Source organism: Streptopelia decaocto (genome assembly GCF_964273445.1).
Source record: "Streptopelia decaocto genome assembly, chromosome: 25".
Taxonomy (NCBI): Eukaryota; Metazoa; Chordata; class Aves; order Columbiformes; family Columbidae; genus Streptopelia; species Streptopelia decaocto.
Genome location: NC_138680.1, coordinates 2,867,487 through 3,008,821, shown reverse-complemented (window position 1 = coordinate 3,008,821; position 141,335 = coordinate 2,867,487). Strand labels below are relative to the sequence as shown.

General features: G+C 43.8%; 6 protein-coding genes across 10 annotated transcripts in view; 3 read left to right on the top strand and 3 right to left on the bottom strand.

Annotated features, from left to right (window-relative positions):
- The window catches only part of NEFM (neurofilament medium chain), a gene marked incomplete at both ends in the record, with an annotated part of 4,024 nt that extends 3,346 nt beyond the window's left edge, over nt 1-678 (top strand). The window contains one exon of the mRNA XM_082072509.1: nt 1-678. This exon is cut by the window's left edge and continues 661 nt beyond it. Within this exon, the coding sequence (XP_081928635.1) occupies nt 1-678 (678 nt within the window).
- Nucleotides 679-5,350: 4,672 nt separating this feature from the next.
- On the bottom strand, nt 5,351-9,524 carry NEFL (neurofilament light chain). The gene is made up of 4 exons (XM_082072813.1): nt 8,470-9,524; nt 7,839-7,963; nt 6,705-7,024; nt 5,351-5,887 (listed from the first exon to the last, which is right to left on the bottom strand). The coding sequence occupies exons 1-4, from the start codon at nt 9,520-9,522 to the stop codon at nt 5,709-5,711; spliced, it is 1,677 nt and encodes a 558-aa protein (XP_081928939.1). The 5' UTR covers nt 9,523-9,524; the 3' UTR covers nt 5,351-5,708.
- Nucleotides 9,525-40,563: 31,039 nt separating this feature from the next.
- On the top strand, nt 40,564-109,777 carry DOCK5 (dedicator of cytokinesis 5). The gene is made up of 52 exons (XM_082072485.1): nt 40,564-40,720; nt 55,609-55,692; nt 59,379-59,419; nt 60,249-60,304; nt 61,132-61,228; nt 63,178-63,326; nt 64,154-64,289; nt 64,432-64,589; nt 64,863-64,944; nt 66,344-66,473; nt 67,157-67,229; nt 68,529-68,671; nt 69,291-69,416; nt 69,907-70,031; nt 70,292-70,390; nt 70,542-70,614; nt 71,110-71,213; nt 71,580-71,772; nt 72,621-72,718; nt 73,235-73,324; nt 74,085-74,185; nt 75,411-75,545; nt 76,419-76,530; nt 77,265-77,335; nt 78,169-78,275; nt 78,506-78,642; nt 79,348-79,443; nt 80,089-80,187; nt 83,201-83,295; nt 83,803-83,881; nt 84,208-84,308; nt 85,164-85,222; nt 85,681-85,835; nt 86,804-86,889; nt 87,093-87,249; nt 87,751-87,791; nt 87,887-87,977; nt 88,856-88,975; nt 89,732-89,821; nt 90,504-90,608; nt 91,767-91,908; nt 93,732-93,813; nt 94,014-94,098; nt 94,456-94,542; nt 95,009-95,185; nt 97,138-97,221; nt 98,014-98,151; nt 98,260-98,426; nt 99,171-99,348; nt 101,563-101,701; nt 103,128-103,243; nt 105,026-109,777. The coding sequence occupies exons 1-52, from the start codon at nt 40,678-40,680 to the stop codon at nt 105,125-105,127; spliced, it is 5,634 nt and encodes a 1,877-aa protein (XP_081928611.1). The 5' UTR covers nt 40,564-40,677; the 3' UTR covers nt 105,128-109,777.
- Nucleotides 109,778-109,818: 41 nt separating this feature from the next.
- On the bottom strand, nt 109,819-112,475 carry GNRH1 (gonadotropin releasing hormone 1; the record flags this gene model as incomplete). Its single annotated transcript, XM_082072484.1, has 3 exons — nt 109,819-110,178; nt 111,947-112,042; nt 112,335-112,475. The coding sequence occupies 3 exons, from the start codon at nt 112,473-112,475 to the stop codon at nt 110,140-110,142; spliced, it is 276 nt and encodes a 91-aa protein (XP_081928610.1). The 3' UTR covers nt 109,819-110,139.
- A 2,923-nt stretch (nt 112,476-115,398) lies between these two features.
- KCTD9 (potassium channel tetramerization domain containing 9) lies at nt 115,399-123,940 on the bottom strand. The gene is made up of 12 exons (XM_082072831.1): nt 123,841-123,940; nt 122,803-122,924; nt 122,145-122,188; nt 121,889-121,985; nt 121,340-121,398; nt 120,638-120,766; nt 119,959-120,026; nt 119,761-119,856; nt 119,184-119,333; nt 118,721-118,826; nt 118,365-118,498; nt 115,399-117,596 (listed from the first exon to the last, which is right to left on the bottom strand). Exons 1-12 carry the CDS (start codon nt 123,886-123,888, stop codon nt 117,480-117,482), a joined length of 1,170 nt encoding a protein of 389 aa, XP_081928957.1. The 5' UTR covers nt 123,889-123,940; the 3' UTR covers nt 115,399-117,479.
- A 319-nt stretch (nt 123,941-124,259) lies between these two features.
- Nucleotides 124,260-132,302, top strand: CDCA2 (cell division cycle associated 2). 5 transcript variants are annotated; one of them, XM_082072798.1, is made up of 13 exons: nt 124,260-124,387; nt 125,044-125,636; nt 125,742-125,872; nt 126,387-126,543; nt 127,012-127,214; nt 127,908-127,986; nt 128,752-128,984; nt 129,184-129,271; nt 129,635-129,807; nt 130,278-130,356; nt 130,658-130,710; nt 131,142-131,337; nt 131,910-132,302. In XM_082072798.1, the coding sequence occupies exons 2-12, from the start codon at nt 125,105-125,107 to the stop codon at nt 131,328-131,330; spliced, it is 1,917 nt and encodes a 638-aa protein (XP_081928924.1). In that variant the 5' UTR covers nt 124,260-124,387; nt 125,044-125,104; the 3' UTR covers nt 131,331-131,337; nt 131,910-132,302. The 5 variants fall into 5 exon arrangements, with proteins under 5 accessions (XP_081928924.1, XP_081928923.1, XP_081928926.1 ...); XM_082072797.1 differs by lacking the exon at nt 131,910-132,302 and adding an exon at nt 131,731-131,878; XM_082072800.1 differs by lacking the exon at nt 131,910-132,302 and having other exon boundaries at nt 130,661-130,710; nt 131,142-131,561.
- The last annotated feature ends 9,033 nt before the right edge of the window (nt 132,303-141,335 follow it).

Below are 141,335 nucleotides of genomic sequence, written 5' to 3'. Positions count from 1 at the left end.
GCATCTCCGGAGAAGCCAGCGACACCAAAGGTGACCTCTCCGGAGAAACCAGCGACCCCGGAGAAACCTGCAACCCCAGAAAAAGCAGCGACCCCCGAGAAACCTGCGACCCCAGAGAAAGCGGCGACCCCCGAGAAGCTGGCGACGCCGGAGAAGCTCCGTTCTCCTGAAAAACCAGTGAGCCCAGAAAAGCCTCGCACTCCGGAGAAGCCGGTGACTCCGGAGAAGCCCCGTTCTCCAGAAAAGCCGGCCTCTCCGGTCAAAGACGGAAAGGCGGTGGTGGAGGAGACCGTCACCGTCACAAAGGTAACAAAAATTAGTGCCGAGGTAGAGAAGGAGTCCAGGAAAGAAGACATTGCAGTGAATGGTGAGGTGGAGGAGAAAAAGGACGAGGAATCCAAAGAGAAGGAGGTTGAGGAGGAAGACAAGGGAGTTGTCACTAACGGTCTAGATGTGAGCCCGATTGATGATAAGGGTGAGAAAATTGTAGTAACCAAAAAAGCAGAGAAAATCACTGAAGGTGGGGACAGTACAACCACATATATCACAAAGTCGGTGACAGTCACTCAGAAGGTAGAGGAACATGAAGAAAGCTTTGAGGAGAAATTAGTGTCCACTAAGAAAGTGGAGAAAGTTACTTCACATGCCATAGTAAAAGAGATGAAAGAGACCGAATAAAATAGATCATAGCTAAATTTAAAAATTAAAGAGCTTGGGTTGGTGCAAAAGGTTAAGCCATATGACAGCTGCAAAATGCATGTGAGTGACGGCTTCAAAGCAGAATGGGTTCTCTCATGGAGGCTCCAGACACACAGTATTTTACTTTTTTGTGCAATATAGGGGAGGGGGGGAATGCATGCAGGCTCAAGATGTGCTCCCTCCACAGAGCTTGGGCTCTAAAATAATCCTAATAATAGTGCATGAGATGAAATGTGCAAAGGAAGCTTTTGAATTTCCTGAGCTGTTGGGGGGACATATCTGAGGAACGATTTAAGATGTATTATGCAAAGAACCAACTGAGCCAAAACCAAACGGAAAACAGTAATACAGTATTCATGAGAACCAGAACTCTCCTAGCCTTAAAAAAAAAGCTACTTATAAATAATTATGTTTACCTCACTGGTGCAATTAGGGTGGACTTTTGCTCATGGGAGAACCTAGTTGACATGCACAGTACGCAACCTTTTGTTGTTTGATGTAAAACAGTCACAGCAGTTCTTGCTCAATAAAGGTCAATACTGAAAATATTACTTGTCTGGTGACTTTTTTTTCCAACTCAAATCCTTCCCTGAAGTTCGATCCTCTGTCCTGAACAAGAACGCTGTTGCGTGGGTTGAAAAGCGGTTCAAGTTTTTCCTTAGAATCTTATTTAGAAAATGAGTTTGAATGGGGTATGATGAACAAATTTCCTGTAACATAACACAAATACTTGAGCTGGTCTAAGCAAATACTCTTAACCTATTTGTCCATTCAAAAATAGGTGTAGAAATGACACCCTTCCAGACTATGAACCGAGGCTGGGTAGTGCTCAGATTAAACCTGGTCTGCCTGACCCATAAAAGCAAATTAAAGCATATTTGCAATAGAAAGGCCTCCTAAGCATTGGCCTACATCTACCACTACTTGCAGGTTGGCTTTATTAAGAAAAAAAACAATTAAAAGTCCTTCTAAAATCCCGCTACACAGAAAATAACTGCGCATGGAATGCCCTGAAATCTGCTGACTAATTGAGGGGCTGATCACAATCTCTATGGTTTGCATGCACCTTCAATTCTTTACCCTATCAATAATGGAAGATCAAGTAGTTTTTAATTGAAAAGGTTCTGCGTGTTCTTCACTGGAGGAATTGTAAGAAGCCCACGGCAGATAAGGCTTTCAAATAAATCTGAATGTCTTTGTGTAGCAAAGTAATGACTGTTTCTCCTGCTGATATCAATAATGGAAATCTGTGCTCAACAGCTTGCTGGTTGAGTGACGTTTAATTAAAACAGAGTTAGCAAATTAAATGGCAGCTACTCTGTAGCAAGCTTATTTGTGAAAGTTACATGTGTATATGACATAAAAATATCTATAAAAATATCTATACCTTTATGGAGGTGAGTAGCCCAGTCAGTAAGGGATTGCACCAAATTATGTTAAAATACAGAAATGCCCAATGGTTTGTGAGCACTGAAGCTATTTTTCCCTTGGGTCTAATTAAAATCTTTGAGAGAACAGTAACACTAAACCCCAAAACTAAACCAGACACTGGTATTTAACGTAAAACTTTCTCTTTACGTGCTTCTGAGTCCCAGAATCTGCTCGAATGTCACAAACTGCAAAGCCAGTGGGCTCCCAACCCTCAGCATAGGAAGTTGGGCATCTTCAGCGTGTACCAGGTACATCCATGGCATATTCCAAAATATCCTCATTTCACCCCCCTTTTCCATCCAAACCATATCGCAGCCATTAGTTATCACCCAGGACTGCATTTTTCTCTGCTCTAACACATAATTTGTGAGTTTAGTTTGTTTCCCACTGCGAGTGTTTCCATTAAATCCTGAGAGAAATAAGCAACTGGTTAACACATTTCTAAATATTTATTGAACTATAAGAACTGATTAATATTTAATGTTGCCAAGAGGTTTTGTCTACTGACATCTGCAATCAAACAGTTTCAAAAGGGAGCATAATTCCAGGGCAGAGATGTATAAATAGGATGTTATTTGCCTGTACTGCACCAATTACTTCTTCACACTGTGCATAAGCAGTGAAGGGATTAATTACTTCCAGACACAAAAGTTCATTAATCAATAGGAAAGACTCAGTGAGGGGAAAAACAATAATTAGAGGGAGTTACTGTGAAGATTTATGCATCTTATTTAAGGTGGCCTATCAAGACCACCGTGACTTCAGGAGCTGGAAGGGTCTAAACCAGGATCTTTGTACCGTACCAGGTTGTGGAGATGCTACAATTAAGAGATTTTCCGCATCCCAGAACTAAATTGCATGTGGAAACAAGGCGGGAAAGTGTTACAAAACACCAATAGGTTGTGTTTGCCAGGGAGCTGAGTCAGGCACTAGAATTTTCTCCAAGCATCAGGGTCAGTGCTTTTCCCATTCACGTATGAGCTTTTCTTCCTCCTCTGCTCAGGATTAAACTGACCTTAACTAATCTAGCAAGGCAGCAAATGATGAATTTTCAATTATTTCGTTACTAGAAGGTAAATTGTTAGAATGTGGATGTTCTACCTGCACAAGTTTCCCTCTTGCTGAGTGGAAGGGGAGTGCGTGCGTATCTCAAGAAAGCATTCAGGACTCCTGGTATTTGCCTTCCCCGTGATGAGATCTCAGCCCCATCCAGCCCCCGGCTGCCCAAAGAGCAACAGAAAACTCGGGGACATACTCTCGGCTTGACTCGCAGCTGCAACTTGTGTTAAAGTTTCCAGCGTGTCTCCCTCTGCCTGCTTTTACTGCATTGCGTCAAAGCAGCTCCTGGGTTTGCAAAGGTGAATAAAGGTTGCCAGCAGGATCCCCACAACCCCGAGAGCATCTTGGCAAGCAAATGCACATTTCCATCCTCCCTCTCTCCAGTTTACCTCGGCAACAAGGCAGGACGGAGGTGACAAACGCGGCCGGACGGTCACTGCAGCTCGTCACCCTCTGCAGCTCATTGCCATGGCTGTGACTCACACTTTTCTGCAGTCGTGAAATCTCTCCTCTAGCTGCAATACATTAAAAATAACATGAGGAGCAGGGATCGGGCTGAGATACGCTGCAAGAAATGTGTTTGTGTGTGTGTGTCTGTGAATGTGCTGCTTTGAGAGCATCCCTGGCAGCCTGGTTGGAACAGCTGCAAGTTGTGTCGCATCCCATAAGTGAAAGGGATATGAAGGACTAAGTGAAGAAGGAGTTTATCTAAAAAATAGACAAGAAGCAGCAAAATCAGGTACGGAAAAATTCAGAGGAGCTCAGAGCGCTTGGAGAAAGGCAGAATGGGGCAGTGGGTTTAATATATGCCAATCTATTTAACAGTGCTTTGGCTTTAATGGCTGTGGTGGTTTCTCATCTGGCACATTTTTTGCTCCATAGGAGCAAAACCAAACCAGAAGTCCCAACCAAAGTGCCATGGGGCGCTTAGGTGCTCATTTCCAAGTACCATCGCTTAGACTCAACATTCTGCTGTTTGAACTGAGGGTGTCCCATACCAGGAGGAGCGAGTCTCCTGCAATCCCATCTATAGCGTTTAAAAGCACTGAGCAAACAGCGTGTTGTCCAAGACAGGGAAAATTAATTACTTGCATCAAAAACCCCCAAAAAGCACATGTGTGGGGGAAATTAAGTATTTGGAAATGATACTGAAACTCCCAGAACAGAAGTTACTGGAATTAATACTGTTTTCTGAATTGTTCTACCGACATTGCTTTCTTTCTCCTGCTGTTTTTTCCTCAGAATGTGGAAGGAAAGAATTGTTTCAAACACTTACCTCATCCATCATCATCATCGTAACTCTTTCAACACTGGAAAGGGAGATGCTTTTGAAACACCCCTAAAATTTGTATAAAAAGACACCTCCTTTCTCCTTGAACATAGCCATGAAAAACCAATGCAAACCCACTGGTACCATGAAGTCACTGCACAACATGAAAAGTTCCCCCAAAATCCTATGCAAAAATCCATCTAGCGAAATGTGGCTGAAGTTTCAGTGCAGATGTGTAATGCTTGTTTTAACACGGGTTACCATTTAAAATGGTTTGATTTGCAGCATTAGTCTAAGCACTTGCACTAAACACAAGGTTTAATTTGATGCATCAAGTTTAGCTAATTGAAAAGAAATGAGCTCAGAGCACAGGACATTGGAACTGCTGTCAGAACTGCCAGGTTTTACTGCTGTTTGGGCTATTTTGTGTCCGACCAGATTCAACCTTTCTTTAGCCCACATGCAAAACTCTGAAGTGCCCTCACACATTTCCAGAAGAAAATGAGCCTCGTCTATTCACACTGGATTGACTTAACTACCAAGATTTAACAGCCATGTTTCTGGGTTGGTTTGTTAAAATCACTCCTTTTTTCAAAAGGGAGCTTGTGTGCACCCAACACCCCAGCGAGACCCATCACAACAGCACCAGCCCCACTGTATTTTTACCTTCATAACATTTCCATGTGAAATTTTACAGCCCCATCAAGTTCTTCGTTCACCTATTAGTGAATCAGCTAGAGGCAGAAACCAGTATCCCATATCCCATCTCACAGCCTTGAAACAGGAGTGTGATACACCTGATCAACCTTTCAGGTGCATTAGTGACACACGACACACACAAGGAATCTGTGTAAGCATTTCCATAACTTTATTGACTAGCTTTATTGCACATACTTATTGAAGCCTCCATTATTTTACCCACCCAAGGTTTCCATAATTATTTGAAACGCAAGTTAAAGACAACTTTCATTCCCACTTTTTTTTTTTAAACCCCTTTTTAAATTTTAAGGTTCTGAATCACCCAGTAAAGACGTAACCCCTGAATTCATACGTGTAGACCATGCGGCACTCAGGGAGCAAGCCAGTGGGTGCTCTGCAAGCATACTGATACTCTGCACGGAGAGAAACATCATAATCATTAACTTTAAACCTCAGTGGTCACTGAATTAAATATGTGAGACTGCAATTTTAGCTCAGTCAACCATCATTTATTCTGTTGACCTGATGAGAAAGCTGGACTGCCTAGAAATCAAGCCTTCTTCTTCACTTCGCTCTCTTCCTTTCCTGCTGCTTCTTTCTCTTCCTTCTCGTCCTCACCAGCTTCCTCAGCAGCTTCCTGAGACTCCTCTCCTTCTTCAGCTGCTGTTTCTTCCCCTTCTCCTTCCTCTTCCTCACCCTCTTTGGCTTCTTCAGCTTCTTCCTTAGCACCTTTGAAAGGCAAAAAGAAATATTTCACATCTACGCACTGTTCCTAATCCCAATTTAACAGGAGCCAGCATACCTGCATCCTTCAACCCCACACACTGGGAGGGCAGCCAGCTCAACATGGTGGGGCTGGCAACAGATTTTTGTAGGACTTGGAAGAGAGATCAACAAAACCACATGACCAACTTAACCTACATTTTAGAGGGGGTGAAACACTTCACAGGCCTTTTAAAAATCATAGCCTTGAAAAATATTGACTGTGGACTCACTGCTTTAAGCCTTATCCAGACACTCATGTTCAAAACTAGATCTTGCCATTGCTCGCCAATGGGCATTTGGTTTGGTTGAACAATAAAACTATCTAGGCCTCAGACAACAGATACTGCTGCCCACTGAACCCAACAGCTGCATCCCCAGACAGCAGCTGATGCTCCTGTTATCATGGACTGCTCTTTGGGAATCAGTATTTAGCTCAGGATGCCCTTGTTCCGTCTTTTTGAGGATGTCTGTAATAGCTAAGTACTGTTTGCTCTAGATGAATAGAACATTACACGCTGTTAAGAGTATTACCATCCTTGGTTTTGGAAACTTGAATGGAAAAACACCCAGTGATTTCCAAGGGAGAATAATCCCATAACCTGCCTGATATTGAACATTTATCTTCTATTCAAGCTTTCCTGCTTAAGTGCTCTGTGCTTAATCCCACAATCCTCTGCACATGTGAGCAATGACATGTCTAATCATTAGACTCAGTCATCAGGATTTCTGGATTTTATCATGAAAGCATGAAAGAGAGGGATCTGAAAGTAACTACAAGTACCTTCTTCCTCTTCTTCAGCCTCTTCACCTTCTGCTTCTTCCTCGCCTTCCTCTTTCTCTTCCTCCTCACCTTCCTCCGCAGGGGCTGCCTTGGCTTCCCCCGCTTTAGCAGCCTCAATGGTTTCCTCTATTTCAATCTGCTCCTCCTGGACGTGGCTGGAGTAGTAGGTGGGGAAGGAGCGGGTTGTCATCAGGTAGGAGCTGGACTGGAGGCCGCTGTAGGCAGATCTGCCGAACGTCGGGGCAGCCGGGGTGTAGCCACTGGTGATGCTCCCGACGCTGGTGAAACTGAGTCGGGTCTCTTCGCCTTCCAGCAGTTTTCTAGCAGAAAAAAAAAGGCAGAAATGACTTAGTTTTGCTGCAGCAGTGTTCAGCTTAATCCACAGACCAAGATCCTAAGATGCTTTGAGCAGCGCAAGCCCTAAAGGCTGCTTTGTTAAAAGAAATAACAGGGGAAAAAAACCTCCAGGATTAGGTGCCTATAGCAGCTGAAGTTAGAGGTGTATTCTGGTAGCCTGTATGGCTGCAGAGAACAATGCAGATGTAACAATTTGATGTTATATTTTGGTATTAGACAAGGTATATAGCCACTTTCTCAATATTCCCCCTTGTGGCACTCATTGAAACTGTTTTAGCGCTTCCCATTTCTAACGGTACTGGGACAAAACATTAAACAGCTATTTAGCAGCAATTCTGCTGTAAAACACCTGCTTTGCAAGAGATTGCTTCCATGAGTAGCAAACAATGGCTGTTCTACAAGCATGTAAGGTATTTCCAATTTTGGGAAGGCAGTCATCTGTATTAATAAGCCCTACTGATACAAAAACTCTTCACTATAAGTACAGAACAGGTATTTTTATCGGTAAAGATAGAAAACTGAGATCTTATTTAGCCAAACTAGAGTTCTGTACGCATATACATACTATTATACTCACTGGAGATTTTGCTTTAAGCAAATATTTTTACCTCAAAAGCACTGCTACTTGCACTAGCAAGACAAGAAGACCTGATTGAATTCTGACATCTATCTATGAAAATTTCTGCTGGAGGAATGATAAACAAAATTGATTGTCCTGAAGAGAGAATGGGAATCTGATCCGAGTTCTGACTTCCTAGAACATTCCCCCCATCATACCTATATGCCGCAATTTCGATATCCAGGGCCATTTTCACATTGAGCAGATCTTGATATTCTTTCAAGTACCGAGCCATTTCACTCTTCGTGGTTCTCAGCTCGTTCTCTAATTTGTTGATTGTGTCCTGTTGGAAGTAACAACATTGTCAGCGTAAAATTCTTAATCCTCCGATCCCCAGCAGTAACACCTTACAAGGAATCTCTCTAATCCTGTTAACCTAATCTTGCTAAAGCAGCCAGAGAAAATGAAGAGCTGCAACTCCCCCCCCAGCCAAGAAGGCATCATGCACCAAATCCCACCTTCCCTGGCAGGGTTTTCCCACCCCTATACCCACACCTTATTATTTCATCCCTAGCATTAATTTCATGCTATCCAAGGATTAAAGCATGTGGAAGTTTGGCTTTGTTTTTAGCTTTTATGTGCTTTTTCTAGTTTTAGCTTAAATATTTTTTTTTGGTAATGATATCACCACTGATTTATCAGTTGTGTGGTATATCAGGCATTACAGCTCTGTGCTATTCCGTACTGTAATTTTATGATACCTTGCAGTTTAGGCACATGGTCTGACCGCAGAATTCAGGTGTGAGCTAGAAGCAATGCCCCCCACGCCAACCCCGACCCCCCCCGCACCTGCAGCGCGGAGATGTCGGCGCTCTGCTTCTCTTCCAGCTCCTGCAGCTGCTTCTCCAGCGCCTCGTTCATGCCGCGGGTGGCTTCGATCTCCAGCGTCTTGGCCTTGAGCAGCCGGCGGCTCTCGGACACCTCGTCCTTGGCGGCGCGGACGGCGTCGGTGTTTTTGGCCGCGCTCTCGCTGAGCACGGTGAAGCGGCTGCGGAACCACTCCTCGGCGTTCTGCATGTTGCGGGCCGCCAGCTTCTCGTACTGAGCGCGGATGTCGCGCAGGGCGGCGGAGAGGTCGGGCTTGGCCGACACGTCCATCTCCACCGAGAGGTGCGCGTACTGGATCTGCGCCTGCAGCTCCGCCAGCTCCTCCTCATGCACCTTCTTGAGGAAGGCCAGCTCGTCCAGCAAGCTGTCCACCCGCTTCTCCAGCTCCGCCCGCGCCAGCGCCGCCTCGTCCGCGCCCTTGCGCACCTCCAGCAGCCGCGCCTCCGCGTCCTCCCGGCTCAGCACCTCCTCCTCGTAGCGCGCCTGCAGCCCCCGCAGCGTCTCCTCCAGGCTCTCCCGCTCGCCCTGCAGCGCCTGCTTCTCGCTCGTCGCCTCCTCGGCGGCCAAGCGCAGCTCGCGGATCTCCTGCTCGTACAGGGCGCGGAAGCGGGAGGGCTCGGCGTGTTTCTGCCGCAGCACCAGCAGCTCGGCCTCCAGCACCTTGTTCTGCTGCTCCAGCTCGTGGACGCGCTCGATGAAGCAGGCGAAGCGGTCGTTGAGGTCCTGCAGCTGCGCCCGCTCCTGGCTGCGGATGGACTTGAGGTCGTTGCTGATGGCGGCCACCTGGCTCAGGTCGAGGCTGTCCACCGAGTGCAGGAGCGAGCCCGAGGCGCTGGACGTGGCGTAGCTGCGCCGCACGGACACCGAGGACACGGGCGCCGACAGGCTGGAGTACGCGGAGCGCCCGGAGCTGTAGCCGCCGCTGCTGCGCATCGCCGAGACGTGGAGCCGCGGGCTCTCGGCGTAGCGCCGCTTGTAGGAGGGGAAGAACGGATCGTAGCCGTAAGAACTCATGGTTGCGGGAGGAGACAGCGCCTGCTCTGCGGAGCGGGGCTGCCCGGCCGCCCCTATTTATCGGCGGGGAGGGCGGGCAGGCGCAGCCGCCAGGAGGGGCCGGGGCGGGGCTGGGCGTGGCCGAGCCGAGCCGAGCTGAGCTGAGCTCAGCTCAGCTGAGCTTAGGTACCGCCCGCTCCGCGCCTCGCCGCGGGTTGGGGCCACATTATGGTTCTTCGTCCCGGTCCTTGTTGGTCCGCTTTGGTGCGTTCCCACCGGGGACACCTCGAACCCCCCTCACCTGAACCCCTTCCAGACTTGAACCCGTGAGGAGCCTTTTTAGGGTCCAGCCCGGGCCCACCCGGGGCATACCTCAGGCTTTCCTCAAGCTTTCCTCGCCCCACACCTCCTGCACGCCCACCTGCTGTCCCCCAACTTCCAAGGGTCGTCCCTCGCCCTCCTCTGCCTCACAAGCTGCCCCAGGGGAGGCCGTTACAAGCCCCAAATCTTGGCAGGGTTCTTGGTGAGGCCTGGGGTCTCAGGAAAGCGCAGTTCCTCGGTGGGGCTGGGGAGCGCACAGCCCTCGCTGCACCTCAAAACCCCCACAGTGCATGCTAAGTTGCAATTTTTTTACTTTAGTTTGCAGGCTTTGCAAGATGTGTGTGTGCTCTTCGAGTTCCTGCTCCATGCCCTTTGTTGCAAGTGGTGCCTAATAAGCAGGTAATTACATGAAAGCAGCAGCAAATACGGGGTGTGGTTTGCAGCCCTAGCAGAATACATTAATATCTGGTTATCCAGCTTTGCTTCTCTTCCTTGAAATTCCAAGAGGCAAGTCTGTCTGAGACTTGGACCAAAGGGACTGAATATTTATCCTTGCCTAATCTGGCTAATACAGAGACTAAGACTAGACAGCTGCATTGCAGCTTCCTCTGACCCTAATTATTAGCCACTGGTTGATTAAAACAAATCAGTATTTAAGCAGTAGAGATTTAACACAAGTAAGCTAGGAATATATTAAGCATGCACTGTGTTGGATGCTCAAAAAGGCAACGATAGTTCGTCCCTCTGAGTCAGAAGGGCTAATTTATTACAAAACAAACTCTTCAAAGTTTTCTTGAGGAAGGAATAAATGTAGGTACAGGTGTGGGGGGGTGGTATTTATTGAGAGAGAGATACCACAAAAATGCTTAGTTACTTCATAAAGAAAGGGGAAATGCATAGTAATATACATAAATTAGTCTGTATGCCTGTAACTAATTGCAATGATACTTTATTTTTGGCACAAAGATATGTTTGCTTAGTACCCATCATCTACTAAAGGTAAAGCAGGTTTGAGTTAATCATGCTTCTTCCCATCGTCCAGTGATATCAAACAGAATATTACCTGTTGCGTGGTATCGTTTCCATAGGTTTTGGGGTACTTGAATATGAGAGATATTAAGCTGTGAAGGGCCGTGGCCCATCAGAGCTACAGAGCTGCTGTCTCTTTTCATCTGAGCTCATACGAGGTAGAATGAACTGTACAAGGAGCCAGCAAAGGCTTATGTCTCACTACATCACAGTATGGCTGATGAGATATTTTATTTTGCAAATCAAAAGCATTCCCATGAAGATCAGTGGAATTACTCTCGATTTACAAGCACTGCAAGCGAGGCTTCTGCTCAAAATTTCATACAAAATTTGTGATTTAAATTTCAGTAGCGGTTGCATTCATGCATAGTAGAACAGCGACCTGTTATTCAGACATTGAATGTGAAATTACGGCAGCACAGATGTAGTTTTAATAATTTTTAGCTTTAACAGAGATTGCTTTTGACTTTTGCACAGAAGAGGTAGCTTGTGTAGCTTGCAGAGCACCCAGGGAAGAAATGGGCAATACAGACATTATAGCAGGTGGGAAGATTCACAGCAGGCTGGGTCAGAGATTCAGCGAGCTTAGAAACCCAAATTGGTGTGCGATACTCAACTAATGCGAACTGGCATACCTTGCTTCATGCCAAGGGACTTATGCTAATCTCCCCTACATTCTATTTGAGCATGAGATTTAATTATTTATGGTATCATTTATTATGCCATGTATTAATAAATGAATATACCTCAGCTTCTAAAAATAACTCCGCTTTCTATCCCAGGGAAATAAGCTTTGTAATTGTGGGCTGTTAATATTCTTTCTCATGTATTTTTTTAGAGGGAAAATGAGTGGAAAACCCCTTCCCTTGCCAGCAATGTGTGCCAGGAAGATGGGGAAGCGTGTCTGCAGAGAGCCCTGCAGTGTTGATTTGCAGTGTGACTCAGAGGTAAGGAAGATTTGCTACTCGGAGGAAAAGAAAGCTACTACTGCTTCAGAAACTTGTATTTCCAGGTGTAGCATAGTGCTGACTCTGATTTCCCCATTCTTTGTCTCTCTTTTGTTGTTGTTTTGTGTTTTTTTTTTTTTTCTTCACAATGCTCCTTTGATGTATTATTGTTAGAAAAATCTTGAAGTAGTAGTAAACAGGATAAAGACTGGCTTCCGACTAGAATGAAATGGTCTGTGCCACTCATCTTATCTTTAAGACCACGTTGAGAAAAGCAGGCAGGCACTGGAGATGAGCTGAGTCACCCAGCAGCTCAGAATTATGTCCCTTTGCTTCTGCTGAAGCTCGAGCTGCTCTCTTGCTGTTTAGGTGTATCTTGATTTCATTTAATACAAACTTTAGGCAGGAGAATCCCAAGTCCGGGTCTGTCCCTTGAAGACCTCCCCTAAGTTGGCTGACCTGAATAATGAATTATCATGATGAATGATACAGAACTAAGAGATTGTGATGTGATGAAATGGCAGCTGTTACTGCAGAACCCCTCTGTGACAATACATTCCTGTTTGTACATTTTCCTCTGCTATATACTGTGTAGTTAACATGTTCTCAGACTAGGAATGGCATTTCCTAAGGGAAACGCTCAGGTCTAGGCCCTGTACTAGGATCTTATTTAGCACCAAGAGTTACTTGAATGAAACCAGAGTCAGTGAAAATTTCCCTTGTGCATTGAAACCCAGTGGGGTTTGGGTTTGCCTTTTTAATTTTTAAATAAAAAAAATGTTTTTTCCCAGCAGAAAGTGTAACAGGTACATTTGGGGTTGAGGTGGCTGGCAGAATGAAGTCTGTGTTGTCTGCTCCTGGCCTTATTTCACCATGTTTTATGGATCGATTGGTTCGTATTGATTAGATTGATCGGTTCTGAAGGAGAAGGGCAGGGCTGGCGCGGCTCCACTGCAGCAGTCAGCGCTGTGTGCCGGCATTCAGCACTATGGGAGTGCGGCAGAGCGCGCCGACGGCCACGCTGGCCCTGCAGCTCCTTCTATTGATCTCACCACAGAGAAGCATGTTGCGAAAACTGAGAAAGAGAATTCTCCTTGGAGCCCCTGGGAACTACACCAGAGAAAAATCTAGTTAAAGACTTTGGAGTTGCCCCACAATGCTTTTGGTGTTCACAGCCACTTATTTCCTTAAAACTTCTAGTGCTGAGTCAATTTCTTTGGGATTTATTCTCATGTGTGCTAGAATTTCTAACTCTGTCTTGGCTGGTTTTAAGTTTTGAACCTGTGCTGAACACACTTGAAAACTGCTGTTGTATGTCACTAATATTCTACTTATCAGAGGAATATTTTGAAAGTCACAAGCAGGAGTAGTGGGTCCCATTTTTTTGCCTTTGTCTTGAAGTTAGGAACCCAGATTTTATGTCTAACATTATATCAAAATCTCTGAATTGGTTGAATTGAAATGTGCTAAAGAAAACACTCTTCTACTTTGATTCTCTTAATCCTGATGCATTTTTATTTTGTGAATTGGAATGAATCTTACATTTTAGAAAGTCTGTTTCCTATACTCCAAACAGCCCTTTTATAATAAAATGAGGTAACACCGACATGAATTGTCAAAGCCCATATGAAATTTCATCTGCAAGGACTGAAATACAGTATCTGGAAGACACAGAGGAAATACTAATAAGTATTTAATTTATTTCTTTTGAAAAGCTATTTGCTTTGTTTGTGCCATATATAGTAAGTGCCTGAGCAGCTTTCGTGATTTTATTATTGCTCGCACCAGTCCTGTTTTGCTGCGCACAGTAACGTTAATTTGCTCGCTTTGAGTTTGTTCTGTTTCTTGATTAGAAGAGCTGGAGGAAACAGCGACTTCTTTCCTCTGAGCTCCATCAATGAGTGCTTAATTAGGAGATTCATTAGCTTTGTTTACTCGTTGGATCACGACTCCAAACTAGACCACAGAATCTGATGGCAAGTTCTTCCTTGCAGTTTCAAGGGTTAGTTCATAACTCCCAGAATCAATTAAATTAACGTTCTGCTTTTGTTTGATTCCAGCAATTAAACAAGAGGGTTCTTGGACAAATAAAGCTCCTTTACCTTGCGAGCTGCAGAGCAATGTATGTGGTTTAAAAAGCCTCTTGGCCCATTTTGAGAGATCTTACCCATCCTAAAGCTGTTGCCTGAAAAGTGCTGGTTTATGATGCCATAAAATACCAAAGAATAATTGTGACAGTTCCCAGCTGAATCAACTTCGGATGATTTGGTGAGTTATAGAACACAGTTTTTATTCTGCATTCGTGAGTATTTACACTGGATTGGGCAAGACTGGAATCAATTGGACCTCTACGACTACTGCCAAGTTTTAAATACTCAGTGAAAATAACTGCATATATATAATTTGGTTTGAGGGGTGTATGCTGTAAGAACATGTGCTTGAGGAACTGTAGGTGATAATAATAGGAGAAATTTAATATCCCTCATATTTTTGAAGTTGAATACTCATCAGCAGCAATATCCAGAGGCAAGCAGTGTGAATATTTCTGTTAGTTCTATTGCTGATACAGTGGGTAGAAGAGGAGACTACATTTACAAAACAGTTGAGAGCACATGAAAAGCTCATAATGCAGTCAGAGACTCTATTTTCTCCAAAAAACTTTCCAGTGTGAATGATAATAAGGATAAAATGTGGGTCAAGAAGAGCATTTATTTGTGGACTGCACGCACAATTAAAAGGCAGAGAGATCTTATATTAATATCCGTGTCTGCAGGGAACTTAAGCGTAGTCTGAGTTCCTCATTACCAAGATATGTTCTTCCTTTGATCGCAGAACCTGTATGAAAAGCTGAGGAATACTCTCCCTATAGCTCGGTTTTCTTTAAACCTTTGAGAGATTTTCTCCTTGCTGCATATGCAGCAATAAAATTTATGTGGGCTGTACACAAAGCCACCTCTACCTTTTCTTCTGTGTATACTCTTCCCCCACGCACATGTGCAAGCATTTCTTAGCAAGATATAAGCATCCCATTATTTAGTAGTCCAGCATGTACTGCTGACCATAAAATGCAGAAGAAAAATGAGCAATAAAACTGTCTGGCTGTCGTACTGCAGTGCGTTGACTGGTTAAGTTTGATGGCAGCGAGCTGAAGTTGCTCAGCTCTGCAGTATATGAATAAAAATTAGTAAAATCCTGCAGCCAGTGCATCTAATTTCCTACATTTTCTTGCGTACATCGGATTCTTGGTATTATATTTGGCCATTAAGGGTGATAGTCAATGATTGATTGATGTATATGTGGGATAGAATACGAAGTGCAGCCCGTAGCCCGGGTTTTACGCTAATGTAACTTAATTGAAGCATTTGCGGAGGTCTGCAGGGGTTTAATCTCTGGCACTGCTCCTCCTAGAGAGAAAATGGCTTTGCACCACTCTCACAGATCAAATTATAAATGTACAGCCTCTTGGAGAGCCTCTCATGGCATGTGCTCGCTGTGAGCATTCAAGTGTTTTCTTCATACTACTAATAAGGGCAGATGAAAAGTTGCTGGTTTTTCTTTTCCTTTGTGCATTTTTGGGAGGGAAATGGAAATACTTCACTTCCAGGAAACTGCTGTTGTATTTTCTTTTCTGCGATCCTCCCAACACAAGGCAAGGCTTAGTTAGATCAGGATCAGGATACTTGTCTGCAATTTCTGCTATCTTAGTGATGAGCTCTTAGCCCTTTCTGTGACTAGCCATAAACCTAAAATGATGAGCCAAATTTAGCTGTTCCAGGCATTTTGTTTGTATCTTTTAAGCATTTGCAAAACATTTATATGAGTACATCTTTACTGATTCTTTTCAGTTAGCTTAGTCATCATCATCATACTTTTCTTGTTTGTTAAATGTACGTTCATTAACTCTTTTCACAATATCTGTCTAATCCTATTCTCAGGGTGTGTTTCCTCTCTACTTAATTGATGCCAGTGGGAGTTTAGTGTCATTTTTTGGAGATCTGGACCTTAAGGACTTTCAGTTCTAGTATTTCCAGCACTTGCATTGTCATTCTCTTAGGTGTTTTAAAAGCCCGCGGGTTAGTAAAAACTCACAGCATGAATTTGGCTTTTGTATAAGAGAAATGTGCTCTTGAAATAACTTCAGCAGCACTGAGCATCTATAACTAGCCAGCCTCAGTCTTTTTATTTGGCTTTACCAAAAGCTACTCAGTCATTTGCTTTAGCTACCCCGGAATCTCCAAGGGGTGTTGTGGCTGTTGAGCGGATGGTTTTAAGTGTTACAGCAGCAGAAATGGTGAAATATGCACATACACTGGCCCCAGTAATGAACTTGGTTTACCGAGCTGGTCCATTGCAATTGGGATGAAATTCCTGCAGCAGCTGAAAGAAACGCAGTTTCTAGGTCTCCACAGTAAAAAAGGGGATAAATCTTCAAGGGTCTGCTGATTCACAAACGCGGCCATCAGAACTGACTAGAAACGGCATCAACTTTGCTTTTCAAGGAGAATAACCTGGACATTTATTATGAGGTAGGATAAAGCGCTCGAGATGGTGCTGTAGAGAATAGCTCTGAATAGACGGGATTAGGAAAGATGAGGTAGCCAGATATATATATAACCTTTTATCTCATTTTTCTGCTTCTGTTGATGGATTCTGTAAGAGGATGTTTGTGAAGCTATAATAAGCGTATTTCAAATACCGAAGCCAAACATGAAAGGTCATATCTCACCTTTCAATGCAGCAGCCTGCGCTATGGAATAATAGAGCAGGGCAGCAGCGTAAAAGGTGTTTGTTTGCAGTGAGGTGGGAATTGCCGTATTATCCACGACATTTTGGGACATGTGTAACTGGGATGCTCCTGTTGTATTGATTCAAGCGTGGCAGGGCTCTTGTTTCCACTAATCTGAGCAAAGGTGAAGCGGCACAAGCTGTGTTGTTTCTGTAACTAATACAATCGTAAAATCTGGTAACACTGGAAGTTTGGGTTAGGACCGGTAAGTCTGGAGATCAGATGTTCAGGGAACTGAGCAGATGCTGTGAGTCTGCAGATTTTGCTGGAGACAGAGAAGCTGTGGGGCCAGTTTGCAGCCCTGGAAGCAGCTGTTCTGCAGCACTGCACAGCCCGTAGGAAGCAAATGCCTTTATTTGCAGGCACAGCAGAGTCAGAGAGAGGTGAAGGTGCATTTTTGGGCTGTTTCCTCGAGCTGCATATGTGTGGGATAGCTAAGGAGGAGGAAAGAGAAAGGGGGGAGTTATTTATTATAGTAAGACAGAAGGCAACCTATTGAGTTCAGTGGCCCCAAGGTTCGATGCTGCTGTGTTCAGAGGGGAAAAAACAACCCAACGCATTGCAGGTTTCATTTAGGCTGCATCTAGGGCTTGCCTTGAGGGGCAGAATTACTATCCGTATAATCTGACCTAAATCATTCCTGTGGAAGGCTTTCCACGCCTTGGAGCAGCCTGCAGTGCACTGAGAAATGCCGGGCACAAGGGACAAGGCTGCAGGCTGGGTTAAGCCTGGATTTGCAGGTCCCCAGGGGAAGACTGCGGTGGTTTGGTGCTGTGTGCTCCTCCAGCACCTCCTGCTGGGAATTTGCCCCATGGTGCTGCCATTTAGGGCTCAAAGGGAGCAGAACTTTTTATGGTTTTGACGTTTCAGGGAAGGAGATGGAATCTGCCCAGGCAAGGTTTAATAAGCTCCTAGGACTGGTGTGTCGGGATAGCAACAGGGGAAGGTGCAGCCCAAGGGGAAAACCTCAGTGATGTTTCTCTGAGCATCCTTAGGAAGGGATGGGACATGGTGAAGGAGGATTTGACCTTTTGCAAAAGGAAGAGGAGGGAGCAAACTCTCTTGCATTTGCCCTGGGCAGCGTCCCCTGCCCCGTCACCGCAGGGCTGCGATGGTCGGACCCTGCGCTGCATTCCCTGTAGTGGGAATTTCGGGATGATAAAGTCTTGCTGGAAGCAGAGGGGGAAGGGATTGTTTGAGTGGCTGCTGTGGAGGGGAGTTTAGAGAGAGCTTTACTCGTTCTGCCTCGTTCCTCCTCCCTGTGCAAAGCTGCTGCTGCTGCAGCAGGTCCGGTTTCTGGCAAAAGTTCAACACTGCACCAACTTTCAAAGGAGAAGGAAGGGAGGGAGAGAGGAGGAGAGTCCCGCATAGAGGAGGAGCCACCATGGCCCAGGCTGCCTTTGGCCAGCAGCCCAACTGCTGCAAGCAGGAAAAGAATCAGCGAGAGCCGGTCTCCCCTTTCCCATTCAGCAGCAATGCCTGCTTTGCCCTGGTTTTCATAAAACTAACAAGTTTTCAGTGGCCTTATCGACTCCAGACTTCATGCCAAGAGGCAGTGTTTGTGGATTATACTACAAAAAACTCCCCCCAGAGTAGCCAAAAATGGTGCAACAATGGGTATCTATGGGATCAGAACAACTTTCTCCCAGGGATTTTTTCTCCCTCAGCATTCTGAGAGAAGGGGATAGGTAAAATTTGGTGGGGATGGGAGTGGGGAGAAAACAGGCCATTTACCACTCCCAAAAAATCAACAACACCCGAGAGAAAGGTGTTAAATAAGGAATAGAAAGGAAGGATGGAAACAGGTAGGAAATCAAGACAAACCTTGCAAAACACGAGCAAATGGCCTCCCTCACATCCCTGAAGCCTTGGCCAAGTTCCAGCTTGCAAGACGGCGTTTGCGACCAGCAAGTGCTTCTCCCACAGGAACTGGGACCAGTTCTGCAGTGGGGAGAGCCCAGTTCCCCACTGGTCAGCATGAGGGGATGAAGTTCTCCCTGCCCTTGCACACCGAGCAGCTCTTGGGGACCGTCAGAACAAAGCACGCGATTCCCTTCCCACATGTACCTTCATACATATGTCCTGTAGGAGCAGCCTTAATTGTGTGGGTCTGGACATGCCGTACTATTCGCTGCTTATTTTTTTCCTTTTCTGTGCTATGCCAGCTATTAAAGTCAGCGTTTTGTAGCTATGTGATGATTAGATGGGGCGCAGGAGAGGAAGAGGAATCGGCTGCTCTGCTGCTCCCAGTGCGTGGGAGGCGAATACAACGGCGTTAACAGCATCTCTGCAGCTCGGCGGGAGGGAGCGGGGGCTCTCTGGGTGGCGGGGGGGAGATGGATGGGACTTTTGCAGCTTTGCTGCTGCTCTCCCGAGGGAACAGGCTCTATGGGTGCTTAGGGAAGGCGATGGTTGTGGGGGGAGCTGCGGATCTTGCCGGTATTTGCAGGGAGATTTTAGGGTGGGGGAGAGCGGTGGTCCATGGGAGGGGGTCTGGCATCCCGGGGACTCTCTCCCGTGGCTGTGGGTGCTGGGGACGGACGGGCCCTGTGCTGGCAGCGATGGAGCTGCCATCGTCCCTTTTTGCCGCAGAAGGATGCTGAGTCACCCCGCAGCGCCCGCTCCTCCTCCTGAACCCCCCAGCCCTCCCTCCTCTCCGCAGTGAGACTGATGGAGCCGCTCGCACCGCTCTTCTCCTCCAGCCTGACTTCATCCCGCTTGCTCTCTCGTTTTTCCCCCTCCCACCCTGTTCTGGGTCCCAACCAAAAGCAGGCATTGCTTTAAAATTAAAATTTATCACTGTATCTACCATAAGGTGATGCTGAATCTATTTCTTCTTTGGTAATGGATCTTCCTGTTCCTCTAGAGAGCAGCAATAATATTTGATGAATGCAGTGGATGCAGCAGCAATTTTCTTCTCTAAAGGAGCCCTCCTGGGCATTGAATCAGCAATGATTATCCATCGGGCAGACATTTCTTGGAAGAAGGGCTGGGGCGGAGGAAACATGATTTTTGTGTGTGTGCTTTGCTGGAATAGGCAGCAATAAAGAAAGCTCTCTGTGCCTCTGCTCTCCATTGCCTGCTCTACGACCTATTCCTTTTCCTCAGAGATTGCTGCAGAACATCTCAGTAAAAATCGCAAAAAATAACTCAAAAATGCGCAGCTTTGGGGAGGATGCTCTGCAGGAAAATAGGGAGGTGAGAGATGAATCCTGGTGCAGAGCTGCGCTTGTTTCACAGAGACCGGGGCTCGGGGCTGCTGACTGAATACTGACAGCCGGCACAGAATAAAACTTCCATGCACATTTCACCGTTTGTCCTTTCCAAACGTTAGTGCCAGTTAATATCTGCAGTGCCAGGTAGGAACTTATTAAAGGAAGGGTCTTGGCCTCCTGGAAATCAAAGTGCTTGTTTGAGCAATACTTGTCAGTGGCTGACTTGCTAGAAGGGTAAGAACGTAAGCACTTGTTTCTAGCTCTGAAATCCTGATTTCCCGTGAGCTGCTGGTCAGATGCAGGAAAAACCTTTTCCTTTTTCTCAGCCTGTGTTCCAGAATGTGCTCACATACTTCTTGTTTCCCTTTTCCAACCTGTTTTTAGCTCAGCCATTCCTCGCCGCACGTCTTGAGGGGTATGCGGATGTTACATAAGGAAATTATTTTTCCTGTAGAAAAACAAGAGGGTTGGAGTGGAGGCTTGGAATGAGGAAATCTTATTGTCAAGGCCTGCAGTTTTCATAAAGTTATTTATATAGACAGAAGCATCTGTCTGCCTGTAACATCAGTTGTGTCAGGCTTCAGGATTTCATTTGAGTGGCTTTGAGGGGATTACTCAAACGAATGAGGGGTGTGTGTAGGAAGGCTGCCGGTCTTCCCTTCCCTTCCCTTCCCTTCCCTTCCCTTCCCTTCCCTTCCCTTCCCTTCCCTTCCCTTCCCTTCCCTTCCCTTCCCTTCCCTTCCCTTCCCTTCCCTTCCCTTCCCTTCCCTTCCCTTCCCTTCCCTTCCCTTCCCTTCCCTTCCCTTCCCTTCCCTTCCCTTCCCTTCCCTTCCCTTCCCTTCCCTTCCCTTCCCTTCCCTTCCCTTCCCTTCCCTTCCCGTCTCTGTCTTCCTCCCACACTTAACATCAAAGTCTCTGAGCTTTGTAAACTGATTTAGAACATTTGGAACTGATGCCCATGAATCGTCTCTGGTAGCTAATGGGCAGATTGTTCCTAATGCACTTTGTGGAGCTAAAAAGGAGTATTGAGGACCAGGCTCTTGCAATGTAATTGTTTATCAAAGAAGTAGATTTAAAGGATGGAGGAAAACAAAGGGGTGAGGAAGCATCAAGGTTTTTCCAGCTATTTAATTTCGATGTGTGTTTCTGCATGTTTAATTGACTATAATAGAGTAAAACATTATCTTATTCTGGAGCTCTTAATCTACAGATCTCAAGATGCATCACAAATACTAATCAGTTATCTTCAAAGGAGATTTGAATTGTCCTGCCTAATTAACAGTTAAAGAACATTTAAGTGGTATTGGCAATGTTTTCTAAAGGTGGTCCTATTGCATTTCCTTATTATAAGGACCATGGTCATTTAATGGCTTCTCTTGATTTGCTCCAAAATTACACCACTGCCAAGTGAAACCCAAACGAGGACGTTTTTGTTAGTGTCTTATCTTAATACATTTGATTATTTGTTCTGTTTAAGAATCTGACCAGTAGCTTTTCCAAATGGACAATGCTGGCTGTGTCTTTTCTGCATTCTGTCAGCATTCGAAACGATTATGTGCAAAATGAAAACTCTTATTTCCCCAGGCTAGTACACCAGATATGTAAACCACCCTATTAAAGGAGTAATTTACTTAACAAGGCACAAAATTGGCTTGCCATCCCATGAATAATTGGAATAAATATCTGCCATCTGAGCCCTTGCTGCAGCCACCAGTACAGATGGAGATCTGCGAGGTTTGGCCGGACCGTGTGCTGAAAGTGCTCGTGTGTCCAGACTGAACCGCCTTCTGGGCTGGGGAATCGCAGATGGGCCTCCTGCAAATCCCTGAGATGCCCAGTGCGCTTGGGTGGCAAAACAGGCAGATGTGAGCAGGGGGTGGAACAGGCCGTGTTTATTCTAGTCTCTGTCAGCCCAACTTAGAAAAAGCTTTATGTTCTGTTGGGATCTGAGGATTCTTTGTGCATAACATCCTTTGTTATGCAACAGTTCCTATATGATCAACTATGTGGGAGTGGGGGGTTATATGTGCTCTTTAACAGCCTGACCCTCACACTTTATGGGATCAGAGGTCTGGAAATGGGACGAGAATGTAGAAATGATAACTTTCCATTCGTTTGGGGCACTGGCTAAATCTTTCGGTTTGGTATTGTCATAGCAAGAAATAAATACAAAGACCAGAGACTCAGCATGATTGGTTTTATTTCAGACAGGTTGTCTTCTGGTTTTCCAAAGGATGAGACCATTCCAACCACAGTGTTTTCGAGATCTCACACTTGCGAGTCACATCACTGGCGTCTGAGATGATGGGTGAGTGCTGCAGCTTTGCTGCTTTTCTTGGTAACATATTGTGAATTATTTATGCCAGCTCTTTGTTGTCCTGGAGGCTTTGAAGAAGGGAGGAAAATGCACGAGTGTGCAGCTTCACTTACAGACCACAGTAAAATGGTTTATGAAACAGGTGCATCAGCAGGTAGTAGACTTGGTTACAAGCTGTTGTAAGGACAGGCTGACCACCCACAGGGATGTCACGTATTAGCTGAAGCTGTAGCAAGAAAAAATTTGCTGGACCCTGTCATAGAGGATCTGTTATTACTTGGGTATAACAAGTATATTCTTCTTTCTTACATCTCTGTGAATCTGGTGTTATACTGGCAGTATAGCTTGGAAAAAACTGTCATGCGTGTCCCAGTTTAAAGAGATGTGTAAGCATGAGACTGACTTTAGAAAATAATGTGAAACCGGTCATGAACACTTTTCATCAGGGTATGAACCAGCTGGCTCCCATTTTGGTAGTGTCTGAACTTCACAAAACTTCAGTGCCTATATCTCCCGTAGACACGTGTCTGTAATGGAACAGCATTCTCTGTTTAGTAGCTGGAAATGGCACAAATATTGATGGACTTTCAAACAGAGCTATTCAGGTAACAGCCTTTTATTCCTGTGAGTCCCACAAGGCATCTTGTAGGGATTTTGTACTCTTGAAGGTCTCTGGAGTAATGGCTTTAAGTGATTTTTTGAGGATGTCCATGGGAGAGCAGCAGCCTGAATTGAGTTACATTGTTATCCCAGAAATACCCTGTTCTTGTGATATATTAGTAATAGTTCTAATAAAAAAAAATGAGAGAAGACAAATGGGCAGGTAGCTACATTCGTCACGGAGACAGGGTAAGTGCATGTAACTATTTTTATATATGGTATTATAGTGAAGGGCAGGTGTTGTCTTGTCTGCTGCCCCACATTCTGTGCATCTTTGCTTATGCACCATCTATTACTGCCTAAAACCTCATCCCATAATAAAGCAGGTTGCTGAAGAGCATGTAGATTCTATTACGTGTGCAGCTGCTGCAACATTTTTAATTCAATTTGTTAAGGGATATAGACATCAGCTCTATTAAATTATCTGGCTATGAGAGATGTGGGATAGGAGGGACCATTAGCAAAGGCCATATGTTAACCTCAGCCTTGTCCATTCTGTCATATACGTTATGAACAAAGGCATATTCCCATTTGTAGTTACCTCATATGAAAGAGACTTAGAGGGTCATCACATCCATTGTTCGTGCAGACTAAGGGATGAGGTTTGGGCGAGGGAAAGGGGCCGCAGACAGATGCAAAGTGTGTGATGGATATGCCCGATTACAGCATGAACAATAGCTGAGGAGAGAGGATCACGCTGAGCTTAGTGCTGTGAATTTACTCAAAATTTAATGAGCCCAATCTGCCACCTTTGCATCCGGGAGGAATTTTGCCATTGATTGGAAAGACAGCAGAATAAGGCCCAATATCAGACATCGAGTAATGTCATTAGTGCATTTGTGCTGCTATTTGTTTTAAGAGCTACGAATCCACCGGTAACAAACCTTGCACGTGCTCTTGTCTCTGCTGCACAGAATGGTGAGCAAGGGGACGACGTGTTATCCTCTGCTCTGAAATGACGGCTGCGCAGTTAGACCTTGAGAAATACCCCTCGCGTGTCATGACTCTCAGTTCATTTCTCACACGTAGTGGCCTAATTACTAGTCTACCTTCCTGCCCTGAGAATAAAACATAATCAAGGGGTTCTGAGGCTGCTCTAATTATGCCTGCCCTTCCAAGAGCTGGGAATAAAACCCAGAATTTTCTACCAGCAGACCCCTGTTGTAGCTATTTGATTATCCTGTTTCCTTCAACAACTTCTTATTGGAGTGTTTCAGTCCAGTTTAGACTGCTGCTTTTCAGACCACTTTATCGTGCTTTTATTTTAAGAGCTATTCAGTATCTCACATTATGTTTTCCTGGTTTAGGATTAGACTCTGTGTACCTCCATAGTAGAAATAATATATAATGTCAAGAAGGAAGCTGTCTAGAACATAATCACTTGCAGTCTTTCTAGTAACTTGGAATCATATCTAAGGTTGAATTTCATTCCAGGTAGTCATGAAGGCCAATCTGATTAGTAGTGTTTGTGCACAGAAGTCATCTTCCATATTAGATTATTGCTGCTTTTCCCCTATCAATCATTTGCCGATGTTCATTGATTGCGCTGCTCCAGGCTCAAATAAATCAATAAATAGGATCCTGTCCTGCCGCCCTGCAGCTAATCAATGGGCTGGTTTGTGAAATCTGGAGATCACATTACAAGGGCAACTGCTAGTGTGGGTTCAGCAGATGTGGCTGCGAGCTGTGATTTCGCATGCAAATGTGATTTAAAAATAAAACAGTGTCTCCCTGCATCTCATCTTTCTGGTTTCCAAAATGACCTGTTCACTCAACCTTTTGCTAGAACACTTTTCTTTTAAAGACTGTTTTATGTGGTGATGCTGGCACGACCAGAAATTTGTTCAGCTTTCCTCACTATTCTGTTCTGAACAAGGCAAAAAGAATTGAATGTCAGAAAAGCCTACTTTAGCCCGTCTTCATTGATCGGTATCAGTGGACACAGTGCCCTAACATACACTGACAAAGCAATTAACTCTCATTATTTTGCCTGATTACCATCCTGAAGGGCCCGGGTGGAAGCAGTGTTGGCTCAATGCAGTTGTGATGGAGGTGAGCAATTCAGGGGATCTTTTAACATACTACAATCATGATTTCTGCAAAAGTGTACGTTGTATTTTTGTCAATATGTCTCTCTTTAGTCACTTATTGACATCCCTAGGTGTGACATTTTAATAAAGTCCTTGCATGCCAAGGTAAGGTGATGCTAACATGGTGAGAATGCAGTAGATTTGTGGAAGTTCTGTAGGAGGAGCTGGACAAGCACAGGTTCCCACAGAGAATCCTCCTCTCCTTTCCACAGCTAACGCTTCCTATATTTTACTCTTACGCATTTATAACAGACGCATTCTTTTGAAATGCAAAACAGTGGCAGAAGCTGGTGTATGGAGAGAACTCTGAGTCTGTAGCTGTGATGGATCTTTATTTTAATAACAGGTGGGATAAGAAACATGAAAGGAAAAGCTTTTGAGGAAGAGAGGCTTGTCTCTTTCTTACCAGCCTGCTAATGTTCTCAATCACAACTGCTTTGAACTGTTATGTTCCAGTATACATCGCATTTCAGCCTGAACTTTTTGTAGATCCTGTGATTTTTAAAGGGGGTATTGGACCACAAGACTATTGAGAGGTTATAAAATGTCACATGAAAAACTGAGAATCACCTGATAGGATCTAAATTTTTAGTAGCAAGTCACCATGTGCCAAATCCTGCTTCCTTTACCTCTGTTTCAGCCAAAGAGAGTTTTGCAAGGCTGGGCTCAAGAGGGATTTGACCTCGTGTCTTCCACACGATCCTTTTTGTCCAGCCTGGCCGTGGTGTCTCAGAGGTGCCCGTTGAGTTGTCCACCACTCAACGGTGACAGCGGAACATGACACTTGTGCATTGGCAGATAACAGCAAACAAACTGACCTTACGTATCCCGCCTGTCAATAATCCAAGCAACTCTATTCTTTCCAAAACAACTGCTCTCTTTTTGTCTTTCCTGCTTGATCTCTTTTCCCTGCCCTCCCCCCCTTATTTTTTCCACTAAGTAGAACCAGTGGTGTATAATGTAGACATTTCTGCTTGGGGTTAGATGGTTCTCACATATATGTATGTCTTTATACCCACCAGTGAGTGCCGTGGCTTGACTGAATCACTGCTAAATCAGTAAGGGAGAATCAAACCCACCTGCTTAGCAGAAGCCACTGTTCTTTATTTTCATTGTGACCGCAGAGAGAAGGATTCAACGCATCGGCTGTCAGCAGCGAGACAGAACGTACCAGCCCTGGAGCTGCCACAGGCGAGCCAGAGCACTGAAATCTACTGTCAGATTTCTATTGCTGTTAATGGGAGGTTTAGGCAGTGATGCACATACAAAAGAACATCGTTTTCTCTGTTAGGTGCACGTGCCTGGCTTATGCATAAGGGCTCAATGTCATTCTTGTTTGCATTTTCACAGGGCATCTGTTTTTTCTTGTTTTCCCCTTTCCTCTATAACTGGACACATTTCACCGCTTTCCTCCACAGTGTGCTATATTTTGTCTTGATTTTCTTTTCTTCCCTGCAGTTAGTCTGTTAACAGCTACTCGTGATGAGGGATGGGAGGAAGGCAGAAACGTAGGCTTGGAAACAGAACAGCAGCGCATCCCCTTGTCCATGCTGCATAGTCATTAATAAAGTCCCAGGGGATCTTTGCTCTCCGGCTCAGAATCTGGGCTGCCCTTCACAGGGGAGCAAGGATAATGCTCATTCGGCTCTTCCCAAATTCAAATAGGTCTGACCTCTGGGACTGCTCTCATTTCTTGTCTACAGCAGCTCTCTTGCAAGCCAGTGACAATGTAGAGTAGGTGAACTGCAAAGTGTTTGGTCTGAGTTTCCTCAGATCCGTTTACAGCAGCTTTATTCAAGTGGCAAAGAAGAACAGCAGTCCAAGATAAATCGTGCTGTTTAATGGATTGATTTGTTTCGTAATCTCACACAGACGAAATTTTGATCTTGGAAAGAAATTCAGGTCAATTTTGAAATTAAAAGTCGAAGGCATTCCTTTAGAAAATGTTTCTTCACTCTTCTCACTGAAAGTGTTCGCTGAAGTTGACCTGGATTTACAAATTGCTGACTTTTCATCAAAAGTGTAATCAAAGCCTCGAAGAGAATTGGTGTGGAACCTGCGCCTCAGTTTACCAGATAACACAGGTGGGTTTGGGAAGCTGCCCTGTCACGCTCGCCTTGTAGTGGATCTGTGCAATGAAGAGCCAGGAATTATAATTCTCAGGCAGGCGTTTGCAAACCCCGTCCTCTGCGGCAAGCGCAAAACAAGTGAAAAACAACTAACTAAAATACTCTTTACACATATATCCCCACACATATATATCGAAACTCTGTTGTGAGGACAGAGGATATCTATAGTGAATACAGGTCACTTATATCCTATGTTTCTAGCTCGAGTTTTTGAGGCAGTTTGCTCTGGAAAGGGTTAAGGTTTGTGCAGCAGAGGATGGAGCCTGAAGGGCAGCGGGTTGCTGCATCTCACCAGGGTGTGTCCCGCCACTTGCTGCAGTCTCTGCTGCAGTGAGCTTTCCATCGCTCTGCCTGTCTTGTCTCGTTAACCCTCCCGATTTAATGATAATTGGAGATAGCGACCGCGTTCAGACATAGCACCGGTGTGGCTGTGGATCTGAAAGTGCTAATGAGCCTGTGAAGGATGGGAGACTTTGTGCAGCACCTGTTCCCACCTTGCCTACCCAGGACTTAGTCCAGAAAAGCCCTTTTCTTTTTCACTGATTCTGTGCTGTAGGGAGTTAAAAGGTTCTGTTGTGTATAAGAAGCAGCTAGGCAGAGATTTCAGCACAGCACTTTCAGCATGTCGCCCTGTTGGTAACTTCACACAGTCATCAAACATTTTCTGCGGCAGTTGCTGAATGGTGCTGAATCAATTTGGCACTAGCAAGGAGGAGATTATTAGGCTGTTGAATTTTCTTGAGGTTTTTAACAGTCCTGTAAACTCATTTTACACATGGTCATAAAAGACGGTGGCTTTTAAAAGTACTGAGAAGCAGTTTTGAGAGGATTAAAAGGCAGATTTTGAAATGATGCTCTGCCTTCCAGCTGCAGCGCCAGCTCTGCTGGGCTGGGCAGCCACCGGCACAGGGTTTAATTATACAGAGCTTTCCATAGTCCCCCGAGTGTTTGTTGTCTCTATGTAAAACCATCCATCTGTAACAGAAATATTGAAATCTTGCAGATTTGTGTATTACAAACTTGGTAGACAGCGCTTGCAGTTATTTTTACATATAAAGGCGGCACTTTCCTAGTGTACCTTGTAATTTATTACTGCTCTGACACGAAATGCTGCTATAAGCAGAGTTCCAATGTACTTGCTGCTTCATGCTCAAATCTCAGCCTTTTTTAATTGATGTTTTGATCATATTATGCATCCAAGACTTGATCATTCTTCTAAGAAACCGAAGAAGTGGCAGGTATTTTGCTAACCTAAATCCAAAGGTAATATTTAACCGAAACAAAACTATAATTTAGGATATAATTCAATAGCAATTTGCACATTCTTACAGGCTCCTGCTGCTAGCTCATTTGTATGCATGGACTCCTGCAGAATATGTGGCATCCAGATAGAACCTATCAGGCTTCCTGCTAATATTAAGGACTGATTGGAAGATCAGCTTTGGTAATTATAACAGGGCAGACATAATTTCTCCTTGTCTGTGAAGTGTGCACTGCACTTTTGGCACTGGAAATGAGATAAGTAGTTCAATTGCCTCTGATGTTGTGAGAATTCCCAATTCTGCAGCGACTTTGGAGCAGATTGCAGTAAACTGTCAGTGGGCAGCATTTCTCTTCGAAAATAGATGTGCTGTATAATTCTAAGAAAGTGCAGAGCCAGACTTCAGGGCTCATTGAACGATGTTACAGAGCAAACTGTTTTAAACTGCGTGAACAGTGAAATGCTGCTGATTCATCTGGATCTTTCCTTTCGCAGAGATGAGCTCGAGTGCCACCAAGTGCCCGTGCACAGACAGAAACCAGCCCTGCCATGGACACAAATCCAACCGGTCTCTTTCAGGGAATGCAGAGATCTGCAGCAGGAGGGATCCCAGCTAAAATAATCTCTGCAATGTAGAAATATGAAGACTCGAAGTGTGGATTTACAGCCTAGATTCTATCAGAGAGGTAAAACTTATTGCAACGTAATTAATTACAGATTTAGCCACATTCTCAGCTTGAATTTGTTGACTGAAACAATGGTTCAGTAGTTAATGTACCAGATATGGAGCCTACAGCACAGTTTAGACTAAAAAAGTACCAGATGCTTTGTTTGTGATCGTGTCCTTTTCCTCACAAGCCAGAGAATCAGCAGAATTGTGAAGGGGTGGCCTGAAAACTAACGAGAAGTCGCTGAGCTGGATTTTGCACACAGGGAAAGAGCTGGAAAGGACCTGGTTCTGTTGGGCTCTGAAATGCTCGATCTGCAGGTGGCAGGAGAAGGGATCCTGGTGTGAAACTGTGGCAGCCTGTGGGGGAGACAGCATGTCATAGGAATGCATTGATCTTATGTAATGTTAGAGAAGGAAGCTCGCCAGAACTGACGTAAATAGAGAGCTGGAACATTTTTAGGTATAAAATCTTCTTAATTCTCAAGTGGACTCTATCTGCCAGGACTTGCTGTGCTGGTATTTATTTCTATACCACCCAAGGTGATCCAGGTTTGTCCTGCATTCCTTCTGCTGTGTTATGAGAAAGGACTGATGCCTGGGGTTTAAAACTCAGGTGATAAAAACTCTTGCTATTCTCTTCCCATTAGGAGAGCTTTACTGAATTGTACCATCTCTGGCAGCGTAGTATCAAGAATTTGGTCTTTTTTCACTCCTTGATTTTTTTTGAACAACATTTGGAAGACTTTATCCTGTCTAATTATACTGGACTGCTCCAGCAGTTCTGTTAATAAGTCTGGAATACTTGCAGAAGAAATTAAACCTATCAACTGCAATATGAGTAGACAGCCTTGTGTCTTTTGCAGGAGATTCCTCGCAGAACAGGGACGTTCCCTATAGTGTATTTTCTAATCATGACTTGCATATGAATCTGATATTTCCTAAGTGGGCAAAAACTATGGTAGCCTATGAATTTTTCTTTTCTGTCTTAGAAGAAAGAATGCAGAGTCCCTTTGCTCAGGCAAGACGAGATCGGTCTGTTCCCTGCAGTGCTGAAACGAGCGTTTCTATGTTCATGGGGCTGGGGATGGCTCCATCACATCGCACATCGGGCCCGCTGCTGCCTTCCCTCCGTAAAACAAGGCATTGAACTGCTACCGATGCATCACTCATCCCATCTGGTACGCTCTGGAGCCAAAGAGAGCTGAATCACCAAACTGAGGAGTCAGAGCCGGTCCCGTAATTGATGGATTTCTATCTGAGGGTGTGAGAACCGTTCAAAGGCCTGAGTGGTGTCAGGATGGCACTGAAGGCAGCAAGTGGGGCTGATTTACTGCAGCTGACATCCAACATTCTCATTTGCCTTCTGATGGAGGCTTTGCACTCGTAATTACAGATTGCACATGAGCACACATAAAAAATGCACATATTTCCTCTTAGGACCAAAGGCTCCATCCTTTTTGTGCAGTTACGTGAGGTTTCTATTTCTTAGGTAGTATGTGTCTCTAATTTCTATCTCAAGACTGGACTAATGTCCCAGGCTAAAGGCCGTCATCTCATAGCCCATAGCCCCCCAAGGCTCATTATCTGGCAGCCTATTGCCCCCCAAGGCTCACTATCTGGCAGCCCCATAGCCCCCCAAGGCTCACTATCTGGCAGCCCCATAGCCCCCCAAGGCTCACTATCTGGCAGCCCCATAGCCCCCCAAGGCTCACTATCTGGCAGCCCCATAGCCCCCCAAGGCTCACTATTTGGCAGCCCTATTGCCCCCCAAGGCTCACTATTTGGCAGCCCCATAGCCCCCCAAGGCTCACTATCTGGCAGCCCCATAGCCCCCCAAGGCTCACTATCTGGCAGCCCCATAGCCCCCCAAGGCTCACTATCTGGCAGCCCCATAGCCCCCCAAGGCTCACTATCTGGCAGCCCCATAGCCCCCCAAGGCTCACTATCTGGCAGCCCCATTGCCCCCCAAGGCTCACTATTTGGCAGCCCCATTACCCCCAAGGCTCACTATCTGGCAGCCCCATAGCCCCCCAAGGCTCACTATTTGGCAGCCCCATAGCCCCCCAAGGCTCACTATTTGGCAGCCCCATTGCCCCCCAAGGCTCACTATCTGGCAGCCCCATAGCCCCCCAAGGCTCACTATTTGGCAGCCCCATAGCCCCTCAAGGCTCACTATCTGGCAGCCCCATTTTCCCCCAAGGCTCACTATCTGCATAGGCTTTTTAGAAGATGTGTGCCCAATTCTGGAATCCCACAGTGCTTAATCCTCCACCGTGAAGCTGGTGTTGGATCAAGCACTTTGCCTTACTCCAATTAGTCTTCGATATCAGTAAAGCAACAATATAATCAAGTCTTCCTGCCTTTCTCGTGGTGTAGTTTTGATGAAGAAATTAATGTTTTTTGGCTGCTGTGTTCGATTTATTTAGGCTGAATTCCTTGGGCAGAGCGGTGACAATCTGTTCCTCTTCGACGGCTGTACTGAACTCACTAATTAAAATCCAGCCGAATAGGAAGACGGTGGGAAGCTGTTTCTGACCTACTACAGGGAGTTACCAGTTGCCAGCAGGTAGTTTTCTTTTCTTTTGCTTGGTTGGTTGCTTGTGCTTTGCTAGAGGCAGTGCTTACACTTCTGAACGCCTGGCAACAGCGATCTGACGTCAGCCCAGGCGCCCTCCTGAGCTGCAGAAATCGTGTCCCTTGGTCCATTGTCACCGTGGTCTCCCCGTCACCGAGCTGCGTTTTGCCATTGCAGGGATAGGCTGTGGCTTGGATTTCCTGACTGCACAGAGAAGTGAAAACGTGGTGCTTGGCCTGGCTAGAGATGGGGTTACAAACAGTGCTGGTGGTGGGTGTGTGGTATATAAAACACAAAACTCAACCAGGGTGGGCATGGTGTACAGAGGGAAGCCTGCAGAGGGTGTTTGGTACATTGCTGTGAAGTTTGTCTTCAGTATGGATTTTAAAAATCCAATAGCCACTCAATCACTTTTAAAATTTTGGACTTATGGCTTTGAAAAGCGAAGATGTTTTGAGCTGTAGTTCATGTGCACAGCGTCAGAGACTCCACAAATGCACTTTTTGTTCTCACGCAGAAAATACCGAGAGCACGAATGAACAGCACATTTATCTCCTCTTGTGTCTCTGTTGGTCTCAAAATCACAAAGCAGGCTGTGGCCTCTTCAGAAAGTGGTCCAGGGCTGTATGATTGTGCAGGGAAGAGCATCCCAGCCCAGCACCGGCAGCTTCCACGCTGATCTCTCAGTGGCATCTAGTGCTGAACGCAGGGAACAGCGCCTTCTCACACCGTCTGGGGCTGCAGTAACCTTGAGGGATTCCCCTGAGACAAAGCACTTTCTGTGCACAATATCCACTCCCACGTGGGGGCTGTATGCTTAGACCTTTTAAAATCAATTGTTTCTAATGCCTTCCTTCTCCCTACTTACCTTTGATTTTGGTATTTACTGATGTATTGTCATCAATTCTCACTCTAAGGGATTTAGGATGTCCACAGCCCTCAGTGCTCATCTCCATTTCCCCATAGCTGAGATTCCTCCATCCCATTACGGTCGTAAAAGTTTTTGCTTTTCTGGAGGGATGAAACAATGCAATAGATTCTTTGTTAGAACAAACCTCGCACTATGGGAGCATCGCGACAGCAGAGTGTGTCTGTGAATGTTCCTGAATGTTCAAGCTCTGCGCCCCTTTTGCAAGGTTTGTGTTGGAAAGGGAGGGCAAGAAGGGACTAAGTACACGGGACTTATATTTCTAGAAGGGAGGGGTTCCCAGGAGGAGGATTCTGGTTCTGGAGAATCAACACTGAATGAAACATTACAAGAAATGTTGTTTAAAAATGAAAGCCTTTTTCAAGCTGGAGAGAATTGACGCGCACAGAGGACATTGAAAGCTCTGCAGACCGTCTGTTATCAGCAGGGCTGCACGCATCAGGCACTACCCTAGAAAAATTAGTATTGTATTGCTATTGTTTCTCAGTGTTGGTTCTTCATACTGTGAATGTGTCTCTTTCCTCTTTTTCAATGGGAGAAAAGGGAAATAAGACAGTTGAAGAAAAAATTAGAAAGATAAAACTCATTAAAAGAGTCAGTATTAGATGAATGGAGAAATTCTCAGGGCTATGAATGTATCGTTTGTGTGCTCATTTATTCCTGTGCAAATAGAACTGAGTCATAAGAAGTATACAGTCTTTATTTTTTTATTATAAAGTGTACATCATGTAATCAAACTTTATGCTTGTTCAGAGCATTTCCTATGAAGATCTCTAAGCTGCTTATGCAAAGAAATCAAGCCCAGCAAGTAAATATAGGGAGGTTTGTCTTTACTGAGGGTGCAAAGAATGTGCTGTATCCAGAACCCTTAAGCTGTAGATTAATACTTCTGAAGAGCTGCATATAAACATTTATTGTAACAAAATAAGGCACATCCACATCTTTGTAGGTCAATACTAAGTGGGCATTCGTCTGAGCCACAAAATGTGTATCTGGATATTAGATTTGGTGTGATCTGGATATTATCTTGGGTGCCTTCGTTGTTTGTGATTAGGTCTAGAAGCTGCAGCATTTAGGATTAGCTTGAGCTCATCAGCTCTAAGATTGATTTGATTTTTCATTCTATCAGCACTGATTTATTATTGAAGAAATAATGACCTATGATGGTAGAGACAAGCAGGCATCAAACTCCTGTGAGATCAGAGGGCTTCTAACTTAAATAGGTGGATTTGGCTTTCTGCTAAGATCTGCCAAAATCAGAGGCTTGATTTTGTAGTAATACTTTTCATATCGACTTCCCAGGAGCAGAAGAAGGAAAGAGCACTGCTTTAAAACAGGAATTACTGACTGCAGGCTGCTGAAGACAAGTCCGAAGATTTATTGGAAGCTCATTTCCAGCCTTGGAAATTTTGATGAAATCTGACCACGCTACCCCCTGCTGAGGACACTTTCGGGAACAAGCTCTTCAGACATTAAAGATGTAAGAGATACATTGAATATAAAATAGTCGATATTCATGATTTGGCTGTGATGGATAGATACCACAGGCATTGCAAGAGGGCTTCTGCTAATAGGCACTTTGGAATTAGCCAGTGATTTTAATGAAAATGCCTGCCAGCACTTCCTCCTCTTCATCTTTCACATGCTCTTGAAAAGGAGGGAGGAGCAGGATTACTGGCACAAAAGTCAAATGCGAATTCAGAGTTTGCAGGTCTCTTGGTGCCTATTGTTTTATTGCAGTTGTGGCTCCAGTTGAGAGTTCTGGCCTCTACCTCAACCTGGATTCGCGCTGGCATCAGTAAGCAGAGTTAGTCTAAGATACTAAAGTACTGCCTAGAGCAAAATGTGTCCCTCATTGATTAACACTACTTGCAGTTCATGCTCTTACAGCAAGAATTTTGCTGGAATCCTTATCTTTCTAAAGATAGTCTGGGCATTTCTACTGACTTAATCTCTCGGCTCCTCAGGTGTTGGTAAAACACCTTTCTATCTGTTTTTAGTGCTAAAACAAACTTTGATCACAGCTTTCCTGACACGCCAGAGGCTGTGCTGCCATCAGAGACCTGGACAGGCTGGAGAGTTGGGTGGGGAAAAATTCACTGAAACAGAACAAGGGCAAGTGTAGAGTCTTGTATATTGTGGCTGCTATGCCACAACAGCAGCAATAACAAAGCTGATTTTTCTATCAGGAAATTAACTGAGCTCTGCTGTATCTCACTGATTATAAAACTGGTTTAATTTTCCATTGTAAACAGGAACTATATAACATAATAAACCCCACAGTATGTTGGCATTGAAATTAAGCGTTTTATCTGCAGTGCATTTCTACAAAACATTTATTTCCATAGTAATGATTCCATCAGATAGCACAAGGGGGCTCGGGCATATTCATGGTGTGAATGGTGTCATGAAACACTTATTGCCCTGGAGATGCTTTTTTGCTGTTCAAATTTAGCAGAATTCTGTGCTTCCTTTCACAGCTCCAAACCATTCCTGGGGCTGCTATATGCAATTCCTTACCTAGAAAACAATATTAGAAAGGGGCCAAAAACGTAACCCTATAACCATATAGTTCTGTAGAAATGATTCAATATCCAGCTGTTGGGAAAGATTTTGGCATCATGACTTGAAATATATCAGTCAATGATCTCCAACTGAAATTAATGTCACAACCTTTTTGAGACCAACATTTGGTGCATGAAATGTGAAAAGCTGGCAAAACAATTTCTTTCAATGTGGCTGTGTTGATTTACATCCATTGAGGATTGTGACCACTGAATGAGTTACTGAAATGAATAATAAAGTCTGGCTTCCAGCACCAGTTCATTCATGAGCTGAATTTGCTGCTGGTCCGTGAGGCTCTTTCTCAGTGCATGTGGCAGCAATAAATGGACTCAAGTGAATTATAGATGATGAAGACAGTTAAAAGCAGTTTTACAAGTGAGACCTCTGAATGCTCTGCCGCTTGAGGTGTCATTTCCCATTGTGTTTCATTTCAGGAATATTGGATTTGGGACTTAGCAGTAGTTACAGGAGGGAGGTATTGGCCTTTTCACATTGAGTTGGTGCAGATTAGTAAACGAAGGCATGGATCACGCTGGCATTTGCAGCATTGAACAGACTGTTAAGCGTTGCAGACGTGGTGTTACACCTCACATTTTCTAATTGTCTAATGAAGCAAATATCCTCCCGAGCTTTGCAACTAATGCAAAAGTTGATTGTATGATTGATGCTTTGATTTGCATGGGTAGAATTCATGCCTGAACAAAGCGAGAGATCACCATCTGGATAAAATGCAGACTAGATAGGAAGATTCTTCTGTCTTTCCTTAAAAAGAAGCAGATGGAGGAGGGGTAAGCAAGCAAAGCTTTGAAATTTTAATAAACTCAGACATAAAACTACAAAGCGATTAAAATGGAAACACCAAGTGACTGATTACTCAGAACCTGTTCATCTGACTCACGGATACATCAAGGCAGAAATTTTCAAAGCTGCCTAAGGGTTGTTATATTCCCATTCCTGGTTAATTGAAGAGGAGTCAGGTTTCAGTAGTCAGGTGGCTTTGGAAATATTTGCACAAAATCACAAAACAGAGATGATTGCGTTTCATGTAAAATTCATCTTAAGAAAAAGTGATAAACCTGTTTAAAAAACCATTACCCTGCTCAGCACCTTATTACACCAACTCAACAGGGGCAAAATTGTTTTGGAATCAACAGCTCTGCCCCGTGAGGATGGAGGAGACGCAGGAAATCCAGGGGACGTACCCAGCACTGTTCCTACATTAATTTCAGCAGGAATTAGCTTTTAAGGTATTTTTAAAGTGCTACTAGGCACCTTTCAGCATCATTAAGCATCTAAATACCTTTACAAATCTGTCCCCAAGACATCTATCGGTTTTGGACAGGAAATCTACCACTTGCATCATGTAATTGCTTTTGGTATTGTTAAACAAAAGCAGCAAATTTATCCAGCATCTTTTCTATTAGTTGTCTTCTCAGAAACACTCTTTACCAAAGTTCTGCTTGTCAGCCTAGAATACCATGCAGGATGGCAGGTTATCCCATGCATGAGCTGGTGTTGGTTACATGGTCCTTTGCTTACTCTTAATTGTAAATAGGAGAAAGTACTTCTGTACATGCCACTCATACCTTAGTTCCCTGTGAAAATTAATAGGTGGGCTGTAGTAGCTGTAAACTTTGGTTTGGTGAATGGATGCTTGCCCTTGCTGGTGCGGAATAATCCAGAAAAAGAGATTGCCAGTGAAATGGGTGGCGGGTACATAGTGGGTTCGTTGAAAAGTTGTTTAGAAGTATCTCTGTTACATTGACAGAACAACAAAAAGAACTGACACCAGGGTAATGCAGAGTAAGTCACAAAGCTAACTAACATTACCATACAAGCATTTGCCTTATTTAGGTAAGAAAATGTGCGGTGAAATATTCAGCTAAAAATTCATCTGGGCTGTGAGATTTTCAGATAATATGTTAAATACTGTTCCATGATAAAACATGTGCAGGCAGATGGATAAAACCACTGTTTTCTCCTGTTTGTGGTGTACATGTGTATTTGCATATTTAATTGCTTTTATAGCTTACACTGCTGCTTTTTAGTTATGGTGATTGGAAAATCTGGTCCAATTCTGAACCAGATCTAAAAATCCATCAGCTAGAGGAAGTGACTTATTAAATTAATGAACAGATGGCTTTAGTTGTGGTTGTAGTTTTCTAGTTGGTGTGTTACAACTGCTTCACTATTTAATCTGTTTCTCCACCCTGTTGCCGTGTCCTTTATCTTGCTTTGGCTCGTAAGCTGCTTGATTCAAGTGCCATCTTTTTGGTTTGTATATGCACAGAACCTACCTAGAAAGGATCCAGGCTGGTGACGGGAAGAATTCTTCAGTGCTATCACAGGAAAAGTCTTATTTTCCATTCATTCAGTGAAGGTCGGTGTTGTTCTTATTTGGGACACAGGAGGGCACTGGAATTACATTTTTGGATCTCCAGTTGGGCCACAAAAGATGCAGTCAGAGCTTCACAAGGGTTTTCAAAATGAGTCTGTTAACTTCACACTTTGAAGTGCTCGGTTTAGGTAAAGATTTGACTTCAGCAGTCTGATAATTTGCAAATGTGCTGTTCTTTCCATTATGAAATAAAAGACCCGGGAGTAAAATGACTTTCTTAGTGCACTAAAAATGTGAATGAGCCGTAGTCACCCAAATTCCCTCCAGCTCTGATCAGTAACATGATGTGGTATTTACATAAACTGAGTTAATCTCTGATGTAGCCTCAATTAGAATTTAACTGTCCTGCTCCTGTTTGGGGCAGAGAACAGAGTCCAGACTGCTCACCATTAATGGCCCTGGTTAAACACCACCTGAGCATTAAAAGAAAGAAAGACAGAAGGAAACAAATGTCTGCGGTAACATTATAAAACTAAATAAAATGCTTTCAGAAAGAAAACCTACTTTCAGTGATAGCTGAGATTGCTTCCTTCATGTGCCCCTGAGACTTGCAAATCATTATATTTAATGAATCATTCACCAACTTTCCCTACTTCAGTAACAGAAACAGCTACTCTAGTTACTACTTGTCTGTCTATCTTTCATGCTCTCCTCTGTTTTTCATTTGCTGCCAAGAATTTGCTTTACCTGGGTTGGAAAATACTGGCAACAGCTCAGCCAGCTTAGCTCCAAACCTGAGAATTTAAAGTAAAATCGAGGTTCTCGACTGTCAGCGAGACTCTTAGAGAACCTCTGGCCAAAGGTCTTTGCAGCCAGAAAACACAAAGTCTTTCAAAGCCTCAATTCAGCGTCTTCATGAACACTTTTCTTCTTTAATAATCTGGCCCCAGGTCTACGCACATCCCACAGTCCCTCTCTTGTCATCTAGGAGATACTCACCATCAAGCTGTTTCTCTTCTGTATTTGGGATGATGCTACAGAAGGCCCCAGCTAAGCATAAATGGAACAGAAACCAGAAAAGAAACAGGTGTTTTTCTCTTTCCAAGCAGGGTCGTTTTAACTCATTTCGGTTGTTGGCACACACTCGGCACCTTGAATTGCGGCGAGGAGTGTTCAGCTCGAAGCACTGAAACTTCTACAAGCTGAAGGCTTCAGGCATCGCTGGAGCAGCCCTCCAGGGATGGACGGAGTGTCCCCTGGGCCGAAGGGAACGCAGGGGGTGCAGAAAAGCAGCAGGCTGCTCCGCACGGCTTCTTCTGCACTGCTGAATCAGAGGGGTTTGTGCATAAGAGCAATGACTTCAGATGTGTGCCAGTACATCTGATCGTGGTTGCCTGGCTTGAATTAGTGTTTTATAAATAACAAATTAGTTAATCAACTCCAGCTTGCAAATATTTTCCTTTTTTCCCTTGTTCTACATTTTGTCGAAGCCTCAGGTGCCGTTGAAGTGTTGAAAGAGCCCGTGTCCATATTTAACCTCGGAGCCGCCGTGTTCCCATGATCACATGTGCACATCTGAACGGAGCTGGGAGCTTCTCAGTTGTGTCATGAGCAGCCCTTGGGACAAGATCAAAACATCCTTTTAGAGAAGGGTTTGGCCGTCTGCTGCAGACTGGGTGTAGCGTTACTGCACATCACAGCCAGATGAGTAACGCTCTGCCTGTGTGACAAATGCATGGGCCACACATTCTTGACGGATGACAGATCACCACGTATTGTTAAAAACCAGTATATTGTACAATAGTGATAAGGTGTCCTTACGTTTAAAATCCTGGCTTGCAAATAACATGTTTATTTCTTAGAGCAAGCTACTGGTAATTAATTCTTATTTATACTACTCTGGCACTTAGAGGCGCCAGTGGAGATCAAGGCAAATTAAACTTGTTAAAAACACAGGTGGGAGAGTCTGCAGCATGGAAAGCTGTGCTGAACATGCAAGAGGGATGGAGGCTGAGAATCAGAGAGAGATGAAGTGATTTGCCTGGGACAGCACAACAGCTGAGCCATGCAGCTACCCCCAGTGCTTCTCACTACTAATGTAAAATCACAAAAAATATTATCTCCCCAGATTTTCATGCGTTAGTGCATTTAAACGGGTTTTACAATATTGGGAATTATCAGAATTCTTGTTGCCTTTCAGGGGAACCTGGATCTCCTAAAGCTTTACAAAGAATCTGCCGCTCTGATTTGCAATGGCACTGCTTAATGAAGTAGTAGGTCTTGCTGAATATCCCAAACAATTTGCCGCCGACAGAACTAGAGAAGCAGCCAGGCTGGTTCTGGTCAGACCGTCCAACCTGCCCCGCAGGTACGTGCACAGCTCCTGTCTCTGTCACCAATCTGAAATACGTTATCGAGTCCCAGTTCACAACGCTGGAGCCAAGTGGAGGTTTACGCCATCGAGTCAATTTTATGAACAAGAACATGGAATCTTGAGCAAAGTGCGGTCCTGTGACCGTTCTTCCAGATGTTCCGAGTACTTTTCACAGAATCACAGAATGTCAGGGGTTGGAATGGACCTCAAAAGATCATCCAGTCCAATCCCCCCGCCGGAGCAAGAACACCTACAATTTGAAAATCTAATTATGGAAGGTTTATATTTTATTTAGATTTATTATCTATTTATATTTATTATATATTTATTTTTATATATTTATATTTATTGTATATTTTTATATTTTGCCATCTGCTCTTCTAAGAGTTATAATTGGCGTACACTGCTTTTACATTGTGTTATTTTAAGGCCATTACCTTAATCTGGAGGCATGGCTCGTACATCAGAGTACCCAGCTGGGTTGATGCTACACCACACTACTTCTTAAATAAATTTGTTTTGCTTTAACTTTTAAAACAACCCTTTTGTTTTCTTAGTTATTAATGAGTTACTTTCAAAAAAAAAAAAAAAGTATTTATATTAACAGTGCGAAAACGTCTGCGTGTTTATACATCAATAGCGATAATAAGAACCATTAACCGTAGGTGCCCCCGTCCCGACAGTGTTTGTGTCGCTCCCCCGTGTCCCATTAGCACCTTGCGGGCCGGTTCCCCGGGGCGGGCCGGCCGGGAGCAGGTGATCCCCGCCGGGGCGGGGACCAGCCGCTTCCCTCCCTCTTTTTCCTCCCTCTCGTCCCTCCTTCTCCTCCGCTCGGCGCGGCGGGGGAGGCAGGAAAGTTGGGCGGCTGCCGGGAAGTTTGGGAGCCATGGCGGAGCGGGCCGGGCTCGGCGGGGCGGCGCTGGGCGAGCGGCCGCGCTGAGCCCGGCACAGCCCGCCCGGGAGCCGCCGCCATGGCCCGCTGGATCCCCACCAAGCGGGAGAAGTACGGGGTCGGTGAGTGCCAGCCCGGACCCCCCGCCCCATGTGCCCCTTCCCCGCGCTCCTGCCTTTGTGTCGCCCCCCGCCCTGCGGTCCTGACCCCCCCGGGAGCCTCCGCTCCCTTCCCGGTGCGCTGCGGCCCCGGCTTCTCTGCACCGCGCCTTCATTTGCTTCCCCGTCTAGATTCGTTTCTTTCGCATGCCCTTGAGTCGTTTCTGCTGCACACACCTTCCTTCTCTCCTTCTTTCTCCCCTTCTCTCCTTCTTTCTCCCCTTCTCTCCTTCTTTCTCCCCTTCTCTCCTTCTTTCTCCCCTTCTCTCCTTCTTTCTCCCCTTCTCTCCTTCTTTCTCCCCTTCTCTCCTTCTTTCTCCCCTTCTCTCCTTCTTTCTCCCCTTCTCTCCTTCTTTCTCCCCTTCTCTCCTTCTTTCTCCCCTTCTCTCCTTCTTTCTCCCCTTCTCTCCTTCTTTCTCCCCTTCTCTCCTTCTTTCTCCCCTTCTCTCCTTCTTTCTCCCCTTCTCTCCTTCTTTCTCCCCTTCTCTCCTTCTTTCTCCCCTTCTCTCCTTCTTTCTCCCCTTCTCTCCTTCTTTCTCCCCTTCTCTCCTTCTTTCTCCCCTTCTCTCCTTCTTTCTCCCCTTCTCTCCTTCTTTCTCCCCTTCTCTCCTTCTCTCCCTCCTCTCTTCCACTTCCAGCTCTCAGCAGTGAGCGTTCACTCTCTGAACCCCTGGGGATGGATGGATGCAGTGTGTGTGTGTCCTGCTCACACGCCCAGAGCTCTGCGTTTCTGCAATCCTACAAGTTTCGGACTGATGTTTGTAATTTTGCCTCTCCAGCATGTTTTATAGCGAGGAGTGCTCTAGCGCAGCAGCAAAAATGAAGATGCGGATAGAAAAAGCAATGGTAGGATAAGACGGTTGTAGTGAGTGATTTCAGGACTGTGTCTGACATCTTTGCAGGAGGTGGAAATCTTGATGTAGGGCGAGGAATGGTGAAAACTTGACTGACACCTTGTGCCTTCTGTACTGCTGCTTCCTGACGTTTGAAAGGAGGTAGTTGAATGCTGGCTTGCTTTTCTCGAGGAGGAACATCATCAGTAGTGTTGCTGATCAGTTCTGCTTTTCTTGAGAGTTTTACAAGTTGAAAACCACCTGATTTTGAGGTTGCTTGTGAGAATTGGGCAGAGAACAATAGGCAGGAAACCACTAATGACACAAACAACTGATAGTTTGTTTTAATGAAGACTGATCTTGTGTTCGCTGTGGACTTCCTGATGTGAGAAAAGAATATCATTTCATGCTTGCAAAGTGTTAATTGCCTTGACTTCCATGAGGTGGTTTATTCAAGTTCAGTCCATGAGTTTAAAGGTGAAGAGCCTCATCCTGCACAGTTTTTTCTGGATTGAAGTTACTGGGTTTCCCAGCGGCTTTGCGGAGAGGCAGCGCGTTTCTCGCAGGACTGCGGCTCAAGCTTCAGAGACACCATACGCAGCACAACCTTATCTAAGTTCTGCTCTGGTAACCAGGAGGGTGTGTATTGAACGCCCTGAACTTTGTTTCTTGCTGTGTAGGTAACAGCCCAGGCTATTTATATGTATTTATATATAGGTATGACTTGGTGAGATGACTTTGACCATCAGGAATTTAAAAATTTTGGCGTTCTTACGAAGTAGACTATATGATGCTAGTATGATTGGCTACGCTAGGTTATGGTGGGGTTTTTTCAAGCCCAGCTTTGAGCAAGGCTCTGCTCCCTCCAGAATGGCCCTGGGCGCTGGGATGAATCACAGGCACTCCTCTCGTTTCCTTTTTTATTGGCTTCCGGGGAGTTTTTTTGTGCTGGTTATGACAGCTCCTCTGCCAGAAAGGGCACCGGCCCGTGAGTAAGCGGGGTGGAGGGAAACGCTGCATTTTCCTTTATGTTACCAAACCAAAAGCGTGCTCATGGGAAGCAGCCCCTTAATTGTGTGTGCTCATACAGCTGTGTGCAGACACAGGGACCAAACCGACACAGAGCCTGTGATGCTTCAGCTCTTGCATTTAATTCGCAACCCGAACTGACGGGTTTAATCGACAGGCAGCAAACAGAACGATTTTTGCAGTGAGCAGCTTTGTCAAGTGGTGTTTGATACATGGCGTTAATGGAATCGGGATTTTGGCAATTTGATCTTTGCAGACTCGCTGGTTTTTTGTCTACAGTTGCGTCCCGTGCTGTGCTCCAGATCCTCATTGGTTTTGTGCTTTGAAGAAGTTGATGAAGATGGAAAGGGAAACGTGAGCTTCTTGGGCCATTAGTCTGCCTCCTAACCAAGGTTCCCGTTAGTACTAATTATGGAGGTGGTTGTAATGAGGGTAATACCACTGGTTTGCATGATACAGGCCGTTAGATGGTAAGAGCTTTCATTCACTGGTAGCATGGGTAGCTGTGAAGTTTAAAGATGCAAGTTCGTTCCTTTCACAAAGAACACACACATTGTGGCTATTAGTCATCTGTGCTTTGGAAATGAATATAAAGCCACTTGCATTTATTTTAAACACATCCCTGTAAATCATAACGCAGTCAGAAATTCCAAGAAGTAAACGATGTGATTCAATGTCAGTTGTCTGATTTTTTTGCATTTCAGTTCAGGATGTGTTATCTCCTGGATTATTCTACAGATTTGTCGATTGCCCATTCAAACTGAGTTGCTGCCCCCTGGTTCTGTCCTCAGTTGGTTAAACCTGGAGCGGGGATAATCCAGGTGGCACATGGGCTGAGTTTGACATGGCAGAGAGCGCGACATTGGAAACTGTGGCATTTTTGGGGACGCACAGTGAGAGACAAATGACTTGCTGTTTCTCACTTGGAATGTATTTTGGACCCGGTAGCAGATGGGATTTTGGAAGCCTCAGCCTTGTAAAGGGGCAGAACTGTTGCTGGTCGTCTGATGGGCAACATCTCGCCTCTCTTAGCACCAGGATCTTCTGGCTCTCACCGAGCTGCTTTGCAACGTGCTTCACCTCTACTTTGGGAAGGAAAGATACTACCTGGTGTATCTTCCTTGAAAGCTCTTCAGTTCTAGCGCCAAACTAAATGAAGTGACCCAGGTGCTTCTCTCATAAACCGTGTCATTTGCAGAAAGCCTTTCATGCCGACTCTTTTCAGCCCAAAGAGCGTGCTCTGAGTGCCTGAATGACTCCCCACCATTTTTAACTTTTATTATCTGGTTGTTTTAAAGTTATTAACTTAGCCCATAAGGAATCAACAACGTAATTATTTTCTTTTTCTGCTGGCAGTGACATGGGCTTGCGTTAACTTCAGCTTAAGTGTTACATTAAAAGCAGCTCATCATCTGTTCTTAGCGTGCAGGCGTCCTTTGTGGACTGGAGAAGACTGTATTAATGGTTTCATTACCAAATACAAGAGAATCCGTTCCATTTTGCTCTCAGAACCCTTTTTCTGATCCTTCTTACAGGCAGGAGCAGCCTGGTGAGCCAGGACAGGAACCAACCCAGCTCAGCACCAATTCTGAAATGAAAAGCGCTGAGTTTTCAGCCAGAACGGTTTCCAGGTGACTGTAATGATGCTTCAGGTGCACACACGCTTTATGTGTCACCTTCTTGAACTAACAGGATGTGAAGTGTTTGTTGATGATTATGCAGTTTGAGCTGGGTACGTACCTGTTGTTCAGCCGGTCCGCAAAGAAATTATTAACCGAAGTTTTACGGGAAGAGCTCTGCGATGTGAGGTTCACGTACCGCAAAATGCTTCAACCCAGCGACAAACTCGGGGCTTTTCAGCAAAATGCTGAAAGCCGCAAATTGTGATCGTCGGCTTAGAAGGAGCAAGTGAAAGCTCAAGCAGCGTTTGTTGCCTGTGATCTCTCCAGATTGTTAAACGTAGAACTTAAAATACTATTGTGAGCCCACAAAAACTCCACTGGTCAGTGAGGTATTTCAGTACATGGTTTGTAACCTTTGTAGTCTCTGAGTAAAACCAGAGTCCTGTTTTGTTTAGAAAATGTCTTAAAATATTGGATTGAAGGGGAGCTAATGAAAGCAGCTTGGTTGCCCTGTGGAAAGCGGTTTGATCTGGTACGTTTTGGAAGGTGAGGAGTTGGGAGGGAAAGGCTGAGAAACCTTTGGGCAGCTTTAATTCCCAAGCTCTCCCTGCATCTTCACATCCCATTGCAGGAGTTCCCATTTGCATTTCGAGTCAGCAGATACACGGGTGGCTCTTTGGAAGGTGATTGTTTGATTTGACCTTAACCATATTACCTCTTTTGTTTGTTGGTTGGTTCTTTTTTCTTTATTTTAATATATATATATATATTTGTAAACAGACAGGTAATTACCCCTAACTGGTGGCCTTTAAAACCCATTACATTTTTCCCTGCTGGAAGCACCCAAGTGAAGGACTTTCCTTGTCGTGAAGAAGTATTTACTTTGTTGAAATACCATGTGGTGGTTGAGTTACAATCAGCTGCGTCATGTCTTAGGAATGGCAGTAATTTTTCAAATGTAAACCAGTGCCTGCCAGCTCCATGTGTGATTTATGTGAGCAGAAATGCAGAGGAGCAGGGAGGAACTGAGAGTGCTGCAGAATCAGATTTTCTGGCTAATGGTTTCAGTTGTGATATACTGGGCTATCAGGTCTTGGCTTCATGTTCAAAACTCATACGTCTTGTGCAAAGTTGTCCCAAAATAGTCTGTGATCAAAGGAGTTTCACAGTGCTGATAGTTGCACATCATGTAAAATTAGAGGTAAATTCACATTTGTTTCAGCTTGCTCCTTGGCCTGGACTTCCCTTCTAACTGGAACTGGAGTCAACTGTTGTGCAGCAGGTTCTTGACAAGGGCTCTAGGAGGATGGAAGAGCCCATGCCCATTGCAGAAGTGATGATCTTTATCAATACAAACACTCTATAAATAACTCATTTTTTCTCTCTGTTTGCTTTGTTACAATGCGTCTAAAAATTGTTGTGTCGGTGGCAATACTAAGGAAACTTGGAACAGGGCAAAACCAAAACCTTGGCATTGTTGACAGCCCAAAGTTCGGAATCTTCAGAGTGGTATGCCACACTTTCTTTCTGATTTAGTTCCTCAGTTTTTATTGCTGTGTCTGCAGTTTGTTTGATGTGAAAGCCGGCTGTGCTAGTTCTCACTTCCATAGTCCTTTCTATTTTGTGTTAATCCATATTAGCCCAAGTCTGTCTTCTCTTACTTTTGGTGATTACCACTCGACCCCTTAAGTAATTCCCTCTGAAACTAATCCTATGGACTTCAAAGGCATTGCTGACATAAACAGGACTTGTAACCATCCTTCTTCTTACTCTTACTTTGAAAAGCAATAGTTCTAGAAGTGCCTTGTGACTTTGGCTCTTGGGTATCCACCTTGAAGCATCCCCAGCAGTCCTGGTGTTTATGAACTAGCACAGGATTGATCTTACTAAACATCAGGTTCCTATCTGGAGGCTCCAAATCCTCTCCTGAGGGATCCAGAACTGCTTGTGGAGGTTTGGCTGAGCTGGCTCCTGCTCATTAGCTCTGTGTCTAATTGCTCAGAGGTGTCGAGGCTGGAAGCACCAGGTTCCACCAGTTCTGGATTCACACCGGTCTCTTGCACGTTCTCGTGGTTCTTTCGGCGTGAGACCGTGTTTGCTGGCACCGATGGGAGCGACGGAAATTAAAAACACAATAATGAAAGTTCACAAACTGAAAAAACTTAATAGGATATTGATCAAGAAGCAGTAAATGTGGAATAATCCACTTGCGCTTGACTTGACTGGTAGGACATTTCTTTCAATTGGTGCTTCTAGGGGAAAAACATCCTATTTATGCTAGTGTATTAAAGACACAACCATGGCCAAGCTTCAGGCCACCTTAGTCCAAAGTCATGAATGCGTTTATCCCCGTGCTACTAGAATGAACCTATGTTTTCAGGTCTAATGCATTTAACTTATGATTTAGTGCCTAAAATACTGTAGTGAATTTTGGTGCATTTGCCAGGAAACACATCCTAATAAAAGTGGAGCATAAATACGAATTACTAACCAGCTTTCTAGGTGGCCAGGTCACGATTGCCTTCAAAAACTGCAGATGTCACCGAGTGCGAGTTGGTCTGGTTGGTTAAGCGATAAAAATGTCTTTTGGGGACGCATTGTAGCTCCTGGGAGGGTGTCCCAGGGACAGAGGGGAGCGCGGGGTAAAGCATGAATTGTCCTGGCAGCCTCTTGGAGCTTTGACCGTGTCTGATACCGTCAGATTTTTGGAGGAGTTGCCCCAGTAAAAGTGAACTTCATTGTGGAAAGTGCTGAATCCGGGCAAAAAGTTCATTGAGATACAACGGAGATAATAATAGTTTTCTGCTCTTGGGAAAACTTGGTACTTTGATCCTCTGTAATAATTAAACAGTTCATAACTTCAGCTCTGAAGTTCTAATACTGTTTCAGAATGTCACGGGCAAATAGTGGCCAGTTAGTTCTGAAAGAGTGTGCTTTTTTCCTCTATTTTTTTAAATGCAAGAGCAACTAGCTTAAATATTAGAGACCTGATTCTTGTAGCACTTGCATTCTCATTGCACTGACGATGTGGGGACTTCAGGATGCAGAGATGGAGCTCAATGTGAGCTCTAGAAAATGAAGGGAAGGCTGCAGCACGTGGTACCTGCTTCCAAATTCTTTATCTCTTTGCATCTTGTGCAGTTTAATTAAAACTAATCTGCTTGCTGCAAATTTGGGATTAGCTTGTTCTTGATCTCGACAACAAAGGGATCAATATTCCTGTTTGGCGTTTGTATTTTTCCATCCTGAGTAAGACCCTGAGTTCCCAGCCAAGATCTCCGGTTCTTCGTTTCAACACTGTTCGCCTGTTTGCTTGTTACCTGAGATAGGAGGCAAGATAAAAATGCTTTGGAATGAAAGGTCTCTGGAGATGTGAAAGTGGCTGCGCAGTGCCAGTTCCTGACCGGGGCTTGTGCCATTTTGCAAACACGAATCAATGAAACCACAAGCATCCATTATGGGAGAGGAGTCTGCTCCGAAGCCCGTGTTGAAGAAGGACTGAAGGTGCAGAGGCCGGTTGAAATCTCTATGGTTATGAATATTAGGAATTCTCCTTGTGCGAGCCCTGCCAGCACGCGTTAGCTGGTTTCTACAGAGGTGGTAAAGGGTTTTTTGGCAGCATATCCCAAGTTTCTCCAAATGCAGCAGCTAGATGGATGAAAGTGGAGAGGGCTTGTCTGTCTCCTGCTGCACACGGATGGAGCGGGGAGGGTGTTGGAGACCTGAGAACACTTGTATGAAAGCTCATGGCTGATGCAATGGGGTCCCTCAGCTTCAGATTCTCTATGGGTCTATGAGCGTGGATCCGTGTGGGTGTTGTGGTGGCAAGAGACGGCACTGAAGGTTTAACTGGAGTGAACTCTGTGGTGAAGACTGGCCCGTAGGCATCTTGGACTCCGTGCTCAAGTGTTTGACTCTTTCGAGCTCCTCTCATCTCCACCCTCACTCCCTCTGGAAGTAACGCATACGGCAAAACTCATTAGTTAGTAACACAGCTCCGTACAGTAGTATTTCCAAGTTTTCTTTTCACGTCCTTTGATGTTTTGCCCAGTAAGAACTAGGACAGTAATTTAAAGCCAGTGGCAAATTCACTTAATTCTTTTGAAAGTGCCACACGCTTTCAAGTTGGGAATTAGCTGAGTAGTCCTATTTATCAAGTGATGGTTTTGGTTGCCTTTTTGCTTTTACAAATCTGCTTGAAAATTTCATTGCAGAAGTCACTCTTGTACTTAATGTATCCAAACACAAGTTGCAGGTTTGCAGGCTTGGAGGGATAAAAGACTTAGTATAATTCAGTTGCAATTGTATGCGTACTGTAAATAAGTATCTGTTTCTTCACAGGAGGTTACTTTTGTGAAAACTGGATTTCAGACCTCGAGTAGGTATATGCAGTTGTTAAAATGTAGGTATGTAGGTCCCAAAATGCACAACGTAAATGCATAATACTTTTTAAGTTTATTGAATTCCCTTGATATCAATAGGCCAACCTGAATACAAGCCAGAGTCTGGTTCAGCTAAAGCCAGTGTCAAAACTGTTGATTTCTGTGGTCGTATGATAGTTTGAAACAGTGTTATGAGGTTAGAATGATTGCTCTCAAGGACAAGACAATGTGTTAATATGTTTTCAGGAGAATACTAACCATTCAGGCTAGATGTTACTGCTCAGATTTCAAAGAGGCAAAATAAACCTGCAGGGCTTGGAAGATATGCACCTTACAATAATATCAAGCGCCCTCTAACCTAATAAGATCTATAAGGCGCCCGTCATTATGGTATCTGGTTCTTGCAGCCTCACCAGTAGATGAAAAGGAGCAGCCTCGTCTCGTCTCCTGCATGTTGAGAAGGTCACTGTGTCACGGTGAAAGCACTTCCATGTGTATCTTGCTAAATGAAGCAATTAAACAGACTAGGTAGGTGTGTTTTGTGAAATTAGAACTAGTAAACGATGCAGCTTTGATAGCACCAGGATCTGAGGTTTCTCTGTAGTGCAGTAGTAACAACAATATTGGTGGCTACTGCTGCACCTTTGCTGCAGGAGCCAGCTCTGTCCTGCTCAGAATCAATCAGAAAACAGGGGTGCCAATGTGCTGCCACTGGCTTCTTGTCTTCTCTGTCAGCTGAAGGAGGGTTTGCTCGATGAAAGCACAAGATCTTCCAGGAACCCTTACACCAAGAACCACCTTCCAGTGCGGCGTCATCTTTTTGCGCTTGGAAGCTCCTTTTGGCACGTGAGTTCCGAGCTGGGTTCTCCTGCATCTGTTCATCCCACTTGAACGTTGACTTGCTATTTTAGTTTGAACCAGCCAGCCCTGAAGCAGATGGAAGTCTTAAATGCATTTTACACTGCAGCTAATGCTTTGTTATTTTATCTTCCCTTTTTCTGTTTCGATGCTGCATTAAGCCGGGTGTGGTATATTCAGGAGCAGGTTGGCTCTTACGCTGCTAGTACTGATTTATTCCTCCATTGGCTCGCTCTTACTCCAGACATAAACTGAGACAGCTAATGTAGATTAATTATTTATCTGAGCTTAAAATCCCTAAGGGCCCTTTCCAGTGAAAATAATAAAAGAGAGTAGAGAGCCTAGTGAAGAAAATGAAACAGCTAACAATGTATGTGTGTGTTCCCAGTCTGTAAGATAGAACAGAGTGTTTCCGTGTGGCTCAGATCACAGAAGCAGCTGCACTTGGGCGGTTTCTACCCCGAGCACAGTTAGGAAGAGGTGAAACACCTGACGCCGTGGTGACATTGTTCCTGGTGTCCAAATCAGTGTATCTTTGGGATGTGTATCTCTGTATAGATGCACTCTGAGAACAGAATCTCCCTTATTTCCATACAGCTACTGTGGTATAAACACTTAGCAATAAATATTTGAGGGGGAAATGACTAATGGGAATTCTGCAGAGATGAAAAGACGGAGATTATTTCTTTTTCCTTTATAATCAGCCTGTCTCATGCTTCGGCAGTTCTGAATCATCTCAGTTTGCCTGATCTGAATCTACTGAGGAGCTCTAATTAAAATACACGGGCTAATTTGTCACTGGCTCTGCCACTTGCTCCAGAGCATTGTTGCGGAACTGACTGTGGTTTTGGTCTGTAGGGTTTAAAGCCGTAAGAGACCATGGGGTGATCTGCCTGGATCCCTGTTCCCGTGGGCTGAGGTCGGGAAGTTGGTTTATTTCTAAAGCAGTTCAGGCTTTAAGAGATTAAACCATCGATCCTAAAATCTGATCCAGCCTACAATGGGGAGACGGGAATATCTAAATTTGATGGCAAGACTGAAAGATATCTTCCCCAGCCTCAAATTAGGAATTTAGTTTGATTAAGAGTGTTTGTGCAGGACACCAGGGTAAGTAAAAGTCCTTCCAAGTGTATTCCTGTGGTCAGCCCGAAACAATAAGTACTCAAGATGTTCAAGGTCCACCTCTAGCTCATTAGATGTTTGACTCTGAAGTCTAACGATGGCTGGTAATTAAAGCATTTCCATCCGTGCAATCCTGTTATTCTGGATTATTTGCATTCAAAATAATAAGCAGTCACTTGGAACATTGTAGAGTTGAGACTGAATGTCAGCATCCACCAATTCAGGAGCAGTGATATTCTTCATAACAAGGAGTTAATGGACGCATTTCACACTGTTGAACCATGACTTACTTTTTTTTTTGAACTAGTCTGACATATAAATCTTAATTATTCTATTCTCAATTTTTCAGACACAAATTCCTGGGAAGTTACAAGAACGTTTTTGCTCAAACATCAAAAAGCCTTTGTTCCTATTAAGAATTAATTCCTTGGGCAGTTCCTTGTTTTTTAAATAAAGCCACTGTATTTTTGGTTATATCTTGGCAACAGATAGCATACCAGGCTTCTCCAAATGGGGTTGTCCGACATAAATGCCATTTCTTAACACAGGGCTGTTGCAGCATAAAAGCACATACTTCTGTTTCCGTACAATAGTTTGTGACTCTTGAAAGATGTAATGAGCTGAAGTCTGGTTGTTTCAGCAGCGCTGAATGTGACTCTTTGTTCCGAGGCAGCAAGCTCAGCCCTGTCCCATCAGACACGGCCAGCGCAGGGTTCGCAGGAGCGGGACACGGCATTTGGCAGCGGTTATCGTGTCCTCAGAATGGGCGGGGGGCTGGTTATTTCCAGTGACTTGGAGATAACGGATCTCGCAGCGCCCGTGTTTTCCAGGCCAATAATCCACATATCATATGCGTTTAAATAAGTTGTTGAGGAAAGTTTTCCGTATCGTTCTGCCGTGAATTACACACAAAATAGCGTGTGACAGCTTCTGCCGCGTTGCCTTGAGTTTTGGACGTTTTAGCTGAGCTTCCCTTTTAGATCAGTCTTGAAAAGGAGCTATGGTGTGGTTAGAATGGCTCTAGGAATTAATATTTGTTTTTCATCTTTCACTATGCTGCAGATGAACAGTGCGACACGCGGGTTTTCTGTCCTCAGTTTCCCTACGTGCAAAGGAACAGCTGCTGCCTGTCTGTGTGTTGGTGGTGGCAGACACTGCATTAGTGCCAGACATCACTTGTCCAGATGTGCAAAGCGTCTTTAAAGAGCGGCCAGATGTGCTTGTGCCATCAGAGCTGCCCACACCATCACCTCCCTTCCAGATGAATGCTGTTGGTACGCACAGGGGAGAAAAGCCTGATATGGACACACGCCCAAACACCCCCTGGTTGCACTAAGAGCTCGGTGAGGCTCGAGTTGCCGACAAACCTCTTGCAAATTAAAGCTTCTCCCACGGCTCCTGGACGAAGTGAAGCTTTGTGGGTTTTCAAAACGTGTTTTGTTTTGTTTTAATAGAGTTGTACTTATTTTCATGCTCGACATTGAGGCTTCGCGCTGGTTTAAGTGCTGCTGCTGGGTGTCTCACAGATCAGGAATGTGCGCTGTGATTAATCATCTGTCTTCGTACAACCGGAGGGAGTGACATAACTAAGCTCTTCCCATCCCAACCGTGCCGTGTGCCAGCCCGCACCAAACTCTGCCTTCTCAGGAAGGCCCAGCTCTCTGTCAGCTCTTAGTCAGGGCCTTGGAAAGCCCAGACTATGGCAGGTTCCTTTGCCATTCCTGCCGTCCTTGTCTCTGCTGGTGACTTGCGTGATGCTTCAGGACGTAGCGTGCATCCCCGTTGTGCAATGCCTGTGGAGTTCCGGCCCGATCCGTTTTGAGGAATCGCCTTCTGCCCTGGAGCATGAAAATTGCTTCTTATCTGCGCCTCCATTGCTCTGGCTGCTGTCACCGCTCACGGAGTTATCTGGTGCCCTTTTGAAACCAGCCCTGGTGTTGACTCCTCTGACCTTCCCTCGTCATGAATTCCATAGACTGTTTTAAAAACATCTCTTAAACTTTTCACTAGTCAAAGTGGGGGACTGTAAATTAAATAATGTGATACATTGCTTCTAGTTATGCTCAAAGAATATGGTCATTAAAACAAGCCCAGTATCTCCTCCTTACAGATCAAGTTTTCCACCCCAGCCTCTTTATTTAGATTAAATTTGCCAAACTTCGGTGCTGCTTTTCATTCAGATGAGAAGAGGAACAAGATCACCGTTCTAAAATGTATTTCAAAGGACAAAATCTCAGCTGAAGTTTAACTTGAAGCAAAAAGACAACTTCAGATATTCCTGCAAATTTGGGGACAAAAGTCTTTGCATTTTTTTTCCTTCTTCCTTTCTCGCTGCTCTGTCAGGGCTTTATGTGAAGGATTTCTGTTTTATCATCCCGTGACCATGTTTGTTATGCGAAGCTCCCGTTCTCTTTCAAGTCTGATCGAGGTCAGATTAAATACACACAATGCGAATAGGCTCAGCAGTTCAAATAGCTGCAGATGGGCTGTTTGGGACAGGACTGACTTCAAGCGGCAGGAAGCATCAGTTCCAAACAGTAAAGCTCCCAGGGAAAATATGCCAGCAATTTGTCTTTTATAACCTTGCGCAGAACCAGATTTTATAGACAGTGACCCTGCGTTCTTGTTTAATTCAGTCTAGCAAAGCAAGGTACTGCAGATCTTGGGGGATGCCCAGTGGCAGAATCCTGGTCCTTTGGCTCGTGGGTGCTGCACATTGGGATCTGAAACCCTCTGGTAAAGCAGGGAAGGGAACTGCGACGTTTAGTTCTCTCTTGTGGCTGTTGTGATCTCTGAGGGAACTGCAGTGTTCAGTTCTCCCTCTTCTTGTGGCTGTCGCGCTCCTTGGGTTGGAATTAACTGTGTTCTCAAAAGAAAGGCTTGTGTGGTGCCCACCCACCTTTCCGTTAGACACCCGCTGCCGCTCCGGCTGCTTTTGTCTGGAGCTAAAGCAGCAATTTATGGAAAAATCCAGCCTGGTATTCATATAATGTCCGTTTGTCCTGCAGGAACCCAAGGCATCTAGAACTTGTACATAGGAATCCCTATACGGATAAGCACACGCGCTGTTTCTGAACAGGGAATCCAAACTAAACGGGAATCCCAAGCAGTGTTTTAAGGCAGAAAATGAGGCAGTTGGTCCAACTGTAACCACAGGGGGAAACTCCAGTAGGCAGGATGTAATCAGCCAAGACGGACATGGGCTGAGACCCTCTGCTTTAAATCTTGACAGTGCTGTCGCATTATTAATGTCCACAGACATCAGGCACTGCAAACCCTTGCAGAATTGTTTTCTATATATAGCAGAAAGATTTCTTTTTAACTGAATCACACACGATATTAACCAGTTTTTGCATCGGTTTATGATCTCAGCGTCTGTCAATACAAGGTAGTTCTTAATGGGCTACTCTGATTTACTCCTGTGTAGCTTCATGTTTGTCGTTGGTCATCAACATTTTCCAAATTCTTCTGCAAAAATATGGATGGGAGTTTTACTTTTGGGCCTATTCTGGGGCCTTTAAGGTGTCTAAACTGAATATCCAGATCATCACTCAGAGGAGAGAGAGGAAACTGGGTGTCGAAGCAACCGGTGCCCGAGGAGCACAAGTCCAGTCGCATTCCTGTAGCCCTCAGGAAACCAGTGGAATAGATTGAAGACGTTCTGGCCGTGCAGCCCTCACGCTGTGGGTGCCGTGAATCGGTGCCACCGTGAACAAACGCTGTAAAATAAGTATCTGTTGGTGACCAGGGTCTGTTTCACATACTACAGGGAGTTCACATCACTTGCCTACTGCTGGTGGATTATTTATAGTGACAATATTTTAAAGAAAACTAGAATATGTGAGATAATTTCCGGTGCGGTAAGCCACAGTCGTTTGTTTATGCTGGACCCTGGCCAGGAGGCAATATACCTCATCCTGATGGGAATGATGGGCATTCGATGCGAATTTCCTGACACGGGAGCTCCGTTTTTTATTGATTTGTTTCTTTTTCAGAGCGAGTTGTTCAAACACAAGCCCTCTGAAGAATTTTCCCAAAGCCCCCTGCAAATGTTTGCGTGATTTATTTGCCTTCGTTACAAAAATAAACATCGTGGTTGCTTCCCTAATACATTTCCTTGGGGAACAGATTTGGAGGCTTAAATACGACACTTACACGTGTGAGAATATTGCGTTGCTGCATTTAAGATGGGATTTGTACTTAAACCAGTGTTTCAAATACATAAATAAGATCACCTCATTTTGCTAGAGGGAGTGGTCTGTTCTGATTTGGCCGATCAATTCATTGCACCATAGCGAAGCATTTTCCCGATTGCTTTATGGGTTTTTTACTTGTGTTTGATTGAAAGCAAATTCAAATTACACTTTCTGAAGGCAGTTTAGCAGCGTGGGCTTCTGGACTTAATCCTATTCCCACTGGGAATCCGATCAGCATTCAGATTAGCTTTGTCTTTGGTGGGGATTAGATCTGCAGAGAATCTCAAGTTTTTGTGCTAAGATTGGGTCTTGTCTGGAAAGAGCCTTTGGTGGCAAATAGTCTGAGGTGTTTAATAGGGAACAGTGGCATTTTTTCTTACGACATCCAGTTGATGTTGTTTTGGTGGTGTCTGTGAGTGCTACATTGCAGTCAGCCCTCTGAAACACTAATAAAAAATGACAATTCCCTAATTGATCCATAACCTCTGCCTGGGTAACAGTGACCTTTGCTGGGCAGGTTGTCAGTAAAGTGGGAAGATGCAGATTCTTAATATAGTGTCACAAATCCACATGCTTAAATGTAAATGACAAACTCTGTTAAGAATGATGTTTTTTCCTTGCAGGAACTGATGATAGTATCTGGAAATACATATGATACATACTTTTCCAATGTATTATATACACAGGTTAGCTTTATAACTTCATAGTGCTTTTTCAAAATAATATTCTGCCTTTGACAGGTGCTACGATGCCAGATTATCTTCCAGCTTTCGTGGTTGTGTTTTTCATCTCTCTCTTCTCCCTTTTTAGCCATCTACAATTACGATGCTGCCCGAGATGTGGAGCTCTCCTTGCAAGTTGGTGACACCGTTCACATTTTGGAGATGTACGAAGGTAGGTTGCGAATCACTTCCAAGTACTTTGCGCTCAGTTTTGAAAGTAAATATAACAAATCAAGAGGGTTTTTTTAAGTAACGCACATTTCAGATCTAGACTTTCAACTTCCGATATGCACGAAAGTACAAAGCTTGCTGTGTAGTGTTTGCTCGATGCACTTGACTTTTAAAAAGGTATGAAAAATAGAGAAGCGGCGATGGTATCAACGCTGTTCCGGGCAGGGGTTTGCCAAGGTGAGATTTCACTAATGCTGCAGGAGAAAGAAACACTCGTGGCTGTTCATTCCTGTGTTCACACCACTCCTGTTGACTTTGGCTCCTCTGGTGCCCGGCCAAGCGCAGGTACGGTTGTGTGATCACAGAATCCCAAAATGTCAGGGGTTGGAAGGGACCTGCAAAGCTCATCCAGTGCAATCCCCCCATGGAGCAGGAACACCCAGATGAGGTTACACCGGAGCATCTTCTGTGAGTTACCAGAGGGTTCTCTTGGCTGTTGCACCTCGGTTTGCTCCATCGGTCACCTGGAACGTGCCTCCTTTTCCTCCTGGTTGGAGGCAGCAGGCGCTGATTCCCCAGCCGTATTCACGTGAAGGGCTCTCTGTGTCACACGCTCGAGAGCTCTTTGTGTCGTGCAGCTGGGTTTTGGCTGGCTCCGCTCTGTCTGCAAGAACTGGAGCGCACAGTTTGTTCCTCGCGAGCGGGGCAGCAGGGCTGGAGCTTGCGCTGGGGTTTGACGTTAACAATCAAAGTTATCTGACCCTCAACTGGCTGAAGAGCTTGGAGACATAACACTGATACAGCCGAGACGCTGGGGAGGTGTGTGAGAAGCAAAGAGCGATGAAGTGAATTAAAGTGCAAGCCAGAAGGTGTGGGTGCAGCTCGTGGTGCGTGTCTCTGTGCTGTGCAAACTTTAAGCGTTATGTGGCTTTGCACAGATCGTAGTGTCCGGCAGATTCCTAAGGTGCAGTCCTGCTGTTGAGCTGCCTTCACAATGAGAGAAAGCACCTTTAAATTGCTAAATCCCCGCTCATTTGCACTGGTGCATCCCATAGGGGCCTATTGAAGAGGCTGGGAGTCCTTGGCAAGTTGGCCGGATTTGGGCTGAGACTCTGGCATCGCAATTCTGTTGGTAAAGCTTTCTGTTCCTGTGCTCTAAACAGATGCTTTGCCTAGTGTTTTATAAGTCCCAGTTGCAACTGCACACTTAGGCTTGGATTGTGGGTGAGACCGATTTTAATTGACATTTGGTATCTCTTAGTTGGGCTTTGGGCAGGCTTTGAAACAGCATGGTGTTTGCATTACACACAAAGATCTACAGGATACCGGTTTTATTAGACTTCGTTTTAAAACGAATACCCATACACCCTCTGCAAACCACGGTCTTGTTACTTTAGGTGTTTTGGTCGTAATACACTCTTGTGAACAGCAAAGCAAGGTGTTGTTTTTCCTCCTTTGTCTGTCGGGTTGCATGAAGTCTTTGTACAAAATTCCTTTTTCCACTTGATAGCAAGATAAGCAGAGCTTATCCTGTTGTTTGCCAAAGGTTGTCAAGACCGGGCATATGCTGCAAAATCCAAGAAAAGAAGGAAATTTGCTGCGTCCAGTAGTTTGAAAGCTGCTCCAGTGCAGGAGTTTCTGACTCTCTGGGAGTCTGTCCTTGAGTAGTGAGCTGGGGAGGATACATTTCTGGTTAGGGGAACACTTTCTAATCTGCAGTATATGTTATTATTGCATGTGAGCTGTGGGAACTGGCCGAACTGCAGGCAGAAGGAACGTGTGCCCACAGCCCGGGATTCCCACCGGTTTCTTCTCCTGATGAAAAGATATTTGCATTGAATTTGTTCCTAGTTTCAGCCTCTTCTCTCTCCTCCGGCCACTGGAGGTAAATGAAGCAATCCCTTGTTTTATTTCAGCGCAGAGTGTGTTTGGCGCTGAGAGACACGACCTGACCGTGGAAGAGGAGCAGGGACCTTGTGGTTAAGCACATGGCCTGGGATCGCATCTCTGTGTAACTTTTTGTTGTCTAAAGAATGGTGCAGTAGCTGAAATGCACTGAATTCACTTTTCAACTGAAAAGCCTTTCTCCGTTTAGCACATCTCTGCTTGGAGAAAATACTCACGAGAGTTATCTGTCACTCCTCTGAAGGTTTCGGCAGGTTTTTTCCTTTAAAGAAGAAATCAAGTAATCAATTGACCGCTGCTGAAAGCTTTTGTTCCTTTTAAAACGATGAATGTGGTTATTGAAAAGTGGAGCAGAATTGTGAAAAGATTGTGCGAGGTGCTTGCTGAAATAGTTTTGCATAATAATATACAGCGTGCTTTTATGCAATAATTGCCAAATATTTGACAGGAATATGGTTAATGCCAAGAGGCCATTTTAGATATGAGGAAGCTGTGGAAGCTGAGAGACTGTGTCAAATGGAATTGAAATCACTGGGAAAATATTCTCGTTAAATTCCACGAGCTTTTTATCACACCCTAAACAACTTAACATTCAATTAATTCCAAACTTGGATAAAAATAGAAACTAAATCTTCTCATCCCTAATCCAGTACCTTATCCATTGCTCCATGATGGATGGATAATCTTGTCTTCATCCCGTGGAAGGAATGGAATCTCTTCTTTCCTCCTAACATGCTACTGGAATATTGGGGGTTATGTGGTCACGCTGATTCGTGTTCTCGTTGTCAGAGAAAGGGGCCAAAACTGTGCTAAGGGTGGGGGGAAAAGCAAACCACTCACACATACACAGATCACCAATATAACAAAACAAAAACCACGCTAAATTCTGATTTATGCTTGAGGGGATCTCAGATCCACGGTTCTTCGTGGAGCCGCCTTTGCTAAATATGGAAATGTGTGGCGGAAAAGAAAAATATAAAGAAAGAAACCCACCAGCCTCCACTACTCTCTTTACCCGATTATTCCCTTAAATCCCTTTGCCTTCCCGCTGCTGCTCCCCCTGCCAGGCAGCTGAACGTAATCGTCTTGGATCAGCGATGTCTGGCTGTATAGCTCTGGACATCACTCGTATTATAGACCATAATCTATACCCTTCATGGTTGCTAAGGGGCAGTGTTTTCAGTTTCAGTGCAATAGAACCTTAGGAGAAGAGTCAAAATCCAGTGCTGATGGAGACAAACGATAAAGGTGAGGGCAGAGAGGAAATAAAACCCTTTGTCTGACACCATTTGGAGGGGGCAGAAAAGATTGGGAGGGGGTTGCCCACAGCTCCGCTGCTCTCCCATCTGCTCGTTAAGCGAGGCTTGCTTGAGGGCATAAAACAGAGTCTTTTCATGCACTTGTATCTTGGTGACCTCGAAATCAAAATACTGGTCAAACCCCAGGTGCTGAAGAGAGAGGAGAGGGACAGCTGAAAGGGAGAGATGCTGCTGAGTCTCGGGGATCGCGGTTATTGCTTTACTCAATCTTGTCAAGATAATATTGAGAAACAATATCTGTACCAGGGTTGGGATTTTTTTGCCTTATCTAATCAACCATTCTCTTTGAGCCCTCCTTTGGAGGAAGACTTGACTCAGGCATAGAAGGAAATAAAGAACTCTACAATGTGGAACTCAAGCACCATCTCTAAGATGATTTGGATGAAAACGCACTTGGTAGAAAGGAAAATTTTAAAGGGGTGGAGTGGAAAACAAGAAATACATCTTTGTTTCCCTTTGACAGGTTGGTACCGAGGGTACACGCTCCGAAATAAATCCAAGAAGGTAAGACCTCACTTCTCAGGAACTCTTAGTTTTTATTTCACACCTGGCCCGGCCCCATTGGGTGCTGCGAGCTGCTGCGCTTCTGATGTGTTTCTTGTCTTCATATCATACAGGCCTCCTGATCACTGTGCCATTTTCCTTAGTGATAGAAATAAATGCCCTTGAGCTAAATATTTCAGAGCCATTCGCTGGGTCCTCCTCTATTGTAAGCACGTGTAATCATTTGAACTAGCAAAATTGACTGTTGCATATCTGCATGCGTTGGTTTATTGCTTTATTATTGTGCTTACGGACCTGTACGCAATCCAACATTAGTTACGTGTAGTGGTAAGATGAGAGTTTTGATTTGACCTGGAAAATACTACAGAAATGATGCGTGCGTGGATCTCAACCAAACGCGATGAGGTTTGTGAAACCAATGTGAAAACTGCATGGAAATCCGGATTCCCATAGGAATCAGACAAATGACTCCAAGAATATTTTGTCGCAAGGACAAACAAGTAAGACTGATAGTTTGCAAGAGTTTACAGGATTTTGTAGCAGGAAGATGAGCATCATTACAAGTGTGAAACAAGGAGCCGACTTCTCTGAGGTGCTAATATCAAGTATAGTGCTCAAGTGTGCAACCTGATGCTCCATATGGTCTTTCTTCCTCTGATACCAAAACTGGTGGACCTGACACATTTCTGTTCTAGGTAAATAGTAAATATCAGTCACAGCCGCTGTTCTGCTGGTCCTGCTCTTATCTCTTTCCCCTGCTTTCTGTTGAATGCATTTTTGTCATATCCTATGGTGTGATGTATTCATTTTATTTGTGTTTTATTTTTAGGGCATTTTCCCCGAAACGTATATCCATTTAAAAGAGGCAATCGTGAAGGACCGGGGGTAGGTTGGCGCATCTTGAGATGTACTTTCGGTAGCGAAAACAAAGGAGTGCTGTTTCATTTAAAAACAAGAAGAAACCAGCTTAAGTAGTGGTGGTTGAAATGGGCGCTACTGGTCTGTGTGACCCGCAGGACACCCGCCTGTGCTGGACTTCTAGAGCTGCATAACTTCTCATTTTCAGAGCATTGTATGTACCCAAACCAGTTGTACACGTAGGTGCAGGGAAATACTATTCGTAAAAATGAAGAAGCTCTGCTAGACAAGTTAGGAGTGAGGCAGGTCGATCAAGCTGCATTTTGCTCCTCCGGGGACTCCTGCGAGCCATAACACAGTCCTGATCACAGCCAAGTCGCCAGCAGGAGTGTGGATTCCTTCCTGGCTTGGAAAACATTGACGGAAATGACTCCTCGTTTGACTCTTAGAGCCGGTTCTGTGATCGTTACAGTGAGAGGAAAAGGGCAGTTGCAAAGGAAGAGGCTTCAGAAAGTACATTTGTTTTTTGTCTTTAATAAGCGTGGCCAAGTTACCGTTGCACGGGGTGATTCTTCCAAACATGATTTCCCTGTTCCTGGAATGGATCCATTGAGAAGAACAAAACTGACAGTAACTGGAAACACGTTTGCATGAAAAATGAATAACGAATGTGCCTGTATGGGTTGGAAAACCAATTGAATAACTTAAGAATCCTGGCATTGTGTGTGAGTGAATTGTGTGAATATCAAGCCCTCTGAAGTTTCCATTTCCATATTTATCAAAAAAGGATGTTTTACTCCTAAGTTTTAATCTTGAGCGTAACACCTTTTTTTCTCGTCTCCTTTTTCCTCTAGGCAACATGAAACAGTGATTCCGAGTGAATTGCCCCTTGGACAAGAGCTCACTTCTACCCTGAGGGAATGGGCAGTTATCTGGCACAAGTTGTATGTGGTGAGTTTTATTCAGTTATTGGTGTTTTATTACATGACCTCAGATGAGCTGAGACAGGGCTTTTTGCAGGGCACTTTACGGCTTTGAATAGAACATCATACAGAATTGAAGAACTGTCATTATTGTACAATTGGTCTTAGGAGAGGCTGAAAATGTTCTGCTCTCCACTGAGTGGGGTGTGTGATCCGGACAGAACTGTGGTTTGGTCCCCACCATGGTGTTCGCTGTGCTTGAATAATTGTGTGATGAGGTGGTGCCGATGAAGCGCCGGCTGGCACGAGTCACACTCAGCATCGGGGCAGCTGCTGGGGCTGGGGCTGAGTCACCGTCACTCTTATTATCAAATTATAATAAAACAAGGGCTCCTGCTTTGCCTGTCGTCCGTCTGTCCTGAATGAGAACAAGATATCTCAGCTGTGTGAGAAAGTTCTGCATGAAACCAGGGTGCTGTTTTAACAGAACCTTTAGTGAGTGTGAAACCTGTTTCACTGGAAGTATTTTAGGTACTTAATAGAATAATTGATGCTCTCCCCAAAGTACCTACAGCTCAAAGATAGACAAAGGGTGGAAAGGAAATTAGGGCCATGTGTGGAAGATTTGACTTGGCAGAGGCCAAATAATACATTAATTAGTAGGGTGGGGGAGAGACATCTCATCATCTCATCCGCGAATCTGTTTAGTAGCCTGACCATATGATAGTCACCTCGGAAAAGTCAGGAGCCAAAGTAGCGCAGGGTTTGGTGGTTCTGCTGAGGTAGGTGCATTCTTGCTCAAAGAAACACAACTGCAGTTCACAATCAGTTGCTTTCTTTTCAAGGTGATTATTAAGGCACATTAGACAGAGTCAAACTTGATTTTCCTTCCTTTAGTGGTGAGTTCAGCCTGCATAGTATGTGCTCTGAGACTTTAATTAAGATGACAGAATGGTTTTAAATTAGCTTTAACCATTCCGTTTACCCAGCGCAAGCTTTCCTATTGAAAATTTCACCAGGCCACAAGTACGTTTTGTTTGTGCACCACGAAACCACGAGAATTTGTTCCACCCTCTTAATTTAATGAGAAGCTGTATGTGATGTTATTATTGTATGAAAAGAGACTTTTGTTCCCAGCTCCTTTTTTTTTTCTGAATAACTTTAGGATCCTACCCTCAGAATGTATTTTTCTTAAGAGCAGAAATCTCTCATGTTCCTGTGCTTAACCAATGTAAGTCTTAAAACAGTCTTGGAAAATGTTGTGGTTTTAAATGAGTTTGAGTTTATTTTATTTTCCCTTGCAGTATGTATTAAAAAGAACTACACTAAAGGAGGAAGGACGTACTTGAGGAGAAAAAGGAAATACAGGGGATTTCTTTCTTTGGCAGCATTTCATTTTACTACTTTGATTTCTGTGGTTTTCAGGAAGCATTAATGAACTTCATGTAGTTAATAGGAGTTAGGTGATGCAAACGGTTGTAGAAGAACTCAGCTTTAGCTGACTGGCAGATTGAGATCTGCTCTGTATTTCCCTGAAATCTAACACAAGTTGCCTTCTCTTTGCAGTTGTTTTAATGCAAGTTAACACACTTTTTTCTTTGTTTCCCAAGTGTATCTTCCCCGTAAGAACTAAAAGGCTCATCTAGCCTCCATCAGCCCCTTTGCGTTCGCCCAAATCCAAAGGAAGGTGGTTATTTATAACTCCCTTTAGATTGGTGTTCTGAGGGGCAAGTTAAGAGTATTTTATATCATTTGTGTTCTTTGCAGAGACAGACACTTTAACCTTGGCAGTGCAAAGTACTGGAGAATGTGTTCCATGGGTCTAATCTTGTACTGTCATATGGTGCCCGTTTCTCAGATATTTTTAGTTAAATACAACTTGTATGGTAGATTCAAGCGCATATATTTCAGAAAGCTTCCTGAGCTCATCGTTTTCAAGCTATCACTAGCTTAAAATTGCCCCTTTATTTTCTGTAGGACAACAAAACAACCCAGTTTCGGCACGTCCAGCAACTGACTTACAGCCTGATCGAGTGGCGGTCGCAGATACTGTCCGGGACCCTTCCCAAGGACGAGCTGGCGGAGCTCAAGAAGAAAGTCACCGCTAAGATTGACTATGGCAACAGGTGAACTCCAAACTGCGTCTTGAAGGCCGGGGGGAATCCCAAATCCTGGTAAAGGCTCTTGGTGGTGTAAACGACCACGCAAGGAGAACTCTGAATTAGGATTTACATTTTTCCTTGGGAAAGGGATAATTGTGGCTTCCAGTCTCCATCAGGATGTGATGAGGCTGCAGGTGGGCAAGTAGCAGTTGGTTCTTCATATGCCAGCAATCTCTGACTTGGCAGCAAACCTCACCTGTCTGAATTCTGCAGAAATGCTGGCACATGGTTGGATTTCCATGGAGCACGTTTGTGCCTTGCTGGCTGGAGCCAGGATTCGCATGCTGGTTAGGAACTGAACTGCTTTATCAGCAACTGAGTGATAGAGTTCTATAGGCCACCAAAACTCTGCCTTTCACTGGTTTGTACAGAACAGGGACTGTCTCCAGAACTCATTTATCTGTCTGTCAGACTTGATTTAGGTCAAATACGTCAATTAAGAAGAAGGCTTATGGCAAAGAATAATAATTAGCAATAATCCATAAGCCTGATGGAGACATATATACTTTTTTTAAAAAAACAAAACCACCTTTAAGTGAGAACAAAGAAAATGTCGTATTAGAATTAAGTTACCTGACTAATGTTTTTTCCCTTTAATGGGAAAAGGAGGGGTGAGGGATAAGTGTTTTGCGACAGGAAAAGCAGCAATGTGATGATTACAGGGGTGGAGTTGGTGTGCGTTGGCTGCCTAGTGCAGTCCACACTTCCATCTGTGGTTTGGGCTCTTTCAGTCACCTTTGTTTCTTAAGTATTGTGTTGCTTCTCATCCTCGTGACTTGCACGCTGCTCAGGATCCTGGGGTTGGACCTGGTTGTGCGAGATGACAATGGGAACATCTTGGACCCAGATGAAACCAGCACAATCTCTCTCTTCAAGTCCCATGAAACTGCATCCAAACGGATTGAGGAAAGAATCCAGGAAGAGAAGGTACATCTCTCGGCTCTGCCTTTTTTCCTCTTCAAGTAACTAGTGACCCACTGTATTTGTACGTTTCTCTTGAGGATACTGAGGTCCTTTGGTAGCAGAATTAAATTCTGTTTGTTTTTAATGGAATTACTCTCCTTTGCAGTCCCTGCAACAGAATTTGGACCTCCGAGGGCAGCCGATATTCAACACAACACACACGTACAGCCTGTATGTAAACTTCAAGAATTTTGTCTGCAATATTGGAGAAGATGCAGAGCTGTTAATGAGCCTCTATGATCCTGATCTCTCCAAGTTCATCAGGTAGGGGTTTTTTGTAGATGTGGAAGTGATTTAGCCATCATGATGGTCATTCTAAAGAAGCCAGGAGAGGTTAGAAAGGGAGATCCAGCAGATAAGCTTTTCAGTTCTGTTGGTTGCTGCCCCAGTGGTGATGTGAAAGGAGGTTATTTCATTTCAGAATCTGACAGAGTTTTTCAAATATTCCTAGAAGATCAAAATACTTTTGAGTTTTTACCCAGGTAATGGGAATGTCAGGTGGTTTATTGAATATATTTTTTCTTCCTTTATTCACAGTGAAAATTACCTGGTTCGTTGGGGCAGTAATGGGATGCCTAAAGAAATTGAGAAACTAAATAACCTGCAAGCGGTCTTTACCGTAAGTTGTTGTATTTACATTCTGGAAATTCTTCCCTCACACTGCAAACATCTCGGTTTTGGGTTCTTGCCCTCGCCCAGCACAGAGGAGTCATGTGGCACGTTGGGTTTTTTCATGAACACTTAAGATCAGAGGAATGCTTCTGAAAAGTGGTTTTTTTTAATACATCAATCCAAAGCAGCAGTAAAGGTGTATTATTCTGCAATACCACCGTCAGTGGGTGTTGCCAAGACTTGTATTTCTGAAAATCCTGTTGGGCACTTCTCTGTTGGAGCTGAACTGTACCAGAAATCTAGGCTTGAGATCAGTTATGTGTTGTTCATTGCTTTGCTGATGATCCTCCTCTTCTTTGCATCAAGATGTTAATGGAAGAATTGCACACAAATGGAATGATTTTTGACAAGTAGTAAATGTGGCACAAATTAACTGCCTTGTTCACAGAATCCCAGAATGTCAGGGGTTGGAAGGGACCTGGAAAGCTCATCCAGTGCAATCCCCCCATGGAGCAGGAACACCCAGATGAGGTTACACAGGAAGGTGTCCAGGCGGGTTGGAATGTCTGCACAGAAGGAGACTCCACAACCCCCTGGGCAGCCTGGGCCAGGCTCTGCCACCCTCACCAGGAACAAGTTTCTTCTCAAATTTAAGTGGAACCTCCTGTGTTCCAGTTTGAGCCCATTACCCCTTGTCCTGTCACTGGTTGTCACCGAGAAGAGCCTGGCTCCATCCTCCTGACACTCCCCCTTTAGATATCTGTAACCATGAATGAGTCCCCCCTCAGTCTCCTCTTGTCCAGCTCCAGAGCCCCAGCTCCCTCAGCCTTTCCTCACCCGGGAGATGCTCCACTCCCTTCAGCATCTTTGTTGCCCTGCGCTGGACTCTCTGCAGCAGTTCCCTGTCCTGCTGGAACTGAGGGGCCACAACTGGACACAATATTCCAGGTGTGGTCTCCCCAGGGCAGAGCAGAGGGGCAGGAGAACCTCTCTGACCTACTGACCACCCCCTTCTAACCCACCCCAGGTCCCATTGGCTTCCTGGCCACAAGGGCCCAGTGCTGGCTCATGGTCACCCTGCTGTCCCCAGGACCCCCAGCTCCCTTTTCCCTACGCTTGTTCTCAGGATCTAGTGTTTTGGCAATTAATATCACTCACTCTCCTTTCAGTACAGTTGCTGGGATGTGTTATCAAAGAGTAATGGGATGGTTAGAAATTGTTGCGTGGAAATTGCTAATGTTTTTTTGGTATGTTTTTTTCCTAGGGCTCAAAGGGTACTGGCTTTACTTTTTTAAAAACATAATAATTTCCTTTTATAGATGTGTACAATCTAACAAAACTAGTGTTATTCTCTCTGTCCTATTCATAAAGCAGATCGATACAACTGTGTTTTAAATAATTTCTAGGATTTGAGCAGTTCTGACTTGATCAGGCCGAAAATCAGCTTGGTGTGTCAGATCGTGAGGGTGGGACACATGGAGCTGAAAGATGGGAAGAAACACACCTGTGGACTCCGGCGGCCCTTTGGGGTGGCAGGTACGACGGGTCCCATCAGCGGAGAAACCACCAGGGGCTGGGACAGTGCGGTGGGAATGGGGAAATAGATGCTCGTGTCAGCATCTCTGGCTTCAAAATGGAGATGCTGATCCTGGGCTGCACATAATACCCCTTTGAGACCTGTTCCTGAAAGTTGTAAGTGAAGGTGAAATGCTATTACTGCTCATTTTTTGTTTTGTCACCCCTAAAAATATAAAACTCTACCATCAGGGCAGCAGGCTGTTCAAATCTTTATCAAAAAGGGATTTGCTCCTCAGGACTAATGGGATAAAACTCAAGTTTTTAAAGGAACCTTGGAGAATGAGACATCCAGTTCTTCTTCAACTCCTGTGATCTCTTGTGCAGAGACTTGCTTGAAATTTGGGGTGGAAAACAATTTCAAAATGCAATTGAAAAGCATTTGAAATCTAAGTGTAATTTCTTTGCCTTGCAATGCCTGAGTCCTCACCTGTTTTTTATCAGAGTATACTCACATTCACTACAACAGGCTGCCTTACGCATCAATAAAAAGGGGTTTTTAGAAAGTTAACATGGGAGTGCTGCTCTCTGCTGCTGTCAGGGGTGGCATTGGCCCAAAATAAGCAACATTCTGGTCGGGGAAAGCTCTCTCTGTATTCTTTAGCAACTTGGCAAAACTGTGTGATGAACCTGTGTTGTTGCAGTGATGGACATCACTGATATCATCCATGGGAAGGTGGACGATGAGGAAAAGCAACATTTTATTCCATTTCAGCAGTAAGTACTGGACTTGAGAGTTCATCACATATCTGGCTTATTTAAAGCGGTTGTCCTTTGGGGAAGGACGAATTTGTAAAGGAGCCTGGCAGCGTCCCAAGGGCTCTACAAATAGATTAGCGTATGGCAGGAGTCAGCTCTTTGAAGGAGAAGATTTTCGTCGGTCCTCTGAAGCCTTTGTTCCCCTTGGTTGACATGACAGGCTGAATTGCTCAGGGAGTTTTGGCAATGCGGCTGAAATTGCTGGGCACCCGTATCGTGAGGGAAGAAAGAAGAACACAGTGCAAAGTAATGTTGTGGGGTCTGGGGGATGGGACCTTCAGAATTATTTGGATTGAGAGGCAAAGTTTTCAGGAAGACCTGAGCACAGAAAAGGCAGCTCTTCCCCGTGCTGGTGTGCGGTGCCCTGTGTGTTGTATATTGTATATACAATTGTATATTGTAAGGGTGAGTCAGAGGACAATAAAAAAGGGATTTCTCCCTCTTTCTGGGAAAGAAATTCAAGCTCCAATGTGTTTTGCATTTCTGTATTGCTGGTTAGACTCGTGTGTTCTGCCTGCTTTCTGATCGCTCACTCGTTTGGCACATTACAGTAAGTAAAAAGAGGCTTGTTTGGGTAAACTCAGCCATGTTGTTGCAGTCCCAAATATAGAAGTCCATTTAGTGCAAATATAGAAATCCATTTGGTGTATGTTATGACGACGTATTTTCAGGAGAGATTGTATGGGGTTTAGGTTTTGTTTTTTCCCCTCCCCTTTCAGGGCCTGAATCGGTGGAAAGCAGGGTGTCCGTTCCTTTGCAGAAGGATGTTAGTCTGCTACCTTTTTGTTGTTCTTTTCCATTTTTCCTCTAATGCGGCTGAGTTCTGATCCGAATCAGGGCGCCTCTACAAGGACAGAGTCTGGAGACGTCGTTTTGTCTGTGCTTTGGATGGTTATTGATGGTGAGGGTACAGGAGTGAAGTCAGGTTCAACATCCAAAGCTCAACAGTTGTGTTTGTGACTAGGGGTAGGTTCATCACTTGTGTCATCTCACAGTAGTCGCTAATTATGTTAATTGATCACTAGTTAATCTGTGTAGTCTCTGAGGCACACCTGAAGACAAGGCTTGGTTCATCTGATGGGAATACAAGTTTAAATGGATTTCCATTGGGTTTGTGCAGGTGAAGAAGGAAAGAAAAAAATCCTATGGAATCCTTTAAAGAAAATATATTTGGAAATCAGGTGTTGGCAGCCTTCTTCTCGCAGAGTATGTTTGCTGTTAGTCTGTCTGCTTCCCGGTCTCTATTGTTCTTCTCAGGATTGCCATGGAAACGTACATCAGACAGCGCCAGCTCATCATGTCCCCGCTGATAACTTCCCATGTGATCGGAGAGAACGAGCCCCTCACTGCTGTCTTCAACAAAGTCATCGCGGCCAAGGAAGTGAATCACAAAGGGCAAGGTACAGCAGCCAGGCGAGGAGCTGATGGCAGAACCTGGAAGCAAAGGTTCCCCTTGCTTACAGAGGAAAATAAATGGCTTGTGAAAGTCCAGAGATCAAGGCTTGCTGGGGTTTGGTACCTTCCCTGAGCCAAACATACGGGCTTTGTAATTGTTGTGATCCTGGCACTTTGGGAGCTACAAGAAAAGATAAAACCAAGAGCTCTTCTTACTAGTAAAGTCGTGTGTTCTTTGCTAGTAAACTCATGTTTTTAGAAGATAAACCTGTTTGTATGAAATATTTTTAAGTGAACATGTCTGATTGCGTGTGCTAAATGGCTTTGGATTTAAACTGCGTTACTCAGGGTTCTTTTTGTTTGTGTGTCTGGCCTTTATTCAAATATGCAAGTGGATTAATCTCAGAAAGTTTCTATTTTACTTCGTAGAATCTGCTTGCTCAGTTGGCTCTTACTCCGTGTCACGGAGACAGGACTGAGCCAACAGAGAACCAGCTTGGGATATTTAAAGCATTGTTGCATGGAGATCAGGGGAAGAAATGCTTTTCTGTTGAGCGTAGCCTTAACTTTCATGTTCTCGTGCCCTTTTTTTTCCCCACTAAATAAATATCTTTCTTTTCTCAGGTCTTTGGGTCTCCCTGAAGCTGCTTCCTGGTGATCTAGCACAGGTTCAGAAGGATTTTTCCCACCTCGTGGACAGATCAACTGCTGTGGCTCGCAAAATGGGATTCCCTGAGATAATCCTTCCTGGTAGGGCCCTATGGACAGACATTTTAAAGCCAGATGAAAATTTGGTTTGATTTTTCTTGAAATGTCCAGCCAGTCTTTTATTTTTTGTGTCAAATAAGTGAAAATAAGCTTCCTTTCTTGTATTGAAAAGTAGTAGTCTGTGTACTTTTTGGAAGAAGAATGTCTGTTTAGTCAGAGATATATTTGTTGCAGATAGGTTTGACCCTGCTCTATTTAATCCATTCAAAATGGATTTAGCCCTCTAGGGCTCTATACGTTAAAAAAACATTATGAAAAGAATGAGGTTTATAAAAAGGGTAGTGCTACATTTTAGAAGAATTTTTGTAGTTTGAGCTGAAGATGAAACGGTGTGATGTTAGTGTCGTTAATTAGCTGGTGTCAGTGAAGGCCAAGAGGAAGATAAGGATAACGTGGTACCTGAGGATGTAAATTTTAACCTGTACCAATGTGTGTATGAGAAAAACGCCTCATGAAGCGCTGTGAATTTTAGGTGATGTTCGAAATGACATTTATGTCACGCTGGTACAAGGAGAGTTTGACAAAGGGAAGAAGAAGACCCCCAAGAACGTAGAAGTCACCATGTCTGTACACGACGAAGATGGAAATCTCCAAGAGGTACGATGGCCCTTGCGGGAGCTCACCAGGCTGCTGGGTTGGTTTTTTCTCAATTAATAAGATATGTGAGCAAATCTTAAAATATTCTGTAAAACTTTCATAGAGGTAACACACATTGAGTTCTCTTGATTGCAAAGCAAAGACTTGGAGTAACTCTGACAGTTATAAGCTTTGAAAATTGCTGATTTAAGATACATTTTGCTTTCATTCTAGACCTTACCTTTCCCTTTTCCCTCCTCCCCCTGTCTTTTTGTCCAAAGAAAGCTATCCATCCTGGTGCTGGTTATGAAGGTGTCTCCGAATATAAGTCTGTTGTTTATTATCAAGTCAAGCAACCTTGCTGGTATGAAACCGTAAAGGTAAGAGTGTGTAATTTACAGTCTTGCTTCCTTTGTGTAGAAAACAGAACTAATTTAAAATCAGTAGCTGCATCTGTAACAGAACGTCCTGTAAACTGACTGGAGATAGAGGCTGCTGGTGCTGCATGTTTCACTGTGTTGTCATGTGCAGGTGTCCATTGCCATAGAAGAAGTCAGTCGTTGCCACTTAAGATTCACCTTCCGTCATCGGTCATCACAGGAGTGTAAGTATCGGCAAATAAGATCTGCAGGAGTGCTGTAGCCAGAGGTTTCATCAAACACCTTCAGAGCCCCCAAATAAGATCAATAACATGACACTAAGACCTTGGAAGGCTCTCAAAAAATTCTCTTAAGGTAGCTCGGAGATGCAGTGAGATACTTACACATCCAGACTTCACAAGCAGATTTGCATAATCCCAGCCAGCATATCTATACAATTATATATGTCCATTTAGCAGCACAACCACTAAAATCGTGTGGCAAGAGATGCTTCAGAGAGGATGGTTTTCTGTGTAGTTGCAGATACCTACTAAGTGCCTTGAGATGAGAGGGGAAGAAGAGTTCTTTAGTTCTTTCTGCTGGGGATCACAGAGTTTGCTCCTGCCATCGCATGATCGTGTGATGCTGTTAAATAGAGGAGCTGCACATAGTTAGAGACCTGCATTATGGAGTGCATGGGCATAAATAAGGCAATTCCTAATAGAGATTTCTGTTTGCAGCTAGGGATAAGTCTGAGAGAGCTTTTGGCATGGGCTTTGTGAAGCTGATGAACGCAGATGGAACAACGCTGCAAGACGGCAAACACAATTTGATTGTGTATAAGGTAGGTTGGGCACTTGGAGTCTTCACTTTTGTTTAATCGAAACAACTCCCTTGGCTTTAATCACAGGAATAGGAAGAGTGTGTTGTAGCTTAAAGCTACAAAGTGAGGGGTGCAAAAACAAACCTCTGTGGCTTCAAATCACTCTGGAAAGAGCTTAGTTCATTGGCAGCAGGGGCAACTTCTGTTCGCTAAAGTTAGGGATGCAAATAGATAACCTGAGTGAAGAACTATAGCTGTGAAAAGGCATTTAAAGGCCTCTCTGGCTGGCTGTGTTGAAGTTCTCATCCACAGATGAGAGCTGCGAGAGGCCAGATGAGGTGTTCTCAGTGCGGGGTAACCCTTGTCTTCGCTGTGTTCAACCCACAGGGCGATAACAAGAAAATGGAAGACGCTAAATGCTATTTAACTCTTCCTTGTACCAAAATGGAGATGGAGGAGAAGGAGGCTCCCTCGGGGAAAAATCTACATCATTTACCCAACTTCACACCCACTAAAGATAGTACAAAAGACAGTTTCCAGATTGCCACTTTGATCTGCTCCACCAAACTCACCCAGAACGGTAGGTCTTGCATTTGTAGCCTAACAGTATCGTGCTGTATATTTGAAGTAAGGAGCACGCTTTCTTTATGCAAATCTTTTGGTGTTGCAGCATTTGTGGGCATAGTGCTTCAGCTTTAATCGTGTTTCATGTGTCAATGGCAGCCTGATCCCAGCGTTGTTGGCATCGTGTTGCCAGTACAAGCTACAAAAAATGTTTATGAAGCCATTGTATTATATTTTATCCAAGCCACCCATGTGGTTTGGATAAACAGGTTTCTAACAGGTTTCTCGGAATGTATAGAAACAGCGCCCATCAGTGACAGGCTCTTGGTGTAGCATACTCAGAATTTGGGAAAGAAACATGTGAAAATAACCCCAGGTGTGGCTCTGTCACGTTGTACCTGTGTAGCTGCTCCCAGCTCGTGCCCATCTGGGACGTCCCAGAACTGTGATAAATAGTTTTGCAGCTCAATGTAATTTGGACAAGAGGTTTCAGTTTTCACTTCAAGAACCATCTCCGAGAGGCTGCTCTAAAGTAAACACAAGCATAAGTAAGAAAAGTCATGCGCTCTAATAAAATTCCCAGCTTGAGATACCTCCTCTTGAGTGAATGAGGAGCTTGCAAAATTGTCTACCAAATGCCTTGCGTTATCAGATTACACCAAAGCTTCCATTTATAGCGAAACTTAATTTCTTGCCAAGACAAAAGTGCCATCTCAAGGTAATATTGTATACGTCAGCGTGACTCTTCCTTATAAGCGGATCCTAAAAATAACCTCTAGTACTTGTTCTTTGTTGTTCTGCAGACATGAAGGCAGCTGTGGTGTTGTAATCTGTTTCTAATTGCTGATGTTCTGTCCTTGCTAGTTGACCTGCTGGGTTTGCTGAACTGGCGTTCCAACTCTCAGAACATCGCTCACAACCTGAGGAAGCTCATGGAGGTGGAAGGAGGAGAAATCGTAAAGGTGTGCACAGAGATTCGAGTCTCCTCGTTACGCAAACACTTCTGTATGGGCTTGATGTTCACCTTTAAGGTTCCTAATTAATTGTGTTCTACCCACAAGCTCTCTCCACAGTCTAGGAGAGATGTTGTAGCTGCTGAGCAACAGAACTAAAATAATACTTTGCCCCAAGAGCTCTCATTAGTGGAATTCACCAGAATTACAGAAGTCAAATGTTACAGGGTTGGGGAGGGAGAAGTGACTTAATTTTTCCTTGGATCTTTACAAAATAGAAGATACAAGTGTGGATCTTTTGGGATTATGCAAGGTCAGGGTTTTACTGAACTGCTGAACAACTACAGTAAATGCTGCGTCAGTGCAGACCCGTCTTTGTGTAAAATGTCATGGGTTAGTACAGTGGATGTGGTTGATTTGGCACAGTGCAAGCTTAAACTGTACGGACAGAATTCAGTGCATTTAGCAGGTCTCTTGCAAGATAAAAAGACAGTAGCACATAAACCATATTTTTTCCCCTTCTAGTTTTTGCAGGACACCCTTGATGCGCTTTTCAACATCATGATGGAGATGTCAGAAAATGAAACCTATGACTTCCTTGTGTTTGATGCACTGGTGAGTCTTTTTTTGTGGATTTAGAGTCTTTATTTTTCAGCCACGTTTTCCATCTCTTCCTGTTGTTTCCTTTAGGTGAGCGATTGGTATTTTGCTCTGAGAAATAAGTTATATTTAAACAGTTCCTAGGGCATTTTCAGGAGCTAGGACTGAGATACACACTGAGCTTTTTAGTGACCACAGTGAGAACAGTAATTAACATTTACATAATTTACAGTAATTTCTTCAGATAACTTCTTGCATTGAGACAATTTATCAGATGAATCCAGCTGATGTTGCTGCAGGGAGTCAATACAGGGGGACACAATGTTCTGGCTCTAATACATGTCATTGTAGGAATAGGACTGAGCGTTTGCTCTGAGTATAATGATCAGAATCTCAAGTTCTAGCTTGAAAAGTGTCATTTCTTAGCTTTGAAAAATGCAGTTCAGCAGCTTTGTGGCCGTTTAACTTGTGCATAGACTGAGCAGTGCTGCTCCCCGTGTCACTGGTGTTGCTCTAAGAAGTAGCTCCTTTTATCTCTAAGATTTCCTATCCAAATGCTGCTGTCACTGCCTTCTCTCCGAGCAGTGATTTAGTCGCGCACACCACAGTATTTAGTCACTGTTAGTATATGAATAACACTACCTGTATCATTAATGCTGTTAGGAAAACAAAAATGACGCAGCAGAATAAATGACTTACAATTAGAGACTGAGTCAATGCTGGAGTTAGAGGTTGAGTGGCTCTGTACATCTGTTTCCTTTTGAACTTTTGGCAGGTATTTATTATTTCTTTGATTGGAGACATCAAGTTCCAGCATTTCAACCCTGTACTTGAAACTTATATTTACAAGCACTTCAGTGCAACCCTGGCGTATGCGTAAGTATTGGAAACCGCGAACCCCCGGCTGTCACTCACAGTGTCATTGGAACTTGATAAAGAAACACAAATGTATAAGAAGTGTGGTCTGGTGGCTATTGCTGCTCATGGAAATGTTTTGTCTTGCCAGTATCTGCCTCAACCTTTTCACTCTGCCCCCAAAATCCTTTGAGCAGAAGGAGGTTTGAATAGTCTGTATGCTCCGGGCTGCAGTTTTAGGGGTGTGTTTGAATGGGGTCACGGGGAGCAGAAGCAGAACCAGACGTGGCTGAAACAGCACAAGCAACATTGTGGTTGATGGTAGCAGAGATAAGAGCGGAGTTCACCACCACCGGCTGCTACAGCTGAGGCCCCAGACTTCAGAACAGGGCAAAATGCTACGGTAGGGTTTAAACATGCAGATTACATGAGATTACACTAGGATATTGAAAATCTCTCACATAGACTGTCATTTGTTTGGAAGAAATTTGCAGTGGAGGAGGTATGGACAATGGGAGTAATTCTGTTGCCCTGTGGCGTTTTGATCTGTGGAACTCAAAGCAGTTTTAAAAACTCAGATCATAATCATTAGTCCTATTTTATCAGGGAAGGAAGAAGCTGATGTGCAGAATTTATTTAGATACGTGTGAAAATTTATTCCTTTCGGTCAACCTGTAGACTGCGCAATTGTAAGAGCTGTTGGATGCTTGGCTGTCACTCGCCCATGGCTTTGGGTGCTGTGAGTTGTGTAATGAAGGGGATTTTGCCTGAATATCAGCTGCCAAAGCACTCATAGAAGATGCTGATCCTCTGATTTGGCGGAGACTAGACAGCAGATACTCATAATGTGTTTATGCAGCTTCTGTCCCCCGTTCTTAGAGCGCTCAGTGGGGAACTGTGTGCTCCATAGGTGGGAACGCCAACACGGGGAGAAGGTGTCAGGCCGCTTTCAGTAGAAATGGGTTTTCCAGCTTCCTAAACACTTCGTTTTGGGGAAGAACAAAAGCAGATCAAGGAGCAGGAATTCATAGACAAGTCTGTAGGGTTCTGAGAATTTGTGAACTGGTTATGAAAATCTGGCATCCAGTGAAGCCAAAGATTTCAGAAGGAAATAGGCTGTGAAGAGGAACCTCTGTGCCGTATCTGTTCATTAGACTGTGGTTCCTCTCTGGAATAGGGAAGCTGCACTTACACAGAAACTCAACCGGGTCTATCTTTATTCTCCTTTTTTGTTCTGTTTCCAAAGGAAACTCACCAAAGTACTGAACTGTTACGTGGGAAATGCTGATGACTCCAGCAAGACAGAATTGCTGTTTGCTGCCCTGAAAGCCTTGAAGTACCTGTTCCGATTCATTGTTCAGTCGCGAATATTGTACCTGAGGTGAGACCAAAGTCATTACCGTCCTCATGTCTCCTTTTGGAAGTCAGCCAAGTTACTTCCAGTCAGCACCACTGGAGGGGATGTTCAGGATATCCTCTATCCTTCAATTATGAAGAAGAGTATTTTTCTGCCCTTTGTCTATAGCTGGAAAAAATAAGTTTAGTACAAATCGAAATACTCCTGAGGAGCCCCAAACCGCTGAGGCCCCAGAGGAAGGCAGGACAGTGGAGGAGTTTGCCTGGGTTGATGAGGACAGGGTTAGGGAGCAGTCAGGCAATCTGGACACCCACAAATCCATGGGGCTGGATGGGATGCACCCGCGGGTGCTGAGCGAGCTGGCTGAGGTCATTGCTGGACTGCTCTCCATCATCTTTGCCAAGTCTTGGGAAACGGGAGAGGTGCCTGAAGACTGGAGGAAAGCAAATGGCACTGCAGTCTTCAAAAGGGGCAAGAAGATGGACCTGGGGAACTCTAGACCGGTCAGCCTCACCTCCATCCCTGGGAAACTGATGGGATGACTTCTCGGTGACAACCAATGATAGGACAAGGGGTAATGGGCTCAAACTGGAACACAGGAGGTTCCACTTAAATTTGAGAAGAAACTTCTTCCTGGTGAGGGTGGCAGAGCCTGGCCCAGGCTGCCCAGGGGGTTGTGGAGTCTCCTTCTGTGCAGACATTCCAACCCGCCTGGACACCTTCCTGTGTAACCTCAGCTGGGTGTTCCTGCTCCATGGGGGGATTGCACTGGATGAGCTTTCCAGGGCCCTTCCAACCCCTGACATCCTGGGATTCTGTGATAAAATAATTTTTCAGCTGCTGTGACACTGTTAGCTTAGATTTATGTGTCTAACTAGCTCTTGCTGTTCTTTGTAGGTTTTATGGGAAAAGTGAAGATGGGGATGAATTTAATGATGCAATACGCAAGCTCTTCCTCTCCTTCAATGTCCTCATGGACCGGCCTTTAGAGGAGGCTGTCAAGATTAAGGTATGCAGAATTTGCAGGGAGGACTAATATTTTTTATTAGATCAACCAAGACAATTTTGGGAGAAAGGGGAAGGCAGAGAAAGGCACAAGCTTTGGGGCACATAAAACCCATTCAGATGAATCACAGCACCTCTGAACGTCTGTTTTAATGAACTGTGTGTGACAGGAAAGGAATATTTAAGCCCCAAAGTTTATCCAATGAAGGTGAGAGCTTTGGCTGAAGATGTGATCTGCTGCAGTGTGGGAGACGCTTCAACTGGGAACACCACGCATGAGGGTGATGGAGATAGAAATGTTAAACCACTGCAAAAATCAACACGATGCTGGGAATGAAAGTAATGAAAAAACGAATTAGTTTTAAATGTGCCTTAGATTTTATACTTCCTTCTTTTTCTCATGTCAACCTGATTATGAAGCTTCTGTTGATGCTCTGAGGAGGAGCAGAGCAGCCCTGCAATGAGGCTGCTGAATTGTTGAAGGCAGTGAGGCCTTGAGGTTGCTGTATTTCAGTTCTTCTAGCCAATGTGCTTTTATCTGTTTGAAGGAAAGATTGATTCTAAACTTTTAATTAGCACTTGGGTGATTTAAAGCCCAGCTTTGATTCTCATGCAGTCAGAGTATGTGCTGTCAGCAGCCAGAGAACATCACAGAGGAACTTTACATCCTTTTAGAAGGAACTAGGTAGTCTCACTTTCCACGTGTCTTTCATGTCCTTGTTTTTTAATTTCTTGCAGGGTGCAGCTTTAAAGTATTTGCCAAGCATCATAAATGATGTCAAACTGGTATTTGACCCTGTTGAGCTCAGGTAACTGTATTAAGTTTGTTTGTCCTCCAAGTCCAGCTCATCTGTTGGGGAGAATTTTGGAAACTTTCCTAAAAACAGCCACTCTGATCATGATGTGGTGATGCATGACTATGAGGGAGCGCTTGCAGGGCTTTAAAGGAAGTCAGTTGAGTGCGAAGGAATCACACAGTGATTCTGTGTGACAAAGGCATGATCAGGAAATCAACACTTGTATTTCTTCAGGAAATTCATGACACTGGTTTCTGTTCTTTGGTGCCCAGAAACTCCCTACCATGCCCCCTTGTTCTGACACAAGTAATTTGCTCGTAACCAGTAGACAGACAGCAAATGTACATGGAATTTAATTTAATGGAATCTCAGATTGAAATGAGTCATCACTCTTGATGGAAGGGGCATCTGGAAGGATACACTTTTGTCGTTGTATACAGCAGTGTTTCAGTGTTATCAGCAGCGGTCTGCTGAAGCTTTGCAAGATTCTGCTTTCATTTTGTATGAAAAGTGAGTAGGATCATCGTACGCTGGCACTGGAGGTCAGATAGTGTTGCCTATTTATAAGCTTTTGTGAAACTTCTAGCGTGTCTTGGGATGCAAGCTTTATTTTAAGATGTTTAAGCCTGCAGTTTCGATTATTGTTTAGTTATACTAAAAGCCCTGTGCTAAGTGTCTTGAAAATAAGTTAGGGTTCCATAATAATTTGCCTGGAGACCACTTGTAGGTAACGTTTCCACACAGTGACAAAACTGCTTGACTTGCTGTGGTGCAGGACAGTGTGGGATGGAATAATTCTGGGTGAAAGTGCTGACCGTCCACTTCCCTTGTGCTTTGCACCCCAGTGTCCTCTTCAGCAAGTTCATCCAAAGTATTCCCGACAACCAGTTGGTTCGACAGAAGCTCAACTGCATGACCAAGATAGTCGAGAGTGACCTGTTTAAACAGTCTGGTAAGTAGCAAATGCAGAAGCTGACAGGGTACTATTTGATGCCATACGTAAAATTCCAGGTCATTTATGACTTTCTCTAGTCTGTTAGTGGTCTCTCAAGTGGATTTAAGCTTGTTTTGGTGTCCAGGATAAAGTGATGAGCTGAAAGCTACTGTGTGGTACCTGTGTATACCGAATGCTGAAGAACTTGCTGAGACCAACGAGATGTGGTGCTCTGTTCTGTATTCTAGAATGCAGAGATGCTCTTCTGCCGCTGCTCATAGATCAGCTGAGTGGCCAGTTGGATGACAATTCAAACAAGCCTGACCACGAGGCCTCCTCACAGCTGCTTAGCAGCGTTCTTGAAGTCCTGGATCGGAAAGATGTGGTGAGCATCAACTGTCGAGCGTGCAAATTAAGGTTCATTCTTCTCAACTTATGCCTTAAAGAATGATGTTTACAGCAATTGTGTTGCGTTGCTGAGTCGTTCTTGTAATATCTTTGCACGTCGAGTAGCTACGTCTAAAAAGCAACCGTGAAAGGTTGAGTTAGTGGTTATCACTACATGTACACTACATCACTACATCACTACATCACTACAGTACAAAAAGCAATTGCTTTGCTTTCTAGGGACCAAAATGTTATTCCCCGCTACTTTGGTGGCTTGTTGAATTATTTGGAGCAAGTCATAAAAGTGTTTGGTTTCTCATTTTCTCTGCTGAGAAATAGGGATAACGGTCAGGAGAATACAGTTAGTTGCCACATTAGTCATGGAAATTGATTCTGAGTTGCTGTGAAAAGAACAGATTGAACTGTAGAGCTATTTAGGGAAAACAAAGCCAAATCAAAACAGCAGCTTTGGTTTAGCTATGCCAGGATGAGCTCACAAAGCTGATATATATCCATTCTGCTAGCTCTTCACCAAGCGTATACCTACAGTATTTGAATCGATTGTTCGTGTGTTTGAAATCTCCTTTTTTGCATCCTCTAATGACAATAACCACTATCAGGACACTCCTCCCATACAGGGAGCACTCTATAGAACAGTGTACATTAAGAATTGCCTCAGATTTTCTTTATGGGCTGTCCCCAGGGTCCCACTGCTGCCCACATCCAGCTGATCATGGAACGCCTGCTGAGGAGAATAAACCGCACGGTGATTGGGATGAGCAGACAGTCTCCGCACATCGTGAGAGCCTTTTACTTGCTTCAGTTATTACTTCACCATTTGTTCTAGTGGAATTTATTCTCCTGGGAGATGTCAGTGTGCAGCAGTGGTTTATGAAATCATCTTTCCGTTTCCTGCAGGGCTTCTGTGCCACTCAAACGTGGCTTTTGGTGGTTTTCTGAGACCAGGTATTAGGATACAAATGGTCCTATTCCAGCGGCAGTTTGAACCGAGTCACAGTTGGCTGTGATTTCAAGTTCCTTTGGGCCCTTGTGTAGAAAGAATTTGGTTTCAATGCAGTTTCTAATACACAAGGAGTGTTTCCTGAAAAAATGCTCTTTTGTCACCTTGGCTGAATAGGATTAAATCCTGAAGGATGAGGCATCTCCGAGGGGCATTTCTGACTCCTGTGTGGCACCTTAGACGTTGTTACCAAGGTGGTATGTGTTAATTTGCCCTGTACTTCATGTACAGAAAGACGAGAATATCAAGAGCTGAACGTTTTGGGGTAGAGGACTAAACAGTCAGACTGATGTCAGGACATAATGATCAGGATCGTGATCAGCGATATTTGATTAGGCAGAACTGTGGCAGCATATACCACCCTTCAAATTTACGGTGCTCAATACCGGAAAAAAATGAAATGTTTTGTTTTTCCTCTTCTAGGGTATTTTTGTGGCCTGCATGACAGCCATCCTGAGGCAGATGGAAGATTTCCATTACAACCATTACATCAATACTTTCAAAACCAGGCAGGACATCATTGTAAGTCAGCCTGACTGGGGGATTGGCTCAGTCCATAACACATCACACTCTTGCTTCTCAAAGGTCATTTCAAGTTGCTGCGTTCAGTTTGTTTGTCAGCAATGACTTATGGGCACCTAATGCCACAGCCACTGGGGATATATTCACATCGCCCCTGCTGGGAATGCACAGTGGATGGTGCTGACTCAGTAGAGCTTGAGAAAAGCAGTTGTGTCATTGACTAAAAACACGTTTAATGACTATTTAAGTCTGTGCAATTAAAGTCAGGAACCAGAAGAGTGAGTGAAGATGAAAAGGAAAAGCATTTTCCCCTCTCTTGATCTCATGGTATCTCTTTGTGATCCTGTTCTCTTTATCTACTTCTTTCTACTTCTTTCCTCTCCTCTAGAGTTTAATTAAAAGCTTTAGTCTTGCTTTAGTGGGCAGCAATGCAAATAGTTCCTTCCATGTTAAAACTGCATCAAATTTGTGTCCCCAAAGACTTCCAATATGAATCCAGGTGAAAATTAGGTGTTGGTTTTTTTGAGGCTCCCAGAATTAACAACTCTGTGCAGGTTTTTCTTTAGACTGCTCAGAACAAGTCAGAACCAAAATCAGAATTTCTACAAGTCTCTGAAGTGTGACACAGCACCTGTTCTGTCTATTTTTGTCCCCGTACTCTTTGTTTTGCGACTTAGAAGCGCTTGTTTATTGAAATACTATCTGGGGAAGAGCCTGGAGTTCTGTTCTTCCTGTAAAAGCTGGATCAAAACCCACAAGAAGAGGTTTGTCATCAATTTGGGATGACAAGGTGATCTCTCCTTCCCTGTGCGCCCGGAATTGCTTGTGATCTGTTGAGCAACGTGGCCACCTACAGGACACACACGTTGGTGTCACCGCATCTCAAAGGCCACTCGCCTGCACTGGCTGCGGAGGGAACTCCTCAGCTAGTTTTAGAATTGCTTTCTATGTTACCCGAATAATTTTCTGGAAAATAACCCAAAAGCCAAAACAAAAGCCAGGTAGATTGAGGAATTTTGCTTGTGTTCAAGTAAATGAGTGAAAAGCTTTTCAGCAAGCTTGTGTAGAAATCCTGCATCTGAGGAGGAAGAGCTAGGAAAACAAATCTGATGGAATTCAAACCTGATGGATTCAGACCAGAACTGAAACAAATTTTACGTTGAGTGGGCCTCTATTCACAATCTTTTCTCCTTATTGCAGAGCAGTTGAGCCCAACCGTTGTAAGCCAGGTTGAAGGTAGGGTTAAGCAGGTGCTTAAAAGCTTTCCTAAAATGTAAGCTTCAGAGTAAAGCTCAGCTCACAAGTCGAAGATGTTTTGCTTCATGCTTCTGCATCTTCTGACTAGAATAGTAGGATATTTCTATATTTCTTCTGTGTATACACATAAAGCTTCTGCATGAAGATGTATCGAGAGGGTGAGTTCTCATTAAAACCACCTGCGTTTCATTTAAACAGATCCTGATCAAAAATATCAATTTGTAATCTAATTTTTATAAATCTTTACATCTACAGGAGCAAGCCTGTGTTTGTGGTGGTGCGGTAGTTGTTAATACCAACAGAACATTGCGTTTTGTTTTGCTACAATAGTTGGGTGTATTGGGTTTTTTTTGTTTATTGTGGGGTTTATGTGTTTTGGTATTTTCAGTCCTGGCACTGCATCATTACTTGGTTCGTTTAACACCGTTATAAGTTAATTGATACCTTCAAGGTGCTCCTTGTCAAGTCCAGACCCTTCCATCAGGCTCTGATTTAATAATGCTTAGAGGATTTTTCCTGAGGCAGCACCAAATGCCCATTTCTCTCTCTACAGCGATGTCTCTTGCCAATTCTTTAGAGCGAGCTGTTTGGCTCAACAGAACTTTTTCTTTATCAGTGATCTTTGCAAGGTGGTCATTTCTCATGTGACCTTCTTTGTCCCTCTTATTTTCAAATGTTGTCTTTGTAGAGAATACAATCCATTTAAGTGCTCACAGGTACATTTATATCTGTAGAGACCCCTGTCCTATCACTGGTTGTCACCGAGAAGAGCCTGGCTCCATCCTCCTGACACTCCCCCTTTAGATATCTGGAAACATGAATGAGTCCCCCCTCAGTCTCCTCTTGTCCAGCTCCAGAGCCCCAGCTCCCTCAGCCTTTCCTCACCCGGGAGATGCTCCACTCCCTCCAGCATCTTTGTTGCCCTGCGCTGGACTCTCTGCAGCAGTTCCCTGTCCTGCTGGAACTGAGGGGCCACAGCTGGACACAATATTCCAGGTGTGGTCTCCCCAGGGCAGAGCAGAGGGGCAGGAGAACCTCTCTGACCTACTGACCACCCCCTTCTAACCCACCCCAGGTCCCATTGGCTTCCTGGCCACAAGGGCCCAGTGCTGGCTCATGGTCACCCTGCTGTCCCCAGGACCCCCAGGTCCCTTTCCCCTATGCTGCTCTCTAATAGGTCATTCTTCAACTTATACTGGACCCTGGGGTTGTTCCTACCCAGATTCAAGACTCCACTCTTGCCCTTGTTCTATTTCATTAAATGTTTCCCTGCCCAGCTCTCCAGCCTGTCCAGGTCTCTGATGGCAGCACAGCCTCTGCCGTGTCACCCACTCCTCCCAGCTTGGTGTCATCAGCAAACTTGCTGACAGTCACTCAATTCCCTCTGCATAGGGCCGTTACGTTGTCATCATTCAGACCTTGGGAAACAAATCCTCGACTATTGGTTTTGCTTTTTACCCAGCTTGCACACCAGAACTCGCTCCAACACAGCTTAATTCAAAACAGTAAAGATAAATTTAATTAAACACATCAACATGTTCTGTGAAATTATTTCTCATTCTGTAATTAAATGGATGGGATGTCAGAAATAATGTAGTTACTGGAATATACCCATACAATAAGACATCCTTCTTAGGAGGTGCAGTGTATTGATTGCTGATCAATGCAGTCGTTAATCAATGCCGTTACAAACATTTGCATTTCATGTAGATAAAAGACTCCCATGTTCAACCCAATGGTTTTATTTTTCCAACAGGACTTCCTGATGGAAACATTCATTATGTTTAAGGATCTGATTGGAAAAAATGTCTATGCATCCGACTGGATGGTCATGAATATGATGCAGAGCAGGTAAATATAATAGTTGCTGCTATTTTAAGTCTTGCTGCTGCTTTGGTGTCTTTCTGGTTCTGAAAGGAGGGGGACTCACACAAGCAGGCTTGCAAATCATTGGAGTTACATAGGCTTATTTTTTACAGTTTTGGGGTGATTTAAATTAGATTTCAGTAAATTGTAGTGCCTGCACATTTCAGTTAAAGGATCTGGGACTGTTTCTTCTCCTGCCCAAAGGCACACAATGGAAACCATGCTGCCTTTCCTCCCGTCACTTGTCTGCTGCAGCCTAAATCAGAGAAGCCTTTTTGGTTTCTGTTCTGGGGGAACCACATGGCAAACACAGCTACAGTTGGACAGAAACGTGGTCTAGGGCTTTGGCTTGTTATCTCTCTGCTGTGCTAAGTAGCAAAGCGTGGCCAGAACCTGCTGCCCGTGATACAGAGTTTAATGTTCACACCGACAATATCAACAGAATATTTTTTCAAGATCCACCTTTTCTTTGATGTTATTTGTCTCTTCCAGGGTTTTCCTCCGGGCGGTGAACCAGTTTACCTCTGTACTCAACCGCTTCTTTCTGGACCAAGCAAATTTTGAACTCCAGGTAATAATTCCATCGTTTCTGGAAATTCTTGTGGCCCCTGTGCTGAAAGGCAGGAAAACCCCACTGTTAACAGATCTGTTAATGAGGAGCGTACTCATGGAAAACGTCCATAATCTTTTATAGCAAAGCGGCTGAATGCAAACCAGTTCTGAACTGCGCTTAGTGCAGCAAGAAAGCACAAGCAAATCCTCGTCTTTGCAAGGCCGGGTTGAGCAGCGTGCTGACTGCGGCCGAGCTGTGCTTAACCAGCGAGGGATGAAATAGTGGATGCTCGGTTGTGCTTTTCCTTTGTCTTCCCCTGTTTTAGACTTGTTTCTCTTCCACAGCTCTGGAATAACTATTTCCATTTGGCAGTGGCCTTTCTCACTCACGAATCCCTCCAGCTGGAGACCTTCTCACAAGCCAAACGCAACAAAATTATCAAGAAGTGAGTTTACATTTTAAAGGTTGCCAGGCCTTTCTGCTTTTAAGCAGCTTCACTTGTCCTGCTCCAGACATACCCATCCAATCTCAGAATGAGATTAAACATGCCATGGAGTGCTTGACTAATGAGTGGCAATAAAGGGAGGATGGGTGAGTAGGACAGATATTAATATCAGGTCTTTACACTGTGGATGTCTAAATCTGGTCAGACAGACCCTGAGCTCTTTGAGCTCAATTTAAGCACCTTGCCAAAATATTCTTTCCACTGTAAGGTCTGTAACAGGAGGCTTGCCATAGTTTCAAAGCAATACCTTATGCGATTCCTCAGGAATAATGTAAGGTAGGTAAGCAAGACCTAACAGCCCTGCAACTCGTTAGTCCCCTCTCTTTGTTTTTTGTTGTAGTAGCTTTTAGTAGCTTGGCCAAATTCACAAAGGCACCAAAGAGCTTTTACTCCTGCATTTCGCTGGCACCAAGTGCCTAAATATCTTTGTAGATCTTGATGTAAAATTTTATTAGGGCATATCTAGTTAATGCTCGTCATCTTTTTGCTGCCATGAGGGCTTTAAGAAGCCTGGTTCTTGCATTCTCTCGATGTCAGCAGTTAAAGCTCTAGGGGAAAACACTAAATCCCACAAAATTGTGGGTAGAACTGTGTGAAGCAGCAGGACTGTGTTTTGAAGCAGCAGGCCCCTTGCTATAAATGCCCTGGCTGTGCAGGTTTGTGGGTGCTGGTTTTTTTAAGGGGAGGGTAATAGATTTGGTGGGTTTGCCTTTCAATTTCTTCAGCCACTTTGCAAAGGTAATTTTAGTGCATAGGACTTTTTCAGCTTTTTCTTTCTAATGCTTTTTTTTCTAGGTATGGGGACATGAGGAAAGAGATTGGCTTCAAAATAAGAGATATGTGGTATAACCTGGGTGAGTTCCAGCTAGAGTTATCTTTATTCAAGCTCTGAACTGGGTTTCGGATCCTTTATTTCTTTATAAAAGCCGCTCATGTTTAATGTGGGGAAATACTGTTTGAGAGCACAAAATCTCTTATTTTTTCTGTGAATAGCTTGTCAAAACTGATCTTTTCTCACATCAGCTGCTGAGCTAATTTCTTAGGTTCCTTGTATAGGATGTTCTGCCATATGAATGCCAAGAGTAGAATGTTTCAGAGAGCCTTTGTGATTTGCAGCATCGCATGCAATTCGGTTCTTGGACTATTTCTGAATTTTGGAGCTGTAACGTGTTAACTCTAAGTAGCCATTATCCATGTAAAATATGCATTCTAGTCAGAATGTGGTTTATGGTCTTTATATGGATAATGTGCTGAAACATTTGGATATCTAAATGCTGCCGTTTGGGTGCGTCTGACTTTGATTTTCTTGCAGGTCCCCACAAAATAAAATTCATCCCAGCAATGGTGGGGCCGATCCTGGAGGTGACGCTGGTCCCGGAGCCGGAGCTCCGCAAAGCAACCATCCCCATCTTCTTCGACATGATGCAGTGCGAGTTTAACTTCAGCGGGAACAGAAACTTCCATATGGTGAGGGAGCCCGAGCTCTTTGGCGCAGATGTTCCGCAGCATTCACTGCGCAAGCAGGGGGAAAGAACATTGAAACAAAACCAAAGCAAATGAAAAAAGCTCACACAAAACAAGTGTTTTGCCAAAAACTCTGGGACATTATCATTAAGTGGTTTTTAGGAGTCGGGGCTCTGCAGTTCTGTCCCTGACTGTACCTTTGCATTACACTGATAATTAATGAATTCCTCTGTTTTCGTACCTTTCTGGGCTTGCAGGTGTGTGGATACGCACATCTAAATTGTGAATCAATTTGGAGACCCTAAGAGAGTACTCTAAAAAGTAATGTCTATTTACATTTATAGTAACAATATAAACTCCCCCAAGATCTTTGGCTGTAAATGTAAATTATATAAAGAAAATTACTGGACGGTCAAGTGTTAACACTATGTGGTTGCTTACATGTTGACTAATCCCTCTTTAACTGCTTGCACATAACAGGGCATATCTTCATGGCCAGGCAGATAATCACACAGAACTTGGCTCTTGCATTATAAGTTGCTTTAATTAGTAGTCACAAGTGCTAATGATGGCCAGAGACTTGTGACTTGCTCTTAACTGATGGTAGTAGTTCACTTTCTTTAGGGCGAGTAAATGACCGTTATCATCTGTAAGCCAGCTGCTGGAATGCTTTATCCCGGCAAAACTGAGCAGCTCGTGGATGGGGGAGAAGGGGCAGAATTACCCCAGAGCAGGACTTTCCAGTGACTCAAGGACAAGAGGAAGGACTTGGATTTTTTTGCTCCAATGTCTCATCTTGGCTTCTTATCATTTTTATTCTGCTTCAAAAATGAGAGAGTCCTCTAGCTTGGCTTGTAAAACCAGCGTCTGATGGCGAGGCAGTTAAAACGAATAGCCACGAGCATTAGTGGTGTTCAGACCACGCTCTTGAGAGTTGCCGTCTGTTTAATTGTGGGGTTTTGCCTTTTCAGTTTGAAAACGAGTTGATAACCAAGCTGGACCAGGAAGTGGAAGGTGGCCGAGGGGACGAGCAATACAAGATTTTGCTGGAGAAACTGTAAGTTTTATAGCAAACGTCGACTCTTCTTTGGCTATTTTTCTAACGCAAAGAAACCCTAATTCACTCCTGCAGTGAACAGAGAGGCAGTGAAACGTATTTGACTGTTTGAGTGGCTGTTTGGGTGGTTTACACTCAAGTTTCATCACCACGGCTCAGAACCATAACTGAGTGTTCCCTTCGTCCCCCCGGGGTCCCTGTAGCCTCCTGGAGCACTGTCGCAAGCACAAGTACCTGTCTGTGCCTGGGGAGGTGTTCGCCTGGCTGGTCAGCAGCCTGCTGGAGAACCTGCTGGACTACAGGACCATCATGCACGACGAGAGCAAGGAGAACCGCATGAGCTGCACCGTCAACGTGCTGGTACGGGGTTCGGATACGGGTGCTGCTCTACCAACCTGGCTTTTGTGGGTTTTGAAGGATTTGCAGGAATTCTTGATGCCGTTTCTGGTTAATCGTGGGCCTGAATCAGGCTACCAGCTGTAAAACAAAGACATACAGTCTCAAATTAAGTGATGTAGCTGGTCCTTTTTTACCTGGTAATCTGAGGCCCTGAAATACAAGCAGGAAGGATGGCTCGCTGATCGTTTGGGGAGCGTGGGCTTATTTCCCTGTTCTGCTGCAAAGAGCTTGTGTAGCTTTGGACAGTCACTGTCTCTCTTTGCCTTACCCCTTTTCTAGAGGGGATAGTAGCCCCACCTTGTGTTAAAGGGATGTTTGCAGGGATATATTCACCTAAGCAGGCAAAATATCAGCAAAGATCTTAGTAATGTCTAAAACTGATGCTTAAGTTGCTTGCCTAGAGGTGATGATGCAAATCCTTAGCACAATCATGAAAGTTTGACTTGTTTCTATTCTTGGCAGAATTTTTACAAGGAGAAGAAAAGAGAGGACATTTATATCAGGTAGGCTGTTTCCTTCCATAGAGCCTTTCTTTCTCTTGGTGTCGTGTACACAGGAGTCCTTCCCATCAAAGAACTATTGATTATTGTTTATTTAGGTATCTTTATAAGCTCCGAGACCTGCACACGGACTGTGAGAACTTCACAGAGGCAGCGTACACTCTCCTCCTCCATGCAGAGCTGCTCCAGGTATTACACCAAAGCAAATTCGGGTTTCCACTGTCAGGGTGTGCGTTTTAAATGAAGTGCAAACAGCTCAGAATAAACAATTAACTCTTTTCTTTTCTTTTTCTTTTTCTTTTTCCTGTGACTTTGCATTATTGAAGCTGTAGTGGTCAGTAAGGAGTTTCACGGTTTTGCAAATTGCACAGCAGCTAAATGGTTGAAAACAAGAATGTTATTGCCCTCAATTTGTTACATACTCTTGGTGAAAAAAAGTGCTATAGTGAACTGGGAGAAAATGTCCATAGTACAGTTTTTTCCACTTCTGCGTGAACAGTATAAAATACATTAGCCTAAGCCATCTTAATCTGGATTTAAGTCAACATCTTCTTGTCTTCCACAGATTAATAAAACATACATATTCAGTTAGTGTCTCAGCATAAGATCTTAAGCCAAAATCACACCAGTTTTGCATATATAATTAAACTTGCATTAACATGTTAAAGTGATTTTTAAATATGACTCAAAAAATTGTTACAAGTTCAGATGACTTCTTAAAATGAACTTTTAACGTAGAAAAAAAGTTGCGTCTAACCAAAGCTTTCTGGCTGCTTATGCGTGTAGTGGAAGAGCATAATGGGACGCGGTTTGAGAAGTTCCTGCCTGCTGGCTACTTGTGATTCTGAGCGTGGTGCTGAGCTGCAGTGTTTCTGTGCATTCCTGCTTTACATCAGCCAGCCAGCTCAGCTTATATCACTGCAAACCTTCCTTGCTCTCCCTTTGCATTGCTGATGGATTTGTCTGGAATGCATCCTGCAGAAGGCGACCCTGTCTGCTCTAAGGGTTTGTTCATGCGAGAATGTTGCGGTTCTTTCAGCTTTGCCTCTTTTTTTCCTCTGTCCTAGTGGTCGGAGAAGCCGTGTGTCCCTCACCTGCTGCAGAGGGACAGCTACTACGTCTACTCACAACAGGAGCTCAAGGAGAAGCTCTACCAAGAAATTATCTCCTTCTTTGACAGGGGCAAAGTGAGTGTCTCTGCAGTGTTCTTGCAGCTCGCCGGTGAATTCTTGGCTTGGAGAACGTAGCTGGCAGAAGTTGGTTTTAAGGGGAAAAGCAGACGTGATTCTGTAACAGGCCTTTGATGCTTAGGCCTGGCTTTTGAATGAAGAGCATGGGCAGGGCATGTGTGCATCCTGGTGATATTTGAATCCTTCTGTTTCCTTGTTAGTCAAAGAGCATCTGAAAAAATTAGCCCTGTTCAAGAATAATGTGTAGATGAGAAAGCTATAGGTGTTTTCCTTTATTTTTCTGGGTAATGGCTTTTGTCAGGGTTTTGCGTTGCGGTAAGTACGGCTTGGCTGGCTGATGCTGAGCCTGTGTTGGTTGGTTCTACCAGGACCGACACAAACCCAAGGATGATGGAGGGGATGAAGTGTTGGTGCAGGACAAGCCCACCTGGGCTTCTCTCCTTTGCTGTTCAGACATGTCCTTCCACCAATTTGTGCCTCAGTTTTTCCCTATCAGGAGTAACACTAGAAACCTTGCTTTGTAAATCGCTTTCAGATTTACAAATCAAAAGAGCTGTGTGACTGTAATAATTACTGCAAAAAATGTACAGCGTGGAGTCTAAGGGAAAGTTGGCAGTGCATTAAAGTGCTGCCTGAATGAAAATCAGCTGAAGTTTTTGTTTGCCTATCTGCGGTAACGAACGCTTTTAACTCACTCTTTTATTTCGCTTGTGCTCTTCTGCCCCCACCTGCCTCCCTTCGCCCTCCGTGGAGATGTGGGAAAAAGCCATTCAGCTGAGCAAAGAGTTGGCTGACATGTACGAAAACAAGGTCTTTGATTATGAGGGGCTTGGTAATCTCCTGGTAAGATGTTTTTTCTCCATTTTCAGCAGGCTGCTGACTGCTTAAATTAATATTGTTGAGCAGGATAAGCCCAAAATACATTTACGCTAAAGACAAACAAACCAACATAACCCCCATGGTTTTGTAAAGCTTACTATTAGAAGAATGTTTTTGTATTTTTTTTAAAGTGTGTGATTTTGACCTTGTAATTAGCACGACAATATTGTGTGCAGATGTTTAGGATTCTTAGTGTAGATCCAATAAGGTAACATTTGCATGGTGTGTTTTCAGGCTCCATAAATCCCATCACCTCATTATTTCTGTGATTAAACTACCGTGTATGAACACAGAACTATAGAATCATCTTGGTTCTGAATTATGTCTTTAGTGGTTAAAGATGTAACCAGATGGTCTTTATGTTCTTTCGTTGGAGAATCATCTGCCCAGTTTTATTTCTGCCAGTTCTCTGACATTTGTCACCATTTGTGCTTCAGAACATATTTGTTTTTAATTTGTGGTGCAATAGTTGAGGATTTCAAGTATCCTCCTGGAATCCTGAAAAGCATGGCATCGTTCTCATGTCTGCAGACCAGGAAATGAAGTTGATTCTGGCCCAGACAAACCAAATATTTAACCAAGTAAATGGATAAGTATGAGATACTGTAGTTAAAAAGAAAAATGCTGGTGACTTTTTCTTTTTCAGAAAAAACGAGCCACTTTTTATGAGAATATTATGAAGGCAATGAGACCTCAACCAGAATACTTTGCTGTCGGGTACTACGGTCAGGGTTTCCCCTCTTTCCTCCGGGTAAGAATTCTTCAGCACTCGAGTCCTGGACTGCTGGGTACCCTAAAAGTCACAATTTTTGCAGAGCTTCCAAGAAAATTCAGACGCCAAACTCCTTTTCCTTTGAATGACACTGAGAAATCTAAATCCCTTAAGTATTTCAAAGCACTTCAGCATATAAAAAGAGACAAGTAAGAGAACAGATTTTTGGTGTGAGCAGCTTTAATCAAGTTAGCGTGTTGCGACAGGGTTTGTTAGCTGATTGTGTTATTATATGGACTTAAACAGAATCAACCTTTTGTATTTGTGCCCTATACACTTCCTGAGAAATGTGATTGCTGTTAGAAAATTCTTTGCTTGTGAAGAGTTTACCCCGTTACTTTTTAGCCTAAATCAACCTAATTTTTAGGACGTGGATCATTTCAATGCTCAAGAACATTAGTGAGATCCTGTCCCACGCAGAATTAAAATGCAGAGTTGCTTCCTGTTTGGAAGCATTGCTGGATCTGTGCTGGCTGGAACACGAGAACAAAGTGAGTCAGATGGGCAGGGTGCAGAACACTAGAAAATATTCCCAACTCTTATTTAAAATTAAGGAACATTTGCATTTTCAGACTGGAATTGTTTGAAGTCGCTGGCCTTAAATGGAAGCCAAGCTTAATAAAAAAGAAGAATGTTAACTTAGGACTGGGGAACTGGATGGCATCGAAGGCTTTAGTTCCAGGTGGTGTTTTTGAATCCATCCCTTCCAGAAACCACCTCTGCTTGGTGGCCACTTTGGAAAAATAATTGGCCATGGTCTATGGTGCAAAACTGCCATAGCTGACCACTTTTTAATGGTAGCTGAAGAGAGTCAGGAGTGGATTGGAGGTAAAACTTGTGTCTTTGTGCATGGAGAGATCCCTCAGTTAACTCAGACCGTGAGTGGTCTGGCAGGGACCTTGTGGTTCTGTGCATTAAAGAACTTTTTGGGGTGCTTGTTCTCTTAATCAGTCCCCTGAGTGACATTTTGTGTGTTGAATGTGTGAGTTCTAAGAGTGCTAGAAGGCATGGACACGTTCAATAAGGCTTGTATGCAGAGCAGCTCCTGAGGGTTGCTGGATTGTCCCTCCAGCCTGTGTTTCTTCTTTCTCATTGCTTTGTTCAGTGTTAATTCTCTTTCTCTTCTACTACCCACAGAATAAGATTTTTATCTACCGTGGCAAGGAGTACGAACGACGGGAGGACTTCAACCTGAAGCTGTTGACCCAGTTTCCTAGTGCTGAGAAGATGACCAGCACTGCCCCTCCAGGAGAGGAGATCAAGGCTTCTCCTAAACAGTGTATCTTTTGCTTCTAAGACATTTTGGCCTCTTTCCTAGAATAACAGAATTGGTAAACAGCAATAATAAACAAGGAACTTACTGCTCCAGGGTGGGCTTTGAAGGCATGAAAATAAGGCCGTCCAGAATTGAAGTGGTGAATGTCAATGTATTGAAAAAGAGAGACAGGTTGGTATTGTCAGAGGTAGAGGAGTTGCTGTTGGGGTGTAACCTGAACAGATTGCAGGGCAGGATTTCTTGTGCATTTCTTTCTGCTGTAGCATATGTGTGATCCGGTTTGGTATTTCTAGGTGGAAGGGTAAAATCCAGGCAGTGAAAGCAGGATATAAGTGGAAGTGTGCTCTTTTCTTGCTTGCAGTTAACTAGCATTTATGAACGGGCTGAGTATTTTTTTCCCTTGTAGAAGTCACTTTTTACAAAGTGTTAAGTGATTATTTAGGTTGAATAAATCTGTTTCTTGAACTTCTTCATTAGATCCTCTTTCTCTTAATTGTGAGCATGACCAACTGCAACCTAGTGAAGATGCTTCAGATTGTCATTTGTGACTTCCAGGCACTAGCAGGTGTGCTCCTGGAAGATGTACATCAGTAAAAAACACGTTACTGAGCTTCTGGCCTGTGTTATACCGGCCAAACTTGAGAATCTGGTGGTCCGTTTTGGCCTTAAAAGTCCATGTACAAAGGCACAACTCAAGCAGTGAAACCAGATGCTTCCCTTGCAATAATCCTGCCAAGCACTAAATCCACATAGGAAATTAAAATTCATTCAAGACCAAACTTGGTATCAAAAAATGCCTCTTCTATTGCTGCTTTGTTTCAGCTACTTCCTTTGCATCTGTTTGTGTTTGTTCTAACGGTTTTGGCTCAAGATGAACCTGAACTGCAGAATTTGGATCCAGATCTGAACTCTTCCAAGAGTTTGGGGGTGTTTGGTTCCGGGTCCTTGGCATAGCCCCATTATAAAGGGGAGCAGCTGCATTGCTTGGATTTGGTACAGGTTCTTCTCGGACTCTTACAAACACCTTCGGAAAAGATGAGTTTGAGTGCCCAGATCCCTGTTGTATTAGGCAGGGTTGATGGTTCTATAGTTTGTTTTAATTTTGTGCTTTTTTAGCCTCCGTTGTCTCAGGGTTTGGTTTTGCTTGGTTTTATTTTTTACTTAGAATCTGTTTATGATAAAATGGCTTGTTCTTCCTTTGTTTTTTTTTTCTTAATAGTGTACTGGAGATATTAATTGAGCTGCACAGCGTCTCGGGGATGCCTACACCATTAAACGGGCTCACCTTCCCCCAGTTCTGAACTAGAAGCTGTGCAGCGTGCTTAGCATGGCGTGAAGCCCAAGCTAATAAGCTCTCCTGAGAGCAAGAATATATTAGCTTGGGCTCAGTGCTCGATCTACTGTGGGTATGCGGTTTGGGGCTCGGATTTGGCTGCTGTCCAGTTGGCTCTTCAGCTCGGGCAGGACGACCTTGGGTTTGCTTTCAAAATACTGTTAGAACTACCCTCGGTGAAATAAAGGATGTAAGGGGCTGCCCTACCCGCCAGTAAAACATTCCCTCTTCAGAGTGCCATTGGCAGGTGATTCACAGAAATAATCTATACATGTAGATCAAATTGTTCATGCTTTACTTTTCCATACAGGTTTTTACTCCTGTAAAGCCTCCAGTACAGTGATTGTTGATGAACTACTAAGTATTTTTCTACAAACATGACAAGCATGGGGGATTTTTGAGAAGTCTGGTGAAAACTGGAAGGGTATTTCTCTCCCTCTCCTGTTTTCTCAAAAGGATCCGTAGTTTTTCATCCTTAACTGCAGCTGCTCAGATGTGCAGTGCTTCATTGTGAAGCCTGTGATGAACCTGCCGCCTAATTATAAAGATAAACCTGTTCCTGAACAGATCTTAAAGTAATTGCTTTTCCTTTTCCGTCACCATTTCCTCTGTTTTTTTCTCATCTAGCCTGGGCACAAGGTGCAGTGCCTTTGTGTTTTGTGCAAATTTGTTTCATAATCTGGTTTAAACTTGGTTGTTTTAAGAGGAAACAGGAACATTTATGTAAGGAGGATGAGACATGAGAAAACTCCCCATTTCCTCTGCTTCTTTCTAGCTACTACAGAGCAAACGAGGTGCAGCAGTTCACACACTCCCGGCCCGTCAGGAAAGGAGAAAAAGATCCAGACAACGAGTTTGCTGTGAGTCCTTTGCTGTTGATGGCTGTGCTGTGACAAAATGGTTATATGCACTTATTTATCTTGTTGGTAGCATTTTGAGCAACACCGTCACACTTTTTTTTCCTTTACCTGTTGCAACGGAGTTTTTCTATTAAAATGTAAGATACCATTTAAATAGTACAGGTGGTGTTTGTTGCCAAAAACATTGGGTTCCATCCCAGTTAGTGAAGGTGAAGTTCATTGTGTAAGTCGTGCCAGCTTGTGCTGGAAAGCTGGTTCCGTGCTGGAAAGCTGGTTCCATGCTGTACTGCAGACGAGAACTGAATCGCAAGACCAATATTTTCTTTACATCTTGGAATTTTTTCCTTCTCTAACTAGAATATGTGGATAGAAAGGACAACGTACACGACAGCCTATTCATTTCCTGGCATCCTCAAGTGGTTCGAAGTGAAACAGATCACAACGGTGAGTTCTGCATGTGGGCTGAGTCTCATCCCCTCCAGTCTCTCGGTGAGTCAAGACTCTTGCACCAGTTAGAACATCCTTCCAGTGGTGGATGTTCCACACCAGTAACTTCTGCTTCGGATAAAAGCAAATGTGTATCTTCTTTGTTGTGCTGTATTCTCACATGCTGTTCTGCAGACAGCTCCACGCCAGGCAGCGAAGTTCTGCATTGACTATATGATGCTTGGGACGGTGGTTATTTCTGTAACATACCCCACAGTCAGCAGCCAAGTCCCAAATTGTTGTTCCTTCAGGTTAAGGTGTGAGATCATTCCCGATTTCATCTCTGAATGGCAAGATAGTTAGCACAGGGGTCCAAAATCCTCTGCTGGAAACCATTGGGCTGCCATTCATACCGGAGGAGTTATAATACTTCATATTCAGTGGAGGCCTGTGAGGATTTATTCTGTTTCTTCTTGTCATCCAGGAAGAGATCAGCCCCTTGGAAAACGCCATCGAAACGATGGAGCTAACGAACGAGAAGATCAGCAACATCGTCCAGCAGCACGGCTGGGACCGGAGCCTGCCCGTCCATCCTCTCTCCATGCTCCTCAGCGGCATCGTGGACCCGGCGGTCATGGGCGGATACACCAACTATGAGAAGGTCTTGGCTCATTTCTCTGTTGACCTCTGCAGTATCCAAGACCTGGATTGAAAAATGGGACACTGAAATTCAGTTTTCGGCTTTTCCTCCTTGTGCATCTGTATCTGTTCAGAACTCAGAGGAGAAAAGACCACAGATAAGAGATTTCCGCTAGACTGGAAGGTGGTTTAGTGTTCAGTTTAGTTCTGTACGTTGCCACAGTGGTGAGTGATGCGGCTCTTTGAGGCCTCATTTACAGCGGCGATAATAACATGATCCTGCCTCATGAGGGCATTGAGGTGCTTGGTCAGGCCAGTGAATGATGCAAGTAATGAAGAAAAGCAAAAGATCTAATATTTTATCCATTGTATTCATAGAGAATGGTAAGGAAATGAGGATTTCTCTCCAGCAGATAATCTGTCTTTGCAGTCTTGCACCAAAGAGCGTGTATTTCAGGAAAAAAAGCGGTGTTTCCTATCCAGGTTTATTCAGTTGACTTCAGCTGAACAGTGTATGTTCTTTTTTTGTGATGTTTAACTTGAGCTGTTTATTCCAAGTATCCAATGATGGTATTGCCAGCACCAAATATATTGCTCATTTCCATAAACTGAGTGGATGGTGTTAAAACACATTTAATTCTTCTCAGATGTGTTCCAGTCACATGAAATGAAGTGCAGAAGTTAAATGGGAGAGGGTCTGATGTATCTGGGGTCTGACTCTGCTGATTCCAGAGGAGTCGCATGCTTTGCCAGGGCTGAATTTGGCCCTAAATCCGCCCATTTTATGAATTAAGGTTGACATAAAGTTTAGAATTACGAAAGTGGGAAAGCAGTTAAAACTAGGAAACACAAAGTGTCTGTAACCACATCTGGAAATACTCATTGCTGGTTCATATTTTCCTATTTCAACTGAAGATCGGTACAGAACATTTGGCTTTTGTGGGCGGCTGAAAACTTGAGCTTTAATTGTTTCATTGTAGCCAAAAGCCAAAGTCTGTGTTTTTAACATGCGCTTTCTTCTTGCAATAATTAAACACTTTCAAGAAAGATCTTCTGGGACGTACCCGGCAGTTGTTTCACAAGCTCACCTCCTCTTGACATCAGCCTGTTTCAGACTCGTACCACTAGGCCTATAAACACTTGTACATACAGTCCAGACATCAAAAAATACACGCAGAGGCTGAAATAGATCAGAGACGCGTTTTAAAACCAAATGAAAAATTATTAGGGATCTTATCTAAGGAAAAGAAAAATGAAATTCTTCGTTGTGATACGTTTCAGTGCAACGTGCCACAGCACATAATGGGAATTGGCACTGTTTTAAGGCTTCGGTCCAGGAAAGTATTCTTGTGTTTGTTCAACTTTAAACCGATACCAGATTCTGCTGGTGAAAGGTAAACACGTAACAAGTGTAGACTGAAGGTGCTTTGTTGAATCAAACGGAGCCAAACTCTCAGCGCAGTCTTTATTTCTACTGAATCTGCGTAACGAGCCCCAGATGAGAGTGTTGGACTTAAGGGCTTAAATGGTGGCGTTTAGGGCTTAAATGGTGGCGTTTAAGGTGATGGGCAGGAGATGTTCCCCCTCTTCACCTGGTGCAGCTGAGGCTGTTTGCGTGTCCTGTACCGGAGGGCACTGAGTGCTAAAAATGAGGCTTTTTTAGGTGAGAACTCAGAGGCTGGATCTAAAACTCCCATTGGAGTGACAAGTAATGGAACCTTGGTTATTCAGATCAGTACTGGTTTATGAGAAGGGAACTGGAATTGAAGAAAACCCTTAGAAAGGAGGAATCCTTTTTTCAGTATCTTTTCTTCCCTGTTCTCAACAAATGGTTGTTTGTCCCTCAGCTTTACATCAGGAAGTTATCAAAAACAAACTTTGCTATGAGGAATAATGCCAATTAATTCACGGAGATCTTTCACTCCACTGTGAAAGCACCATAGTGTCTATATCATCTTTTCTCTTTGCTTTCAGGCCTTTTTCACAGAGAAGTATCTTCAAGAACATCCTGAAGATCAAGATAAAATTGAACTGCTTAAGCAACTAATAGCTCTACAGGTATCGTACTGGGAAAGACTGGGAAGCACAGTGTGAGTGCAGATGGTTTTTCCACCATTGTTGTTTTGCAGAGATAATGCAGATAAATGCTGTAAGGACAATCTGCATATGTGCACAGTTGGTTTTTTATTTTAAGGAAACTGCTGCATTGTAAAATTGCGGCCTAGAATGTTCCATGTGCTTTGGGTTGCTCTGAAATGTTATTCTGAAATAATTGCCAATGTGGCATAGATTATTTTTTCCCTCAGCAGTAACAACATATCTGTTCCGTTCTCATGAACTCATCAGACCTGATGTTTTGTCACTCTGACCATTGAAAGGTGTTTGTTTTGACCTGCAGAGGAGTGAAAAATTGCCCTGTTTTCTTGTAATTCAAATCGCGTTCCTGCAGACCAGTTTTTACATATTTCCGCACAGCAGAGCCCAGTTAAAGCTTCCTCACAGTCACACAGCACTGGGGCTAAGAAGTGACGCTCTGACATTTAACACGCTGTGTTTTCCAAACGGAATATGGAATTCGAGTGGCGAAATGGAAGCCATAGGCATGGATGGGGAAAGGGTTCGTTTTCTTGAACACATGGAGCTCAAACAGGTTACTACAGTGTCCCAAGTTGTGTCAGTAGATGAACTTCCTTACTGTACGATTGCTTTTTTTGCCCATGCAAACTTCAACCACATTGATTTAAGTCCCTTGAGTGCATCTGAGATGTTTAACATGCATAAAAAACCCTCCTTCCAGGAATAGGAGAGCTGATCTGTCCTTCTGTAGCTTCATTTTGTGCCTCCTTTCAGATGCCGCTGTTGGCAGAAGGGATCAGGATCCACGGTGAGAAGCTGACGGAGCAGCTGAAGCCTCTGCACGACAGACTGACAGCGTGTTTCAAAGAGCTCAAGAAGAAGGTGGAGAAGCAGTATGGTGTGATAACTTTGGTAAGCGCCCCTGCTTGTTTAGGTTTTTTCCTTAAAGAAACACACCTCTCCCCTTTCCCACTTGTGAGCTGGTGTTACGTGGTTGTTCACAAGTGTGTTTGTGTGCAGCCTCCCTCCCTCACCGAGAGGAAACCGAGCAGGTCCGGCTCCGTCGTGCTGCCCTACATCATGTCTTCCACGCTGAGACGTCTCTCCGTCACCTCTGTGGCGTCTTCGGTCGTCTCCACATCTTCCACATCATCTGATAGCGCTTCCTCCAGACCGGGTTCCGATGGGTTAGTAAGCGACTTTTACATGTGATTTACGAGGGCAGGGATATGACTTTGAGAAAATTAGGTACTCTTAAAATGAAGATTTATTCCATGCACAATAGTAGTAGCTACACATTTAAAACTTTAAAAGGAGGCCAATGTTATTTTGCCGTTTTACAGACAGAGTTTGGAGCATAGCTAAGGAGAGTTCTGGGAACTGAATCCTCGACTCTCTCTGGAGTCCCAGTTGTCTCCACGATGCTGGGGAGCGATGGAGGCAACGTATTTCAGATGTGCACTATTGCTGATCCCCAGGAGTGCTGGGAAACAGAGGTGTAAGATACTACAAGACGATTTAGTTTGATGTGGTTCGCGAAGAGGTGCATATTCATATGGTACTTGTTCCACCTACCTCTTTGCAGCTGCATACGCAGCATTAAAAGGAGCTGCCACACATGGAAACATTTCCAGTTTACATCTGTGATCACCAGGGAGTCTGGGTGACTTGCTCAGGGTCACAGAGCAGAGTTCCGCACAACATGCAGGTCCAGCTCCCTGCGCAAGTAGATCACGCTTATCTTACAAGGCATAAAACTCCAAATTGCTGGGGTAACTTAGGAGCACAGATCTCACTGAGAGTTCTAAGCTCATAACTCAGTTTTTCCCAATAACCTGTTATGCAGACTAAGAGATCACAGCTTTTTAACAGACAACTGTCTGATGGACTAACATTTCATGGTTTTTTCACTCTTTTGGTGTGGGCCACAGATCTATTCTGGAGCCTCTTTTGGAGAGAAGAATATCAACAGCTTCCCGAGCTGAGGAGCTGCCCGTGAAAGATGATGGCGATAACCGGATTAGCAAACTCAAACGGAAGGACTGGAGTGTTAGCAAGTCTCAGGTTATCGTGGAGAAAGAGCCAGAAACAGAACTGACCTCCAAAATGGTAAAAATTATAATAATAATAGCAATAATAAAATCCACAGCGGGAGATTTTAGTGTTTCCATTGCTTTCAGCCATGCTTGTCATTGGGAACATCATTAGTGGGAGAGGTTCAAATACCAAAAGCCTTGGTCATCTGAGTAATTCTTGCTTTATTTATTTGGAAAACTTGTGTCACAAGCTGAACTGCAGTTTGGTTTAAGGTCCAAACTGGAAGCATGAGGTGCTAATGTATCATCTAGGTGCTCAGTGCCCTCGTTTCTCCCGGGAGCTGAGGACTGCATGATGCACTCTGCACCGTGCAGAATTGGTCTGTTTTTGTTGGAGCAACCAGATACTGCTCGCCCGCTCAGAAATCCAGCTGGCCAGCCAGATGTTCAGCTGCTATCAGTCAGCATCACTGCACAAATCAAATGTACTGCAAGGTGAAGATCAGTGTGAGTGATTGGGGAGCTGAGAAGAGATGGTCTGGTAGTTAGGTCACCAGTTTGGGACTCAGAAAAACTGCTTTTTCCAGTGTGTGCTCTGCTCCAGACCTCCTGCGTGAGGGCAGGAGGGTCTGCTCCTTGAGCACGTTATTTGCAAAGGGGGAATACAAGAGAATTTATGCCCGCACAGGAGTGTTGTAATGAGGAATGTATTGGAGACAGCCATTCAGATTGACAGTAGGATTCAGAATGATTGCCTGATAGAAACGGGGAAGTTTCAGCTCAGAAGCAAAGTTGTGTGACCTTGGATTTATGCAAAGACTGTTGAACTGCCATAGTATGCGAGAATTAAGCAACTGAGTATTTAAGTGGGTGGCTCAGTGAAGCTAATTTGACTTAACATAGGCTGTGTAAATAATGAGAAAACATGAATTCTTCTATTTCCCTTTCCCTCCCAAGATCTCGACTGAATCTGGCAGGAACAGGCTATGCTGCTACATATTCAGGAATTCTCATCAAACCTGAGTGATGCTGCCAGCACTCGGAGTCCGCAGAATATTTATAAAAGGGAACCGTGGCTCTAGAATCATGTCATTTGGTATTGACAGGAAAACCTGGGGTTGTAAATATTAGCGGTTCAGGAGGCCTGGCCTTCTGCCTCTGGAAAAGCTGCTAGAGAATTAAATGAGTTTAACCCACAAACTGTGCTGTCAGCTGCTGATCACTTTATTAAGTAAAACTAGAGAGAAAAGCTCTGGGATGGAGCCCATTTATATAGTGTTCACTAGGACACTAAGGCACGTCTGTCCAAGAGCTCGGAGATGCAAACCAGAACACCCACCCTCCCTTCTCCCCCCAGTTAAGGGTTATATTCATGCTTAAGAACATTGTGAAGTACAGAGAGAGCTGGTTTTTATAGCTGATCTGCAGTGTCCAGCGCAGGAATTGGACAGACTGATTTTATGCGGCTCTTCACCGAGCTGCTTGGGAGCTGGAAAGCCAGAGGGAACCAAAACCTGGCTGTACGTCCTGCACTTCTACATGTCATGGTGTTTAATATTCACTGTGCACCAACGTGTGCTCCCTTCAGCACAGGGAGAAATACTGAGCTGCTTGATGCTGGAGAATTGATCTCTAAAAGAGCTCAGTCATTCTAATTACACATGGAAGTGCCAATCTGCTCTGTAAAGCAATAAACTGCTATGTAGAAGGACCATCATATTCATGCACCAGACTCACCCGTATTCGGGTGGCCTCATGATTTGAGCCAAGAGCAGAGAAGGACACATGTGACACTGGAAGGAACTGGAAAAACATCTCTCAAGTCCCAAATGCAAGAGGTTTGCTCTGTAAAGCCTGAAATAGGTTTGTTTCACAGTCCTAAAGAGCTGGATGGCACTAGCACTCCTGACTTGCACCGAGAATTCAATCCTTTTACCTTCTTGGAAAGACTTTTTTGTCCCCCTCCTACATTTGTTCATAGAACTGCGAGTCAAATGCACCCGTTTTTCAGCCTGGTGCCTTCCCTTCTTAGTTAATACACTAAGGTCGTTAAAAGCAGTTTACTGTTGGTGCTCTAGTTGGTAAGGTCTCACAGAAAACTGAATGTATCACAGGAGCACAGGGTATTTAGACACAGCTTAGTTGGTGCTGTGGTTTCACTCGTGTTTCACCTGAACGCAGCTTTTCTGGAGCGTGTCGATGCCTTTGTGACGGGTCCGATTATCTGATACGCGTGGAGCATCCTTACTGACTTCTAAAGGTTTTCTTTACTCCTTGTTTCAACCAGGGCTTGTCAGGAAAAGCGCAGAGGCCAAAGAGTCTTCAATTAGGAGACAACAGACTGACTTTGCTCCAGGGCTCCTCGCTCCAGCAGTCAGCACCTCGCAGCCCACCGCCCATCACTCCCAAAACGCCACGAACCCAAAGTAAGTTTCATTGGAGAGCAGTTGCCGCATCCTTCAGGGCAGTGTGTGCAGTAGTAGGAATTACTGTGTATTTGCTAAAGAGGGGGAACTGCTCTGAAGTAGCTCACAGAAAGTGACTCTGGGCTGTTAATGTTAGTAGACGTTTTTGGCAGCGTTACCAAAGATCATACTTGCAACTTACGTATCACTTGTTAAAATAAGCGTATCAGATGAATTCCAGAGAAGAGTTTTTATCTTTTTCAGTTCCTTTCCTGTTTTCTCCTGTATTGACTTGTGGGAAGGGATGTTAAACCTCAGGGTGAACAGCACATGCAATCAAGGTGGATACTTGGAAATGCCTCAGATCGGGTGGTGACAGCACATACTAGAGGAATATCCCCCGTGAATTCACTGCATGGAACTGCATCAATCCAGCACTGGATTTCTGATCAGCCCTATGGCTGAATTGCCTGGGCAAGCCCTGAAGGCTTTGTTAATTAATGAACAATAACTGCCATCACGTGACAGAAGGTTTTAGAAGCTGCTCTGCAGCTTGGAAACTCAGCTAATAGATGTCACACCTGGAAGAGATGGAATTGATCTCGAAGAATTAGCAAAATCAGTAACTTGTGCAGTTACCTTCCTTGCGTATCCGGTAAGCTCTGTAGTTCATTCTGGAGCAGCAGATAAATATGGCTAAGGTAGAAATACAACTGTAGTGTCAGCGCTGACATCTTCCTTGCCATCGCATTTCTCACTCTGCTGCTCCTTTTTTAAAGGAACAAATGTTCATATGTAGGACCTGACTGTCCTTCCTCTTACCTGGATATAAATTCAAAATCTGGCATAGATAACGAACTGAACTAGCATAAAGCTATTGAGAGAGGATTAGAACCAAAAAACACACGTCGGGGTGGGGAGACAACCTGAAACACAAACAAATGCAGGAATACTAAATGAAGAAGGATCTGTGCAAGGAATGTGAAACCTCACTCCCGTACTCAGCAAGCGGTTTTAATTGACACTCGTAGCAGGGCAGCTTCCCAAGAATCCTTCTGAAGTTTGGGTGCTTATCTACTCCATCAACTGGAGTTAAAATCAAAGTGAATTCTCAGGTTGAGGCCCAGGCTGAAAGGAAACCCCAGTGCACGTTGCAGATGTGCTAATGGATTCCATTTTCTGTTCTCTCAGGCATGCGTTTTTCACATAAGCTTAGGTTCAGTTGCTGAAGATGGGGTTCTTCTGGGCATTCTGAACCTCAGGGACATACAACTGTGACTCTACTCTGACACATCCATCCAGGTTTCGCTGCTAAAGCAGAGAACTCTTAGCAGATCGGAAGCACAAGACGTTAAATGGATCTCCCTTGAAATTCTACATAGTCAATCCAATTTCCTGTTCCTTTGCCTTCTATTTTAATGTCGTTTCTTACTGTTGTTGCTTCTAGGTTTTCCCTCCTTGCAAGCCGATGGATTGGCAGCTGGTAGCGTACAGAGCACCCCCCCGCCACCTCCACCCAAAAGCAAACCCTACGAGAACAGCAACGCGCGGAACTCGGTGGAGGTGAGGAAATGAGAGCTGACGTGGGCTTGGAAAGCAGCTTTTGAGAAGGAGACACCGGTGGCATTTTCCGAGCTGCTTCTAGGGTGGCGCAACTTGAAATTTGTCTGATCATTTTAGTGGTTCGCGCCGTGAAACCACAGAAGAATAAGAGAAGTGTTTTGCTTGAAGAGAAGGCTATCAAATTATCACATGAAGTCCCCCCCGCTTTTTATTTCAAGTGGGAGTTGTGTTGGCCTTGGTCGGGCGAACTGTGTGTGGGGTGGGAAGATATCTGGAAAACAGACAAGCACGATGATTGCAAAGTTTCCAAAACATGATCAGTGTAAAGCAGCACGGTAATCCGGTCCTGAAAAAGAAGGGGAGAAATCCACACGTTTTCAGATATTATAAATGTTGGTTTCCTTCTAGGGACATCAAATTGTCCCTTTAATGCTGTTTCGCTAGCATTTCTCTTATACTATGGGATTCCAAGCAGCTTGCAGGTACTTAACGTGCAGACGCTCTGGTCATTGTGTCAGAATCATTTCGTCTGCCCGGGTGTGGGTGATTCTGATGTGAGACTGTAACTGCTGCCAATGCACAGGACAGAACACATCCTTTGTAACAGGGAAAGGGACGGATATCTTCCCCAGTCCAGTTTGCAAAGGGGATTTGTGGAGCACTTCAGTGAGATGAACTGGAATTTGACCAAAAAGAATGTAAAGAACGACCGCACTTAAAATACATTACGGGAAGGCAACAGAACAGCTGATGACTTGATTCTGTTAGAGATACGACACTTGGAGCACGGAATAAACGGGAGGTTTTGTGCTTTGCCCTTGGTTTGGTCAGAGTTGTGCTTCCGGAAGGGGCAGTATAGCTGCTATAGGTGAGGGGCGCGGTGGCGATGGGCCAGCTCTGGGATGCTGGGGGAGTCACTGCTTCGAGAGGATTAATGAAAGAGCCTCCTTCCCTTGAGGCTTGTAAGAAAACTAATTACTAACGTGTCCTGGCTTGCAGCATTGACCTTGGCTTGCAGCCAAGTGAAGAGGATTGGAAGGGCTGTAAAGAGAGATTGTAAAAGTATTTTCTGAAGGGTTTTGTTGCTCTGTTGTTGTCAAGCTGACTCTTTCCTTCACTTAAAAGAGTCCCGAAATGCTGGCGGTTTTGGGGAAGCAAGTGGTGAGCCACACAACCTCCTTGTTCATTTGGCCTTTTGCATCTCATTTGTTTCTGGGATGACCCTGAAAACAAACAGAGAACCCACTGGTGCAATTTTCTGCAAGAATAAAACATCCTACGCGCCCCCGTGCTGGGCAGGAAGGCTGTGATTGCTTTAATAGAACTGCACTTGCTGCCGTTTTGTTGTTGGTCGTACCATTCTGATTTGGAAGCATTTTACATCCTTTTGACCCCTACTTGGTGCCACTCACCAAGAGGAAAACAGTTGAGTTTGAAACTTTGAGGGAAATGGGTTTGTTGCCATTTTACTGATAAACAGAAGGTGGGACAGAGGGACAAATGGCTCTGACTGCAAGTTATGCTGCAGGTCACAAACAACTAAAGTATATCTGCAACTAAAGCGTGTTCTAGCAATTAAAACATGTCTGTTATCCCTTGGGGATCTGTCCTTGTTGCCCCATCAATTGCACGTAGCACTGAGAGACCGAATTCAAAGATTTTGTCTTGAAGGAAACATCAAGTAGTGCGGGACCTTTTGGATTTCTTTGCTTGGCAAAGCAAAACGTCTTAACTTGCCAGTAATGCTTTATTTTTCTGTGTGTTTTCGTTTGATCTGCTCAGGTTGCTCCACCACTCCCCAGCAGACGTGAAGCCAAACCTCCCCCTCCGCCCCCGAAAACCAGGAAATCCAGCGTTGTCTCTGCAGAGCAGGGGCTGCAGTGAGGATCGGCGCTGCTGGGGTCACGGCAAGTGCCGGGGCTGAAATCGCTGCTTCCTTTGTGCCGACAGGCTGGGCCTCCCTGACCCTAAAGACTCTTGATCTCGCCTGCCATTCCATTCCCTCCCCTTGGAGTTTTCACTGGGAACTACCAAAAGGAACTGATGTTTTGCCTGTATTCCCAACTTCTGGTTTACTTTCTGGTACTGAAACACTAATCACGTAGCAGGAGAAGTCGCCCTACTGGAATTCTTGTCTATTTTAGTCTTGTCTGTCCAGAGTGTTTTTTCCACTGTTGCAATTCCAGCAGCTCGTTCCTAGCGTAAAGCTGTCATTTGTAAGTGATTTACCCCACTGTTTGAAACAAGGCAAGCCACGCCAGGGTGAGATGTCCTACCGTGTTTTCACATGAATCCCGTACAGTTTTACAGCTGTGCTTCTGCACCGATCGCTCCTCCTGCCCCGGTTTGCGTGAAGTGAAGCAGATCGCAGCCATTCCTGAATTGTCAGGTGTCGGCTCCTGAGACATGATGTGCAGCCTCCTAAGGTTCTTGATTGCAGGCACAGACCTGAGCATCGTTAGCAGAATAAGAAGCCTTTTTCTCCCGCTAGTCACCATATGTATTTAAGATGAAGCGCAGACGTTGTGCCTCATACCGTTTCTGCTCGAGGAGCGGCAGTTGCTCACTCCCAATGGAGAGTTTAGGTTCACCAGTGCTTTGTCATAATTTCACTGTTGGTTCTGGTTTTAACACTGGAGAGCGGTTGATATTCCTCCCTGAATTATGTTACCTGCTTGGTTTGTGCTTGTGTTCAGGGCTTGGTACAATATTTCACCTTCGTGCTTTTTAGTAGGGTGGAAAAAGTTGCTTCTCTCCTGTGAATACCTGAGTAGAGGCTGCGTTGATACCAACACTGTACTGGTACCAGCGACTTGGAGAGGGTGGAAAACTCGTTATACATCCTGACCTCAGGAACAAATCTCGTAGTTACCGTGACCTTTACTTAGGCTGGGCAAATTCACACAAATATAGTTATTTCTCATCCTCTTTTTCTCCCTGCAGCCATTTGTGGCAGCACTTGCACTTTGTTTTATAGCCTCCCTCCATCTATTAACAGGTTTTTAACAGCCACCAGACTTCAAGGAGCCATTTAGATCTGGGATGCATGTGGAAGACCTGACAATTAACCATCTGCTTTCCTGTGGCTTGGATTGCTCCAGCCCGCTGCAGCGTAACTCACCTGTTTATAGAATACACAGCTTGTGTCGGGGCTGTTATTTTTCACTGATACTTTCCAGAGAAAATATTCACTCTGTTTTACTGTGGAACTTGGGAAATGTGGGAGTTTGCAAAGTTCAGATTCAAACTTTTTGGAAAGTTCGAGGTTTTTAAAACTCATCATGAAGAGGGACCAGCTGAGGAAGTTGGATCCAAGTTCATTTCTGAAATGATACAAAACTTTGGCTGCTCGGTTACAGCTTGTGGCCTGTTTATTTATCATCAGCATTGATGAGGAGGCTGTTGTGGGCTCTGTCTTCCAGGAAATAATTTTGCTTGTTACCTATAATTGTCATTTAGCTTCTGCTGATCTGGTAGAAGACACTAAAAATGCTGCTGAGGACATTGCTCACAGTAGTAAATACAAATACTGTTGTTTCTTTGCAGGCCACGTCTGCTCACATGACTTAAATGGCTTTTATTACCTTACTGCAAAAATGATCATGTTTTTGTTTGGGTTTTTGGTTTCGTTCAGTCTGAACTGGTCCTTTCTTTTGCTCCTCCACGTTCCTTTGCCTTCGGCGTGACTCCCAAAGAAACCTGCAGAAGCTGGATGTGCTTCGCTGCTCCCAAACAGCTTGCTTCCCACAAAGGGTCACATTGAATTCACATCACAAAGCAGGTTGGAGGCGTTTTGGAAGCTGCAGTCACATCACATCCATCCCCGCTTGGGTTTGCTATAGCGTACATACAACCGTCTTCGGGGCCGTTTCCTTCTCAGGGGAAATCTCTGAAACCTTTGTGGACGTGTCAGCTCCACATGATGTTCTTGGACGTGGATGCTGCTTGACTTGAAAACCACAAGGGTTTTCTCGTCTTTCATTTTTTGTCCACTTCTCGCTCTTCTCGCAGCCGTTTTCTTCCTTCTGCTGCACACGCCAACCAAAGGATCCTCTGAAACTCTTCCCTTGAGCGAGAACTTTCTGTCTTCGGTGAGAATTTTGCTGTAGGCAGAACAGCAGGATGTGGTCTGAACTGGAGAGCAGGACGTGTTAACACCACCTATTGTGAATTCAGTGCCTTTCCCCGCTCTACATCTGCCCGTTCCCTCGTTCTTAGGTGCATTTCCCTTCAGAGCAGCTTTGCTTTTCACTCCTTTGGTAAGTCAGGAGACTCTGCTGGAATCCCAGGTGATGGTTTGTGTGTAGGGGGTAACAAACTACCTGTCACGTTTGGGTATTTTGGTTCCAAGTGATTTTTTAGTCTAATTTCCCTGCCTTTTTGATCTGCTTTCGTAGCTTGAACTCATAGCTGGACCTTGTATATGCAAAAGTTGGTTGTTTTTTTTTCCTGGAGGAGGGAACTATTCCCTACAAATCTGACCACAGGAAGAATTTTTCGGCTGATCTTTAATGACCCTTTGCATAATGCTCTTTAACTTGGGGAGACATGGTTCCGACTGCCGTTCTTGCGGTTTTATAGGCTGGATTTATGAACAGAGTACTTAGCATGCAAGTGGTTAATTATCCTCTCCCCTCCTTTCCTTCCTTGGATCATGCAGCTGCCAGCATTAGGAATATATATGAACAGTTGCTATGCCAGAAAAGGGGTCAGAACCGGGAGATTTTGTCTTTCTTAGCGTTATTTTAGTTCTAGAGTCCAAAGTGCTGTAAACTCTTCTCCCTTCTTGCCTTTTGGCGAACTAACTCACTCACAAATAGGCATTTGGTTTTCTTAAACGCATTGCTGGCTGTGGTTATGTTCTTAGCTGATACAAGTCAGCACAGTTTGCTTAGAGGTACAAGACGGAATTTCTGTGCTGTGCCTAAATGATTTAGGCCTTTGTGCCAGTTTTAGAAAAACGTTGTCTTCTAAGTGTCAGATTTTTAAAGGCACTTGGGCATTTAAGTGTGTGAATAAGCATGGGGCCTGACTGATTTTAATTAAGTGGAGTTAAGTGCCCACACTCTTATGAGAAATCCCACCAGGCCCCTCATTCTGTTTTAGTGTTCTGCCTTTTGCTACAATACTTAAGTTCTGAGACTTAATTTTCAGAGGCAATTTAAAGTCTCACTGCTTTGTTTTCAAAGCGAGGGTCATCGTTCCATGTTAATTAGGTGCTGTTGGAAATGTATCCTAATGGCTTTTGGACTGGAGGGCTATAAATGAGAGGAGAACTGTCCATAATGATGTTGTCTCTGTGTACCAGAAATTAAAGCAAACAGCAGTTTCTGCCCAGCTCATGGTTTTGAATCAAACAAATCTCAAAGCTACATATCCAGTCTGCAGAGAAGACAAAACCTAATCCTATTTCATAGCCATGCTGTTCAAAGCCAGTTTTAAATTTCAAGTCTTAGAGGATTTTGGTTTTTTTTTTTTTTATTATTTGGAGAAATATGCTCAACACTTGTTTTCTGGAGCTTTTAATTAAAATTTGTCATGCTGTGATAAATTCCTTTAAAAATGTTGCAGGCTCTAATCCACAGCAGGGGAAGAGGGGAGCAGACAGCTTTCCATTGCAGTGGATTATTGGATTAGGAAAGGACACCGATTCCAGGGAGAACAGCTCTGTGATCTGCAGTGGCACAAAACACCGTCATGTATATGCAGGACCTGCATCAATAACCTTCCCACTGCGCAGCCCAGTGTCTGCTCCACAGATGAACAGGGAGTTAGACTTGTAGTGGGAACGGCTCAGATTTTCTCTCCTTATTTATTTTTGTAATTGTAAATGGAAATAATAAGTATAAGACGTCTCTAATTTAACTGTAGGGTTCTTTTAATAGTGAAAACATTCCTGACTTGCTACTACTACCTTCTTTCACTTATTTCTTTTGATTAAGAACTTCTCTACCTTATTTACTGTTGCAGACCAAATGTTCTAGTGGACCAGGGCGAGTTTGTGTGTTTTTTAGCTGGCGGTGTAAGTCCTCAGCAGCTCTGAAATCCAGCCCAAGCATGCATGCTATTAATCGGTGTCATTTTTGGTGTTTTAAAGGTTCTGTGACATGATAGAGCTTGGGAGACATTTGTCTTGAATTCAGGAGAATCTGGATGTTGTGTAACGTGGTTTTGTGAGTGTTTCGAGCTCCTGGATGTGACGGTTTAGTATAAACCCCAGCTCTGCAGACTGCAAATACCTTCTTTTTTCTCTTTCTTTTAGTCCTCTGCAACTGAATCAGCCAAAAATGCAGCTTTTAAAGTGGCTCTGAAGAAAGAGCAGGAGTTAAGCTTTGGAAAGGGAGTCTGCATCTCTCTGGGTAAATGCCGTATGATTCACTAAGTCTGTAAAGCAAAGGTGTATAAATTTTCATGGTCTTTTTTTTTTTTAATGTATTAACTATTGTAAAGTTTGTAAATACCTTTTTAAAATAAATGTAGTTTTTATGAGTGAACCGGTAAAACACGAGCACATAAAAGTCTTTCATACATGGACTACCGGAGTGCAAGTGGAATGACACCCGAACAGTAAGTTTATTCGTGTTTTTTAACAAAGTCATATCGAGTTTTATCCAGAGAGCAATGAGATCAGACGGTGCCTCTGTCCACGCGTTGTCTGTACAACTGAAACAAAAGCTTTTAAGCCGCATTTTTCATTGCAGGACACAGAGCAGACTCGGTGCTGCCAAGTCCCTGTCACTTTTACATACAAGCTAATAATCTACACAATTATCCTCTGCTACTTAAATGCGACTTCAGAGCAGTTATTCACACAACGCCATCTAAGCAAAGGAATTGATTTTAACGTAGCTCTGAAATTGTATTCTTGGTCCATTGTTCCATTTGGCTTTGTGGGTTTAAATCTTCCGTCTGGCTTCTCCTTCGATCAGACTTCCCTGTAAACACACATCGGATGCTTTATTTTAAAGAGAAGAAATAACTTGCCTGATGGAATTTTAAAGCCTGGTCAGACGCTAAAATATTCATATTGTGGTCTCCGTTGGAAGGAGGATTAGAATGACATAAATCTGACCCGACACGATCTCTCTGCCACCTGCCCGTGGATGTGATCGCACGGTATAATGTCACCAACGCTCATAATGGGCCTTTTCATCCCAAAGCTGCATCTGTTGGCGGCTCCGGCCCGGCAGCTGCCGAACGCGGCGCTGACGGCAGCTCAGAACACACGTGAACCCACAGAGTTTCAACCGCGTTTCGGATGGAAACCGTGTTCCCGTGTCACATCCCGCTGGATCTGGTCTCCTATTTGAATGTTTATTTGTGGCGTTACCTCTGAGCTGAAGGCCTGAGGTGTTTTGGATACACGTGCTGTCTGAATACGTCATTCCTTTCCCCTTTTGTATCTCGTGGTTTTGGTTGTGCTCACTACCAGCTCCTCCAGGAAATGATGAAGATAACTGGAGGTTTTTCCATGGGCTGGACTGTTTGCAGACACCTCCCCTTTCATTGCATGCTATTCCCGTTCAACTGAAGCAAGTTTTTACATTGAAAAAGCATCTGCAAAATTATTAATTTGCTTTCAATGTCATTAAGTGGCTAGAAATAAGAAGGCCATGTAGTTTGGACTATGCTACAGGAATAAGACTTGCAAACTAAGAGTTTGATGCAGAAGTTTTTACACGTATGTGCAAGATTAACAGCAGTTTCTGCGCAAACATAAGAATCCAATGGGGGGGCCCTTCAGCTCTGCAATAAAAGACCAAATTGTCCTCGACTCATTTCAAATATCCTGGTAATTATTGTGGTATCTTTTCCTGCCTAACATATTCTCTCGCAATTAAAAAATAGCCTAAGCATATTAAGCTCATATTAAGCTGCTGTTCATAGTGCAGGTAGTGTTACTGGAAGCTGGAGTCATGGACAAAGATTCCATTTGATGTTCAGTACCAATATGATTAAAGAGAACCTAAAAAGTTGGAGTTTAGGTAATTTCTATACAAAAATCCAATGGAAGTCAGACTCTACCTGTCTATATTCCTGTTACCGAGTTTGTGAGCTCTTTTCAGGCCAGGTTCCTCAGTGAAAAGCAAGAATGTTTACTTGAAACTTTTGGGTTTGGCTTCAAAAATGAAGTGGAAATTTGAGTGTTTCAACTTTGAACACAGCGCAGACGCTTCCCAGAAAGCGCTGACCATCTGGCCTCGTCAAGGTGTCGCTATATTAATTAAAGAGCACGTTTTTGCTGGAGAGCATCCTTTGTGTGGCAGTTAGCGTGTATGTCAAGTCTCTGCTGTCATTGCATTAGAGCATCTAATGGAAAATACATTTCCCAGGCTGGGGACCTTGGGAGCAGCATCTTCCATATGGCTCCATCCTTCCACTGGCAAAGCGCCTTTGAAGTTGAGCATCTGTGAGTGCTGCAGAGATTTGTATTCCAGTAGAATGTGTTTGACTTTATTTTGGTTTTAATTTACTGAGTAATGACATCGCTACAGCGGGAGCATCAAGAATAACGTAGTCCTGGCCTACGACTGGAACTCTGAGGTACTTAAACAAGGGCAGAGCCGGTATTGCCATGCAAACTCAACTTACATGCCCCCTCCTGCTCCTCCAGCACCTTTTTTCTCTGTCCTCCGTGTACTTTCCCAGCCTGGACTATCTCTAATTCTCCCATAGCAATAAAAGGACGAATGTGTCACTTACCACGGCTTCCTTCAGCTCCCCCAGCCTGGAATGCTGCGTTGAACCTGGGCATTCGCTCTTCTGCACTTCCCCTAATCTTTCCATTTCGCGTGCGATCTGCATTGGGAAGCGATACAGCCGGCATGAAAAGACATTTTTCTGCTAAAGCCCTTTTACCCGAGTTACAGATGAAACTGCTCCACTGCACTATTTAAATGCGTCTCCTTCCCAGGTTCTAACGCGAGGCTGTCAAATGTCATCTTACCCTAATGCCAATTACTACTTTAAAAAAATACGTCTGTCCATACGTCTGTCTGGGGGGAAGAGCCAGAGATGCGCGTACACACTAAAGCCCGTGTCACTCTTTTCTTGCTAAAACAACAGGCTTGTTTTCCCCTCCAGAACCCACCTCTTGAAGGGATTCCAGCAGGTTCTCCGCGTTCCTTTTCCCTCCCGGTTGCAGCCCGTACGACCAGTGCTGAGCCGAGCAGGTTTCCACGGACAGGACCAACAGGAGGGCGCCCACCAAGATCTTCCTGGACTTCTCCATCCTGCGGGAGAGCAAAACATCCTTCTGATCTCACAACGACATTACAGGTCCGTTTGTATCTTATAAAACTACGACAGTGTTATAATTCTGGATCTCCAGTTGTGCGTTGTGCCTGTGTGAGCCACAGCTGGATTTGGAGCCTCTCGAAGTGCGGGTTCGCTCATTAAAAAGAAATTTAACATCTCAAAAACTTGGATGAAGATCTAAATTAGGGGTTTTGAACACCCTTTCTGAGGTTTAGGGAATGTCTGGACCTCAAAGGTTCCATCCAAGTCCCTGTTGATACATGATAAATGTGTTCATTTTAGCCAGTTTCTGATCTAATGCCCCAGCTCCTCAAAAAGTGCTATTTGCAGTCTCTCTTAATGCAGGCTTCTTCTGCTACAAGCATCTGTAAGCATGGAATACACGAAAATGGAATATGATGTGTTGTTCAAGCACATTACCTGCTTGCCAAGTTCCAGAGTAACCCCAGCTCTTCTCTGTTTGAAAATCGTGCTCGTCATCTCCCTTTTATAGACAGTCCCCCCCAAACCTTTCACAGCAGGTGACTTTATCTGATTCTATCTCACAGGCTGCAATTTCGGCCTTAAAATCATTTTAATGCAGCAGAAGTAAAGCGCATAATTGGAACCCCCCTGGCGTGGCTATTAAATTCAGCTGTTTTCTCTAGGAGCCATAAAAGTAACAGCCTTTCTTTTAAGAGGCTGTAAATCCGACGTTCAGATCCAGCTGACGGCTGGAAAACACACAATCTCTTCTTTCAGTGACTTCTAATTTTGAAGTACAAGTTCTTGGGCTTGAATTCAGCTGCGTCTCTATCTCTGTGTATCAGGTGTGAAGGAAACAGCCCTTAGGGGCATAAACAAGAGCACGGAGCGTTTCGCTCGCTCCTTTGAAAGTCCTTTCCTTGATATTCTTTGCTTTATAAAATGCAAAGTTAAACTGATCAAAGGGACTGGTACATTAGTTTTCAAGGTGCTTTGTTGTCATGATGGAGCCTCATGAATAGGACTCTGCTATTATTTTGGATTTTATAGATATTTATATTGTGCGTATGCATGTTCTGCATTCTTCAGAACGTACACACTGCAGTTTAATAAAGGAGTTGATAGCATGCAGGACTTCAGTAATTCTGACTGCAGAAATGTAATTTTTTTCTCCATCTGGCAGCTATTTTGGCTTCCTATGCTCTGTTTTGTGTGCAATTGAATATATCATGTTTAGTGTTCTCCAAACATCCTCTCTTCCTGCTCCCATGACCCTTTGGAGATTAATGGATTAAAAGTAATTTAATAAGTAAATAATTGAAGGAGGATTTAGTGACTCGAGCAAAGAGTAATTCTTCCTGTTCTAATGCTCCTCCTACTCACGGCAGGAGTAGCCAACATTTAACTTTGGCTGATAAACTGATCAAGCTGTGAAAATAAGTCGTTTCAGTGGGAGAAATATTAGCTTGGCGTAGGCACATCACTGCAGAAGGGAGATTTTCCTGTAACACCATCTTAGGGCTCATTTCTTCCCTGATGAGCATAGCAGAAATTAAGGTTATTTAAAGGTAAACAGTGATTTTGTTCATCCTGAGGGATGATGCTTAAAGACAGAAGGGAGCTTGCTTAGCCCAATAATTGCACCTTTTCCTAACCCAGTGTTTTAAGCTAGGTTTAACAAATCTACCCTCAATATCTCACACCAACTCTGTTTGCCCACAGGATCAGCTCGAAGCTGGAACAAACAGCACGTCGGGAGGGAGCCGCTCCATGTCTTCTCTGGAACTCGAGACCATGGTCGTAAGTCCCATAAAGGAGCTGGGAGGTTAAAAACCAGATTACGGCTGGTTTGTTTGCCCACAAGTACTTTTAGGGCCCTGTGTAACACAAACCACCAGACTACTCTGATTGGTGGCCGAGTCTGAACGAAGTGTGATCCAAGGGCTGGGAGGTGCCAGCTTTGTGCTCCCAAAAAATCAAACGTGAAGCTGGGTTTTCATCCTGCGACCTCTCTTTACTCTTCAGACACTGCAGCATGGTTGATAGAGACTTTTCAGAGGAGCTCCCAGACCTTCCAGCGCACTCATTTTTCTGGTTTGGGGAGAGAAATGCTGATGCCTGCTAGTGCTGTGAAGTACCTATGGGAGCCAGGGACTGGTCAGGGAAACCTGGCTTTGGGGGGTTCCCATTCCAAGAATCAAGACCTCTCTTTTATCAGATGCTTCAGAAAGGCATATCCTACCCTGTTGGGTCTCTTGGGCTCTCCAGACAGCATTCCTACCCCAAAGAAGGGTCCTGGAGGTGAGAAATGGAAAGAAGAACTGGATTTGTTTCCAGTTTTGTGCTCGGGGTGCTCTACAGCACTGATTTGGTGTATTGGTATTATCACAGAGTTAATGAGACTGAACCAGGAGCACTTTCCAGACCAAAGCCTTTTTCTTCCAGAAGTGCTTTAGCGTTTCCTCATTAAGATGGAACAGTTTAGAGATTGTCACTGCACAGCACAAGCAGCTAATGTGGAAAGCATTTTAAATAGCGCACATACTTATGTAAATTGTGGTTCATGACTTCTGACTCCAACTATTTTATTAAGCCAATATGAAGGGTGGAGACAAAGAAAAGCCCAGAAGTGCTCCAGATGAATGACAAGACAAAATACATGGGAAATTTCCCCAACTCCATCGGAAACCTTGCAGCACTCCCCACAACACAAGGTAACACTTGTTACCTTGGAAAGCACTGGCTACACACAAATCCAGGCTAAGGTGACAGTCAAGCTCTTACAAAGGGCAAACCCAACTTTAGCTACAATATTTTTAAGTCTCTATACAAGAAGCTATCAAAGTTAAAAGTTGAGTTCTCTTCTAACTTGTTGTCCTTCCCATAAAAGATTGAGATTTTTTTTTTAATTAAGACAACCAAGACACTTTTATATTTCACACTTTTATTAATGCAATTTAAATTAGGCCGGAACCTGCAATTTCCGAATAGGCCACTTTGGGCTATTCGTACAGCTTTGTCATAGCAAAAGAGGTACCTTAAATTCATCTGTGAATGAATGATGCCACATGCTGTGATTATTCAAAACATAGTGCTTCAGTGAAAGTTCAAATATAGTTTATACACAGTGATTATGAAAATAGATATTTCTTCCATACAATATTTTACTTCTGCCAGCTACAAAATATGATAAAGAAAAATAATTCATTTATTTCTCTAGCCCTACGAATCTTCTACTGCAACATACACATCACTCTCAATGAAAGCGATGAGGTGGGAGCAAGGACTCCAAAATCACACTGCAATATCTCTCTTGAACCTAGAGGTGTGTTCACCGTGTTGTCCCAGGGCCAGATAAGAGGCCTGGGAATCTGGAGGAAATCAAATCCCAATCCTGAACCAGATGGTTTTGGGATTTTGAGTCCCAGAAGTTCATGTCATATGCCTGAGTCAACCCAACTTGAAAACAAGGGAGAATCCTGCCATTCCCCCCAATGAAATCATATACTGGTCCTAGATTGATGGCAAAGCAGCATTTTCATAACAACTATGGAGACAACAAAACCATTCAGAGGACAAGAAATCTGCACTGAAATGAAAAACCAACCCACTGAAGTGAGGGTGGAACTCAAACGCCTGCTAACAACACTGTCACCTTCCGGAAGCTTTAGGATACATTGGTTCTTAACTTCCAGTAACAGCTGCAGTTCCTTAGATTCAAGCTTAGTTTTAACTTTGGGGTGTTTTAAGTAAGCATCTGAGGTAAGAGTTCTTGATGCACCTTTTTTTTTTTTGGTATAGGTTTGTGTGCTTTTTGATTGTGTGTAAAAGAAACGTGTTAGGTGAGAGCTAGATCGGTGCTACAATGGAAACAGCTCATTAAACGAAGCGCAGCACCACTTCACGAGATGCTGTGCGGCCTCTGCTCGGCAGAAGTCGCATAGTTTCCCATTTGCTCACATGTAAAGCAGTTGTGGAAAGGACACTTTGCCCTACGGAAGATGCTTTTACAGCCCCTTTAAGCAGGCGTGAAGTGGGACACTGAGATCTGGCCGGTAAGGGATTATGCCCACACTTTCAAGAATTCCATATTTGCATAGTATTTTGAGGGGAAACGGGCCATTTGTTCCTATGCTGGATGACTGAGCATGTGCTGTGGCCCCAGGGCTTAGCTCTGCTTTGGTGACAGTATTTTCTATTTTCCTATGTACATTTAATTCCCCACAAAGAATGAAAAATCTCCAGGACACCTGAAAGCAAGAGAATTTCTCTTACCAGCTGTGATTGATAGTGCAATTGCAGACTCATTTGGAAAGGATTAAACAAGACATCCAATTTCTGAACAGGGATGTTTTAGAACTAAATCCGCTGTGTGGGCAGATCCCTTCAGTGGAAGCCGCTTCCCCTGCACATTATAGAAGACGATAAAGCTGTTCTATACCTGCATTCAAACTATTACAAGGCAATAAATTACCTATGATGACAGTTAACTCCTGTTTTCACCCCAGAAAAGTACCTGAAAACATCCTGTGGACAATGTCTAAACCACATCTCTCATTTAATACATTGTGCATGAATGACGAAACTAACTGTAAATACACTAGTCTAACTGTAAACCTGAACTTTGTTGCTACTATCCATGAATAACATTTTCTATTCATATTGCAGCTACAGATTTAATAAATAGAATTGCATATATTGTGCTTTATAAATTAAAACGCATTCCAAAGTGAGGCAATGCTAAACAATGAAGCTATTGAACCCTCCCGCCCCAAACCGGCCGCACGTTCTGGTTGTAGAACCAGCCCCATTCCTCACTCTGTTTACAAAGGCAGAAACTGCGTTTCTACCTCTTAAATCTCCCTCCCCTAAAAGTGATCAAAGAAGAGTTTACGTAGGCACTACCGCAAATGTAAGTTGTCTAATAACCATGACTTCTAACTGAATAAGGGGAGGAGGTGAAGAGCGTCACAATAAATGTTTTCATTCCTTCCTCTTCGGCGTATTTTCTTCCCTATCTGACGCTCTGAGACATGTGCAAAGGTGTCAGCATCTCTTCAAAGATGGCTCCTTTCACATTCGATCCCCGCAGGTTAGCTTCTTGTAGATCGCAACCTGATAGATCACAATTCTAAATGGCAAAAAGAAAATAAACGTTACTTGAGAATACCCAGAACTTAGTTCTAAACTTTACCTAAACTACCTTTACACAGAAACCACACATACTTCCATAAATTTAAGTGTAAATTTTTAGTCTATCACTCCAGTTTAGAGTTTTAGTTCCTTCTTGTAAGGGAGTAGTATTTTTACAGTAACATCTGGACTTGTTTTTAAGTTGTTAGACTTACACTCTTCATATCAAATTATCTTCCAGGCTTTACTAATGCTTGCTGAACAAAGCCAGAAAGAAGCTGCCTCTTGCAATCACACCAGATGTTACTCTGAACTCCTCTCTAGTATTTGAGGATGAAACAGCCAAGTCCACAGCTTGCAAAAGGAGCTAGTTTGTCTAATTAACAGAGACAGCAGTGTACCCCGTGCCACCAGTCAGGTAAGATGCCATCATTACTCTACAATCACATCCCAGGATCAAAAACACCCCCCCAAACCCAGGCAACTGCATTTTTCTTCAGTGGTGGCCTGATCTCACCCCAAGAGTTCAGTGTAGCACATGTTCGTGCATCACTTTTGAGATGGTACGAGCCATTCCTGCGGCTTTGAGATGCTGGCAAATCCAAATTAGATTCAAATGTGATTCCTTAGATCATCCATAGCTCACCAGGACTGAAAGAGATCAGCGCACTCGGTCTAGTTTGAAGCTGGAGAACTCAGCCAAAAGCCAGCAATCCTCACCATTTCATCAGTTGACTAGTAGGATATAAAATGGATCATAACTCACTTCCAAATCAGTTCCTGCCAAAGTTGCTCCTCTAAGGTTACAGTTTTTTAGTTTTGCGTTTTTCAGCGTTGCCACTCTGAGATTAATTCCTGTCATTTGGCTGCCTTCCATGTCAACGCCTTTCAGGTTAGCGCCTAGAACACACACACAGTAGTTTTACAAGCAAAAACAGTCAGAAACACCGTAGCTCCAGGAGGATGCCTCCTCAGAGCCATGTCAGTTGATAGAGGTCGAGGCAGAACTTGGAATCTTATGTTCACACAGTCTGGTATCTGTGGCTTTTTCTCATGAAAACATGGATTGTACAAACCACAGCTAAATCTTTCACATGCACCTACCAGGCAAAAGCTTCTTACCTTCCAAATTAGCTTTAAGGCCTGATGGATCTTCAAAATTGCAGCCTTTGAGGGACGCTCCTTCTGCGTTGGAACACAGCATCTTCACCCCTTGGAGATTTGCACACTGAGAGAGAGACACGTCATGACAGTCAGAAAAGTGCCAAGATGAACGATACCAAAAACGATCAGAGTATGCTTTTCATTTCTGTTATGGATGTGAATCCTATAAAAGCACACCAGCCTTGCCTAAGATTGCTATGCTGTTTCTTTATCACCAGGAAGGCAGATGATTCTCACCCACTGCCCTTTTTTTCCTTTAGATTTAAGATAGCTTCAAAAAGCTTTTGAAGTGGTCTAACTAGAACGATCGCTGGAAATATTGAAGAACTGCATGTTTTACGCTTATCTGCTTGTTCCAGTTCCTCTTCTGTTAAAATAGCTAAAGGACAGCCCAGACTTTCCAGGACGTGACCGTTCTTACATCCAGCACTGATCCAGAGAGGTCGGCTCTTTCGAGATTCGCACAGCACAGGTTGGCGTGAGCGAGGTTGCAACGGCTCAGGTTTGCCATCTTGAAATTAATGTATCGAAGATCTAGACGTGAAAGATCCGCTCCGCTGAAATTGAGACCCTAAAAACAAAATAAACCCCCAAAAGTTACAGAAGGCGTAGATTTTAACACAAAACAGTTAAGAGAATTGTGTATATGTACATGTGTATATAAATATACACAGGGCTATAGATATAGACACACAAGACCATCCATTCTACTGCTTAAGGCTAATGAAATGTAAATACAAAGCTATCAAGCATTGTAGAATGCACTAGCATAACCAAGGACATTTTAATGAGCTTAAATTGTTCATCCAGGAAACTTTGAACCTAACGAACGAAAGCAGCCCAAACAATGCACTTGAATTTCATGTTAAGGTCTCTCTGCCACGGCTTGGGATCAAAACCCATTTAAAAATGAGTTGGAATTTCACGTTGTCACGCGATGCTGCAGGATATTTCGCCACCAGACACTACAGATCAAGACAAAGTTTGCATTTTCGCACCTGACATCGCAGCTCAGACTTGGTTGGGGTGGCCAGGAGGAATCGGACAAACTCCTTTCGCGATATAGGAGAATGATCCTCGGCCGGCTGGGAGTTCTGTGGAGAGAGTGGTTTACCAGCTAACGCGGATAGGACTCAATTACTTATTGCCTGGAAGAACACAACTAGTGCAGTCGTGTCTTAGAGAAAACAAGTTACCTTAATAGCTACTTCTAGATGTTCAATTAGTGAATCGATACCAAAAAACCTGGCTTCTTCCAAAACACCTATCGAAACAAAGAAATAGTCGTTATTAACAGGGAGCTGTTAACGAGAGTGAAGAGCCACAGCAAGAACGTGCCAGCAAATTTGGGTTAATCCATCCTCCCTATTGGAGAAGCATCAATTCTATCGACTTTCCCTACTTGTTATAACTTTTAGACATTTTTGCTACACTAACAAAGATGAACAGATCACTTATTGAAGTTTAAGGAGTCTCTAAGAAATCTGTGAAGTAATAAAACTGACAACCACATAAATTCTATTAGAGGTAACTGGACAGAAGGAGAGTGAGCTTGCTTGCAGCTAAAAGGAAAAGATAACTCAAAAAGGGTATTTCCAATACCAGCATTAGCTTCAAAATATAAAATTCTGAATTACAGCCGGATATTAATCCAGTGCAGAGAATTTTTAATGCTCTCAAGATAAATAAGTTTAAACAGTATATCTCCATTAAACCAAGCACGTGGAATTGCAATGCTTGAGAATAAATTCACCAAAGAAAAATCTCAAACATTTAGATGAGCAAAGTCCCACCAGCTTTATCATGTTTACCTGAGGGCAAAGTTCAGCTTCTAAAGAGTATTAATTTAGGAGCTGTCATACAGGTAATACCTACCCAGCAAATTAATGCCATCATTTACAATGAGCTGTCCGTGGCGCAAATAGTTCAAAATGGGCTCGAAATACTCCGGACTGCGGTCAATGAGGAATGCTCCTCTGTGATCTTGCTTATTGCCCCATGCATCTGTTTCCACAACATACACACAATTAAATGTCATATATTAACAAAAGAGCATTCGCTTCAGTTTCAGGCTGTCACTCCAAAGGGGTACTGGGTTATGAAATACTCCACCCAAAGGGCCTTTTTTGGTGGAAAGGAAGGAAAAAACTGGGGGGAGGAGGGAAATCACCTTAAAACTATTTCACTGGTGCCATAAATAACTAAAACATTTCATCACGTACATAAGAATCATTGCTAGAATAAAAGCAGCATTGAGATTTTCATCTCCTAAAGGCTGTTTCATACAGCGTTTGCCCATCGCTTCTGTTGGCAAAACTGACCAACAATAAGATGAAAACATAAAAATCAACCAACCAACCAAAGACAGACCCCACGAGATCAACTATGGATGGAAGTTCTATTTTCAGTTTGTGAGATGATAAGCATTACATGGGCAGAACAACAACACGTCCTGCTTAGATACGTTAATACTTTGGATATTTTAATGTATAAACAAGAGTCTCGACATGCTAGTGCCTTTTCCCTACTTTGCTATTTTTTCAGCTTAAAAAATAAAGTTTACTCCAATATACTGACCTTTATCTTTGAACATGTGGGCCAACATACTGTCAGGTTCTTTATTAACCAAAGTGCTCCTAGAAAACAAGGCAGTGCAATTTTATTTTCACATGGAGTGTTTTCCTCCAGAGCCAACATTCTGGTTGGGGTGTGTTTTCTGCCCTCGGTGTGCGATACGTGTTCCAATGGCTACAGCACTGAACTGATTTCATTTCATGTAGCATGATAACAAAATACATTTCTGACCCGAGGTATCGTAAAGGTAATTTAAATACAAAGCACTCACTTAACTGAGATATTCCAATGATAAATCCAGGCCTCTTCAGGCTTTTTGAGCTTTACTTCATGTGTAAACTGTTTAAGAATTAATCTGTTGCAAAACTGTGGTAGCAAATAGGAAATAGAAAGTTGCACAAGTCAAAGGACTCCTACTCCATAGTAAGTTATTTTTCTTGTTCTTTTGCAAGAGCATCTGAAGCCTCTGAACTGAACGTACACTCACTTCCAGCTGCTATAACCACTGAAATCAAGTAGTTTAAGAACAAAACCAACTAGTTGCATTTGTACCGTGTAGTGGTGAAGTATCGGCCTCCAACATTGAGTGTCAACCAATCCGTGTGTGACCCTGTTAGTTCTTCGTGAGGTCTCCCATCGCCCTGAGGATCTGCACAGATGAGAAAGACACAGTAATTATTAGAAAAACTGTGAATATTTCTGAATGCTCCCTGCGGTAAGAGGAATCTTCTGAAAACACCAGGAAATAAAACTTAACAGAACCTCCTTCCATGAAGCACAAGGTTAAACGTAAGAATTACAGACTTACCAATGAATGGTTCCCCTTCGCAGACAAACAAAACATCGTCATCCCTAGAAGGGGCAGGGGAAGAGGAACAGAAAGATTAATTATAATCAGTAAGTGACAGTGGGAACCCTTACTTTTTAGTTTCAGTAAATGAGAAGAGGTTGCTATTAGTTAGGACTTTAGTATCTGATTTTGATCTTAATTTTGCAGATTCCAGTGGATTGTAATAGGAGTGACTTCGCTAGAGATATCAGCCAGGTAGGCATCACTTCTTACTTCTGTTTACTTTTACAAAATAGTTGCTTTTCTCTGTTGTAGTGTTCTGTGAAGCCCAGGCAATGCTCCAGATTGTCTCCTTTTCAAAACCAACTTATCCAGGTGCCAGCTAGAACGGGGGGATTTTCCTGGTACGTGCACTGCGCTGTGAATCAGCACAGGGGGATGTTCAATGCATAAACTCCAGCTTGTATCAAGTTCTGATTCATCAAGACGGAAATGCTTTGAAGTTCAAAAGACAGTGTTATTTTACCTTGAGGCAGAAAAGCACCTTTGGGCACACTGGCTGGCAATGGCAAGATCTGTTCTTAAGGAAATCACTGGTTATCAATTAAGGTCAGAGGATTAATAGCAAGTCTGTTAATCCGCTTCCATGATTTTAGTTTCATTGGGTAAGCCTTACCTAATCAAAGCGATATCATCGATGAGTCCACCTTTCCCATTGTAAACACTGGTCGCTTTTATTCCCAGCTTATTACTGGCCACAGAGAGCAGATCTGATAAAGTCCCATACACGGCCACAACCTGTGGAACAGAGAGGTGGCTGCAGGCACTGGGTTCACACCATTTCATATCATTTCTGCCATTTCAGACTTAGTCCCTGGGCTATCATTACCTTCTTTTCACTCCTGAAACATTACCACATGGGTTTAAACAAGCGAGCAGAGTTTAAACCATTGTTTTTTATTGGCTATCCCACAGAATGCGTGCAGAATTAGTTAGACCAGGCAGAGACTTGATACCGTGGAGGATTTAATGTATGTGCTCCCCACCGGTACAGGGACATATCAGCAGGACCCGAATCGATCATCACAGAAGGGTTTGGGTTGAAGGGACCTTTTTAGGTCATTTAGTGCCCCTGCCATGACAGGGACATCTTCACCAGCCCAGGTTGCTCAGACCCCGTCCAGCCTGGCCTGGGATGTCTCAGGGATGGTTCATCCACCACCTCTCTGGGCACCCCGGGCCAGGCTCTCACCACCCTCGGGATCAACAATTTCTTATATGTGACCTAAATCTCCCCTGCTTTAGTTTAAAACCATCACCCCTTGTCCTATGGCAACCGGCCCTGCTCAGAACTCCATCCCCATCTTTATTTCAAGCACAGAAAGGCCACACTAAGGTCTCCCCGGATTTTCTCTTCTCCAGGTGAACACCCCAACCCCCAGCAGAGCTGCCGCAGCCTCGGATCGCCCCGGTGCCCCAGTCGATGACAATAACCAAGGTGACTTGAACTCCGACAAGAAGCTCTCGCCTTGTGGCGCTCCCCGCCCCCCGCAGACAGGCCAACAGCCGCTGTCTGCCGCCGGGGACGCCCCGCTCCGCCGGCAGCAGCACCAGACCCGGCCCCCGCGGCCCCCGGGCGCTTCACCCGCCCGTCCGCCGCCGTCACGGCCCCGGGCGCTCAGGGAGCCCCCTCCCCGCAGGACCCCCCGCTCACCTTCCCGTTCCGGGGGCTGCCGTTCACGAACAGCGTGACCCGCCTCATGCTGCGGCGGCTGCCGCTCCGAACCCGGAAGGCAGCGAGGGCTGACCGACAAGCGCTCTGGCCAATGGCGGTGTCGCCGCCCCTGGCTCGCTGGCCAATAAGAAGCGCGCTCCACCGAAGTGGGCGGAGCGAGGGGGGTGGGCGGGGAAATGTCAACGGAGCGGCGGGGGGCGGGCCGGCATTGGCGCAGCCGGTAGCCAATCAGGGGAGGAGTAAAGCCCTATATTTGCATAAAGCGTGACTTGGAGCAGAGTCGCCTTTGATTGGTGCCGCCTGTCACGTGGGTGCGGCTCGCGAATGGACCTTTTTTTTCCTCTTTCCAAACTTGCACTTCAGCGCAAGAGCGACCGTTGGTGATCCCTCCGCGCTTAGAAAGACAAAGAGTCCCTCCCTTCCTCCCCGCCCCGTGAAGCCCGAGCGGCGCCCAGGGACCGGGGCAGCCTGGGACCGGCTCCTGTGTGAGCCGCTTCTTTCCGTGCACCGTTGGCCGTGGTGGCCGGTGGGTGCGAGGGGTGGGCGAGCGGCGCGGAGGGATACGTTGTAGCGCGACTCGGTTTGAATGCGTGAGGCGGCAACGGTCGCTGTGGGGGCGCTGGGGCGGGCGTGAGGGGACGCGGGAGGCTGGCGGTAAGGTGGGGTGCAGGGAGGGGTGGGTGCGTTCCTGAGGGGGTATAAGGGAGGGGGAACACTAGAGGGGTGTCTGAGGGGGTGTGGGGGCTGTGAGGGGCTTTGGGGTGCACTGGGAGGTGGTGCTGAGGGAATTGGGGCGCCCGGGGGAGGGTGGGGAGGCCCTTGGGCCCGGGGAACGACCGGGGTTGGGCGCTGCTCCCTGCGAAAAATCCTGTGTCTTAAAACTTTCCAGTTAGTATTAACCTGCTAATGTTTAAAGAAAAACTTGCAGTGTGATGATGCTTAACACATGAAGTTTAATAAAGAGTGAAAGTACAGCCTTGTACTTCCTTACTTATGAAGTGCTTCCGTTGGAGGCTTACATTGTATTTTTCATTAAAGCGCTTGCATTTTGTGGCCTCTCTGTGCAGCTTTCTGGAGAGCTGACTGTCCACCACACTGTTAAACCTTTGGTGGCAGTTTGAAATGATAGTGAACTCTTGCTCTTCCCAAATACCTGTTAAAATCTCTTGTTCTTTTTGGTAGGTGTCTTTAATTACAGGAGAGCCAAGGCTGGTTGAATGGTTCTTAAAATAAATCACTAACAATGCGCAGACGATCCATGAGTAAAAATGCCCCTCTAGAGCGTAAAGAAAACGAGAGTAGATGCGCTGAAGAGAAGGACGAGGCCTCTTTCCCTGATCTGCCAAAAGACAAGAAGATTTGCAAAGCGACTAAATCCAAAGTTGTCAAGGCATCCAGGAAGGAGAATTTACCTGATGGGAACCAGGCACAGCCACAGAAACGAACCCGGCGGTACAGCAAACGCCTGGAGAAGGAGTCGGAGCACGACAAGGAGGCTTTTGGCAGCTGTCAGTTCCCCGAAGGCTGTTTTGGGACACTGAAAGGGGATGTGGTGGCTGAACCTCCCTTGCCTTTGAACAGTAAAGACAACTTTGCGAGATGTGGACCTGGTTCTTTGGGGGGTGAATGCTACTTGACGCCTAATAGGGACAAAGCAGAAGAGGAATCTGATGGGGGAGTAGCAGAGAAATCCAGGAAAACACCTGTTGATTTTGCAAGTGTAACAATTGGTGAATTTGGGATTACTCAAGAAAGTTTTACTAAACCATCTATAGGTAAGGACAGAGTAACTTCTTCTCAGAGGGACACCCGGAGGCCACCTAATCCAGCTTTCATTTAGGTCAGGTTCTTTTGTTTTTCCTCTCCTGTCCCCATTTCAGGGAAGTCTCCAACTTCATTAAAACTTAGACGAAGATCGACCATTGGAGCACGAGGGTCACCAGAAAATAATACGCTTATTCGATTCATTGCCCAGCAGAGAATCAACAGGCAAAAAGCTGCTTTTACGGAGGTGAGAGTCTTTCTCGGGTATCTCACGTGTCAGTTCGGTTCCCCCCAGGAATCAACATACGCTGGCAGAAGGAGAAGAAGCCAGAAGGAATAACCATGGCCTTAGTTGAATTGGCTTCTCTTGGACACCTGACTTGAGAATAAGGGGATGTGAGAGGGTTTGTTTGCATAGAGTCTGGAGTCTTTTCTCCATATTTAGCCTGTTCGTATATTTTATCTTTGTTTAACATAAGCTTTACTCTTCTGCAGTTGCCATGCTTGATTTTTGGCTAATGGAGGTTTTGGCAGTTCGAAGTGAAGTGAATTCTGAATGTGGTCTAGAGGGACAGATTATGAAAGGCAGGTTTCTTGATACAGTTCCTTTCTTGCATATTTTTACCATACAACTAAGATTGCAGCAGATTAAATACAAGATTTGTTTCTTTGAGTTTGTTTTATGAAGTACAAATACAAAGTGATAAAGCACATGTCATCTTGGGGAAAAAAAGTGTCTCATGAGGTTAATTTTGTTTTAGCAGGTTAGTCCTTTTAAACATGAAAATGTCAGGTCGTTGAAGGAAAAGATAAATGCCTTTCAATCATCTTTTAAATTATCAGAAGAAGAAGAAGAAGGGGAGACTGGCTTCTGTGGACTGTCACAAGTGAAGGATGCTTCCCAGGAAACAGGCTATTGTGAGTTGATTACATTTCTGGTCAACGATTTGCTTTAGGTCTTCCTTTAGGCCCAAAAGTACAAAACTACAAACACTTAATATTAAATCCACTTAATATAAATGTTACTGTGGTGTTGACATCCTCCTTAATGAAAATAGTAAGTATTGCAAAAGCAGGAGAGGGCAGCGCTGTGGAAACTGTGAGAAGATGGTAGTGTAAAACTACAATGTTTGCTTCTCCAGTATTGGTGGTCTCAATAACATTTATATGAAAATAACTTGCTTTGTTTGGAAGATTTGGTAATGTTCTTTTCAAAGCAGAACTAAAAAGTCATGTGTTTTCTTCTTCCTGACTAGAAAATTACCTCACTTTTTCAGTCTCACCATCCTTTTGGTGAAGAGACACAAAAAGAGCATTCATTGAAAAATCTGAAGTTTGTCTTTGTGGTTTGTTGTTTGATTTTTGTTTTCTTTTGAATTATTGCAGCTCAGGACAAAGCACCTTTTACAAAACAGTGGAACCTGGAGCAGTGGACTGAAGAGTTCATGTCAGACAACAGTGGAGCTGATTTGAAAGACAATTTAAGACACAGTTTGACCAACAGCGTCAATTCTGATACCAAGATGTGCACCATCTTGTCTTCATGCCAAAACGTGACTGTCGCTGACCCTGCTGCTGCTGTTTCAAAGGTACTTACATGAGTGAGGGCAAAGAACATGGAGAAAACAAGTAGCGCAGCAACTCTCCCTTGTAGGAATTTTACATCTTATTATGACAAGTCAAAGGAAGCAAAATCTGTTACTGACACGGCTCCGTTTGGACCTCAGACACCAGCTGCTGGTTCCTCTGAGGCTGTGGTCAGTTGTCTTTTACATGCAAATATTCAATGTGGATGCTATAATCAGTTCTAGTCTTCTAGTGATTAAGAAAACACTGAAATCCTTCTTTATGGGATTAAAAAAACCTCTGTAGTTCATGCTATTTTAAAGGCAGCATTTCGTTGGTAGTACCTCCACCACCAGCCATCTTTGAATATTGAGACTGATTTGAGAAACATCAGGTTGTTCAGTCAGATAAGTATCACCTGTTCTTTTTGGATTAAAAGGTTCAGCAATCAGGTGAAAAATATTTAAAACCTCAGTATTATTCTTCTGTGTTGATTGCTGTTGGTACTTGTGATGCTAATAAATAATCACTTGAAGCAACACTTCAAGTATCCTTGTGATATTACAGATGAGTAATGAGGACAGAGGCAAACCAGACTTATGTCAAGTGCTTCACAAAAAACTCAGCAGATTCTCTTTTTCCTTTATTGTGTTGTGTGGGCGTGTATATAAATAGATGTTATAAATGTACATATAATCACATACCTTTTTCTCTAGGAATGGGTTTGTAAGCAAGACAGTCCTATTGAGTCATTGAAGGCTGGTCAAATTGGAGATATCTTAGAATCAGGCCATGGTAAGAGCATTTGTGACTATTTGTGACTCACCTTTTAGATATCTGTAAACATGAATGAGGTCACCCCTCAGTCTCCTCTTGTCCAGCTCCAGAGCCCCAGCTCCCTCTGCCTTTCCTCACCCGGGAGATGCTCCACTCCCTTCAGCATCTTTGTTGCCCTGCGCTGGACTCTCTGCAGCAGTTCCCTGTCCTGCTGGAACTGAGGGGCCACAACTGGACACAATATTCCAGGTGTGGTCTCCCCAGGGCAGAGCAGAGGGGCAGGAGAACCTCTCTGACCTACTGACCACCCCCTTCTAACCCACCCCAGGTCCCATTGGCTTCCTGGCCACAAGGGCCCAGTGCTGGCTCATGGTCACCCTGCTGTCCCCAGGACCCCCAGGTCCTTTCCCCTACGCTGCTCTCTAATAGGTCATTCCCCAACTTACACTGGACCCTGGGGTTGTTCCTACCCAGATTCAAGACTCTACACTTGCCCTTGTTCTATTTCATTCAATGTTTCCCTGCCCAGCTCTCCAGCCTGTCCAGGTCTCTGATGGCAGCACAGCCTCTGGCGTGTCACCACTCCTCCCAGCTTGGTGTCATCAGCAAACTTGCTGATAGTACTCTCTATTCCCTTGTCCAAATCATTGATGAATATATTGAATACTATCGGCCCCAGTACTGACCCCTGAGGCACTGCACATTACTTTTCATGTTGCTAATACTAAAGTCGCCTCACTTTTACTTGTCTTTAATTGTCATATCTGTCTACTTGCTCTTAAGATTTCTATTTTGATGACATCATTGAGGATGTTAGAAGTAATGTATCAGATCTAAGCAGAAAGAAAGTGAGTTTTGCAGAAGAACTGGAGCTGGAAGCATCTGATGACAGCAAGGCACCTGGCACACCACTGCAGACGGGCAGCGTTCCCTCAGACGAACACGGACAGAGTGGCTCCCGTCTGCCATCTATATTAAAGAAAACGCCAGTGAAGCAACTAACGGAGAACGCAAAGGTTGGTTCTCTGACTTCTACAGAGTTACAACCCTAAGGATGCACATTTGTGAATTTAGAAAACAAGCAGTTTGTTTAAACAATAGGACTGGTTAATAAATGTTGCTTACACAAAAATTATTTTCACTTTTGATTTGAACAATGACAATATTGGAATGAAATGATGTTGAATAAATGGTTGTATCACTTAAATTTGATAGATATCCTCGAACGATGCAGTCGATGGAGGAGAAGGTGAATCTCTCACAGTCTCCAGTTGTGCAGAAACCTTTGAAACGTTGCAAACAGGTCAGATTCACCTCTTGTTTTTTAAATAAGCAGAGTATTTTGTGGGATCATAATGGTTTGCTGCTTTGCTAAATCTGAAGAATGATATGCAGTAACCACCACTGAAGCAGCTCACGTGGCATTCTACTGTGTGAAGTGGAAAATAATGTTTTCTAGCCTATTTTCTTTCTTCCTTAATTCTTGACAGTGTAATAAAGCTATGCTGAAAATCCTGGTTGAATCCATGGTACATGTGAAGGTGGTATTTTGCTGTTTGGTTGGGGGGAGTGATTTTTAATGTTAAGACCCATAAAAAGACCTTGAAAAGTATTTGCTCTGAGAGTTTCAAGTTCACCAAACAGTCTGTGTATTTTATTACAACAGAGGAAACTGAAAGACAGAGCTCCGAAAAGCCAAAGAAGAGAAGAGTTACTTTTGGAGAAGCTCTAAGCCCAGAAATATTTGACGAAACTTTGCCTGCAAATACTCCATTGTGCAAAGGAGCAACACCCATCCGACATCCAGGCTTACAAAATATTGACTTCGATTGCAGTGATGTAAGTCCTTGGGTTTTTCGGTGTGCTTTTTGTTTTGGGTTTTTTGTTTTAGCTATAGAAACAGCCTCTTAATCTCTATGAATGTTTAATCTTGGTTTAATTTGTTCCCCGGCCTGTTGGCTTTTGAAAAGAATTCACTAAAGTGTTAAAATCCAGTCTCCTTGAAGCTTTAGGATGGCATTGAGAACTTTTCTTTTGCTATATGAATTCTAAATAGCGTTTTGACCTGTAGGGCTACATTTAAGGTTGAGTACTAGTAGCCCATGAAATTTTTTTGGCTTGTCTTGTTTATATACTTTTGAGACTCTATTTCTTTCTGCCATATATAGCAAATGAGCTGCCACGTTCTTTAAGGAAAAGAAAACAAAAAACCCCACAATTGCCTGGCCGTTCCAAACGCTAATGGGCAAGGTGTTTTCCAGTATATATCTGGTACAATGTATTGCTAAAATACCCTCTTTTGTTTCAAGGAATGTGTGGAGCCTCCTCAAGAGTTAGTGGAGCTCTCTGTTGCTGCAGACGACCTCTCACCTGTTGACAATGCAGAAGGTAACTCCAACTTGGGTTTTTGTCATGACATAGTGCATCTTTCTGTATCTGAAAACTGTAAAAGCTGTGTAAGTGCTAATTATTTTGTTAACAAATAAGTTTTGTTTTCTTCTGTTTTGTAAAGCAAGCTCTTAAGTTTGTTTTATTGTGCCATGTTTGATAGTCCTTCATGCAGAAAATGTTACTCAACACTAAGATGACTAAACATGCTCTGTATAATGTTAGAATTTATTTGGGTGATTTCCTCTAATGTGGTTAATTTTTATTAACTTAATATTCTTATTTTCTTCATATGCAATAGCAGAAACTGACAAATCTGATATGATAACAACTTGTTCTTCTACTAGAAGGAAGGTAAGTTTCTTTAGTGATGTTGTTTAGTTCTTTTTGGTTACATTTTTAAACTTCTTTGGGTAGAATTGTTGGGTTTTATGCCTCCTGATACTTATAAGAGTTTTTACTGTCCGGGTCTCTGGATGGCAGCACAGCCTTCTGGCATGTCAGCCACTCCTCCCAGCTTGGTGTCATCAGCAAACTTGCTGACAGTCACTCTATTCCCTTGTCCAAATCATTGATGAATATATTGAATAATCCCGGCCCCAATACTGCCCCCTGAGGCTCTGCACTGGATACAGGCCTCAACTGGCCTCTGCCCATTGACCACGACTCTCTGGCTTCTTCCCTTCAGCCAGTTTGCAGTCACCTCTGCCATGTATTGGAAAAAGCTCTTCCTGTTGTACTGGACCATTGCATTGTTCTCTATTCAGTCTTCTCAATCTTTTCAGAAAAGAAGACGTGCAAGCTATGAGAAAAGAAGAACGAAAAAAGTAAAAAAATCTTTATATGGGGAAAGAGAGATGGCTTCGAAGAAACCTCTTCTCACGCCTATCCCTGAAATTCCGGAGGTTTTGTATACCAGAGGTGAAAGGAGAGTGACGCGCAGCATGAGTGTTCAGCTTTCTCTGATTTTCTAAAGTGAAGGTCAGTATTAGATTCTTACATTCTCTCAAGTGCTGTTTTCTTCTCCCTCGCACTTGTATTTCCTTATGAATTTTCTGGTTAATTTATACTTGGAGATCAGATCAAAACAAAAAAAAAAGCTTGTAAATCTTTACTGTATATAACGTTAATTTAAAAAAATGAAATTGGCTATGAAAAGTGAAACATTTATCATACAATAAAGCTGTATTTCCTTTCTGGACGTTTCCAGTCTTCGGTGTATGTGTATTAAATACAGTGTGCATTATTCAGTAGCTGACCTGTCATCTTACTGGTTTCATTTTTCTAGTTTGAGCAATTAATAAAGAGTGGTGACTGTAGGTGGTTACTTCAACACTTGCTGTTGCTTTCATTTTTCATACTGTTCTGTTTCAGCCCTAGTGAAGTACCCATGCCAGCTTGAAGGAAATAGCTTTCTGTTGAAAATGATCTCTTCTGTGACCTTGTTTTTAACATAATTGATGTGGAATAAAATACTTTATGTACTTGGCTGCTTTTGTAAAGCTTGGAAACAAACAGAACAGTTTCATTTTTATGCCATGTTTTCTCTACAGACATTATTTTTTCCCAAGACAAGAACTCCTAAGGCAACTTGAAAGAAACTTCTCCACTTAAATGCTGTTCATCTTATGCTGCTTCAGAAACATTACTGAAGTTATCAAAACAGTCTCCTCGGTGTTTTATTTTGGGGTTTGCTTTTGTGTCACAATGAAAATGTTGTGTTTGCAAACAGAATGGCAACAGTTACTTGGGTTGCACCTTATTGTGACAGCGGTGTGTTGGCTTACCAGGAGAGGGCAGTCTGACATGAGGTTTTATGGTTGTAACTGAATTTGAAAATAATGTACAAAATCCTTGAAGAGGTACTAGGTAAGGTTAAAATCTAAAGCTTCTTGAGATTAAAGCTAATAATAGCTGCTACTTCTAACATTAAAAAAAAACCAAAACAGCAAGTGAACAATGCACTGAGGTTGATCTGGAAAAGTGAGATGCTTATGCAATGAATGCCAATATGACTAGTTGAAAATCACATTGCGTTCTTAAACAGTAGAGCACTGCAGTTGCAGCTGAGATGTTAGGGTTTACCTAACAGGGTTTAGATATCAAATCTAGCAGTGAGCGAAACCGTTGGAGACCGTGGGTGTCGGATACTGAATACCAGACCTGAATAGTCAGGTCAAGTAAAGAGTTGTCCTGGAGGAAGAGGCGGTAAGCTAGCTAGAGGGCTTCATCTGAAACGCTGCCCAGAATGCACTGTTTGTGGTGTTGCTGTCCTGGGCATCAATCATGGCAGCACTAGAAGGGAGTTCTCCCATGGGGTTTCTTGAGTGGGTAGGCTAAGTGCACTTTATATGTGAAGTGTAAGTAGAGTCAGCAATAGAAGAGCAAGGGTAAGGAGAAGAAAACAAAGCTTGGGTTTTCCTCCCAGCACAGCTTGGTTGAGAAGGGTTGTTAGGAATTATACGTAGATCATAGAATGTCCCGAGTTGGAAGTGACCCACAAGGATCATTGAGTCCAACTCCTGTCTCTGCACAGGACAACCCCAAATTCACACCATGGATCTGAGAGTCTTGTCCAAATGCTTCATGAATCCTGTCAGGCTTGGGGCTGTGACACCTCCCTGGATGCTTGATGGCTGTTTGCATGAGGGTGAGGTTGGAACCTACAGAGAAATAAAGATGTTGCAGTTAATGGGACTTAATCTGGAAAGGACTTGAGAGGAAACAAGTCTTCAGTTATGCAGAAGGTTGTTGTAAGGGAGTGGGGGTGATAATCTGTTCTCCATATCTGTATGGAATGGGACAAGAAAAAATGTGGTTAAATTACAGAAAAATGTCTCTGTTAAACATTAAGAAAAAGTCCCAGCAGCAGAGATAGTTGAGCACGGGAATACTTTGCCTTGGGAAGTTGTGGAATCTCCATCACTGGAGGCTTTTAAGAGCAGATTAAACAAATATCTGTCAGGAATGACATATGATCCTTCCTAGGGGTAAGGGTAGGGCCTGGATGGCCTCCTGAGGTCTCTGCTGGCTGTGTTTTCTGATTGCTAGAGATTAGGGTTGTGAGAGGTGATTTGGGACTTGCTGAATCGTTAAGACCTGAGATAGAATCTGTTCTGGAGTAGGGATCCGGAGAATTGCGCACACAGCATGGGAAGAACCTGGGGAAGCTGGGACAGAGCTCTTCATGCAAGGCCAGCAAAATGATCTGAGTATTGAAACATCCAGATCTCATGGGACTCGCTGCTCTTCCTCAGGAGGGTATCTCTACAGACTCCCAAAATAGTGTCACCTCCAACTTGGTGCCTGTGCTGTTGCAGACTAAGTGTGAACAGTGCTGTTCCATTTTCAGATCTGCCTTTCTAAAGCTGAATTAACATTAGCCTTTGAGTGACCAGCAGGATCCCTATTCAATCAATAGAAGCACTTTCTGAAGTGGTCCCTTGTCTTCATTGCCATGTTAGGGTGTAGGAATTAAAATAAAGGTGGATTGTGTGCAAGTGCAGACAGGTGTAAAGTAAATTGCAGCACTGTCCGGAGTAGATTTGAGCAGTTCTGTCACATGCGGTTAGCTTAGTCACTGGGATACAGCCTGTGGCTTTACTCGCAAAGTCATTAGACAGAAGAATGCACCAAGTCAGCAGTGCAAGACTGAGTCGTGTTTTAGTTTGCGCAGTCTCCGTGTGAAGACGGGCATTTGGAGCCTTCCCTTCGAGTCACTATTTTGACTATTTTTTGTGCAGTACTGAGCTCCATGTCAGTCTGTGTATTATAGTGGCATCTAAACAAATCCACGATGTGGGCCAGTCTCTTTCACCTCTCATTTACTCTTCTAAAGGGAGGCTTTTTCTCTCTTTAGAGACTTGTTACAAAGATTACTTTGTGTTTAAAGGTACTTCACTAACGTTAAGTGCTGTATTGTATAGACGTTAAATGGCTTCAAGTATGGTAACAGCACTAAGTGTGTATTGCTGAATAATTGCATTTAGCAGATTGCCATGTAATTATCATGTGCTGACTGACATAGAGGACAAGCAGTGGGTCCTAGAAACACTGATTATTTTGCCACTCTGTAATTATGATGTTGTTAATAAGTAAGTGTAATTACATAGCATTTCAGCTTATTTTTCTCTACTTGCTTCTGACTAATTGGGCAATAGAAGGGGGTACTGAAGCACAGAAGTGTCGCATATGAATTTATCTATTGTGTGTTCATCTCGTCTAGTTGCTGTTTAGAAATGCACTGAAATGTTTGTGCTCTACTCTTCCTCTAGCACTCCCATAGCTCAGTTAGACCTGGAAAGACTTTAGTGATGAACTGACCTATGCACGAAGAGCAAACAGAAAAGCATTGTTAGATCTATGTACAAGGAAATGGAGAGAGGGGGAAAAAAGCCATTGGAGTATGCCAAGTATAGCTTAAGCACACAGGAGTGGGCAGTGAAAGAAATCTCATTTTCAAGCTGCTAACAGGTAGGTAAGCAATGGAACCAAATCTAAAAACAAACTGTAAAGTGTAGTTGCGGATTCCTTCAAATAGCACTTCTTTAAAATTAGGAGGTAAACAGTGCAAATCAAAACGTTCTAACTTGAAATCAGGTCTAATTTCACTCTGTCCCCGTGGAAAAAGATGAAGTTGGGCCTGTGACTTATAGACAAGAAGGCTAATGTATTAGTTTTGTAATTAAGTCCTGTAAATTGTGCATAACAGAGCAATTAACTACTTTAACCAAGCTTTGGAGGGGGGAGAAGAAAAACCTGTGTGCGCTGGGAATGAGGGCATGGAACATATTCTCTAACTCAAACCTGAAAAACCTGGTGTTAGTCTTGGGTTCTTTCCAGTGACCCCTTGACTCCCATTTTCCTGCCCCCTGCACAGCTTTGGAACTGGTCAGCCATTTTTGTTTTTGGAAGGGAGAGGAGACAGATATAATGAATGGCTTTTATTGTGCAATATTTCAAAACCTTTTTGACTGCATTCGGATGGGATGGAAAATGTTCTACCCTGCGCTGCAGCCAAAACAAACAAAACATATTCCCTAAACCTGGATGTGTGTTTCACTCAAACTGGCAGTAGTTAGAGCTCTACTCTTAAACAAGAATTTAGTTTGACAATTTTTAGGCCTTGTTCGGCTGAATGTAGCAGCCAAAGAAAATACTTGGGAAAAAATTAAATAATACACATATTTACAGCTTGCAGGTGGCATTAATTTTTGTGGTTCATAGTATTTAGTTGTAAGAATCCGTGTAAGTTGGGGTAGATTGTAGAGTAAAAAAAAAAAAAAAATCAAATCTTGATTGTCTTCTTTTTTTTTAAATTAGTTTTTTTTATGAGAATAGTCATTCTGAAGGAAAATACATTTTATGTAGCTCCCTGATGGGTGATAAATAGTTGTGATTCAAGGCTTTAAAAGTTTAGGGTCCACCAAGAAACTGAAAATTCTACAAACACAAGACCCAGCAAACTAATAGCAAAACCTCTTGACAGAAGCCTGCGCTGGACTGGCTGCCAACTTCACTGAGTTCAGGTTAAATACCCTCTTTATGGTGCAGGATTACTGCTGCCTTTCGGCATTGCCAATCAGATCAGGGAAGACCTTGGTGTAACCCAGATAGTTCATGTTGTTCAACATGTTTTATAGTCTGAGCAACCATATTTATCAATAATAAATTTAATTTAGCCACCTACGCCCATAGGCCTCCAAGTGTTGTAACAATGAAGGACTAAAACTAAATCTATCAAAACAGACACCACGTCTGGATGACGCCCACCCTGCAAACAAACCTTTGATTCCTCACAATCCCACCCTGCAAGCACAAATCCCTTTGAAGAGATAATGTCCAAAACTCTTAATGTTTAAGTAGATTTGTTTTTAAATCATTAAAGATTACAAACAAGGTATCTCAAAGTCTGAACGGAAGTTGCAAGAACAAATAGTGATTGTTCCTGGAAAGCCCTAATGATGTAGTAAACTAAACAAGCTGGGTATCAAAAACCTGGTCTTATTATTCCCTCTATGGTCTGGGTTTGGTTTTGTGCTATTCTTGAATTAAGTTGTTACTCAGTTTCCTTGCTCTTTATCTTTCACTTATTTGCCAGCGGCTGTAACATCAGGGTGGAAAATATGGATCTAATATCACCATCCATTAAATCAATGGAGTCATCCTGACGATGCTTCTGAAGCCATGCTTCACTGTCATAAATAACCTGCCTATGTCACACAAATGTTTGGACAAACAAATGCACTTAGTTCCATGGTTAGAAGGTCAGTAAAGCTGAGTTTTGGTAGTAAATAATATTCACTAATGCAAATCTATTAAGGTTGTAAGGGAATTCATGTTTGAACTGTGACTTGGGTATGTTGAGTATCCTCGTGTGTGCTATAGAGGAAAAAGTAATCATGTGGGTCCAAATATTAATGATGAATAAAAAGGTCATTTTACTCTCAAGTCAAAAAAAATCCTAAGTACCCATGGTGAGTTTTGCAAGGAAAGCTTTGTGAGGTTTATATAAGGTAGGTAATGTACATGTAGCTTATCTTAATGTTAAGCATTACATAATACAAGCTATGGAATATAAGCCTCAAATGTTCACTTTACATTTGGTTTTGCGTGTCTCCCACTGCTTCTCACAGTAGACGGAGGCCTGTGGTACCTCACTGAGTTTTCCTGTGTCGCTGTGTTCCACTGCCACGGGTTGGGAGGTGCTGCCCTCTGCTCTTCCTTCTGCCCTTGCTTCTGCCTTCCCAACGCTTCCTCGTGCTTCATACACCAAAGTCTGACTCTTGCCAGTCACCAAAATTCCAAGTTGGTTCACGGAGTATGAGTTTGCTGATGACACCAACGGAGATGCTGAAGGGAGTGGAGCATCTCCCTTATGAGGAAAGGCTGAGGGAACTGGGGCTCTTGAGCTTGGAGAAGAGGAGACTGAGGGGTGACCTCATTAATGTTTACAGATATATAAAGGGGTAATGGGTTCAAACTGGAACACAATAGGTTCCACTTAAATTTGAGAAGAAACTTCTTCTCAGTGAGGGTGGCAGAGCCTGGCCCAGGCTGCCCAGGGGGTTGTGGAGTCTCCTTCTGTGCAGACATTCCAACCCGCCTGGACACCTTCCTGTGTAACCTCATCTGGGTGTTCCTGCTCCATGGGGGGATTGCACTGGATGAGCTTTCCAGGGCCCTTCCAACCCCTGACATTCTGGGATTCTGTGATTTTTAATAGAGCCACAAAAAGCCTCAGTCACTGCCTTATCTGTGGTGTTAAGTGTCTTGGAATGGCACCTTTATGTAAGAGTTAAAGAAAATGATAAGGCTATAGGCAGAATTAAAGTTGTGGTTTCATATTGACACACAGAATAGCCAAAGCCTTAAATTGTTCCTCTTTTGTTAGCAAAGAAAATCTCTACTTCTGAATATTTCTTTCTCTCTCATTCCACCAAGGATCAGCAGAGGCCAGGGACTTGGGGTGGTAGCTGAGGAGAAGTCTTAAACTAAATCCTAAAACTTTCCGTTTCCATATTTTTAGCCTGCCTTTCTTCTGCTTTCAGTATTGAATAGAGCGCAACCAGTATGACCATGCCAAAAGCTGTTTAAACAATATTAAGATGTTTTCTTCAAACTTCTCCCTAGGAAGATACTCTTTTTCGAGAGGAATGTTTTCCCTGGAGCATTACATCATGAATTGGTTCAGTTCTTGGAGTAAGAAATTGGACCAAATGGTGGAGAAGGTCTCCAGGGGAAACATACTTATGCTGTTAAGTATTCCCACCAGAAAGCTTAGAAACCGCTTACATATTACCATTCTGTCCACATTTAGCCTTTCACCTTACTGCAGCTGAACAGAGGGAAGGGGGGTGGTTAGACTTTCTGAAGGAAACTTGAACCTTCTTTGTTTTTGTCATTACATTTTCCCCCGCTCTTAGTGTATCTTGTGAGCTGAACTCTGGTCATGGAATGTCTCATTTCTGACAGTAAGGCTGCAGAAAGATGCGTTTGTTTTGTGTGCAAACTGTTAATGAAATCTCAATTATCAAAGCTTCATTGGAAACTCTGAATTTAGGGGTTTTGCTGGGGATTAAAATAAGAGGAACCTCTGAGAAGACTAAGAGGATGGAGGGACTAGGGTGGATTAATGGGACAGCAGCCATACGAACAACGGCTGAGCTGCAGCAGGATTGTGTTTCCATTGTGGACGGACTGGTTCCCCGTCAAAGATGGAGGCACTTGATATTATTTCCTATATTGGATGAAAACCTCAGAACAAGGAGAAATATATTTCCTTAAATTTAGTACTGTAGATCTCAGATTTTTTTTTTTTTTTAAATATGGCAGCTCAGCTTTCAAATAATAATTCTACAAAGGTCTGCGTTTGGTTTTGCAGACGGTTAAGGACCTAAAAGCATGTTTCAGGTGCAAGTTGAATTTGGACAGTTTTGAATTGTTCATCTTTAGTTCACACACCTTACAGGATATAAAATGAAAATACATACCACTGTAATACCACTTAGAAGAACAACATCCTGGACGAACACGTTCCAGGGCAGGACACTTAGTGGTTCATGTGTGGCTTGAATTGGACTGTGGAGCTGAATTAGAAAGGAGCCTCCTCTGGTACTTGTGAGTCGCGTTCTCGTCAGTATTTGGGGCAAAACATGTTCTACTCCCCAGATTTGTTTGATGGGAAGACAGAGGCTTTTTGTATCCCAAATCTTTCGTTTGGCGCCTTCAGTCACTCCTTAGAAAAACAAAACCAAGCAAAAGCTTAATTTAATTTGGTTCTCTTACTCAAAGGGTAGGATACTCCACAACCACAAGAGGCTGAAGAGAAGGCCAAGCCCTACAGATGCTTTCTCTATTCCTATTTGGTATCTAATCTTTCTAAAAGGTGGGGTTTTTTAAGAAAAATAAAATCACAGGCAGACTTTAACTGTTCATAACAAGAAGGACCATTAAGCTGGTCCAGCTGCTGAGGGACTGGCACTAAAATTGGTGACTGGAAATTGGCACAGGATTGTATAAGACTTCTGCCAAAACATTTAAATTATGTAATCATATTAAATACACACTAATTACCCTGTGCATATTATTGCTACATTCAGTTTATGAAACCATTCCATAACGAACTGTATAGTAGATAATGCGAGATTGTGAGAAGAGAGACGGTTCTGAATCGCACTGAAATCGGTGGAAATACGCGTGCTGGCTGCAGTGGGTGTGTGTTACTGTGTTATTCTAATAGGGAAAAAAAGGCTCGATTGTATGAGCAGCACTTGGACCTGTCGACCAGAGCCCTGATGCAACCAGCCCTTTGGATGTTTTATTTCTGCCGTAGAACAAATGCAGCCAAGTCGGTGACAGCACAGACTTCAGCCATCGGCAATTCCAGGGCTGCTGAGGCCTCCGTTGTCCCAACACTTTCAATTCACAACCTCATTCCAATTCAGAAATTGTCCTTTGCAGCAGACCCTTTTTTTCCCCCCATGTCTCCCAGAATATGTGGCTCATAATACACTTCTCCTTAAAAATTCTGAACTCTTATGAATATTCAGTAGAACGGCCACTTTATCTTCCTGCTGCTGTTAACAAAACCTAGAAAGATATATTTACTTTTGCTTCCTTTCTCAGCCATTTTTTCACTGCAGAACAAACTTTTAAAAACTGATTGCACCAGATGATTTAGCGGTGTGGCCAAATAGTCCCTGCTTGATGAAGATGGATGGTAGCTGTATTTGGAGCAATAGTAATTAAGACTCCCATGGCAAGCAAGGAAAAATAACAAATTAATCTAAGAAGAGCTTATGGGGAAACTCTTAAATTGAAAAGTGTTCTTAAAATCCAGAATTCCATAACACTAGTAAAATCTTAGTTTATTAAAGCTCACAGAATTATTACAATTCAAATTATTTTTACTGTATTGGTTTTTCTATTTTGATATTTGCACACTTTTCATTTTAAAAATGTAGCAGAAGCTTCAAACCTGGATTTTTCAAGACAGCCAGTTCCAATTAAATCACAAGATTTCTTTACAATTAGATGAACTATATTCGTCGTCTATTTTTTAATAGTCTTTTTTGCTGATACATGCAGATGACAAAATGTCTTTGTATCACAAGAACGCTTCATTGCTAGATGGCATTTTCTGTCTTGGTCAGGAAAACCTTCTCAAAATACACTGGAAAATAAAGACCGCATGGTCTCATAAACATTACAAGGACTCTTAGTCCTGAGCTTGTTCTGCTCCTGACATTCCAGAGCTCTCTTGATATCGCACAAGTCCTTGCAGAGTTTCCACATGTGTAAAATGAGATGCCCACCTCTTGAAGGAGGAAAGTGCATTTACAGCATGCAAAATCTTTGATATGATCACTGAGCTATTACTGGTTTTAACTATTTCTATACTGATTCTATCTCTGTGTACGGAGGTGAAGCATTTAATGTCTGATGGTCAACAGCATCAATGTTGCTGCCGTTCAGGTGCGGCTGACTGAAAAAGCCCAAATGATTTAACGGTGATGCCACTTTTAGAAGAGAGGTGGCTTGTTCAGCCTTTTAAAGTCTTTAAGATAATGTCTTTTATATCTATGATTGATTTATTTGATATTTATGCAGTTGGCAGTGGGATTTGAAATATAACATAAGCACTTCCTGAGATGTCAGTACTCCGATGTTAGTGGTCTGAACAAGGATGTAATTCATATCTGCAGGTGCTTACTCTGGTATCAAACACTTCAATAACATCATGCTTGTGGAATCCGGCACTCCCCAGTGTCCCATTTGTATCCTGATATGCCCACGTCTTTCCTATGTGTGTTTTTCTTTCTTAAGGAGCTCTCATTTCCTTCAATAGGATATGTTTTATTTCATCCTTTTTCCTGCATTTACTCATATTAATGTCACCGCATTCACTGGTAATAGCTCGGCTTGGAAATAACCCGTATATCCCTGAAAACACTGAGCCTGAAATTCAATGCCTGAGA

Bases quoted from the DNA above. Each gene is read 5' to 3' on its own strand.
- DOCK5 (XM_082072485.1), top strand. From the start codon at position 40,678: ATGGCCCGCTGGATCCCCACCAAGCGGGAGAAGTACGGGGTCG. The intron at 73,325-74,084 runs GTGAGTCTTTTT...AACTTTTGGCAG, and splicing joins TCCTTGTGTTTGATGCACTG to GTATTTATTATTTCTTTGAT. The intron at 83,882-84,207 runs GTAATAATTCCA...TCTCTTCCACAG, and splicing joins AAGCAAATTTTGAACTCCAG to CTCTGGAATAACTATTTCCA.
- CDCA2 (XM_082072798.1), top strand. From the start codon at position 125,105: ATGCGCAGACGATCCATGAGTAAAAATGCCCCTCTAGAGCGTAAAGAA. The intron at 126,544-127,011 runs GTGAGTTGATTA...GAATTATTGCAG, and splicing joins TTCCCAGGAAACAGGCTATT to CTCAGGACAAAGCACCTTTT. The intron at 129,808-130,277 runs GTAAGTCCTTGG...TTTTGTTTCAAG, and splicing joins TTGACTTCGATTGCAGTGAT to GAATGTGTGGAGCCTCCTCA.
- KCTD9 (XM_082072831.1), bottom strand. From the start codon at position 123,888: ATGAGGCGGGTCACGCTGTTCGTGAACGGCAGCCCCCGGAACGGGAAG. The intron at 120,027-120,637 runs GTAGGTATTACC...TTGTTTCGATAG, and splicing joins TGATGGCATTAATTTGCTGG to GTGTTTTGGAAGAAGCCAGG. The intron at 118,499-118,720 runs GTAAGAAGCTTT...TGTGTGTTCTAG, and splicing joins CCTTAAAGCTAATTTGGAAG to GCGCTAACCTGAAAGGCGTT.
- NEFL (XM_082072813.1), bottom strand. From the start codon at position 9,522: ATGAGTTCTTACGGCTACGATCCGTTCTTCCCCTCCTACAAGCGGCGC. The intron at 7,025-7,838 runs GTATGATGGGGG...TTTTTCTGCTAG, and splicing joins ATCGAAATTGCGGCATATAG to AAAACTGCTGGAAGGCGAAG. The intron at 5,888-6,704 runs GTACTTGTAGTT...TGCCTTTCAAAG, and splicing joins GGCTGAAGAAGAGGAAGAAG to GTGCTAAGGAAGAAGCTGAA.